The sequence below is a fragment of the Cajanus cajan genome, chromosome 1 (genome assembly GCF_000230855.2).
Source record: "Cajanus cajan strain Asha chromosome 1, NIPB_CcT2T_4, whole genome shotgun sequence".
Taxonomy (NCBI): domain Eukaryota; kingdom Viridiplantae; phylum Streptophyta; class Magnoliopsida; order Fabales; family Fabaceae; genus Cajanus; species Cajanus cajan.
The window spans coordinates 19,239,998-19,369,572 of NC_138517.1; the positions used below are offsets into that span (position 1 = coordinate 19,239,998).

A 129,575-nucleotide genomic window follows, 5' to 3' on the forward strand; every position below is an offset into this window, starting at 1 on the left:
AATTATGTGGCGTGAGTAGTAGACTAGAGAGAAACACTCACCCTGATACACTAGTGTGCATAGAGAGAAACACTTTCCTAGTGAGGATGCATACACAGATAGTCATTAACTCTTCTGAGCTCTTTGATCTCTTCTGAAACTTTTGTTTGCACCTTGTCATGTTTTATTGCAATAATTGTGACTGAAGATCCATCTTAGGTTCATGCTTGCGAAAAGAAAATACAAGTGAACTAGGATGTAGAACTTGACACACATGCATTGCTTGTTATCTGCTAGATTAATTACCTATTGCTTGAGGACAAGCAAGGTTCTATGTTTGGGGGAGTTGTTAAGTCTCAATTATACCTCTTTTTGGATGAGACTTATTGAACAAATTCCACTCATTCTCTGAACCATTACAATATAATTGTTCTCTTTTTGGTTCATTTTGTGTGCAGATATAACTAACCCAAATTTAGCTAACAATACCTTAATACACCTCAATTTTGTGCAGGTATTGAGTTAGAGACTTGGAAGTTGAAGATCCTTTGGATTGGAAATCTAAGAAGTTAAGGAGCAGAGAAGAGTAAATGCGTCGAGTTCCACATTATCGGCGCCGGGCATGAGCAAAACAGAGTGTACACCTCTGCGAGACAACCCGCGCTGGGCGTAAAAGGAATTGTGTCGGGCGCGTTACGAGGCAGAGAATACTTGACTTCACTGGAAGGCCCTGCGCCGGGCTCAAGGACTTATGCGCAAGGCACGTAAACCCTAATCTGACTCCCCAAGTTCGTATTTGAAGGCATTTTCGGGGGCTTTTCTTCTCATTCACGCAGGGGCGCCTCCTTGGAGCTGTAGAAGGGATTCTCAGAGCTTGGGAATGTTCATGTGTGGATCTTTCCTTCAGTTCTTCATTTCCTCCTTCATCTCTATTTTGTTTCACTACTACAAAAACATTATTTAACATCGCCATATTTACATCGGTTCTAGTAGAACCGATGTAAATCATAAAAATAAAATTTGGGAGTTGTTCTACATTGGTTTTACTTATAACCAATGTAGAAATAAGACCCTAAGTGCGCTCATCAACAACGTAAATCCAGCCGCCTCCTCCCACTCCCAATCCCTCTCCCCCATCTACCAAACCCTAAATCTCATGCTCTCCTCCAGCCTCGCCCCAACGCCGTCACCGTCGACATTGCCATCCGCTCCCTCTCCACCGGCTACGCCTTCATCGACGAGATGCACCGCGCCTTTGCCCTCAAGCCCGACCTCGTCACCTACACCATCCTCATCGACAACGTCTGCAACTCCAAGAACCTCCGAGAGGCCACGCGCCTCGTCGCCATCTTCCACCGCGAGGGCTTCAAGCGTGGTGGAGGACCAGCCCCTACCGCTACCGCAAGATGAAGGACCGTCTCGTTGAGGTTTCCAAGGAGACAACCACTGGTGTTAAGAGGCTCTACCAGATGCAGGCTAATGGCACTCTTCTCTTCCCCGCTATTAACGTCAATGACTCTGTCACCAAGAGCAACGTTTTTCCTTTTCTCCAAATCTGTTACTTTTTACTTCCTTAAATCATGCCTCTGCTTTAGATCTCTCCTCTTTTTGAATCTGGTAACTGTTTGACCAATGTCCTCAAAGAATGTTCACCTCCGCGCAAAACCCTACGCAGCAATAGGACTTTCTTTTCTCTCTCTCCATAAACCTCTCTCTCTACTCCCTCCTCCCTCCCCCTCCCGCTCCTCCTCGCGCCGCTCCTTCTGCGCCGCCGCTCTCCGCACCTCCCACAAAATAGTCCAACACTTCTGCAAGAAGCTTAGGGTTTCCCAAATCAAAGAAGGCAATGGCGTCGACATGCTCGACCGCGACCTCGTCGTGCAGGGCTGGGTTCGCACGCTTCGCCTTCAAAGCAGCGTCACCTTCATCGAGGCAATGCTTTACTCTTATTTCCCTTCCGAATAGCATCCTTATGGATTTCTACTTGCATTTTAATTGAGTGCTTTGTTGATTGTGTGTAGATTAATAATGGTTCTTGCCTTTTCCAACATGCAATGCGTGTTGAACTCTGAGGCTGAAGGTTACGATCAGGTATGCTTGCTTTTTGTAATGAGTTGTTTGTGGCTTTTGTTGCTCTCTCTGTTGAGGTTCTTATTAGGTAGAATATGGATTGGTTACCACTGGTACCTCCGTGCGGGTGCAAGGAGTTGTGGTGAAGAGTCAAGGATCCAAGCAGAAAGTGGAATTGAAGGTCAACAAAATTGTACTGGTTAGTTCTTCTTCGTTCTTAAAAAAACACTATTTTTGTTCTCTTTATCAGAGTAAGGAGTAAATGCACTTTTTATGCTGTCAAAAATTGGTATGTATGATAATTTTGTCGATTTATATAATAATTATCTTAAGAGTCATACATGACATGATTTATGATTGGTTGGATAGTGATTTAAACTATTTTAACATATCATCAATGCTTTCTTCGTCAATTTCTTCAAGAGTTGAGCCTTTTTCCTCTGTTTTTAATTTCTTCATGGACGTGTCAGTGTCACAGACGAAGACTGAGTCTTAAGGGAGTGGTTCACTTTTCTTTATGGACAGCTACTATATCATTTTCCATATATGCATCTATTGTTTTTTTCTTGTACAGTGCGATATTCATTTTCATCACTCATGTAAACCAACCACTATTAATTGATGCTAAGCTATGAAACACCACTTTTTTTTTGTTTTTTAACAATTACATGGCTAAATTCTGGATCAACTATTAGGTTCAAAAACAAACTTTATAATATTATCTTTAATTAATAATTTTTTTATATCAAATCTTTAACTAATACGGAACTTAAATCCTTTTGGATCTATTCCTTCACACGGATTGGCTTGTAGGCACGTTGGCTGGGACTTTTGCAGAAGCACCTTTTATCAATATTAATCCCAATGAAAGTTTCTTGGTAATCCTCCACTCTAGCGGCGAGTTTTGAAAGTATTTTGAGAGATCTAATTAGTTATGAGAGTTTGCTCGAATGTGTGATTTTGTTGCAAATCTTAAAATGGAACTATTAGACATTATTCATGATTTATCTTCACTGGTCTTAAATCATCAAATAACATTACTTGTGCTCATGGAATAACTTTACAGGTAGCAATGACTTGATCTCTTAATATCGTGTTCTATTTTTTTTTTAAATATTTACTAATCTTTTAGTCTAGAAACTGCATTGGTTGCTTTTTTTTTTGCTTGCTTCCTTTGTTTAGCATAAAAGAAAACTGCATTTTGTTCCTTTATTTAGTGCTTTCAACTTCTCCATCTATTATTCACAAAGTGTTTCACGAGGCAACTACTAATTTTTTTGTCTATCATTAGGTGTGAGACAGAGAAATTGTTCACAACACTAGCAAACTATTATGATAATCATGTAAGTCTCCTTATTCAACATATGCTTTGTAAGATATTTTCTCATTGCAATTATATAGTGGGAATTAGAAAGCAATTATATTTGACCATTTATTACAAGTTTCATTGTATTTTGTAACTCTTTGCGAATGTATGTGATCCTTATTTTTCATTTAGGTATTCTTGGTTAATATGATAAAATACTACAGTTTTATACCCTTGATGTGAAATACTAATTGCGTGGTGAGCATAGTTGAAATTTTCACATCGTCTCATATGATGAAATAGAAAGCAAAATATAATTTTTAATTGTATTCGTTAAACTAAATATTTTCCTTACATAATTCTTTAGGTTGTTAGTCTCATATATGTTGAATCCTCTTCTTATAAAATTGTATTGTATAGCCCTCCACTTCTACTTTTTTATTTTATATTTTTTACCCAGATTAATCCTAATTCTACTAAAGGATACAAGTCACGTTGCATGGCATGAGCAATGCTTGGTCAATGGGAAGAAGCTGTAAAAGATATTTAATTGGTTTCAAAGGGAAGAACAATCGTCTTCTAGTAGAAATCTTAGAGGCATGCTTTGTGGGTTTCTTGGTGGCATGCTTTGTGACTTTCCAGGGGTTCTAATGTTTGGTTCCATTCTTTTTCTATTCTAGTTAGTTTGTAATTTTTCCCATTTGAAGACTTATTTGACGTGTGCCAAAACTTGAATGTTCATAAGCTCGTAACTTAATCAAAATCATAATGCCATGTACTTGTCTTTTTATGGTTAATTTTGGATTTAAATTCTTAATATTCAGTCATAATTGTTGCATAAATTGTATAGTTTCCACGATGTAAATAAAGAAACTAATGATATATTAGATGAATTAATTAATAATGATGGAAACATGGTTTTATATAATAAAAAAGCATAAAAAGCCTGCTATCACACTGCTATCACAGAGATTAAAGTCTGCTAAAAGTAATTTTGATAAAAAAAATTTACTTCAACCACGTTACCGGTTATCAATTTGTGTAATATTTCTCAACATTTTACATCGGGTGATAAGACCCGATGTAGTTTTTCTCACTTTTTACAACGGTTCAAGAACCGATGTAAAATATCTTACTCATTTTACGTCATTTGCAACTACATCGATTTCAAAACCGATGTAGAATAGTCAAAAGAACCGATGTAAAATGTTGTTACTGTAGTAGTGTTTTTACCCTCATTTTGAGTGGTTTCACCCATTTTTGTGGGGTTAGATGTAACCAACGTACTTTATTGTAATTCTTATGTTTTTAATGATATATATACATGTTGTTTCATTCTTTGTTGTGTATGTTTCTATGCTTAATGCTTGCTTTGGATTGATCACTCTTTGCATGATTTAAGGTTCCATTAAGTATTGGGAAATACCATTGAAACTAGTTCTGAAACATATGCCTAGTGGGGATTGTATCTAGGGATAGAGCTTGACCCATTAGTAGTCTTAAACCCTAATCTGTAATGCGGGTGTAGGTATTGGGTACTCAAGGGATTGATATTCAATATATGCACCTAGGCTCTTTCTCTAAGGGATTAGATTTGAGTAAACTTATGAGTTGAGTAAGCAATGTATGTAACAAGAGATTAAGGATTCATTAGTCTGACGTTTGGTGAAATCTGACCCCATAACCTCACAAAACCATCATACCATCTCTATCCTTTTCCATTCACAAACAAATATTTTTATATAGTTTAACATTCCAGTAGTTATGCTCCTCAATCCACATTTACATAACAAACTACAAATTGGAATCATTCTTTAGTCACGAATAGTCAATAAATGCTTATTTTACCTTCTAATCCCTGTTGATACGATATTTTTACTACTTGAACGGCCGGTATACTTGTTGCGTTTGAGACCGTTGACATAATTAAATGGATTTAAAATGATAACAAAAAGTTTTTCAATGGAAATCTCAACATGTTGCTAAGTTATTCTTTCAATAAATAATGAGACTTCATGGGTTACCTAAAACTATAGTCTCAGATAGAGATGTTAAGTTCCTTAGCCATTTTTGGAAAACTTTATGGGCAAGGCTAGGAACTAAACTTCTATTTTCTACCACATGTCATCCCCAAACTGATGGGCAAACTGAGGTAGTAAATAGGTCTCTTGGGACTATGTTGAGGGCAATCCTGAAAGGCAATAAAACCACCAACATGTCTCCTTTTGACATTGTTTATGGTTTCAATCTACAAAGAGAGAAGCTCAAGGAGGGTAGAGGTAGGTTAAGAGACTTTCGGAGGGAGAGGTTTCAAATGGCGAAAACTCATTCAATTAATCCAAAAGTGTTACAAAACTCGACCAAAGAAAGATTTATAGGAAAAATTAGGTTAAGGGTTTAAGTTGGGTTTACCTAGAGTTAAGTAAAACCATGGTATGGTTTACTTAACTCTAGGTGCCAAAATTTGAATTCAAAGATTCAAATTTTGGTGCCAACCGGTCACCTCCTCCATGTGCACTCATTTGGATGTGATTTAGTATCCATTTGAGTTGCATTTTGGTCACACCATGTGCATGTGTGCGCATGGCCGAAATACACTTCAAATGACATACTAATTCCATTCAAATGAAGATGTACATGTTAACCTAAATTAACCCTAAATCTAAATGACCATGAAATGAAATTCTAGTCTAAATGGCCGAAATACAAGGCCTAAACAAGAAATACAAGCCTTAAGGCCCAACCCTACACTACTCCTACTCTACTTGGGCTTGAGTCAAAGCCCAACTAAAATGTGTGATGGGCTTTCCTTAAGCATGGGCCCATTCCTCTTTAATCCTCTTTGCCATAACCCTAGTAGTTGGGCCCTTAGCCCATGGGCCTCCTCCATCACTTCTTGCCTTATAGTAACTACAATGCCGCTAGTTTGAGTGTTTAAGCATCTTTCACAATTTCTAGTGGGCCACGTGCTAGCTACTTGATGTCATCCGTGACAATAACACTACCTTGCTCTTCTAAATGTGCAACCTACCACAATTTTAATAATATTTAATCACAAATTTCAAATGATTCTAAAATTCAATATTATTAATGGATATTTCTAAGCACTTACTTGTTCACAAAACCAATATGAAAATGTTTGACTATGAATTTTGTCAATTTCATACGGAGATAGTTGACGATTTCGTCTCTTAAAAAGATTAATGTGTTCTATATGTAAAAAAAAGTAGAACAATTAAAAAACAAGTGAAGGTATAATAAACCAAAGTTTAGTAACTAAAAACATGAATGAAAGAAATGATCTTACTTTTGAAAGGTGTCAACATTACTGTTATTAAAAAGCACATATCTATGTGCTTGTAGCAATGTTTTCTTATCAACAGACTCTCAACAAACTCTTTTTCTTTTCTTCATGTTGAACCCAACTTGACTCTTTCTCCCTAATTGTCTACCTCTAGGGTTTAATAGACTTGTATTTTCTACAAAATGAGAATCATCGTTTTGACTAGATCGATTAAAACAAGTTTCCACCCGAGAAAGATATCTCTAATTGACACATTATTTTTGCTATTTGATGCTCCAAGTACTCCAAATTACACTCATTAAGCACCTTACCACATAGTTCTTTAAAAAATGACAAAGATCAACTATAGTAAAACTCACTTTGTCAGTTAAACAATCTTTTATAGCTATATGAAGAAACTCTTACATTAGAAGATGACAATCATATCTTTTGAGACCAAATATTTTGTGTTGCTTCACTTGCACACATCTTGAAATATTAAACAAATATTCATCTGAAGCTTTTATTGATTCAAGAACTTCCAAAAATGATTCTTTCTCATTTGATGTCATTTGGTAACAAGCTCTAGGAAAATATTGTTTACTTTTACTTTGATGCATCTTTGGATGGAGTTGGCTTCTAATGTTCATGTCTACAAGATCATAGCAAGCCTTATCATTATCCTTTGTTTTCTTTTCTAAATGCAACAATGTTCCAATGATGTTATCACAAACACTTTTTTCAAGATGCATCACTTTGAGTTTATGACGAACAACATTATATTGCCAATAAGGCAATGGGAACAAAATCCATGATCTTGCAACTACCTTAAAGAAATAGTTCCATTACGTGGCTTAAGTGGAGCTCTAAATTCTTATGTTACATCAAAATCTGTTTTATTGTATCTCCATTAATGATTAGGATCTAACCAACGATAATGAAAAACATAACAAAACTTTCTACTATAATGCAACCACTTAGAGGCAGTTTCAAGACCACCACATGGACACGCGTACTTTCCTTTAGTACTCCACCTAGACAAAATTGCATATCCAATAACTACACGAGGATACCACTTTTGGATTTATGTATCTCCACCTTTATCTTTGTTTACTCTTGTGTTTAATGTTTTTGAAGCTTTGTGCCTATAGATTTTAAGGATTCACGCTTATTATCTTTGAGTGTAATTCTCATTTCCTCTTAGGACTTCATGCCTATTTGATTTTGAGCTCGATACTCATTTCTTTTTAAGACACCGTGAACATAAGTCTACAAATCCATCGCCTGTTAGTTTTCAAGCTTCATGCTTATTTCCTCTCAAGGCTATATGTCCATAAATTCTAGTTTACAACACCCATTTCATTTTAAGCTTTTTGAATTGTGACGCCCTTTGGCATTTTACTTTCAAGGTTGCAACACCCATTGCATTTTACAAGTTGGGTTGCAATACCTATTGCATTTTACACTCTAGGTTGGGACACTCATTACATTTTACTCTTTGGGTTGTGACACCCTTTGACAACATTTTACTCTTTAGGTTGTAACACCTATTGAATTTTACACTTTGAGTGTAACACTCATTGCAATTTATTTTCTAGGTTGTGTCCCTTATTGCAATTTATGCTTTTGGGTTGTGTGATAAATCATAATTTGATATGTATCTTTTCCTTTAATTTAGCTATTTTACATTCCAGTCATGGCTAATTATAGGATTTAGATAGATATGTGTGTTGTTAGGCCTAATTGGATAGTTGGGAATTATTATTCAAAATTTTCGCTGTTTTTGGGCTGATGAACATGTCTCGGTTTTCAGGCCATAACTTGGGCTGTGGTGATCCAAATGGAGCAAACTCGGTGGCCCTGGAAAGCTAAGACAAAGACCTAAATATTTACAGAAGGAGCCGTTGGCAAATTCGTCCATCTAGAAGGTCCAATTCGGTGGTCAAAAATCGGTGCGGAAATGGAATCCAACTCATCCCACCAACTCTCCCATTTCGTTTTGTCTACTCTTTTCCCCATTATTTTACAATTTTTTTGTGTTGTATGAAGGCTATAAATAGGCCTTCACTTCTCCATTGCAAGATGTCCCAAAACACCTTCAAATAAGTTACTCTTGGGTGTTCTTCTACCTCCCTTTCTTCTTCTTCTTCTCAATTTCTTCTTAGTCTTTCTTGTTATTTAATGTTATAATGTCTTTTAATTTTATGGATAGCTAAGTTTCTAATTCAGCTTGTGGTAATAAGTTCTAATGGATTTTGAGGTTTGAAGAAAATTTTGTGTATCCTCAACTCTTAATAATTGAATTTACCTTTATCTTTCTATCTTGTTTATGCTTATATAATTGAATTTGAATTGATCACTTAAATTCATTACATAAGATGTTCTCATTAACTCCTTGAACTAAGACCTATGTGATGCTTACTTACATTGGACTTAAGAAGGAATGCAAGACCAAGAATTATGTGACACTTGTTTACATTAATTTTGAGAAAGACAAAGGAACATTCATGGACTTAATTGATTGACTCATTAATTGTTTGCCGATTCAAGGACTTAGAGTTTAACTAGGGATTAAATGTGAATGAATAATTCTAACCTTGTTAACTCAAATCATGTTTGCTTAAACATTTGAAGAATCTCCTAAATTAATTGACGCTTGATTGATTAACTTTGGGACAAGCAAGATTTGATTAATTAAATTCTCCAATGGATGGCTTGTTGGATTCTTGGACTTAGAGACCAAATAGGGATTAAATTTGGACGCTTGATCCTAACCTAATGGACTCAAATGATGTTCGCTTGAACTTTGGAAAGAATCTATTTAAGTTTTGTTGGTGCTTAACTAATTGAACTTAAATGCAAGAAATTAATTATTATTTAAGATTGAGATTTTGAACCAAGGATAAATCCAAAGAACGAAAATCCACAAGTTGAAGTTTTTATCATCTAAGTTTATTATTCAACTTCTTGTTCTAAAAATTATATCAAACTCCAAACCCCCCCTTTTTCAAAATTTTGTTAATATTGCTAATATAATAAAAAGAATTTCCTTTGATCCTCGAGAGACGACTTTAGGGCACTACTGTGCTACAAGTTTAAACTCATTTTATTTTGTGTTTGATAGAGGCTTCGACAACCTCTCGTCAAATTGGCGCCGTTGCCGGGGATTAAAGGTGTCATTTTGTTATATTAGATATCTTTCATTTTATTTTATTTTCATTTTCTCTTTGTATTTTTGTGTAGTGTATGACAAGATCTTCTACTAGTCCTTTACTTGATTTGGATCCTGAAATTGAAAGAACACTAAGGATAACTAGAAGAAGACTTTTTAGAAACACTTTGAGTAATCAAAACAATAACATGGCTGATAATAGAACACTAAAACAATTGGCTGCACCCGATGTTTCAAATCCACCTTTATGCATTCAATTTTCTGCTAACGAGGATGACTGTGAACTAAAATCAAGTTTAGTTCATTTGTTACCCAAATTTCATGGACTTTCAGGTGAAGATCCCCACAAGCACTTGAAAGAGTTTCATGTTGTATGTTCAACCATGAAACCTGCTGGTAGCAATGAAGAAAGCATAAAGTTGAAAGCATTCCAGTTTTCACTAGTTGATGCAGCCAAGGAGTGGTTGTATTATCTCCCTCCTAAAAGAGTCACATGGGATGAAATGAAGAGGCTGTTTCTAGAAAAATACTTTCCTGCTTCTAGAACTGCAGCCATAAGAAAGAACATATGTGGCATCAAGCAAATGAATGATGAAACACTGCATGACTATTGGGAGAGATTCAAGAGGCTGTGTGCAAGCTGTCCACAACATCAAATCAGTGAGCAACTTCTAATTCAATACTTCTATGAAGGTCTCTTACCAATGGATAGAAGCATGATCGATGCTGCTAGTGGTGGTGCTCTAATGGATAAAACTCCTGCTGCTGCCAAAGACTTGATTGCAAATATGGCAGCCAACACACAACAATTTGGTGCAACAAGAGGAACTAGTTCAAGGTCAGTAAATGAGGTACAATTATCTAGTACTGAACATCAAAGACTAGAGAATAGATTAGATGAATTGACCTCTTTGGTGCGAGGATTGGCCATGATGAAACAAGCGCCTGCTAAACTCTGTGGCATTTGTGCTTGTCCCTCTCATCCAACTGATGCATGCCCTCAGCTACAAGAAGATAATCCCGAAGAAGTAGCTGCTGTAAATAACTTCCCAAATTCCTCACAACCAAGAAATGACCAAGCCAGAAATAACTTCAATCCCAGATACAATGATCATCCTGGTTTCAGATGGAGCAACAACAACACATCACAACAACAACCATTTCCAAATAGGCAACCTTTCCAACAAGCTCCAAGGCAGTCAATGCAACAACCACAACAACAACAAAATAACCCTTCCTTGGAGGACCTTGTAAAACAAATGGCAATGCAAAACCTGCAATTCCAACAAAGAACTGATGCTAGCATTCAAAACTTGGAAAAGCAAGTGGGACAAATGGCATCTTCCATAAGCCAACTTCAAGCACAAGGATCAAGTAAGTTGCCTTCTCAAACTATTCCTAATCCTACAGGAAATGTTAGTGCCATCACGCTTAGATCTGGAAAGATTGTGGAAGTTAAAAATGATGTGAAACCTGCCACTACATCTGAGAAATCTGAAAACAAGGAGAAGCAATCTTTCCAGTCAAAGGATGAAGAGCCAAGCATTCCACTACCCTTTCCACAAAGAGTTTTACAAACTAGGAAAGCTGAAGCTGAAAAAGATAAAGAATTGCTTGAGACTTTCAGAAAGGTAGAAGTAAACATTCCTCTGCTAGATGCAATCAAACAAATCCCTAGATATGCCAAATTCTTGAAGGAAATGTGCACCCATAAAAGAAGGCTGAAAGGGAATGAAAAAATAAGTCTGGGAGAGAATGTTTCTGCTATCATTCAACCAATGCCTCAGAAATGCAAGGATCCAGGTACGTTCACTATCCCTTGTACAATAGGTAATTGCATATTTGAAAATGCCATGTTAGACTTAGGTGCATCTATCAATGTCATGCCTATGTCTATCTTTAAATCTTTGGGGCTTGGTCCTTTAATTCCAACTGGTGTGGTGATTCAACTTGCAAATAGAAGTAGTACTTACCCTTCAGGATTAATTGAAGATGTCTTAGTTAGAGTAGGAGAACTAATTTTTCCTGCTGACTTTTATATCCTAGAGATGGAGGGTGAAACTACAACTAAGGTACCAATCATTTTAGGTAGACCTTTTCTTAAAACTGCAAAAACAAAAATAGATGTGCATGCTGGAACTCTTTCCTTAGAGTTTGGTGATAATATAGTCAAGTTCAACATTCTAGATGCCATGAAACACCCTAGGGAAGAACACTCTGTATTTCACATTGATTTGTTGGATGACTTGGTTGATTGTTATGCACATGACCATTTATGCATTGAATTTCCTGACATACATGATCTTGATGATACCATAAATTGTCATTCATGCATAAACAATAAATCAGAATGTGCTGCTTGTACTGAAATAGAAGAATTTTTAAGCACTAACAATTTTGCTGAGGAATATAAAAAAGAAAAATATGCAGAAATTTTAGCTGCAGAATTGATAACAACAAACAGAATGTTGCCCTCCATTGTGCAACCACCAGCATTAGAGCTAAAACCGCTTCCTGATCATTTGAAGTATGCTTACCTTGAAGAAGGTTGTAAACTTCCGGTCATTGTTGCAAAAGACTTAGATGCTGAACAAGAAAGAATGTTGTTACAAGTTTTGAAGGACAACAAAAAGGCAATAGGGTGGACACTTGCAGATCTCCCTGGAATCAGTCCTTCTACCTGTATGCATCGGATTCTCCTTGAAGAAGATGCTAAACCAGTAAGGCAACCTCAAAGGAGACTTAATCCTCAAATTTTGGAAGTAGTAAAGAAAGAGATATCTAAGTTGCTCCAAGCAGGTATCATATATCCTATCTCTGATAGCAAATGGGTAAGTCCTGTTCAAGTTGTTCCAAAAAAATCTGGAGTGACTGTAGTAGCAAACAAAGACAATGAACTAATTCCAACGAGAGTGCAAAATAGTTGGAGAGTTTGCATTGACTATAGAAAATTGAACCAAGCCACAAGAAAAGATCACTTTCCGTTGCCATTCATTGATCAAATGCTTGAACGATTGGCTGGGAAATCCCATTACTGCTTCTTGGATGGATACTCAGGATACTTCCAAATCCACATAGCACCTGAAGACCAACATAAGACCACATTCACTTGTCCTTTTGGAACTTTTGCATACAGAAGGATGCCATTCGGCCTATGCAATGCTCCTGGTACTTTTCAGAGATGTATGGTAAGTATTTTCTCTGAATTTCTAGAAGATTGTATGGAAGTTTTTATGGATGATTTCACTGTCTATGGGTCTTGTTTTAAAACATGTCTAGATAATTTATCCAAGGTGCTACACAAATGCATTGACTCTAATCTTGTCTTGAATTTTGAAAAATGTCATTTCATGGTAAAACAAGGCATAGTTCTAGGTCATGTCATTTCTGAAAGAGGTATTGAGGTAGATCCTGCTAAAGTAGAAGTTATTTCTAGTTTATCTTACCCCGCATGCGTGCGGGAAGTGCGTTCCTTTCTTGGTCATGCAGGATTTTATAGGCGCTTTATCAAAGACTTCAGCAAGATAGCATTGCCACTGTCTCGCTTGCTACAAAAGGATGTTGAATTCAATTTTGACCAAAAGTGCAAGGAGGCATTCCATACACTGAAGAAAGCTTTGACAAGCACGCCTATAATACAACCACCATACTGGACACTCCCTTTTGAACTGATGTGTGATGCATCCAACTATGCTCTGGGAGCAGTTTTGGCCCAAAGAATGGGCAAGGCACCTCATGTCATATATTATGCTTCTAGAACTTTGGATGCTGCACAAGCCAATTACACTACCACAGAAAAGGAACTTTTGGCTATTGTTTTTGCATTAGACAAATTTCGATCTTATTTGCTAGGTTCCAAGGTGATAGTGTTCTCTGATCATGCTGCTTTGAAGTTCCTACTAAAAAAACCAGATGCAAAACCTAGGTTACTACGGTGGATGCTTTTACTCCAAGAATTTGATTTGGAAATAAGAGATAAAAGTGGAGCTGAAAACTTGGTTGCTGATCACTTGAGCAGAATTGAACAACCACTTGATCCGATACCCATACATGATACTTTTCCTGATGAGCAATTGTTGAAAGTTCAGACAATCATTCCATGGTTCGCCGATTTGGTAAACTTTCTTGTTGCTAATGTTCTGCCTAAAAAAGCATCTAAATCTTACATTGCTAAATTAAAGAGTGATGCAAAATATTTTGTATGGGATGATCCTTATCTTTGGAAATATGGTAGTGACCAAATAATTAGGAGATGCATACCTGATCATGAAATTCACTCTATTCTTAGCTTTTGTCATAATCATGCATGTGGTGGTCATTTTGGTCCCCAACGAACAGCTAGGAAAATTTTGGAATCAGGATTTTATTGGCCTACTATTTTCCATGATGCATATCAATTTTGTAAAACTTGTGAACAATGTCAAAGGACTGGTAATATAACTCGAAGGAATGAGATGCCCCAACAACCTATGTTATTTTGTGAAATTTTTGATGTTTGGGGTATAGACTTCATGGGTCCATTTCCCACATCCTTTGGTTTTGTTTACATTTTACTTGCTGTTGATTATGTATCCAAGTGGGTGGAAGCTAAAGCCACTCGAACTGATGATTCAAAAGTTGTTGTGGATTTTGTTAGGTCTAACATTTTCTGCAGATTTGGCATTCCAAGAGCCATCATCAGTGATCAAGGGACGCATTTTTGCAACCGCAATTTGGAAAGCCTCTTGAGAAAATATGGTGTTGTACATAAAACTGCTACACCGTATCATCCTCAATCAAATGGACAAGCTGAGGTGTCAAATCGAGAGATAAAACAAATTTTGGAGAAAACAGTCCAACCAAACAGAAAGGATTGGAGCAAGAGACTTGAAGATGCTCTGTGGGCTTATAGAACTGCATACAAAACACCAATTGGGATGTCACCTTTTCGATTGGTCTTTGGTAAAGCATGTCACCTTCCAGTGGAAATTGAGCATAAGTCATATTGGGCAGTAAAACAATGCAACTTAGCTTATGACAAAGCTGGCATGGAAAGAAAGTTGCAATTACAAGAACTTGAAGAGATTCGCTTAGAGGCTTATGAGAACTCAAAAATGTACAAAGAGAAGACCAAAATTATCCATGACAAAATGATATCAAGAAAGGAATTCTCTGTTGGACAAAAAGTTCTTCTTTACAATTCTCGCCTCAAGCTCATGCCCGGAAAGCTTCGTTCCAGATGGATAGGACCTTTTGTAGTTACTGATGTGTTCCCTCATGGAGCAGTAGAGATCAAGAGTGAATTATCACAAAATAAATTTAAGGTCAATGGCCACAGACTAAAAATTTTTCATACAAGTGAAGGATACCAAAAGCAAACTGTTGAGGAACTCAGCTTGCATGATCCATTCCAACCTCCATAAATGAGGGAGTTTCTTTATCCTCTCCTTTTATTTCACTTGTCGTAATTTACATTGCATAACATTGAGGACAATGTGAGATTTAAGTGTGGGGGGGATTATTCGTTAGATGTTTTTGTTATTTTGGGTTTTATGTTTGGTTGTTATGTAAAATTTTGCATGTTTCTCTTTGATTTCTGGGTTTTGATAGTTTTTAGGCACTTGCTTCACTCTAAGATATGAGTTACTTGATGTTACATGGATTGAAATCCCTGTCTTTCTCTGCTTGTAAAGTTGATTATGAGGTTTGAGAGGTTGAATTGAAGGTGACAGATATACCCTGTGTGAGGAATTAAGCCATTCTCTATTCTTTCTTGTGTGATATGCCTCTTGATTGCTTGCACAGTTGCCTTGTCTTGACTCTATTTGATACTTCTTGATTCACATGCATGTTTGGATATGATTAAGGCATTTTTGTTCCTATAAGCCTCTAGCCAAATAAGCCTACCTTGAATTAACTCCTTTGATAACCCCTGCTAAGCCTATTTACCCTTCTTTATTTGAAGCTCATTACAAGCCTTAAGTGAAAAACCAAGATCACCTTAACCTTAGGGAATTTTGGAGCTTTGGAATAGTTTTGGGAATAAATTCTTGAATAAGTAAGGGATGTATCATTGGTTATTAAATTTTGGCTAGTTAATTCTTCCTGTTGTATATGTCTTAGTGTTTCATGATGTGTGATAAAAAAAAAAAAAAACAAAACAAAACAAAACAAAAAAAACAAAAAAAAACAAAAAAAACAAAAAAAAAAACAAAAAAAAAAAACAAAAAAAAAAAAAACAAAAAAAAAAAAACAAAAAAAAAAAAAAAACAAAAAAAAAAAACAAAAAAAAAAAAAAAAAAAACAAAAAAAAAAATTAGTTGTTTTGAGGAAAAGGAAAATAATTGGTGTTGGAGGTGTATTAGCAATTTTTGGGTTTGCTCTTATGCTTATTTCATACTTATTCCCCATTGCTCCTATAGTTCCTCTGGTTTATAGCTACTTATCCTAAATTTTATCCCACCTTGTCCTTGACCACATTACAACCCTGAAAAGACCTTATGATCCTTTTGTGCATGTTTATTGGGCATTGATTTTAGAGGCTTGCCAAGTCTATCTGTTGCTTGTTTTTTTCATGAGTGCTTTGAGAGTATACAGTTGCCTAGACACTTGAGAGATACAGTGATACAGTGCATCTTGTGAGGTTCTGTTACTTTTGATTCACCTCTTGAGCTGATTAATTATCTTGCCATGCCTTGAAATGCTTGGATAATTTCCATAAGTGTCTAGTTTCTCTGACTCTTTTTGTGTTGAACGTTGTCTACTCTTTTTTTTTTTTTTCCCAGGATTCATTTAGGATTGTGCAAATCTATTTGTTTTCTTGTGTGTATTGTTTTCTCTGTTTCTTCCTGTTTCGTCATTTTCTTTGATATTGTTCTTTGCTTTGCTTTCATGATTTTGCCCAGGAGTGCAAAAAGCTAAGTGTGGGGGTATTTGATAAATCATAATTTGATATGTATCTTTTCCTTTAATTTAGCTATTTTACATTCCAGTCATGGCTAATTATAGGATTTAGATAGATATGTGTGTTGTTAGGCCTAATTGGATAGTTGGGAATTATTATTCAAAATTTTCGCTGTTTTTGGGCTGATGAACATGTCTCGGTTTTCAGGCCATAACTTGGGCTGTGGTGATCCAAATGGAGCAAACTCGGTGGCCCTGGAAAGCTAAGACAAAGACCTAAATATTTACAGAAGGAGCCGTTGGCAAATTCGTCCATCTAGAAGGTCCAATTCGGTGGTCAAAAATCGGTGCGGAAATGGAATCCAACTCATCCCACCAACTCTCCCATTTCGTTTTGTCTACTCTTTTCCCCATTATTTTACAATTTTTTTGTGTTGTATGAAGGCTATAAATAGGCCTTCACTTCTCCATTGCAAGATGTCCCAAAACACCTTCAAATAAGTTACTCTTGGGTGTTCTTCTACCTCCCTTTCTTCTTCTTCTTCTCAATTTCTTCTTAGTCTTTCTTGTTATTTAATGTTATAATGTCTTTTAATTTTATGGATAGCTAAGTTTCTAATTCAGCTTGTGGTAATAAGTTCTAATGGATTTTGAGGTTTGAAGAAAATTTTGTGTATCCTCAACTCTTAATAATTGAATTTACCTTTATCTTTCTATCTTGTTTATGCTTATATAATTGAATTTGAATTGATCACTTAAATTCATTACATAAGATGTTCTCATTAACTCCTTGAACTAAGACCTATGTGATGCTTACTTACATTGGACTTAAGAAGGAATGCAAGACCAAGAATTATGTGACACTTGTTTACATTAATTTTGAGAAAGACAAAGGAACATTCATGGACTTAATTGATTGACTCATTAATTGTTTGCCGATTCAAGGACTTAGAGTTTAACTAGGGATTAAATGTGAATGAATAATTCTAACCTTGTTAACTCAAATCATGTTTGCTTAAACATTTGAAGAATCTCCTAAATTAATTGACGCTTGATTGATTAACTTTGGGACAAGCAAGATTTGATTAATTAAATTCTCCAATGGATGGCTTGTTGGATTCTTGGACTTAGAGACCAAATAGGGATTAAATTTGGACGCTTGATCCTAACCTAATGGACTCAAATGATGTTCGCTTGAACTTTGGAAAGAATCTATTTAAGTTTTGTTGGTGCTTAACTAATTGAACTTAAATGCAAGAAATTAATTATTATTTGAGATTGAGATTTTGAACCAAGGATAAATCCAAAGAACGAAAATCCACAAGTTGAAGTTTTTATCATCTAAGTTTATTATTCAACTTCTTGTTCTAAAAATTATATCAAACTCCAAACCCCCCCTTTTTCAAAATTTTGTTAATATTGCTAATATAATAAAAAGAATTTCCTTTGATCCTCGAGAGACGACTTTAGGGCACTACTGTGCTACAAGTTTAAACTCATTTTATTTTGTGTTTGATAGAGGCTTCGACAACCTCTCGTCATTGTGACACTTATTCCATTTTACGCTTTGGGTTACGACACCCATTGCATTTTATGCTCTAGGTTGCGACACTTATTGCATTTTACACTATGGGTTATGAGACTTATTGCAATTTACACTTTGTATTGTCATAGCCATTCCATTTAACGCTATGTTTTGCAACACCTATTGCGTTTAACACTATGGGTTGTGAGACCCATTGCATTTTACATTTAGAGTTGCAACATCCATTGCATTTTATAGATTGCATTTTGTGTGTGACACCCATTATTCTATCGCAACATATAATAGATTATAATAATAAAGAATAACTCCTTCAACATGGGTAAAATGGTTCACTATCAAAATACTTTCAACTATCTAAATAATTTAAAACAAAATTAGAAAATATAAGTTCAAAAATTTAACTAACAAAGAAACATAAAATCTGATTACAATAAAATTAATATTTTAAAAAAAATAACCTTGCCCCGATGTCACATTATCAAAGCAATCCCTCAACTCAATAGGCACTTTGAATATCACTCATATCCAAATTTTTCTCACCTAAAAACAACCACAAAACATACGGTAACAAAAAAGGCATTCATATGGAAAAGTCATAACAGGAAATCTTCACCAAAACAATCTCAGTTTATAAAAAAAAAACATAAATACAATAGTCATATCATCCAAACATATTTAACATCATCAACTCATCCCACTACCACATCACAACTCAAATATACACCATATCACAAATCCAGTACTGTATCATGCACACATCCATGCCAATGCATCACACATTCAGAACTGTGTAACACACATGACTGTGCCAATGCATTCCACTACTAACACCATATTATGCACATGCCCATACCGATGCATCACACATCCAGTATCATGTCACGCATACGATTGTAACGTAGTAAATTATTTTAGAAGGCCCAAAAGCCCACTATGACTGATTCAGTATTCCAGAACAGGCCGTTCCCAAACTGGAACGGGCCGTTCCAAACTACTGAATTGACCTATAAAATGTAGTTGAGAACAGGGTGTTTCAAATCCTAGAACGGGCCATTTTGGATGGAGAACGAGCCGTTCTAGATGGAGTATGGGGCATTTTGGAGGGAGTACGGGTCATTCTGGATGGAGAACGGGCCGTTCTGGATGAGTCCCAAAACGGGCCGTTCTGATTTCAAAATGGGTCGTTCTGCATGTGATTTTTACACATGATGAAGGGGTGCAGAACGGGCCGTTTCGGATTCGGAACAGGCCATTCTAGCCACTCCTGAACTTCTATAAATAGAGTTGGGTGGTTGAGGAGAAGAGGAGGTTTTTAGAGAGAAGTTTTAGAGAGAAGGACTCTGGACTAAGACGCTTGCTTTGGGTGGATTGAAGTTCCGGGTTGAGCTTCGGAAAGGGAATTCCGCTTCTTGGCTATTTTGAGCCAATCTTCAGGTAAGGGAAGCTAGATTGTAAAGTTGTTGGTTGTATATGAGTTAGGAACTCCTTTGGGTACTTAGGTTGATTAGTATGAGTTGTGTTATGTGATGAAAATATTGTGGGTTGCTAATATATAATTAAATATTTATTAATGATGTTGTTGGAGATGCATGTGGCAGTTAAGTTGTGAAGTTATTTACAAGTTGTGTTGATCTATGATATTGTTGGAACTAGTTGAAATTAAGTTGATAAAGTTGCTATATGTTATGTGTGGACATGTATATGTTGTGAAGTGCATGATGGTAATATTGTTAAGTTGTTAGAGAAGAGTTGTATGTTGTGCCATGTGTTGAAATGAGATGTTGTGTTGTTAAAATGTGTTGTTAAATAAAGTTGATGATTTGTTGTGCTGATATACCATGTTGTTAAAATTATTAAAGTTGCATAGTTGTATAATTGAATAAGAAGTTGTCAATCTGGTATATAATGTCTATTGTTGTATTGTTATAAGTTGTCTAAAGTCGTTAAGATGCCTATTATTGTAAAACTGTGATGATGAATTGTTGATCACTATCCCATTGTGTGGATTGAGATAGTTGTGGTGCTCTGAGAGCCCAATTTGTTGAAAAACCCTCCTTGGGAAGTTGTCCCTTGGAGTGGACGTTGTGTTATTCTCCTCTAGGAATTAGTTGATCCCGTGTGTGGGCAAGGTCGAGGCACACGTGTACAAAGAGACCACGGTATAGGGGCCAGGCCGAGCTATACCGATTACAAGTGGCCAGATGGTTATTGTTGTAAAGTTGTTATGGTGTCTATTGTTGTAAAGTTGAAAAGTTGGGGATATATGGTGAAGATATATGTCCTATGTTGAGATACATAGTACTAAGGAGATAAGTTGAAAGTTGTTTTAAAGTTGAATCCCTTAGTACTGTGTGGGCGACATGGAAGTAGTCGATTCATGTCATGGTTGAATGACCAATTTGAGTAAGGTATCTAGTTAGAGATGTAGTCTTTGACTAGGTACTGGAGGGTGCATGGTACTTGGAGGACAGTGGGTGGGCTAACTACATATGTGGATTGGTGATGCTAGCCAAGGCCGTGGTAGGCTCATACCCAAATCCTTCTGTCCTGACAGTAGTACTGGACCTCCGAGTCTAAGTAGCACACCTGAGAAATCACCTATTATTGTCTATACCTGGTTCTCTTCGGAGTTCCTAACATTGTTCTATACCTGACCTGGTTGAGATAGGTCAAACGTTGGATTCCATAGGGTTTATGCCACCTAGACTGCTCAACCTCAGTTATTGGAGATCTCCGAGTTGAAATGCGTGACGACGCATAAGTTGTTGATGAGTTGATTTGTTGTTGATAAAAGTTGTATCTATGTTGTTATGTTGTTAGGCTGTGAGTGTGTTGTGTGTTGATCCTGTTGAGGATGATGATAATGTTGTTATGTTGTAAGCTATTTTAAACATGTGTTGTTGAAAGATGTGTAATATATGTGGTGTTTATCTTTTGTATCGGATGTGAAGATGATTATATAGTCGTGTTTCTTATTTAATATTTATGAGTTGTTTATTGTCTCTAGCTTACCCTTGCGTGTTTCCATGTGATTTGGACTGCGATGATCATACGTTGGTATGGGAGCATGGCAGGGATAGGCTAGGAGATAGCTACTAGAGGCCACAAGAGGTGCCTAGAGAGGGATATTTTTTTGTAGGCTACCTTATAGTAGCATATTTTGTTGTATATAATTGGTTGTTGTTGGTTGCTCAATTAGCAACTTGTGTTGTAAATATTTTATTATACTATTTTTAGTATATATATTTCAGTAGTGTGTAATGTTGTTCGTAGTGTGACAACCATGGCGGGTCGTTACAACGAGCATGCCCAAAACATCACGTAACCAACACTGTATCATGGACACATTTGTGTTGATGCGTCACATATCCAACATTGTGTCAAGCACAAGACTGCGCCAAAACATCACACAACCAGCATTGTATCACGCACACGCCTGTGCCGAACATCACATGTCCAACACCGTGTCATGCACATGACTGTGCCAAAACATAACACAACATTCTCAATTTAACTCAATACCACACACACAAACAAACATTTCCACATATAAACCAATGAATCATACATAGATCATGCACAACATCCTCATACACATCAATTTTATAATTCACATTTCCTTACATTCCATCTAGCACACACCATTTATATCTATTCATACAATAGTCATTATTGGACATCATATGATTCACAACCACATCATCCAAATCCATCAATATAATACCTCAAAACGTCAAAAACGCAACTAAAATAGAATTCCCTCATACTTTGGTTGCGTTAATACAAAAAATTCTTGATGCCAATTAAGATTATTCTTGAGCACCTCTTGAGCACTCTTCTTCAAAGTTATCTATTTTTGCTCTCTTTCTCTCTTAGATACAAAATGAGATAGATAGGGTTAACTCTAACTAACCCCTTTCTTAAAAATAATCACTTGGCTGGGTCAACCCAATTTGTTTTCCTTCTCTTTCCAACCTACTTCTATTTTTTTTCCAAAATAATTAAATAAATAAATATATAATACAAAATACTTTTTCCCTGATAATAATAAATAAAAAAAAATACTTTTGACCCAAAATATAATAATATAATTTCAATATCAAAGTATCCTATAAAATTAACCTTTTAAATTTTATAATAAAATATATAATTAATCTAATTGTAAAAATATAAGAAGTTGTATCTCATCTTGACTCCTAAATTATCTCTTATTAAAACATATAAATAACTATTTAAAATATTAATAAAAAAATACTTATTTAATACGTACGAAATAATTATCCAAAATAATAATTATTTAAAACATATAAAATAATATTCCCCTATAATTATAAAAATAATTATAATCAAATACCATATAATAATAATATTTTTAAAAAAAGGTGCTACATTATGCTTTAGGTTACAAAACCTATTACATTTTATGCAACGACGGATGCAGGTATACGAATGTGGGGGCAGTTGCCCCCACTAACTTTTCAGTTTTTTTCTTTTTAATATATATGATATTATATTATTTTTATTTAAAATCTAAAAATAGAAACAAAAAATTAAAAAAAATTAAAAAATTAAAAATTATAATTGAATTTGAGTCTTGTTACAATTATTTTTTGTTTGAGAAGAAATATTTTCAAAAAATATTTTAATATGTTATAAAAATTAACAACAAATTCCATGTTTTAGAAGACAAAAATAATTGTTATGCATATAAATTGTAAATCAAGATAAAAAAAATTATAAATTAATAATGTATGTATTTTAATAAAAATAATAATAAGCTGTGATGTTATTGGCGATAGTTACTCCAGGGACGAACTAAAATAATAATAATAATAATAATAATAATAATAATAAGTTGTTATTAACATCTTTTTGGATATTTTATATCTTTTTTGTATTTTATTTTTTCTTTTTCCAATTCTATTCATGTTTTAAGATTCTCCTCTACCTCTAAGATATTTTAAAGTGTAGAAGAATGAAATTGGAAAAAAAAAAAAAAAAAAACTTCTTCTTCCATTTCTACTCCTTCATGTTTCAATAGTTAAAGTGATCTTTGAAGTTAGTGTATTTAAAGTTATTATTTTTATATTACTTTATTTGTATTATTTTTTTATTTTCAACGAGAAATTCAGTATTTTAATTTTTATTTACTCATTTTATTTTTATGTTTAGAAGAAATATTATATGTTATGAACATTACATTAATTAAAATTATGTTTTCAAGTTAAATTACTTTTTCAAGTGATTGATCAACAACTTCAAGAGTTAAATAACCATTTCACATAAATAAATACTGAGTTGTTTCTTTGTGTAGCATATTTAAATCCAAGAGATTCATTTTCTACATTTGACAAGGATAAGTTCATTCATTTTGCTCAATTTTATTCTTCTGAATTTTCTTCAGTTGAACTTTTGGCATTAGATAACCAACTTGAAAATTATTTCATAGATGTATATTTTAACGGTGTTTTTCATAAATAGAAGGGATTGGTGATCTTTTTATGAAGTTTGTGGAGACAAGAAAACATGTTGCATGTGCATATCCATTGGTATATTTGCTTTTAGAGCTAACCTTGATACTATCAGTGGCAATTGCATCAGTTGAAAGAGATTTTTCTACTATGAATATCATCAAGAATCGGATGCGAAATTGTATGGGAGATGAATGGTTAAATAATTGTTTAATTACTTATACAGAGAGAGGTTTTTGATAGTATTAAAAGTGAGCAAATCATTTAATGTTTTTTAAACTATGAAAACTTGTAGAGAATAATTATGATATATATTTGTTTTATAGAAATTTTATTTTATATTTTGATAAATTTATGTCTTTAAATATTACCTCCACTACTTAAATTTTATGCTCTACTTTGTAACACCTATTGCATTTTATACTCTAGTTTGTGACACCCTTTGCGTTTTGCACTCTGGTTTGTGACAATCATGGCAATCTATGCTCTTGATTGTTATACCCATTAAATTTGAGACATCGATCCACTATTTTATAAAATATTGTTGGTCCTTTTTTTATCCACTACAGCTAAAATTTTGTACTCTGGAGTCCACTACTTTCAATATTTTAATTCCCTCAGTCTGTCGCTTTTAATATTTTTGAATCCTAAGTATCTATTAACGTAAAGTACAAAAAAAAAAAAAAAAAAAGTAAAATCTTCTCCCTATCTGTCGTAGACCTTTCTACTACACCACACTCTTCTTCTTTACAATTATTGGCAGCTGAACCACCAAATCACCATCAAAAAGATTCATCATTACCATATACCTAAGTCTAAGGATTTTGCGAGAAAAAGTAAGCAATCATCAAATTTATCAAGTTAGATTTATGTGTTTATAAATAAAGAGAACATTTAATGAAAAAAGAGGTAGGAAAATTTTTTCAAAAGAAAAAAAGAGAACCACACATAAATTAGTTATAGAGAGCTAATCTTCAACATTGAAGAAGCTCAAAGAGGCACTCAGACGATAACAAACTGACTTGATAATCTTTTCTTCGAAAATACTTTCAGTTTCATTTATTTTGCCTTATCTATTAAGTACACAGTAAACAGTAATTACAATCATAGAGCATATCAATTTTCTGTTAAAATAAAAAATAGCTATATGAGATAAATAATTAAAAATGCAAGAAGAGAAGGTAAGAAAACAAAGAAAACTTTCTTTCATAGCCTATACTACTCACCACAGTAAGTCAGCACCACCTTACATGGCTACTGAAAATCACGCTCGGAGATGTCAATCTGTTTCCCCTCCTCTTCACCATGTTAGTAAAAAGAAATCCAGAAATTAAAAATAAAATAAATAATGATTAAACAAAGACATAGGAAAACAAAATAACCACGCATAAAAGAAAATAAATTGACTCTTACCTCAATTAGTCACCATTTCGAACACCGTTGTGTGCCACCTTCACATGCGATTTCCGACAACAAAAATCCTCATTTTTTTTTCTCTTTACTCTTCTTCCTTGTTCATTTTCCCTTTCTTCCTTTGTCTTCTCATTCTTGTCCTCCAAAGTGTTCACGACCAACAATGTTGAGGGTTGCCACAATGGCCGTTTCTTTACTATCACGGTCGCTGGTGACACTTGCACTTCCATAAGAGGCACACTCCTCAATCCTCATAGTCATGTAGCGGCTGCTCTTTAAAGGGAGTAGAAACATAGCACAAGACCTTTAATATCTCAAACTCACAAATCTCCCTCTTTTCTTTCTTTTTAAAAATGTTGGGCTAATGCAACTTTTTTTTTTTACTCATGATATCTCTCTCTCTTTTTTTTTTTTTTTTAAGTATGTCTCCTATTTCAGTTTTCTTAACTTCTCCTTCTTCTCTTTTAGTTTTCATACACTCTAAGCATAGAATTAATTTTCAACAACATTATAGATATGTATGACTTTCTCGACAATATCAAAAGTGTTATATTAAATGTGCATCTTTTCTTTGAACAACTCCTCCATTTACAAGTCTAGAAAATACATCAAATAATTTTAATGTTTCAGAAAATACTTTTTGAAATAGTAAAATTAGTGTTACTGAAAGTATATTTTGAAATTGGATTTTTAACTTACTTCCAAAAATACTTTACAGAACAATAAATTTAGTATTCTAGAAAGTATTTTCGGAATTATGTATACTTTCGAAAAGTACTTTCTGAAACATTATTTTTTTTATTTTGGAAAATACTTTTCGAAAGTATGCTACTTTACATAATTTTGAAAATTTATTTCCATAATAGTAAATTTAGCATAATTTTTTGAAAATATGTAAAAAAATCATAATTTTTTAAAGTTCTTTTCGAAACATTAATTTTACTATCCTGAAAAGTACATTAGAATAGTGAAATTTATGTACTGAAATGCCTTTTTCATAAACTAAACTTAATGTTAAAATTCTATAAATTCAAGGATTTTTAAATTTAAGAAATTTTAAATTCTTGGTATATGAATTACTTTAATTTTAATTTCGACCATTCTTAAAATATTTTGTTTGGATAAGTTAATTCAATTTTCTTAAATTTTAAATTATTAGATTGGATATGATAATTTAATTCCACCATGGTAAATATTTTTAAAAATAAGTATTAGATAATATTTAATAATTTTAAAAATTATTATTAGATAATATTTAATAATTTTAAAAATATTTTTGAATATTCAATAATTAAAAATATGAAGAGATAAAAGATAAGATAAAATATATAAGTGAAATAAGAAGAAAAAAAAATATGAGGAATTTCAAATTCTTACTTTTTTAGGAGAATTTGAAATTCTACTATTTTAAGAAATTTCACAAATGCTTGAATTTCAAATTCTTTATAAATCCTCCATGCAAACAAGGCATTTCACCTTAAAGAATTTTGAAATTCTTCAAATAAATGAATTACTCTATTTAAATTCCCTATTCAAACACACTATTAAGGTTTTTAGAGGGGTGAAAGGAGAGGTAGTGTTGGAAGAAAAAAATGTGCATTTACCTACAATGTTGTTGTGTACAGTTCTACAATTTAAATGGATGTGAAAAAGTGAAAGAGGTTAGGGAGGAAGATAGTAATTTAAAAATTGAGAAAATTAAAACTAGCTATTGAAATAGCACTACAAATTAGTTTAGCGAATAAATCGGTCGCAAAATGGTTGCAATGATTTTGGTCACTGATGTGTATGGGGAACAAATTAGTGACCAAATAAATCGGTCGCTAAAGATTTACTTTATTTTATTAAATTTTATAGACGTCGCAAATTCGGTCGCTACGAAACACTCATATTTGGCCTCTCAAGGATTGTATTTCACAATACTTCACTTTTTAGCATGTTTTGTCCTTAATTACTCAATTTTTTGGGAAACTTCCCGGAAGGTCACCCATGCCTATATTACTCCAAGTCAAGCACGCTTAATTGTGGAGTTCTGATGAGATAAGCTACCGAAAAGCAGATGCATATTGTTAGTATAGATAACACAAATTAATTCATTTAAGTCATCCTCAACTATACAATCTCAACTTATACTTTCTTTGGATCTTTCTCATTTCAATATGTCCAGACCGTTATAATATATAATAATATATATAATAATTATACTACTAATAATAATAATTATATTATATTTAATTAATCTTTATTTATATATACTTATTTTTATAATTAACAATCTACTTATTTCTATTTAAAATTAATATTATGATACAATTTAAATTATCTATTATAAATTTAAAAGTTTAAATAATAATTTTTATATTTTAAAATGAGAAGGGTTATAATAACACTGATATAACTTTTACTAAGTATTACACTGTTCAATAACTTTATATTAAATGTGAATTTTGTAAATCCAACTGTTAGATTGAAAGTTCATATCACTTTATATATTTATATCAAGTTTTGTTAAAATTGAACAATAACTTGAAAGTAATTAAAGTGCTCATATTTTATTATATTTTGAAATGTATATATTACGTCAATTTTATTTTACAAGAATGAAGTATCAAATCATCTTGAATTCATATAAAATTTTGTATATATGATCTAAGAGTAAAAAACTTTCAATCTAACGGTTGAATTTGTAACATCCTGAATTTTCTACATAGTTAATTATTATTATTTTTATAGAGCTTATTTTCTTATAGTTATTTTAATTAATTAAAGGGATTTTATAGAACATTTTAGAGATTTTTTTAAAAATAATTTAAATATTTATAAAAAAATGATTTTTATATGAAATTCTGGTTTTTTTAGGCCTAGAATGGGCCGTTCCAAAAATCGGAACGAGCCATTCCAAAAAGTTGAACTGGCGTTCCAAAAAGTGGAATAGGTGTTCCAAAAAGTGGAACGGTCATTCTCAAAAGTGAAACGGGTCGTTCTAGAGTAAGAAAATAGCCTAAAAAGTTAAGTTAGAAACGGGCCAATCCCAGTATGGTCAACACGTGTTAAAATCAACCCCAGAATGGGTTGTTCTAGTTTGAGAACAGGTCGTTCTGGTTGAAAATTTTACATATAATCGAAGGGTCCAGAACGGGCTGTTCTAGTCCAGAACGGGCTGTTCTAGTCCAGAACGGGCCGTTTCGGGTACCCCTGAATGCCTATAAATAGGAGGCATGGGCTGTGAAAAAAATTATAACTGTCGAGGGTGAAAACTTAGAGAGAGAAAGAGAAAGAGAGAGAGAAAGAGAGAAAGAAAGAGAAAGAAAGAGGGAATCTAGAGGAGGAGATTAGCAAGGTTCTGCTCTAGTTTCAGCTCCTACTTATCGAGGTAAGGGGGGAGTGAGAAACCTTGCTCGGGGTGTGGGAATAATTGTTGGATAGTTTGATTGTCGGATTGGCCCCCAATCCCTTGCCTGTTGCATGCTTCTAGGAGCATGCAAAGTATGAATGTGTTCTGTTTTATTTTCTATTTGTTGTACTTTGTTGCTTGTTGGAAGTAATGAATGAATATGTAATTAATTTTAAAAATAAATAAGTTTTAATATGAATAAGAATGCTCTCTATGGATTCCTGTGCAGATCTTATGAGGAACAATTATGACATGACTATGTGAAATATGCACAAATGACATGAGACATAAGAATGGACTATTGAGACAAGCTATGATTATGAGAATATGAAAAATGATGACATGATGTACTAAATGAAATTCTGTAATAAGTCAAATGTTGAGTCAATGAAATAATGAATGTATGACATGCATCATATACATATATAACTCCAGGTGTGCCGTTGAGGCCGCATACCAGTGATGTAACTAGCTAACAAGGTGTACCTTAGGGTCACCAGTGATGTAACTAGGTGTACCTTAGGGTCACCAGTGATGTAACCAGATGTACCTTAGGGTCTCTAGTGATGTAACAAGTTAACAAGGTGTGCCTTAGGGTCACCAGTGATGTAACAAGCTAACAAGGTGTACCTTAGGGTCACCAGTGATGTAACAAGCTATGAGAAATGTGAAACTTCCGTATGGCGCCACATGCATGCATTTATGAGTTGAGTCCATGACATTATTGTATAATAAATGAGTGTATATGTGATATTGATTATGTTTGTGTATTGTTTACATGTGACTTATATTTGTTGTGTGTGTGTGCTATCTAACCTTTATCTCTGCACCTAGAACCGAGTGAGATATTTCTCACTCCCTTGTTATTCTTGTACATGTTTAAATTATGTTGCAAGCGATCATTATCATGAAGATGTTGGTGATGAGGCTTAAGGCTTCAGTTGGGCATGCTCTGATAGGATGTGACATCGGGGCATAGCTGGGTTTAGTTTAGGATGTTATTTTCATTATATATATATATATATATATACACATATATATATATACATATATATATATATACATATATATATATATATATATATATATATATATATAATTTCTTGTTTTCATTAAATTGTATTGAAAACCTTAATTTCTTTTCTTTTGTAATTTCTACATTGGAGTTATGATTTATGAGTTATGAATGTGAATCTTCTACCTTATGATAATTGAGACATTTGTTTTATCCATGAAAGATGTTGTCAACTATGAAAGATTTTATTTACTCAAAAAGAAAAAAATTGTTTACATTTATTGTGTATTAATGTTGGGGTAGAGGGTGTCATAGAATTTATAAAATTCACATTTAATATAAAGTTGTTGAGCAATGTAATACTTAGTAAAAGTTACACCTGTGTTATTATAACACTTCTCTTTTAAAATAATATTTTTATAAATTAAATTTTAACATTTTAAATAAATTATTAATTAACTTAATATATTTATTCATCTTAAATCTAAGATATAAAATTCAAAAAATGTATTTATCCTTATTTTATTTTCTAATTATAAACCATTAATAAAATACTAATTTAAAATCTTATCAAGTTATATCATAATATTTTTATATCAAGTTTAAAACCAGATATTAGTTATAAAATATGTTAATTTGCATTGGAATTTTATTTCAACATGAAACTTTAAAATAAATGTGCGAATAAAAAAAAACTCTGTTAAAACAGTCACGTATTCTATTTGATAGAGAAAAAAACAAGGAAACGCATTGTGATGTATTAAAAACTGATCAAAAAGAACAAGTGGGTGGGTTGCCCAATTAGTTAAGGGGGAAGACTTAAGATTTTCTTCACATAAGTATGTGTGTGGATTCGAGTTCTACTGTCAGCAATTTTAGCCTTTTTAAACAAAGGAGATGTAATTGTAATAAAAAGGAGGTGTATATATCATAAGTTAAATACTATGAACATCTTTGAGTAAATTAAAATCAAAAGATAATAATTTTTTAAATTACTAAAAAATATTTTATTATATAATTCTTTCACAAATTCTTACTAATTTTTGTATAAGTCAATTGCTTTTAAACAATGAAACTAGCACGATTATATCAATTGAATTGAATGGTTAAGCCTAACTTTTAAAATAACAATTGAAATAAAATAAGATTCATGACAATAATTTCAAAATATATTAGGTACATAATTTTTATACATAATAAAATTAAAGACAAGGATTAAAATAATCAATGGAGTTAATGTAATATTCATTTATAAATATTTAAATAAATTATAAGTAGCAAGGTATTATTAAATTGATGTTTAAAATAAAATATTTTATAATATCTAAATGAATTGATTTTTAAGATAAACCATTATATACATATTTAATTAATATAATTTTAAAATATATATGTATAATTAGATATATTTTAAATAAATATTTTTATATTAAAAATTAATATATCATTAAACAAAAATAAAAATATTTCAAAATATGGTTATTATTGAATCAGTTTCCCATGGTGAGATCATATTCATATATAATAATAGAATCATGTGTCCTCAAAGAAGCGATATCTACCTCAAAGTAGTACGAGCATAATCGAAGATAGATGGTATAACGTATTTTAAGTAATTGATCTTATGTGTTATTGGTGTATATATTTATATATATAATTTATTTTATAATTTTTTTATTAAACTAATGGAACATTAATTATATTTTAGCAATTTTAGATTTGTTTGATAAATTTTTATTAATCCTTATATAACCCAATTATTTTTAATTTAATGGAACTAATGTGTTTATATCAATTGAACTAGATGTTTAAGTCAATTTTGAAAATAATAATGAAAATAAAATAAGATTTATGAAAAGAAGTTTATTTATCTTAACAAAATTGGAAAGCACAATAAATTATGTATTTTCATATTATCTAATAATGTAATAAAATATTAAGCATGGTAAAAGAGAAATAAATTTCTCAAGAGAAAAATAAATAAATTTTCTAGATAAATTATTATTTAAATTAGTCTAATTTTTTTAAAAAATATTCAATTAAAAAGATTATTATTTAATTTTCTTTTATAGCATTATGTTTCTCATTTTTTTAATACATCATGATATATTAATTGTAACGTAGTAAGTTATTTTAGAAGGCCCAAAAGCTCAATATGGATGATTTAGTAGCCCAGAACGGGCTGTTCCCAATCTGGAAGGGACAGTTCCAAACTACTAAATTGACCTGTAAATCGTAGTTGAGAACGGGCCATTCTGGATGGAGTACGGGTCGTTCTGGAGGGAGTACGTACGGGGCGTTTTGGATAGAGTACGGGCCGTTCTAGATGAATTCCAGAACGGGCTGTCCTGGTTTCAGAACGGGCCGTTCTGCATGTGATTTTTACACATGATGAAGGGTTGCAGAACGGGCCGTTCTGGATTCGGAACAGGCCGTTCTGGCCACTCCGGAACTTCTATAAATAGGGGTTGTGTAGTTGAGGAGAAAGTGAAGTTTTTAGAGAGAAGTTTTAGAGAGAAGGGCTATGGGTCTGTGAGCTTCTTTTTCTCCCAAATTTCTCTGTATGATTCTTTTTCTCCTCTAGATCACTAATGCCTTCTGTCTTTTCTTGAAATTCAGATTAGGAAGCTTGCTTTAAGAGGATTGAAGTTCCAGGATGAGCTTCGACAAGAAATTCTACATCTTCTCAGTTATTGGCTATTTTGAGCCAATCTTTAGGTGAGGGAAGCTAGAATGTTTGTTGTTTAAGTTGCATGTGAGTTTAGAAACTCAATTGATGCATGAAAGTTGAGGATCTATGGCTGGATCGGAGAATTCGCTCATTTTTCAGGGTTTTGGAAAAAATGGGGTTTTTGGTGAATTTGATGCATCAGATAGGTGCATGTTGATTTTGAGTTTGTTTTGTGTTGTATGGAGCCTATACATTGTGTTTTTGTGTTTGCATGTGGTTGAATGTTGGGCCAGGCGTGATTTGGTTGCGTCAGGCGTGGAGACTCTTAGGAGTCTCTATCTCAAGGACATCAAGCGTGAGTTGAACGCGCCGGGCGTGGATGCGTTTTAGGACTCTCAGGTTGGGATCAGGCTGGGCGAGCTCAGGCTGCGCCGGGCGTGAACATATTTATGAATGAAATGATGCTAATGCATGTTGAGTTGAAGTTTTGGATCATGTATGTATGATATATGATGTATGGTGAGGTGTGATTCATATGTATGCATAATGATGATATATATGAATGTTTAAATATGATATGACATGAGTATATGTTCATATGTGTATGATTATTGATCATAATGGTGGGTAGGCCATGTATGATGTATGATGCATTATTGCATGTGATTTCTTATGACATGTGTATGATTGTTGATCATGATGGTGGGCAGACAATGTATGATGTATGATGCATAATTGCATGTGATGCCTTATAGCATGAGTCTAGCCTAGGACTTGAGGAGAGGAAAAATATTTTCAAACTGGAAGAGCTCATATAGAGTCTCTTGAGAGTGATGCTTGGATAGGCCACTGATATATGAAAGTGGTGCTCAGGTAGGCCACTGGATTTGGGAGTGGTGCTCAGGTAGGCCACTAGGTTGGGTGAGTTTCCTCTAAGTCCTTAGCTAGTGTTGGAGCGGGGTATGAGGTCGAGGGTTATTCCCTTAACCAAGTACTCGGGAAGGTGCGTGGATCCTTGCGGATAGTCAGTGGGCGAACTCCACAATTGACTTGGTTATGCATGCCAAGGTCGTGGTTAGCCCGTACCCAGTTGTGTTATACCTAATGGTGGATCTAGACTTCCAATTGTGTAAGTGACATCATCCGAGTAAACCTGAGTGAGGATTATATCCTGTTTAGCTGTGACCGAGCGGGCGCATTGGGCATGAAAACGGTTTGGGTGGTTTCGGTAGGATGGTATGTCACTTATACAACTCTGTTATTAGGGAGATCTCCTAGGTGTATGCGTGACGACGCATTAGATGATTGATATGTATTGATATCTGTCATGAGATGCATTTATTGAATGATTGTTAATATGATGAAGTGTGTGGTGTCTGACTTCATGATTGGTGGATTGTATTTTATGCATGAGTAGTATTGGATAGAGTGTATGTTGTGACTCTATGAATATGATTGATATAGTTGGCTGATTGTGTAGTATAGATTATTGTTCTATACTTGTATAATTGATTTTTGAACTCTAGCTTACCCTTCTGTTTCCATGTGGATGGACTGCGATGATCATACCTTGTATCGGAGCAGGTCAGGGCTAGCTTGGAGTTGAGGTAATCGCTGCGAGACGGGGAGTTTGATCCTCGTGTTAGAGTTACCATTTTGGGTAACGATTTTGTCTGTGCTTGACCGGCATTAGGGAATATTATTTTTGGGATGACTGTATATATACGGTATTTTATTTTATAACCATAAACTTAATTATTTTCATTCTTATTTATACCTGTATGTATGAGTTATCCAACTTATTTCTTGTAGTTCACTAGTAGTAGTGTGATTCCACTAAGTGTAGAGACCATGGCGGGTCGTTACATTAATTATCTATTTTAAATAATATAATTTGTATTATTTTAAAAAACAAATTAATTTTATTGGGAGGATAATGATTTTTATTTCTTACCATTAATATTTTTATCATTATAAAAATAATATTATCTATTTTTATATTTTCTTTCATTTAAAATAAATATATTTTTAAAATTTTTTAAAAATTTACATTTAGCGAATTTGGTCACTAAAATTACTATAAATAATAATATTTTTATTTTTTAACGACCGATTTTAATTTGGTCTCTAAAATTATTATAAATAGTACTATTTTTATTTTTTAGCGACAGATTTTAATTTGGTCGCTAAAATTATTATAAATAATAATTTTTTTTATTTTTTTAGCAACCGATTTTAATTTGATTGATAAAATTATAATAAATAATAATATTTTTATTTTTTTAGCGACTGATTTTAATTTGGTCGCTAAAATTATTATAAATAATAATGTTTTTTATTTTTTTAGCGACCGATTTTAATTTGGTCACTAAAATTATTATAAATAATAATATTTTTATTTTTTTAGCGACCGATTTTAATTTAGTCTCTAAAATTATTATAAATAATAATATTTTTTTTAGCGAACGGTTTTAATTTGGTCGCTAAAATTATTATAAATAATAATATTTTTTTATTTTTTTAGCGACCGAAACCATTCCGTCGCTATTTTAACCAACAACTATTATTTTAGCGACCGATTATTTGCCACTAAAAACTTTGGTCGCTAATTTGGTCGCTAAATAAAATTTGCAACCAAATCAGATTCGATAGCTAATTATGTCGCTATGAGTGACGGGAAAAAATCAGTTGGTAATTTCGGTACCTAAATTGACTTTTCTTTGTAATGTAGGTGAAAAATTAGAAGAAATAAAATTGTGCATGTGAAAATTAAAAGAGAAAAGGAAGGAGGTGTACGAAAAGAAAAAAAAAAGTATTAAATTGAATGAAAATGGATATTTTAGATTTAAAAAAAAAGGAAGTGTATATAACATAAACCTTTTTTTTTTCTTGGTCATCGTTTGGTGATTTTTTTTTGGCATAAGTGGGCTTGCAACATTTTTTTTTCTTTGTCATGCATGAGTTTAGCAATTAATATCCTTTTATATATTTTTATTATTTATTTTGTGATTCTATACAAAAAGATAAGTTTATATATATATATATATATATAATATATATATATATATATTCACTTTTGATTGTAAAAATCAACCAATTATAATATTACAATCATTAACATAATAAAAACAAAAAATGTAATAATAATACAAATTCTATGAATAATTTTTCAAGTTTCAAATGCTCACAATGAATTCATTGTGAGCATTTGTTTCCACGCCTCCAACATGTGATACATAATCTTTTAAAGATTAAGATTGTAGATTATAAGTCTAACACTCAACCATATAAATCAACTTATAAGGTAAGTGTTGTCCCAACTAGGGATGGCAAATAAACTCGTACCCGTGGGTAATATCCGAACCCGTCCTGACTTTGACGGGGAATACTCGCTTTGACTGGATACGGGTACGGGTACGGGTAAAACCCGATAAATGAAATCGGGTACGGGTACAGGTACGGGTATATACTTACCCTCCCCGTCCCCTTCCCCGTCCCCGGTTAAATACCCGTCCCCGATTTAATTATTTTTAAAAAATTAACATTTCAAAAATAATGTTCTAAAATCTAAAGGGTCACACTGAGCAACTCAAACACTTAGGGTTTCAATTTTTAAATCCCATTCACACTCCAGCCTCTGACGACCAAGCACTCTAGCACCGCACCAGCCACGGAGCCACCGCACCAGCCACTCCAGCCTCCACTTTCTCCCTCCGAGCGGCTCCCTCACCACGACTGGTACGTCTCTCTCTCGCTCAATCTTCTTTCTTCCTTCCCTCGCAGTCCACTCACTATGCTTCACTGGTCCGCACGCCGTCGCTGTCGGCAGGGCTGGTATCCATTGAGGTTGCGCCGTCGATTTACAGTGCTGATATGATACGCCTTCCAAATTCAGGGACTGAAGTGGATATTTGCTCTTTGTTTGTAGTTTCATTTAGGATACATGGGGTGGTGTTTGTTTTCAATTTTTCATGTTTCTGATTAGCTTTTGGGTTGTTTGCAGACAAAGGCAGACAACTCTGCATCATCAAAAACTGGGTATGTTTTTCTATTTGTTGTTTATTTCTCTTCACAACACCATACACGGTGTGTGATGAAACTATGTTGATGTGTTTACAATTTTTGCTGGTAAATTGGCCTCTTTATTTAATTTATCTATAGCCAGTTTCTCTGTTCCAGTTTTCTTGATGCGTTTACTTGCGTGTGTCATCTTTTTATGGTTTTGGATATGTACACTTGTCCTATGCTTGACCTCCACCTAATAACTTAAGCTTCTATGATAATTAGTATTTGACAATAATCAAAGTAGTAAGGCACGTAAAGGTGCTATATCTCCCAAGTAATAGCCTTTGTGGTGAGAGGTACTTCTCACAGCTGCTTGTCATTTCTGGCCATCTTTAAAAAGATAATAAGAGTTGATTCAGTGAAGTTATTTATTTTGATTAAATTCAAAATAGGGAGAAACCAAGAGTGGAAATTCCCCTTTAATAAACCAACAGAGTAGAGTAGCCTTGGTAGTTCTGAGATTGCTACTCACTGAGAGACCTTTTGCGATGAGAATTCAAGAGTAGAAGTTCCTCTTTTATGAGCTAACTCATGAAGGCCCTTGCCTAGGCAAAAAAAGCTGAGCTTAAAAAGGTCATTGCCTGAATGACCAAGAGGGAGCCTTTGGCAGTTTGATATCATTGGTGTTGCCTTAGCACTAGCTTTGCCCTGGTGCTAATGCTATCACAATTATGCCATAGTCTAATTAATTATTTTGACTAAGATACACATGAAATCCTTAAAGCAGTTTTGAGTTTTGACTTAGTTTTCACTTTCAAAATGATTTTGTCTTGTTCTGGGGCTTGAGCCTCTTTATTTTACACCAAATAAAATGTTTATTGATCATATTTTAATATTGATACATATGATTTTATTTATAGGCCTATTTGGTTTTACTATTTTACAGTGCTGGCTTATTTTTCCCACTCTCAGTACCTCTTTTATATATTTATTTTCCCTTTTGTTAAGTCACACTTCACATGTGATTTATTATCTCCTTTTTTATTTTTTATTTTTACTTTATTGAGTCTGCTTTACCCACATTGGATTTCTATATGTTAGTTTAAATTAAAACATTTTAATCAAATAGGTTGATTGTTTTAATTATATTCAATTATATGTTGGGTTCAATTAAAGAATACTAAATAGAGTAAGGTTTTAACTATCAACTGAAATGTTCCTTTTCGTATTTTATGTTTGCTTTTGGTATTTTAACCATTTTTTGTGTGAACTTGCATGCTTGTAGAGAAAATGAACAATGAAGATCAACCTTCACAAGAACCAACCCCATAATCTTTACAACAACCAATTCCATGTCAAGGTTCTACTGGTACTGGTCAAGCATTGATGAATGAACTACTACAAGCACCTTCAGAAGCATCTGATCAAGTAGAGTCAACAACACAAACAGAGAATAGGAGGCTAAAAAGTGTAAGGAAACACTTTGAAAGGATTAGAATTGATGGAAAGGATAAAGATAAATGTAACTATTGTAACAAATTGCTTGGAGGACAAGCGAGGAATGGAACAAAGCACTTGCACCACCATTTAGATATATGTGTTTTAAAGAAGGCTTCTACAAGTGAGAAGGGGGGGACAAACAATGCTTTTTTCTAAGGTTTTAGGACGTGGGAAAAAGGAATTGGCATGTGGTAGTTATAATGAAGAAAATGCAAGGAGGGAGCTTGCATTGATGATTATATTGCACGAATATCCACTTTCAATAGTGGACCATATTGGGTTTATACGATTTGTAGCAGCAATTCAACCATTATTTCAACTTCCTTCAAGAAATACAATGAAGAAAAAGATACTCGATATCTATGCAGATAAAAAATAAGTTATCATGAAGCTGATAGATACAAATGAAGGAAGAGTGGCAATTACATCAGATATGTGGACTGCAAGCAACCAAAAAAAGGGTATATGGCTATCACAGCTCACTATATTGATGGCAATTGGACCTTACAAAGTATCATTTTGAGGTACAAAGTTTCTTTAATTTATAGCTTTTTTACTAATTGGTTTTGCATTTTTTTTAATCTTTTTATATGACAATATGATTATATATATAGGTTCATTTATGTTCCTGCACCTCACACAGTTGATAAACTTTGCAATGTATTGATTGATTGTTTGTTGGATTGGAATATTGATACAAAATTATCCACTATTACTTTGGACAATTGTAGCACAAATTATAGCATGGTTGAGAAAATTAAGGATAAGTTGCAGTTAGATAGACTAATTCATAATGGATCTTTGCTTCATATGCGTTGCTCTGCACGTATCCTCAATTTGATTGTGAAAGAAGGGTTAGGAGTTGTAAAAGAAGGCGTGGAAAAAATTCGGGGAAGTGTAGCATATTGGACAGCAACACCTAAGAGGGTAGAAAAATTTGAAGAAACAGCTAAACAATTCCGAATTCCTTTCAACAAAAAATTAACTTTAGATTGTCCAACAAGATGGAATTCCACTTTTAAGATGCTTGATATTGTTTTGTGTTATAAGGATGTGTTTTTTCGATTAAAGTAGCGTGAATCTCAATACACTTGTTTGCCAACTGAATCACAATGGGAGTTTGCAAAAGATGTTTGTGGGATATTGAGAATGTTTAATGATATCACAGAAATAATTTCTGGATCCAAATATCCAACTGCCAACATTTTTTCCCCAAAGATTTGTGAGATCATACTTGCAATAGATGAATGGGTAAAGTCTCCTAATCAAATCATTCACAATATGGCAGAACAAATGTTAAAGAAATTTGAAAGTTATTGGAGTGTCATTCATGATATCATGGGAGTAGCTTCTGTTTTAGATCCAAGGTACAAAATGGATTTGCTTGAATATTATTTTGATAAATTGTATGACATTGATTGTGATTTGGAAATTAGTAGAATTCGTCAATTGTGTTATGATTTGGTTTCTGAATATCAAGCAAAGAAGAATGATGGGTCTTCTTCTAGGTTTTCATCATTTGAGGAGGGAAATGTTGGTGATAGTGGCATGAGTGATTTTGTAAAGTTCATGGAAAAAAAGAAAAAAGCTAGAACTTCATCTATGAAAACAGAGTTGGATTATTACTTGGAGGAAGATAATTTACCTATTACATCGGATTTTGATATCTTATCATGGTGGAAAACAAATGGGTTGAAGTATCCAATACTTCAAGCAATTGCAAGGGATGTTTTAGCCATTCCAATCACTACTGTAGCTTCTGAATCTGCTTTTAGTGTCGGCGGTCAAATATTAAGTCCTAATCGTAGTCGACTTAATCATACTACCGTAGAAGCTTTGATGTGTACTAAAAGTTGGCTATGGAACTCAGACTATCTAGGTAAATTAATAAAAAAAAAATTAGCATTAATGGTCAATTAGTAGTTTTGTATCAATTCTAATTAATATTCTATATTTGATGTTTGTAGGTGCTAAAGCCACTAAAGAAAAAATTACTTTAATGAGTGAAAGTGAATCTGATGATGAAGGTATATTATATTTTAATATTACAAATTTTCAAATTGATTTATCACATCTAAAGTTTATCTTTTTTGTATGCAGGTGGATTGCATGCAAGTGGAATTACTGAACATGTGCAAAATTAATAGATGTTGTAAGTGGATTTCAATTTCATTACTCCAATCTAATTTTTCAATTCTAATTTTTAAAATTTTCATTCATAACTCAATTCTAATTTTTTATAAATTGTCTTATGATAGGTGGATTGAAGCTTAATGACATTAATCAACATTTTTCACTTGCAAGATGAATTTTAATTTTAATTTGAGAAATTTCAGTTTATTTTGTTATTTCAACTCAACATTGTGGTTGTTATTTGTGACATTACTCAATATTTGTGGTTGTTTAATTTGTAAGATTTTAATTATGTGTGGTTATTTATTATGATGTGAAATATTTGGAGTTGTTTAATTATTAAAAAGTCTCTTGATTAAAATATGAGATAGACAAACAACTCAATTATCATTTTAATATGACATAAAGATAAGTTAAAAATATTTTTTTTTGTAAAAAAAACTAGTTTTTTTACGGGTACGAGTACGAGTATACCCGATACCCGACAGGGACGAGGATGAGACAAAATTTACATACCCGACGGGTATGAAGACAGGGACAGGTATGGGTTTGAGTCGCGGGGACGGGGACGGGTATCATGAAACCCGTACCCGCCCCGCCCCGTTGCCATCCCTAGTCCCAACTTATATACCCTTTAATTATTTTATTTTCAATCGATGTGGGACTTGAAGTTGTTTTAATAGTAGAGATAATTATAATAATAATAATAATCATAAGTTTGTTAACTAGAAATAATTATTTTAAATTTTCTTTTTGTTTAACTATTACGAAAATCTTATCAAATATTAAACAATCTTCTAAATGATAAAATTCAGTGTGATAATCATTTTATATCTCTTTCTTGTTTGATTATAGTGATCAATTTTTCCAAAAAAAAAAAAATTATATCACTTCTAAAATAAATATTAGTAAAAGATATTAAAAATCTTCTAAATGATATTTTAACTATAATAATCATTTTAGATCTCATTCTTATATGATTATTACTAATTATTCTGATTGATTTTGTCAAAATCTCAAATAACTTTTAAAATAAATATTAATAAATATATCATTGATAATCATTATAGATTTCCTTCATCTTTGATTATTCTAAATATCTCATCAAATATTAAAAAATATTTTAAATGATAATTTAAGTGTGATAATCAGTTTAGATTTTTTTCCCTATTTGATTATCGCGATAACTTCAAGTTGATCATGATAATCATTTTTTTATATCTCATTCTTATTTAATTGTCAAAATTAATTTTAAAATAATTACTTAAGTCAGATTTCCTCATCCTCTTTAGGATATGTAGGAACAAAGATTCACCCTCATCGACTCAAGATAAAAAATAATAATCCTTCTCTTTTTAAAAAATAATAAAACTCATTCAATGTAATATTTAAAAATAAATTAATATGCAAATAAGAGCTAAATAATTTTGTTTTCTTAAGCTAAAACAAATAATTTTGAAGTAACACTAATTTTACATGTTTAATTAAAGGGAACTGTTTTTAACGAATGTCATATGATGCTAATAACTTTCCGATACATAAATGACTTCCAAACTCAAAATTTTTTTCTTAAAACTTTCTTTTCCTTTAATAGTTTTTTTTTCCAAATAGTTTTCTAAAAAAAATATATCGATGACATTTTTATTTTATTTTAACTTTTGTTGTCTCGTTGCGAGTCCTGTGATAAATATTTTATATTAATTAAAAAAATTAATTGCAAAAAAGGTAAAATATTTAGCAATAAGGAAACCTAGAACAAGCCAAACAATAGGGTCGATTGGGGAGTGGAGCAGTAGTTGACGTATTTTCAATTGATCGTGTTTGTATAAGGAAGTGTAGAACCATGAAACTATTAGTGTGGAGTGTAAGCAAAGGAGTCTATGCTAAGAACTATTATCAGAAACTGAAGCTAGATATATCATGAAACTTTATGAGATTGAATGATAATCCGAGAGAAGAAGAGTATAAGGAGATTTATTTATCATGAAACTATTAGTATCAGGTCTATTGCTTTTTAATGTTATTGTTGGGAATTTTGATGAAGCAGATGTGTAAGAACAAGTTTCTACCACAAAATGCAAAAGTACTGAAAGGTCAGTAACAAATAGGGTAGCTTGATTCTTTAAATTGAACGAATTTGGTTTAAAGTTCTTAAATGGAAACACTAGTTATTTTTGAAGATGTATTATAAAGGATCAAATTCTAGATATCACAAGTCTAAGCACATATATTACACAATGCAACATTTCTAAGACTAAATAAATATCTTGCACTTGTAGCAACCGGCAAAGCTTTCACCGCAGAACAGAAGAGTGCAGCACATCTGCAGCAAAATGTTGCTTCAATTAATTATATATTAAACAAAATGTTGCTTCACCTTTCTCTGCTGCTTCTTCAGGCTTCACTGTTTTTGGCAAGTGGACCATATGAGTTGTAATGCACCCTTTTTTTTAATCCCTTTTTGTTGCAAAAATTTCGTTCAATACAATACAATACAACATGCCATGAATGTTGGTTTTGTTGTTGGATCTTCACTTTTTCTTGCATGAATGTTAATATTTAGTATAAATTGTTGAGATAAATTGGTTTCTGAGATTTAAAATTCAAAATCAGTAGTTTATATTACTTTTTGATTGAGATCTGTTAATTTTTAGTTGATGAGATTAATATTACTTTATGAGTGAGGCCTGTTGATTTTAATTTGGAATAAGTTAATATTAATTTTTAAGTTAATTTTAAAATTTGGAATGAGTAAATATTACCTTTTGGTTTATAATGGTATTGTCAATTGTACTTCTATACATATAGTTTCCAAACATTAGATTTAGAGTTATAAAAAAATATAATATCTATAAAAATATAATAAGGGTCAAAGGTTGAAATCGTATTTGGGTGGTGAGGTCAATCAACTTACCAAAACTATTCATCTTAGAGATCTTTGAAAGCATGCGATCTATCAAGTTAATGACATTAAAGAAGCATTTACTGGGAGGCAACCCAAGATTATATCTTTTCTTTTCTTCACTTGTTTTGATTGTATTTCAGGCTTAAGTAGTTCAATTAATTTAGAGTTTGATTTCTTTTGAATAATTTTTTTGATATTAGATGTTTGAGTTTTGAAGTGGGTGGAGTTAGAGTTTAAATCTTGAAAGAATTTGATGCTTTGTGATTTGTTTTAGAAATCCACAACTTGTTACTTTACCTTATGAATTGCTTACTCTTGGAAGTTGAATGAACAATTTTCAATTTGTGGGTTAAGGTATTACATGTGGTGAAGCATTCTTGGTGGGCTTAGAATTACAATCTATTTATTTATAATATAAAAGTCAAGCTACTTTGTATTACGTTGACACGTCAACTTAATTAAAATGTCTCTAAATTGTTGTCTTGTTAACAAAATTGCTTACTTGTCATTCTTAATCATCCCTTTTATTTTGATGATATAACTACATAATAACTACACAAGTTATACATAACCAAGCATAACTCTCAAGTTATAGATACATTAGAATACATATATATACATTCACTTAACATTCTATAATGTCATGAACTCAACTCATAAATGCATGCATGTGACACCATACGAAAGATGCACATTTCTCATCACTAGTATTCTGCTACAACAACATACCTGGGGCATGTTCACTCATAAATACATCATTAGTGACCAAATATACACCTAGAATAGCTCAATACATCTCTGACATGTGGCCTAAGCGGCACACCTAAAAAGCTCAATACATCACTGGTAATCTAAGGTACACCTGAAATGGCTCAATACATCACTGGCATGCAGCCTAAGCGGCACACTTGGAATAAATCATTTCATCACTGGTGACCCAAGGTACACCTAGAATAGCTCAATACATTACTGGCATGCGGCTTAAGCGGCACACCTGGAGTCATATATGCACATGATGCATGTCACAAATTCATTATTTCATTGACTCAACATTTCACTTATCATGTCTCATCATATCTCATGTCACATTATCTCATAATATCATATCACAGATCATATGTTCACTTTTCACATTTTCACGTCATATTCACATAGTCTCATATAAGAAACTTCTCATAGTCATATACATCAAAATAACACATAAATCATACCAAGAAATTATCCAACATCATACCCATTCAATTTGCAATTCATAATATACGAAGCATAAAGGCCATAGATTCAACTTAATGGTTTCACGCATTTTCTACAACCAACCAGTTAATATAATATTTTAATTGTTCAAAACACTTTAAATATTATCCAAAACATGAATTCATCATCAATTTTACATATAATGCCTCAAAATTCATCCAAAGATCATATCCATAATTTCACTTCATAGGGTTTCCTACAAGAACCCACAGAGCACTCTAATTCATATCGAAACTTGTCTATTTTTGAAATTAAACACATATTCACACTCAACAAACATCAAGGAACACAATAGAAAACTTAGAAGCCAAAACAAAAAACATTTAAAATTTGTATGTTTCTCATAGGGTTTCCTATAGGAGCCCATAAGTCACTCTAATCCATATCAAAATATATTCAAACTCAAAATTAAACATACATTCATGCTCAATACTCATCAAAGAATACAACAAAAAACTCATAAGCTAAAACAGAAAACATTCAAAATTTGCCTATTTCTCATAAGGTTTTCCGTAGAAACTCATAGAGCACTTTAATCCATATCAAAACTTATCTATTATTGAAATTGAACACATATTCACACTTAGAATCACACAAGGAACACAACAGAACAATCAGAAAGCAAAACACTTTCATAAAGTGTATGTTCCTATAGGCATACATCAAGCAAGAGATTGGGGGTTAATCCTGCTACCCAACAGTTATTCTCACACCTCCGAGTAGGGTTTTCTCACTCCCCCCTTACCTTGATGAGTAGAAGACAAAGGATGTACCATTCTCCAGTGACCTCCTCCTCATGCTTCTCTTGAGTCTTCAGAGCACATACATAGAAAATAAGGAGAAAGTGAGAAGCATGAAAACAACTCCTAACTTCCTTTCTTAAAAACAATAAAAATAAATGATGATAATAATAATAATAATAATAATACTATCTAGCAAAAGACCACTACGTCCCACCTTCCCTCCTCATAAAATAATTAAAATAATTTCCTCTTTTTAAAAAAATTAACATAAATATAGTTCTTGATAAAACATATTTTTATAAAAATAGCCTTATAGCAAATAATCCAAATATTAATTAAAAATCATGTTTTATATTAAAATATAAAATAGATAAATAATATAAAATATACTTCTCTTTTTTAGTAAAAATAACATATGTTTTATATAAAAAATAAAACTCATATCAAATAGCTAAATAATATTAAAAATCCTTCTAATAAACACATTAAAATATCAAAATAAATATTACATAATATAAATATAATTTTATAAAAATTAGGGTGTTACAATAACATAAAGACTATAATTCTTTGTCATTACGCATAAATAACATTGAAATATGCAATCTTTTCTTCATAATCCTACTGTGTTCAAGACACACAAAATACACAATAACAGTATCATTGTCCAAGACAGTCTTATCACACAAACCAAAATAAATCCCTTATTCCTTCTCTCATCAGCAAGCTTCTTTTGTAGCTTCACAATTTTGTTCCGTGCCTCTTCAAGTTGGTATTCAATTCCATCTATAGACTCATCATCTATATCCTCTTCATAATCCTCATCTACCCATTTAAAAAACTTGCATGAGTTGGGGTGTTGTAAAAATTAAAATAAAATAGTAAAAAGTCCAAATTTTAGCAGGAAAAAGAAAAAGCAATGAGAATCACATTATTATAAAAACAAAATACATACATTCATGTTACAACATCTCCAAAACCTTCTTTAACAGTTTGTTTCACTATTGGCTATGTAAACCAAAGCTTTTTACCCACACAAACATATAGTTTCCACCTCCTTCTTAATGACAATGAAGCTATTGTTGTAGAAGACATTGATGTATCAAATCTACGGAAACTACAAGAAGAAGATGCCATGGAAAAAGCTCTCACACTCTCTCTACGGTGGCTTCGATTTACTATACAAAGGTTGCACTCTCATGGTTTTGGTTACCTCCACAAGGGTTTTTCATTATAAAAAAGAATACTTTAAATTAAAGAGCAGAAATGTAAATTCCAACTATACAAAGTAATTACACATGACATTTGTTGATGTATACTTCATTTGTCACATAAGACATGTTTTTAATGTTGTCCAAAATAACATGAAATTTGGGGATTAAAAAGATAAGTTTCAAATTTTGGGAACCAAGAAAAGAATGACCTCAAATTTTAAGGATTAAAAACATATTTAAGCCTTTATTTTATGATTCTATTTGTACCTGTCTGAAGGGCACACTAGTAAACTTCTCGTACTCTGAAGGCTGGACGAGAGCTCCAAACGAATATTCCAGTGAGAGGGAGGGTACTTATAAAAGGCACTCCGACGCTCAAGTCAAAACAAGCACAAATATCGATAGTAATTAATGAACAATGACATTACCTCGATACATGAGCTATTTATAGTGCCATTAATGGGCCCTGTCTTCCATGGGCCCCGTACTAGGATTACCAGATTAGGTAATACGTCCCTAATTAACTTTATCCGAGTGATTACTCTTTAATCCTTGATTAGGGATAATTGCTGACGTAATGACGTATTTCTCTGAGGCTTCGATTTGGCCGATCGGGTGTCGGCTACCTAGTGCGATCAATTGTCGAGAGTCATGCTTTCGGCCACATCGCTCGACCACTCTTATCGACTTTCCGTACCGAATGGTGTGGCCGAACGATGTTACCTGTACACTATTCTAAAAAGATAAGTTTATACATATACATATATATATATATATATATATATATATATATATATATATATATATATATTCACTTTTTATTGTAAAAATCATATAAGTATAATATTAAAATCCCTAACATAATAAAAATGAAAAATGTAATAATAATAATAATAATAATAATAATAATAAGTTTGTTAACTAGAAATAATTATTTCAAATTTCCTTCTTGTTTAACTATTACAAAAATCTTACCAAATATCAAACAATCTTCTACATGATAAAATTGAGAGTGATAATCATTTTATATCTCCTTTATTTGATTATTTTGATTAATTTTGCCAAATAAAGTTATATCACTTCTAAAATAAATATTAATAAAAGATATTAAATAATCTTCTAAATGATGTTTTAAGTACAATAATCATTTTAGATCTCTTTCTTATTTGATCATTGCTAATTATTGTAAATGATTTTGTCAAAATCTCAAATAACTTTTAAAATAAATACTAATAAACATATCATTGATAATCATTTTGGAACTTCTTCATGTTTAATTATTCTAAAAATCTCATTAAATATTAAATAAAATTTTAAATGATAGTTTAAGCACGAAAATTATTTTAGATTTTTTTTCCTACTTGATTATTGCAATAACTTCAAGTTGATCATGATAATCATTTTTTTTATCTCATTCTTATTTAATTTTCGAAATAAGTTTTCAAATAGAAAAAACTAAAATTAAATATATGAACTTATTAACATGTTTCTTGTCTAAAGAACCACTTAAGTTTGATTTCCTCATGCTCTTGAGGATATATAGGAGCAAAGATTCAACCTTATTGACTAAAAAGATAAAAAAAAAATAATAATCCTTCTCTTTTTTGAAAATAATAAAATTTCTTCACTGTAATATTTAAAAATAAATTAATATATAAAAAAGAGCTAAATAATTTTTTTTACTTAAGAAGTAAAATAAATAATTTATAGTTACACTAATTTTATATATTTAATTAAAGTGAATTATTTTTAACATTTCGTAAAATACTAATACCTTCCCTATGTAAATGATTTTTGAACTCAATAATTATGAATGACGACTTTATTTTATTTTAATTTTTGTCATCTCATTGCGAATCCTACGATAAATATTTTATATTAATTAACAAATTCAATTGCAAAAAAGATAAAATATTTAGTAATAAGGAAACCTAGAACAAGCCAAACAATAGGGTCGATTGGGGAGTGGAGCAGTAGTTGACGTATTTTCATTTGTTCGTGTTTGTGTAAGGAAGTGTAGAACCATGAAACTATTAGTATGGAGTGTGAGCAAAGGAGTCTATGCTAACTTAGTTCACTCTTAAATGCATGCATGTGACACCATACGAAAGATGCACATTTTTCATCACTGGTATGCTGCTACAACAACATACCTGGGGCATGTTCACTCATGAATACATCATTGGTGACCAAAGATACACCTAGAATAGCTCAATACATCTCTGACATGTGGCCTAAGCGGCACACCTAAAAAGCTCAATACATCACTGGTGATCTAAGGTACACCTGAAATGGCTCAATACATCACTGGCATGCAGCCTAAGCGGCACACTTGGAATAAATCATTTCATCACTGGTGACCCAAGGTACACCTGGAATAGCTCAATACATTACTGGCATGCGGCTTAAGCGGCACACCTGGAGTCATATATGCACATGATGCATGTCACAAATTCATTATTTCATTGACTCAACATTTCACTTATCATGTCTCATCATATCTCATGTCACATTATCCCATAATATCATATCACAGATCATATGTTCACTTTTCACATTTTCACGTCATATTCACATAGTCTCATATAAGAAACTTCTCATAGTCATATACATCAAAATAACACATAAACCATACCAAGAAATTATCCAACATCATACCCATTCAATTTGCAATTCATAATATACGAAGCATAAAGGCCATAGATTCAACTTAATGGTTTCACGCATTTTCTACAACCAACCAGTTAATATAATATTTTAATTGTTCAAAACACTTTAAATATTATCCAAAACATGAATTCATCATCAATTTTACATATAATGCCTCAAAATTCATCCAAAGATCATATCCATAATTTCACTTCGTAGGGTTTCCTACAAGAACCCACAGAGCACTCTAATTCATATCAAAACTTGTCTATTTTTGAAATTAAACACATATTCACACTCAACAAACATCAAGGAACACAATAGAAAACTTAGAAGCTTAAACAAAAAACATTTAAAATTTGTATGTTTCTCATAGGGTTTCCTATAGGAACCCATAAGGCACTCTAATCCATATCAAAATATATCCAAACTCAAAATTAAGCATACATTCATGCTCAATACTCATCAAAGAATACAACAAAAAACTCAGAAGCTAAAACAGAAAACATTCAAATTTGCCTATTTCTCATAAGGTTTTCCGTAGAAACTCATAGAGCACTTTAATTCATATCAAAACTTATCTATTATTGAAATTGAACACATATTCACACTTAGAATCACACAAGGAACACAACAGAACAATCAGAAAGCAAAACAGAACACTTTCATAAAGTGTCTGTTCCTATAGGCATACATCAAGCAAGGGATTGGGGGTCAATCCTGCTACCCAACAGTTATTCTCACACCTCCGAGTAGGGTTTTCTCACTCCCCCCTTACCTTGATGAGTAGAAGACAAAGGATGTACCATTCTCCAGTGACCTCCTCCTCATGCTTCTCTTGAGTCTTCAGAGCACATACATAGAAAATAAGGAGAAAGTGAGAAGCATGAAAACAACTCCTGACTTCCTTTCTTAAAAACAATAAAAATAAATGATGATGATAACAATAATAATAATAATAATAATAATAATAATAATACTATCTAGCAAAAGACCACTACGACCCTCCTTCCCTCCTCATAAAATAATTAAAATAATTTCCTCTTTTTAAAAAAATTAACATAAATATAATTCTTGATAAAACATATTTTTATAAAAATAGCCTTATAGCAAATAATCCAAATATTAATTAAAAATCATGTTTTATATTAAAATATAAAATAGATAAATAATATAAAATATACTTCTCTTTTTTAGTAAAAATAACATATGTTTTATATAAAAAATAAAACTCATATCAAATAGCTAAATAATATTAAAAATCCTTCTAATAAACACATTAAAATATCAAAATAAATATTACATAATATTAATATAATTTTATAAAAATTAGGGTGTTACAATAACATAAAGACTATAATTCTTTGTCATTACAAAATAAAGATTACACAATGCATAAATAACATTGATATGAATAACAGTATCATTGTCCAAGACAGTCCTATGAACAAACCAAAATAAATCCCTTATTCCTTCTCTCATCAGCAAGCTTCTTTTGTAGCTTCACAATTTTGTTCCGTGCCTCTTCAAGTTGGTATTCAATTCCATCTATAGACTCATCATCTATATCCTCTTCATAATCCTCATCTACCCATTTAAAAAACTTGCATGAGTTGGGGTGTTGTAAAAATTAAAATAAAATAGTAGAAAGTCCAAATTTCAGCAGGAAAAAGAAAAAGCAATGAGAATCACATTATTATAAAAACAAAATACATACATTCATGTTACAACATCTCCAAAACCTTCTTTAACAGTTTGTTTCACTATTGGCTATGTAAACCAAAGCTTTTTACCCACACAAACATATAGTTTCCACCTCCTCCTTAATGACAATGAAGCTATTGTTGTAGAAGACATTGATGTATCAAATCTACGGAAACTACAAGAAGAAGATGCCATGGAAAAAGCTCTCACACTCTCTCTACGGTGGCTTCGATTTACTATACAAAGGTTGCACTCTCATGGTTTTGGTTACCTCCACAAGGGTTTTTCATTATAAAAAAGAATACTTTAAATTAAAGAGAAGAAATGTAAATTCCAACTATACAAAGTAATTACACATGACATTTGTTGATGTATACTTCATTTGTCACATAAGACATGTTTTTAATGTTGTCCAAAATAACATGAAATTTGGGGATTAAAAAGATAAGTTTCAAATTTTGGGAACCAAGAAAAGAATGACCTCAAATTTTAAGGATTAAAAAAATATTTAAGCCTTTATTTTATGATTCTATTTGTACCTGTCTGAAGGGCACACTAGTAAACTTCTCGTACTCTGAAGGCCGAACGAGAGCTCCAAACGAATATTCCGGTGAGAGGGAGGGTACTTGTAAAAGGCACTCCGACGCTCAAATCAAAACAAGCACAAATATCGATAGTAATTAATGAACAATGACATTACCTCGATACATAAGTTATTTATAGTGACATTACTGGGCCCTGTCTTCCATGGGTCCCGTACTAGGATTACCATATTAGGTAATATGTCCCTAATTAACTTTATCCGAGTGATATACTCTTTAATCCTTGATTAGGGATAATTGCTGACGTAATGACATATTTCTCTGAGGCTTCAATTTCGTCAATCGAGTGTCGGTTACCTGGTGTGATCAATTGTCGAGAGTCATGCTTTCGGCCACATCGCTCGACCGCTCTTATCGGCTTTCCGTACCGAATGGTGTGGCCAAACGATGTTACTTGTACACTATTCTAAAAAGATAAGTTTATTCATATATATATATATATATATATATTCACTTTTTATTGTAAAAATCATATAAGTATAATATTAAAATCACTAACATAATAAAAATGAAAAATGTAATAATAATAATAATAATAAGTTTGTTAACAAGAAATAATTATTTCAAATTTCCTTCTTGTTTAACTATTACAAAAATCTTACCAAATATCAAACAATATTCTAAATGATAAAATTGAGTGTGATAATCATTTTATATCTCCTTATTTGATTATTTTGATTAATTTTGCCAAATAAAGTTATATCATTTCTAAAATAAATATTAATAAAAGATATTAAATAATATTCTAAATGATGTTTTAAGTACAATAATCGTTTTAGATCTCTTTCTTATTTGATTATTGCTAATTATTGTAAATGATTTTGTCAAAATCTCAAATAACTTTTAAAATAAATACTAATAAACATATCATTGATAATCATTTTGGATCTTCTTCATATTTAATTATTCTAAAAATCTCATTAAATATTAAACAAAATTTTAAATGATAGTTTAAGCACAAAAATTATTTTAGATTTGTTTTTCCTACTTGATTATTGTAATAAGTTCAAGTTGATCATGATAATATTTTTCATATCTCATTCTTATTTAATTGTCGAAATAAGTTTTCAAATAGAAAAAACTAAAATTAAATATATTAACTTATTAACATGTTTCTAGTCTAAAGAACCACTTAAGTTTGATTTCCTCATCCTCTTGAGGATATATAAGAGCAAAGATTCAACCTTATTGACTCAAAAGATAAAAAAAATAATAATCCTTCTCTTTTTTGAAAATAATAAAATTTATTCAATGTAATATTTAAAAATAAATTAATATATAAAAAAGAGCTAAATAATTTTTTTTTCTTAAGGAGTAAAATAAATAATTTATAGTTACACTAATTTTATATATTTAATTAAAGTGAATTATTTTTAACATTTCGTAAAATACTAGTGCCTTCCCTATGTAAATGATTTTTGAACTCAAAATAATTATGGATGACGACTTTATTTTATTTTAATTTTTGTCATCTCATTGCGAATCCTACGATAAATATTTTATATTAATTAACAAATTCAATTGCCAAAAAGATAAAATATTTAGTAATAAGGAAACCTAGAACAAGCCAAACAATAGGGTCGATTGGGGAGTGGAGCAGTAGTTGACGTATTTTCAATTGATCGTGTTTGTATAAGGAAGTGTAGAACCATGAAACTATTAGTGTGGAGTGTAAGCAAAGGAGTCTATGCTAACTTAGTTCACTCTTAAATGCAAATTTTAAAGGTCAGTAACAAATGGGGTAGCTTGATTCTTTAAATTGAACGAATTTGGTTTAAAGTTCTTAAATGTAAAACCTAGGTAATTTTGAAGATGTATTATAAAGGATAAAATTTTAGATATCACAAGTCTAAGCACATATATTACACAATGCAATACAATCAAATCACAGTGAGTTAAATTAAATTTCACAAGTTTTTACTTTATTAAATACAACATATCTTAAACTCTAATACTAAATAAATATCTTGCACTTGTAGCAACCAGCAAAGCTTTCATCCCAGATCAGAAGAGTGCAGCACCTCTGCAGTAAACTATTGCATCAATGAATTAATAAACAATATTTAACATCACAAAAAAAACTGAATTATTTTATTTCTGATGTCGCCTCTTTAAGCTACGTTCATGTTAAAGCAGTAAACATTAGAGTTAAGAGCTAGCTAATGAGTGCAGCACATTTTATTTTATTTTTATGTATGCGAAGCAATTCTTGATTTATGTAATTGCAGTAGAAGAAAACCAAGAATTTGAAAAAATAGAAGCTATAACATACCAACCTTCGAGCTAGCAGCAACACTTTGCGACATTCACCATAAGGTCCTTAACCATACATACATGTAACCAATGAATCTATTCAAGAACATGAGATAAGCATTTCTCCAAGGACGCCAAACAAGTATTGGCCCAAGTAAGCCCCAAAATCCAATGAAGTACCCTACACCCATGCTCATGTATAATGCCTCATGGAAATCAGAATCTTCACCTTTCACTGCTTCTTCTTTAGGCTTCACTGTTGTTGACCAATCTCCATCTCCAGGACAAGTTTTGTTAATTTGTTCACCACAAAGATCAACATTTCCTTCAAAACTAGAGGCATCATAGGTTTCGAAATGTCTTCCCGTTGGGATTCTTCCAGAAAGAGAGTTGTGGGACAAGTCTAGTTTGCCTAGACCATCAATTTGAGAAAGAGAAGAAGGAATTCTCCCACTGAAATGATTTCTTGACAAGTCAAGGTAATCTAGTGAACTTAAATTCCCAATCTCTGAAGGTATTTCTCCACTCAAATTGTTTCTTGCTAAGTTCAAAGAAACTAACCCAAGTAAATAGCCTATCTCTTTTGGTATTTCACCTGTTAAATTATTGCATGAGAGATCAATGCTCTTAAGATTCAATTCAGGATTTATGAACCCCTGTTCCACACCTTTCCACATCCATGTTATCTCAAACGTATAATAACCCAAACTCAAATGACCAGAAACTACATACAAACTACCATTATATACACGTAGCATAGTGTCACTTCTGTTGATGCTCTTTTCAGCCATTGCGGTAAAATTCTTTAAGTATGTTGGAATTCCTCCCGACATGTAATTTCTTGAAAGATCCAACAATTGAATATGTTTTAAATAACACAAATCAATAGGAAGATTTCCAGAGAAGTGATTTCCTCGCATGTTCAAGATTATCAATTGCTGCATACTTTCTCCTATCCATGATGGTATTGGACCAGATAACATATTTTCACCCACATCCAGCATAATTAAATTGCTACAATTCTTCAGAGTAGAAGGCAATTCACCCGTTAAGTTATTATTTCCTAAAACCAAAGCTTTCAAATTAACGAGGGTGCCCATGGACATAGGAATCTTCCCTGACAATTTATTGTTGCTTAAATCGAGAACCACTAATGACTCTACTGATTTCCAACAATTTGGGAGTTCTCCCGTTATTTGATTGCTTGACAAATCTAAAGTCATTAAGTTTGAAGTTGTGCTTTGGTAACATAAGAATGAAAAGAAATCTGAATATTTATTTTTAGAAAGAAATAGCTTTGAAGCTTGAAACATAAACGACGGAACTTTGCCCCCAATTTGATTTGAATCCATAAATATTGATGGTCTATTAAGAAGCTTCAGTGATAAATTCGGAATTTCACCTATGAGATTGTTGTGTGACATATTCAATGTTGCCATACTTTGCAATTTCCCCCAAAACCATTCTGGTGTCGAATCATTAATCGCGTTATCAGAAATATCCAGAAATGTTAAGGAGCGTTGAGTCTGGAGCCAACTTGGAAAACTTGGACCCGACTTGCAAGATCTTAGTCCCAAGTATTTTAATTGGAAAGGGGGAACCCAACTAGGAACAAATTTCAGAGACAATGAGTTCCCTGATAAGTATAAGTATTCTAATTTGGAAAAATTAGAAAGATGAGATTCATTGACTTCGCCCTCCAAATAATTTCCCTCCAAATCAAGAAACTCCAATTCAGATAGCAATCCGATGCTTTTAGGCAACACGCCAGTAATCTGGTTAGAAGATAAATGCAAACTTCGAAATGTGTGTTGGTTGCACCATGAAGAATTTTCAATGAAGCTAGAAATTTCGCCATTCAACTTGTTGTTGGGATTCATCCCAAGTCCCACATCGGTAAAATGAAGGAACATTGGCTAGTTTATAAGTGTCCACCATTCCACATAGTATGAGGCCTTTTGGGAAGGAGCCCAAAAACAAAACCGTGCGGGCTTGGGCCCAAAGCGGACAATATCATACTATGATGGTGGAACAGGTGGACTATCGGGCCCTACAAGTGGTATCAGAGCCAACGGTTCGTCTGGGTTTGATGCGGGAAGACCCTCAGTGTTGTGCCTCGCGATGGAGATTCGAACTTGGTGCCTTGTGTCGAAAGTCTTCCTGATATTGTGGTGTTCAGGCGGCGTGTCCCGTAGAGTTAATGGCGGTACAAGATGGTGACGGATTATCGCTTGAGGGGAGGAGATCACGAGACATGTGGTCCTTGGTCTGAGGGGAGGTTTGTTGGGATTCATCCCAAGTCCCACATCGGTAAAATGAAGGAACATTGGCTAGTTTATAAGTGTCCACCATTCCACATAGTATGAGGCCTTTTGGGAAGGAGCCCAAAAACAAAACCGTGCGGGCTTGGGCCCAAAGCGGACAATATCATACTATGATGGTGGAACAGGTGGACTATCGGGCCCTACAAGCTCTTGTTGCGGAAACGTCTAGCAAATTTTAAACCAAAAGCAAAACAAGAAAGAAAGAACACCAAGAATTTAACGAGGTTCAGCCAATTATGCCTACTTCCTCGGACACTACCAAATATATTTCACTAAGAAATATTACAATAGAGAGAGAAGAGAAAACTACAAGCCTTAGAAGTTACAAATGAACTTGTAGTTGGGATGATTTCAAAGTGAAGGGAAGGGTTTCTATATATAGAACCTAAGGCACTACACATTCCCAAACCTATCCAATGTGGGACTAATTTGGCCACATCAAAAAAAACTTATTCGATGTGGGACTAAATTTGCCACACATAAATTTGCCACACCATATTCAACAAATCTCCACCTTGGCAAATTTCATATTTTCAAATCTCTCATCTTTGATAGTGTCTACCAATGCAGTCTTCAAATTTTGATAATATTAATCAAGTCCAAACAGTGTTGGAACTTGATTGAATCTACTACCTTTGTCAATATATCAGCTGGATTCTCTGTGGTCCTTATCTTCTGGATAGCCACTCCACCTTCTTCGATAATCTCTCTTATGAAGTGGTAACGAACATCAATATGCTTCGTCCTTGCATGGTAAGTTTGATTCTTTGCCAACATGATTGCACTTTGACTATCACAATGCACCTTCACATGCTTTTGTAGAATTCCTAATTCACCAAGCAACCCTTGAAGCCAAATTGCTTCCTTCACAGCCTCTGTCAAAGCCATATACTCTGCCTCTGTTGTAGACAAAGCTACAGTTGACTGTAAAGTAGACCTCCAACATACCGGTGCTTTTGCCAAAGTAAAAACATAGCCAGTAGTTGATCGACGATTATCCAGATCTCCAGCATAGTTGGAATCACAATATCCAACCACATTTTGACCATCTTGTTCCTGCTGAAATACCAAACCAACATCTACAGTGTTCAGAATGTACCGTAGAATCCATTTCACAGCTTGCCAATGCTCTTTTCCTGGATTATGCATGTACCTGCTCACAACCCCTACTGCATAAGAAATGTCAGGCCTTGTACACACCATAGCATACATTAAGCTTCCAACAGCGCTAGCATATGGAACTTTAGACATGTAGGCTTTCTCTGCTGCATCTCTTGGAGATAAATTTGCACTGAGTTTAAAATGAGAAGCAAGTGGTGTACTAACAGGTTTGGATTCATCAGATATGCCAAAACGTTTTAGTACCCTTTTCAAATACTCTTTCTGAGTTAAACAAAGTCTTCCCAATTTTCTGTCTCTACTTATCTCCATGCCAAGAATCTTCTTTGCTTCACCAAGATCCTTCATTTCAAATTCACCATTTAATTGAGTTTTTAACTTCTCAATTTCCTCTTTGTTCTTGGAAGCAATCAACATATCATCAACATAAAGAAGAAGATATATAAAAGATCCATCATGCAGCTTGCGCAAATACACACAGTGATCGTACTTGCTCCTTGTGTACTTTTGCCTCAACATAAACTTGTCAAATCGTTTGTACCATTGTCTTGGTGATTGCTTCAATCCGTACAACGATTTTTCAAGTTTACAAAACATATTTTCTTTTCCAGCAACCTTGAACCCTTCAGGCTGAGTCATATAGATTTCCTCCTCCAAGTCTCCATGTAAAAATGCCGTCTTTACATCCATTTGAACCAGTTCCATATCCAATTGTGCCACCAAAGCCAACAGAACACGGATGGAAGAGTGTTTTACAACTGGAGAAAACACCTCATTGTAGTCAATTCCTTCCTTCTGAGCATAACCTTTGGCTACTAACCTTGCTTTGTAGCGCACTTCTGACTTGTCAGGAAATCCATCTTTCTTTGCATATACCCATTTGCACCCAATTGCTTTCTTTCCCTTTGGAAGATTTGCTAACTTCCAAGTCTGGTTCCTTCTAAGGGACTCCATTTCTTCGAACATGGCACTTCTCCACTTATCTTCTTCTGAACCTTTGACTGCTTCAATATAAGTGGTAGGAATATCATCACTTGCAACTGGAGATGCATAGGACACCATATCAACATAACGAGCAGGCATTATGGTTGTCCTCTTTGGCTTTCTTAATGCAATTGATTCAAGTTGCTGTGGAGGTTCTTGGATATGAACCTCTTCTTCATCTGACTCCTCATCTACCATAGGAGTTTTTTCTTCATCATTTGCTGGAAAAACAATCTTCCTTTCAAACTCCACCTGTTTTGGAGTACCATTCTTCTTTTGTTCTGTTGTCACCTTTCCCAACATGGTAGATTCATCAAAGGTGACATCCCTGCTAATGATTGTCTTCTTGGTCTCTAGGCACCAAAGACGATATCCTTTTACACCAGATGCAATCCCCATGAAAATTGCTTTCTTTGCACGAGGATCCGATTTTGACTCCTTAACATGATAATAAGCAGTGCAGCCAAATACATGTAAGGAATCATAATCTGTAGCAGGTTTTCCGAACCATTTCTCTAGTGGTGTTTTGCCACCAATTGCACTTGATGGTAGGCGATTGATAAGATGACTCGCATATACAACAGCTTCAGCCCAAAACTGTTTGCCCAATCCAGCATTGGACAACATACACCGAACTTTCTCCAGCAATGTTCGATTCATGCGTTCTGCCACTCCATTTTGTTGTGGTGTGTGCTTGACTGTGAAGTGTCTGACAATGCCGCTTTCTTCGCAAGCCTTCTTAAATGGATCACTCGTGTACTCCCCACCATTGTCTGTTCGAAAATGCTTGATCTTTCGCCCAGTTTGGGTTTCCATCCTCTTTTTCCATTTAAGGAAAATTCCAAGCACCTCATCCTTAGTCTTTATTGCATACACCCAAATTCTCCGGGAAAAATCATCAACAAAGGTGACATAGTAGTGGTTTCCTGCCAATGATGCTGTTTTTGAAGGTCCCCACACATCAGAATGAACATAATCCAAAATACCTTTAGTATCATGGATAGCTGTTCCAAATTTCACCCTTGTCTTCTTCCCTTTGACACAATGCTCACAAAAGTCCAATTTGCAAGCCTGAATATTTTTCAACAATCCTTGTTTCATGAGTAAATTCAAGGATCTTTCACCAGCGTGTCCCAGCCGCATATGCCATAACTTGGCCGACTCCAACTCCTTCTCGTCACTGGATGCCACTGCTGCAGTTCCAATAATAGTAGTACCTTGGTAATAGTACAACCTATTATTTTTCCGAACTCCTTTCATTACCACCAGAGCTCCAGAGATTATCTTCATTACTCCACCTTCTGCGTGCACCATGAAACCCTTCTCTTCTAAGGCTCCCACAGAAATGAGATTTCTTGATAAACTCGGGACAAAACGAACATCCTTCAAAGTTCTGATTGCTCCATCACGATTCTTCAATCGAATAGAACCAATCCCATGTGTGGTAAGAGGAACATCATTTGCTGTATAAACAACTCCTTCTTCTAGTTCTCTGAAATCATAGAACCATTCTCGATTAGGACACATATGATTGCTGCATCCCGAATCAAGAATCCAAGCACTAGAAGAGCTGGTTGAACCAGAAACAGCAAGTGAATAATCTGAGTCATCAACATACTCAGCTACATTTGAATCTGCAACAGTCTTAGATTGACCTTTGTTTTTTAGTTTAGGACAATCTTTCTTCCAATGCCCCTTTTCTCGACAAAAGGCACACTCATCTTTCCCAACTTTAGCCTTCGACTTCGATCGCTTCTTCTTTCCTTTCGCCTGGATCACCGGACGTCCTCTTGCAACCAAAGCTTCATTAGCCTTCTCTGAGCTATCTTTTTTGTCTTTTCTCCTCAGTTCATAGCTGTATAGGGCTCCACAAACTTCATTTAGAGACACAGCAACCTTCCCATGGAGTAGAGTTGTTTCCAGAAACTCAAACTCTTCAGGAAGTGATCCCAACAACATTAGGGCAAGATCCTCATCTTCAAAAGTCACGTCCAGGTTTAACAAATCAGCAACAAGCTGATTAAAACTAGTGATGTGATCATTCATTGTGGCACCAGGAATGTAAGTGAACCGAAACAGCCTTTTCTTCATGTGAAGTTTATTCTGACTGCTTTTCTTCAAGAACTTTTCCTCCAACTCCGTCATCAACTTACTAGCAGAGGTCTCTTTGCAGAATGCATACTTCTGCTCTCTTGATAAGCATGACCTTATTGTACCACATGCCAATCGATTGAGGGTCTTCCAATCTTCCTCTCCCATACTTTCTGGTTTCTTTCCTTCAATTGTAATGTCTAGACCTTGCTGAAAAAGAGCATCTAGAACCTCACTTTTCCACATGCCGAAATGACCGCTGCCATCGAAAATCTCTACCATCAACCTTGGATTCCCACCAACAGCTCTTTGCAAAATGCTTGAAGAAGCATTCAAAGTTGATGATGTAATTCTAAGTGGATTTTCTTCGTTTGCCATCTCAGCTCAATTTGAACAGAGGTTTAAAATTTGCTAAATGTCAAATAATAAAAAATCCAGGATTAAGGAAAAATTTTCTGATGTGCCGACTATAGAATACCTACAGCGCACAGAGCATAGTGTTTTTTCCTTAAAATAACCTGGCTCTGATACCAATTGTTGCGGAAACGTCTAGCAAATTTTAAACCAAAAGCAAAACAAGAAAGAAAGAACACCAAGAATTTAACGAGGTTCAGCCAATTATGCCTACTTCCTCGGACACTACCAAATATATTTCACTAAGAAATATTACAATAGAGAGAGAAGAGAAAACTACAAGCCTTAGAAGTTACAAATGAACTTGTAGTTGGGATGATTTCAAAGTGAAGGGAAGGGTTTCTATATATAGAACCTAAGGCACTACACATTCCCAAACCTATCCAATGTGGGACTAATTTGGCCACATCAAAAAAAACTTATTCGATGTGGGACTAAATTTGCCACACATAAATTTGCCACACCATATTCAACACTTGTTATTAGCGAGGTCTAATATCTGTAATCTGCACATGTTCCCAAAGAAAGAAGGAATCTTGCCTTGCAATTTATTACCAGAGAGGTCAAGAGTTTCAAGAGAGTTCATCACTTTCCCAAATCCATCATGGATGGGACCTTCTAACATGTTATAAGAAAGGTAAAGGGAACGAAGATTGGTGGTGGAGTTAAAGAGCCCGTAGAATATAGTTGATGATTTCAACAAATTGGAGGATAGATCAAGGGAGAGAAGGGAAGATGAAGAATTCATAATGGAAGTTGATGACATAATGAAACTTCTATCCATAAGACTACAATCTTGCAAATTAAGATTTTGAAGTTTTGAGCCGAAGTTGAAACTACCTTGAAAGACTAATGATGTCATATTATTATAAGAAAGGTCAAGGATCACAAGAGAAGGAAAGCTTGGAAAGAAAGAAGATGAGAAAACAATGTTATTATTTAAAAGATAAAGCTCCTGAAGATTAAGGCTAATGTTTAACAACAGTTGAAATGATGAGGATGTCAGCATATTAGAAGAAAGATCAAGGATGGCAAGAGAAGAGGAAAAGTTGGAACCTGAATAAAACAGAGATTGAAGATCAGTATCTAAAAGAGAACAATGAACCAGCCTCAACTCTCTTAAGTTTGGAAAAAGCTTGTTGATCATTTGTAACGAATGATGAGAGGAGCCAAGATTATGAATATAATCCAAGCGAAGAATTGTTAGGGAATAGAGATTAGAGAACCATTCAACATCCTTAGATTTGACATCAAAATTTCCAGTAAGTCCAAGAGTGTGTAAGAAAGGAAGATTCCCAACCTGGAAAGGGAGTGCTCCAGAAAATGAATTTCCTGAAAGATCAAGATACCTCAACTGTGAGATATTTCCAAGTTGATAAGGGATTTCTCCATTGAGATCATTATTGCTTAGATCCAGATGCTGTAAATATGTTAGGTTTCCAAGCTGAGAAGGGAGTTCCCCATAGAGAAAATAATTGTGACTTAGATCCAGATACTGTAAATATGTTAGGTTTCCAAGTTGAGAAGGGAGTTCCCCACTGAGAAAATTGTTGCATAGATCCAGATACTGTAAATGTGTAAGCTTTCCAAGCTCACATGGAATGCTCCCGCCAAACAAAGAGTATGAGAGATTGAGATATGTTAAGTTGGTGAAGGAGCCAATGAGTTCTTCTGGGATGTAACTCCGTCGAAAATAATTATTGCTGAGATCCAAATGTTGAATATTATGCAAGTCAATCAATGAAGTGAGATTAATTGAACCTTGCAAATATTGTGCACCTGCATACCAATAATCACCATGAATATCGAGTAACTGTATGTGACCAGTTTCATTGTGGCATTGTATGCCTCTCCATTTACAACAATCTGTATTGTTGTCACCGTCCCTCCATGTAGACAAGATGCCATAATCATCAAAGAGACTTTGTTTAAAGTTGAGGAGTGCTTGTCTCTCACTCTCTATGCACTTTATTTCTGCACTAAGAATAGATCCTGCAGCATTCGATAAAAGCAGCACAAGTGCATAAAATAGTTTCACAAAACAACTACTCATTATTTTTTTGCTCATATGAAATAAATGGAATCAGCTTTATCTCTTAATTGTGAGGTATGAAAGATTGAGCCAATACAAGATTTATATAGCGCAGATAGTATAGCTAAATAACAAAGCAATAGGAAGTTTCAAAACATTATATTTAAAATTACACTTTAGTTTTTTGTGCTTATTGTTACGAAAATCAAGATAAAACTAAAAACAGTAATATATAAGCAAGAGATTGAAAAGATAGATATAAGGGAGAGATTGAGAAGTGTCTTCTTTCCTACAATGTTATAACTTTTTTTTAATGTAAAGAAATAAAGACAAGAAAAGAAAAAAAAAATAATCCATTTATAGAAATAAATTACCTTTACAAATATTTTAATATTAAAATAAAATATAAATAATAATAATAATAATAGATATTCAATATTAAATACTCATAACAGTTAATGTTCTAACATAAATTTATACTTGTGATTTGATTTAATTTTTCTTTAAAAAAGTCATGGATTTTAAAAGATGTTATATGATCTCATCATTCTTCGTGAAACAAAAAATATGATTTATACTCAAATCATTTTTAAATGATTAAATGTTTGTGAAATTAATATTATTTTGTATACTGATCATATGTTCATTAATTGGATTCTACTTCTTGTACTTGCAACTTGCTACTACTAAAATTTCAGGAGATACAAAAAAAAATGATGTTGAAAGGGGTAATTTGTAATTTTATCAAAAAGCATATATAATTAACATGCTTTATTTTTATGTTATCAAAGACTTTTTTTGCAGATTTTTTTTTTCAAATAATAGTTTTTTTTAAGAAAAATTACCTAAAAACATCGATTACACATTAGTTACCCAAATTGTTTACTGTTCACACTCAGAATTCGGTTCCCGATTTATTTATTTATTTTTGCATTTTAGTTTCTGAGGAAGAGGAAAACTGGATTCAGAACGGACCTTTCTGCAATCAGAACGGCCTGTTCCAGATAAAAATAATACACATGACAAATGGATCAGAATGGGCCATTCCAAGCAGAATGGCCCGTTTCAATTGTATAATTGACACATTCCTGAGCCCAAAAAGAAAAAAAAAATTTAAACACTACTCATAATTCGGTTTCCCGGGAACCAAATTCAGAGTGTGAACAATAAAGAGGTCTATTTGAGTAAATAATATGTAATAGATGTTTTTTTTTGTAATTTTTTAAAAAAATATTATTTGAGAAAAAAAAATCTTTTTTGTAATGTCACTAAATAGCACATGAACTGCAGATTAAAGTACTTTTGTTTCACACTTACTTTTCTAATGACACAGGCTGTTTTACACTAATAGTGTGTTTGGATGAGGAATTTAAATGGAGTAATTCATTTATTTAAAGAATTTTAAATTCTTTGAGGTGAAATACCTTGTTTGGATGAGGAATTTATAAGGAATTTGAAATTCAAGCATTTGTGAAATTCCTTGAAATAGTAGAATTTCAAATTCTCCAGAAAGAGAGAATTTGAAATTCCTCATATTTTTTTCTTCTTATTTCACTTATATATTTTATCTTATCTTTTATCTCTTCATGTTTTTAATTATTCAATATTAAAAAATATTTTAAAAATTATTAAATATTATCTAATATTAATTTTTAAAATTATTAAATATTTAAAAATTAGCTAATATTTATTTTTATAAAATTTTAATTTAAAAATCTCAAATAAAAATATTTTTAAAATTAATTTTATCATGATGGAATCAATTTATCATATTCAACCTAACAATTTAAAATTTGAAAATTTTGAATTGACTTATCCAAACAAAATATTTTAAGAATGATAGAAATTGAAATCAAAGTAATTCAAATATTAAGAATTTAAAATTTCTCATCCAAACACACCATAAAGGCTTTTTTGTTACAATTTGTACACTAAGGAAAGTCTGTAGAATTAAAACCAAAAAAATACCATGTGTACCGGGAGGACCCTATCGGTCACGTGAACCAACACGTGTCGTCCCATCAGACACCCACGCGGTGTTATGCCCAAAAGTCTTGACACCATCATCGGCTCGGGCTATAACCGAAGGCCGAAGTGAGCCTCATAATACAATCGGCTCGGCTTGAGACCGATACGAATAGAACCGTAGACATCTTTGCAGGCCATGGACCGGCTCGGACAAGCCACGAACAGGCAGTTCAGCACAGCAAACTAGTAACGGCACGGTCTAAGGCCGAGCCGAATGAAGAGGCAACAATTAGAGCCCTCATCGTGGTTAATAAGGATAAGTGCGTGATTAAGGTATAATTAGCCTATTAGCATCGTATTACCTAATTTGGTAAATTTCAGGAGAGGCCCACTACTGACAAGGCCCATCACTGGTAGTATAAATAGGTTACTTTTGTCAAGGTATGTCACTGTTCATTAATTATCCTAGAATATCGTGCTTATCCTGACTTGAGCGTTGGAGTGCCTTTTGCAGGTACCTCCCCCTCGCGCAGAAGAGTTCACTTGAAGACCCTCGTTCGGCCCTTTCCCACTGAAGAGTACGAGTGTGCCCTTAGACAGGTACATTTTGGCGCCCACTGTGGGGCCGAACCGATAGCTTTTGAAGAAAACCCACCCAGCACTGTTCGGACGTCATGGTGAAGACAAGGAAAACTAACGTTGAACATCAATCCGAAGAAGAGCACCAGTCGGGGGCCGAGACGGTGGAGGAGACAAACCTGACCGATATGGTGCGCCAAATGAAGGAAGAAATGGCCGCCATGAAACAACAGCGAGACAGAGATGCTGCCGAGATGGCTGTGTTGAGAGAGGAGAACATTGCCCTCAAAAATCAATACCGGGATCCCACATGGAAACCCTCTGAAACGACGCACACCCAGGGGTCGTTCCATTCACTTGGTCATCACACCTCTACCCCCCATACTTCTGTGGCTGCTCTGGCTGTCCATGCTTCAGCCAGTCGGCCGATACTGCCGATACTGGCCGGGGCACACCGGCACCCCTTTACCCCAAACATCATGCAGACCGCGCTCCTTGATCATTGGAAGTCCTTACCTCTCGACAAGTACGACGGGACCACCGATCCCGATGAACACGTAGATGTGTTCTTGACTCAAGTCACGCTGAGCACAACCGATGATGCCGCCCTGTGCCGAATTTTCCCAACATCGTTAAAAGGACGAGCTCTGAGTTGGTTCACTCGGCTTTCGGCCAACTCGATTGATTCGTTCAGTACGTTGGCTTCCCAATTCACAATTCAATTCGCTACCAGTCGGCCTCACCAATTGACCTCGTTGGCACTAGTAAGCATTCATCAGGAGAAGAAGGAATCCCTTCGGACATTCATGAGCCGATTCAACAAAGCGGCGCTCGAAATTCGAGACTTAAACCTTACTGTAGCTCTACACCACCTTACCACTGCCTTGAAGCCAGGGCCTTTTGCCAACAGCATTTGTAAGAAACCCCCTACAGACATGGATGATTTGCGTAGGCGAGCCGACAAGTACATGCAGATGGAGGAATTGGCCGAATTCCGGAATCAAGCTCGAGTAGAAGTGTCAGCAAAACCTGACAAGCTGGCCGATTCGAGTTTTCGGGGTCGACCGAAAGAGTTGGTTCCCCGCGAGAAGCCTCCTCGGGGGACCAAGGTACTCACAATACACGCCCCTCAATACAAGCAGATTCGTCGTACTAGAGCAAGCGCTTGCCTCAGACGTGTTGGCAGTCCCGAAACGAGCTTCGACCCCTCCCAGGGCCGACACAACAAAATCTTGCAGGTACCATCGCAATCGGGGGCATTCGACAGAAGAATGCGCGGCTTTAAAAGACAAAATCGAAGACCTAATCAAGCAGGGGCAACTGCATGGCTTCATAGACCGTTCAAACTCGTCCCGACACACCGATCGGTCTCGGCGGCATGATCAGCCTGAACAAAGAACAAGAACACACTCATACAGAGAGCGTAGCCGATCAAGAGACAGGAGAGAAGACGAGCCTTCGGCACAGCCTCGGTGAGTCATCAACACCATAGCCGGTGGATTCGCTGGCGGAGGTTCGTCCTCTTCGGCCCAGAGGAGACACCTTTGAGCCGTTCAGCACGTAAATGCAGTAGAAAACGTCTGCCGTCGCCTCCCCACTATCACCTTCACCGAGGCCGATTTCAAGGGTATTGACCCCGATCAGGATGATCCCATGGTAATCAGCGTTGAGATTCACAACTGTATTGTACGTAAGACGTTGATCGATCAAGGAAGTTTAGCCGATATCCTGTATTGGAACACATTCAAACAGCTGGGTATTCCGGAATCCAAGCTAATTCCTTATGATGAACCCCTGGTTGGGTTCTCAGGTGAGCGGGTCAAAACAAAAGGATATATCAAGTTGTCAACTCGGTTCGGATTCGAAGGAGCAGAATACCGTGACATCTCAGTTAAGTATGTGGTAGTTCACGCTAGCACATCTTATAACATTCTGCTCGGCCGTCCATCATTGAATCGGCTTGGGGAAGTTGTGTTTACTCCTCACTTAGCCATGAAGTTCCCATCCGATTCCGGGCGGGTGATAACTATCCACGCCGATCAGAAAACCGCACGAGAATGTTACTTTGCTAGCCTGCGGTTACCAGAAACGAACAAAGAAGTAACGGAGAAGCCGAAGCAAGTCCACTCGGTGTCACAGCAATCGTCACTGGACCTTGACCCTCGAATTGATCAGGATGAGAGAGTCGAGCCCATTGAGGACAAGCAACCTCTCAGGGTGGGGATCTCGAATTCCCAGGTCACCTATCTAGGGACCACCCTTTCTGAACTGGAAAGGAATGTTATTGCACAGGTAGTTCTCGACAACAAAGACTTGTTTGCATGGCACCCTTCCGACATGCCGGGTATTGACCCGGAATTCCTTTGCCACAAGCTTTCAATCAGCAGAGAGGCAAGGCCGATTGCCCAGCGGCGTCGGAAGGCTGGGGAAGAAAGAAAGGCAGCGATCGAAGCTGAAGTCGCTAAATTGCTAGATGCTCGGTTCATCCGAGAAGTACACTATACGACATGGCTGGCCAACGTTGTCATGGTACGAAAGCCGAGCGGGAAGTGGCGGATGTGTACCGATTACACAAATTTGAACAAAGTCTGCCCGAAAGACGCCTACCCATTGCCGGATATTGACCGACTTGTTGATGGAGCATCAGGTCACAAATTCTTGTCCTTTTTGGATGCATACTCGGGATACAACCAGATCCGAATGCACCCCCAAGATGAAGAAAAGACGGCTTTCATCACTGAAATGGCCAACTACTGCTATCGGGTCATGCCGTTCGGGCTGAAAAACGCCGGAGCAACCTATCAGCGATTGATGAACAAAATTTTTCATAATCAGATTGGTCAGAGTATGGAAGTATATGTTGATGACATGGTGGTAAAGTCAAGCGACATTTCCACGCATGTGCATAACCTGTCCGACGTATTCCACTCGCTTCGGCAGCATCAAATGAGACAATCCCGAAAAATGTGTGTTCGGGGTCTCGGGTGGAAAGTTTTTGGGGTTCATGCTGTCCAACCGAGGCATTGAAGCGAATCCTGACAAGTGCCAGGCCGTTTTGGATATGAAAAGCCCCGGCACTTTAAAGGAAGTTCAAAAGCTAGCGGGCCGGCTCACTTCACTATCTCGGTTCCTCCCTCGTCTGGCCGAAATAGCTCAGCCCATACTATTGTTACTCAAAAAAGCAGAATGGTTCAGCTGGACCCAAGAATGCGAAGAGTCCTTCCAGCAATTCAAGAAGCGCCTTAGTGCACCTCCTGTACTCACCAAACCAGCCAGTGATCTGGATGTGGTCGTTTATCTGGCTGTTTCAAACCATTCTGTGAGTGCCGTCCTGGTACAAGAAAACTAGGGTCATCAACAACCTGTGTACTTTATCAGTCGGACGCTACAAGATGCCGAGCGGCGTTATCAGCTACTAGAAAAGGTGGCCTTAGGGCTCATCTATGCTGCTCGGCGTTTAAGACAATACTTCCAAAGCCACCGGATAGTCGTCCGAACTGACTGCCCAGTTGCAAAGGTCCTCCGAAAGCCGGAGATCGCTGGCCGGATGATGGCATGGTCGGTCGAACTTTCGGAATTTGACATATCCTTCGAGCCAAGAGGACCGATCAAGTCACAACATTTGGCTGATTTTGTTAGTGAGCTCACTCCCCCGGGACGTTTTGAAGACGAGCCGTGGATCATGCATGTTGATGGGTCCTCTAATGCCCAAGGCAGTGGCGCCGGCATAATCCTTGCTAGCCCCTCAGGCATCACAGTGGAACAATCCCTTCGGTTCGGCTTCCGCGCATCCAACAATCAGGCGGAATATGAAGCCTTGATAGCCGGAATGAGACTAGCAACCGAGATGGGCGTCAAGAAGATCATCTGCTGGACCGACTCGAAAATCGTAGCCGAACAAGTCAATGACAATTTTCAGGTCAAAGACTCCAATCTGTTGCAATATTACCACCTCTTCCAAAGACTCAAGGACGATTTCACTGAGGTGCGCATACAACATGTCTTGCGTAGCAACAATGAACGAGCCGATCAGCTAGCTCGGCTCGCCAGCAACCGAAAGCCAGGACAGTTGCGAACCACTATTCACCTCGAGATTCCTTCTCCTAGTGTGGCAGGAGAATGCATGGCAACCGATGCTGAGACACCAACCTGGATAACAGCCATTCGGAATTTTATTGTCCGAGGAGATTTACCAACTGACCCGATGGAAGCCAAAAAATTATGAACGCAAGCGGCCCGGTATTCAGTAGTAGCCAATGAGCTTTATCGGCGAGGATTTTCCACCCTGCTGCTCAAATGCATCGATACCCTCCAGGCTGATTACGTTTTGCGAGAAATACATGAGGGTATATGTGGTTCTCATTCGGGCGGGCGAACAATGGCGGCTAAAGTTTTGCGGGCCGGTTACTATTGGCCGACTTTGAAGGAAGATTGCGCCAATTTCGTTAAAAAATGTGTGCAATGTCAAAAGCACGGGAACCTCATTCACGCGTCGGCAGCCGAGTTACACTGTGTCAGCTCCCCCTAGCCTTTCTCCTTGTGGGGCATCGATGTGTTGGGACCCTTCCCCATGGCAAAAGGGCAAGTAAAATTCCTTGTGGTTGCAGTAGATTATTTTACAAAGTGGATAGAAGCCGAACCGCTCGCCTGCATCTCCGCAACCAATGTCCAGAAGTTCGTTTGGAAAAGTCTGGTTACCCGTTTCGGCATCCCGTACACCATCGTTTCGGACAATGGCCTCCAATTCACTGATAAGAAGTTCAATACCTTCCTTGAAAATCTTGGTATTCGGCATCGGTTCACATCCGTCGAGCACCCCCAATCAAACGAGCAGGCCGAAGCAGCAAATAAGGTCATTTTGACTAAGCTCAAAAAGCGTCTCGGCGCGGCAAAAAGGGCATGGGCCGAAGAGTTACCAGAGGTCCTTTGGGCGTATCGATGTCCACCACAATCAGCAACAAAAGAAACACCCTTTCGCCTGACATACGGCGCGGACGCCATGATCCCAGTTGAAGTAGGAGAACCATCATTCCGAAGACAGCACTTCCATGAGGAGTCTAACAATGCTTCGCTCCGAGCCGAGCTTGATGTCCTTGATGAAACACGAGAAAAAGCACAGATTGTGGCCGAGGCATGCAAACAACGCATGACACGCCGTTTCAATTCAAACGTCAAGCCGAGAACATTTCACGAAGGCAATCTTGTATGGAGAGCAACCGGGTCAGCCAGACGCAACTCTTCAGAAGGAAAGCTATCAGCCAACTGGGATGGCTCTTTCCGGATACGGCATGTCCTCAACAATGGCGCGTACAAGTTAGAAGAACTGTCCGACAAGGTCGTTCCTCGGACATGGAATTCTACTCATTTGAAGACATATTACAGTTGAATCGACCTCATGTATTTACATTTCAACTATGTGTAATGATGCACTCTTTTCCTTGAACCGGTCTTTTCTCCTCTTAAAAAATCGTGAAAAGAGGTTTTGGCCGGCAAGGTTTTTAATGAGGCATCCAATCAATAACAACACAGTTCAATTATCTTTGACTTGCTTTGCATTTTTACCTTTAAAATTCTTTTAAAGTCTTCCCTCCCGAGATGTCTCTCGGCTAAGGATGTGGCTTACGTTAAAATTTCTTACAAGTCTTCCCTCCCGAGATATCTCTCGGCCAAGGATGTGGCTTTAATTATTTTTACAAGTCTTCCCTCCCGAGATGTCTCTCGACCAAGGATGTGGCTTAAATTATCTTTACAAGTCTTCCCTCCCGAGATGTCTCTCGGCCAAGGATGTGGCTTTAATTATTTTTACAAGTCTTCCCTCCCGAGATGTCTCTCGGCCAAGGATGTGGCTTAAATTATCTTTACAAATCTTCCCTCCCGAGATGTCTCTCGGCCAAGGATGTGGCTTTAATTATTTTTACAAGTCTATTATATAATTAATCAAAAAGACTTTGTTTGAAGTTGAGGAGTGCTTGTCTCTCACTCTCTATGCACTTTATTTCTGCACTAAGAATAGATCCTGCAGCATTCGATAAAAGCAGCACAAGTGCATAAAATAGTTTCACAAAACAACTACTCATTATTTTTTTGCTCATATGAAATAAATGGAATCAGCTTTATCTCTTAATTGTGAGGTATGAAAGATTGAGGCAATACAAGATTTATATAGCGCAGATAGTATAGCTAAATAACAAAGCAATAGGAAGTTTCAAAACATTATATTTAAAATTACACTTTAGTTTTTTGTGCTTATTGTTACGAAAATCAAGATAAAACTAAAAACAGTAATATATAAGCAAGAGATTGAAAAGATAGATATAAGGGAGAGATTGAAAAGTGTCTTCTTTCCTGCAATGATATAGCTTTTTTCTTAATGTAAAGAAATAAAGACAAGAAAAAGAAAATAAATAATCCATTTATAGACATAAATTACCTTTACAAATATTTTAATAGTAAAATAAAATATAAATACTACTAATAGACATTCAATGTTAAATACTCATAACAGTTATTGTACTAACATAAATTTATACTATTGTGATTTGATTTATTTTTACTAAATCGATTCTTAATAAACGATTGACTTGTGATGGAATTCCATCTCTCAATTGGATTCCTGATCTACTTCGAAGAGTCTCTTAACAATCGTAACTCAGAAGTTTCAAAGCAATTAAAGCATTTAAAATAACAAAAGGTAAACAAAATGCATAAAACGACAAAAATTAGGCAAAAAAGAGAGAGAAAAAAAAAAAAAAAAAAAAGACTAGACAAAGTTGCAAGGAAAGTTGATAAAGATAACTTTAAAGGACAAAGGCTATAATATAAATTTCATTGATTTTGGTCATGGAACTTTTTTACTTTTATCTCACATTTCGCACTACCATTTCATGGAAAATGCCAGAGCGTCGTAAAAGATGGTGGCAAAGACATGAATTGACGAGAGTTTATTTTTATGCTTTGCAAAATGTGTGAATGGTGGAATGGACACGTACAAACTTTGAAGTTGGAGTTTATTTTTATGATTCAAGTTTCTTTTTTTTCTTTTTTTTTTAAATTCAGGGTTCAACTAGGAGTTGTGACTAAAGAGTATAGGTTTTAGAGAGATAAAATTTTAATACTTTCGAATATTAAATTTTGGAAATGATAAAATTCGAGAAATGTATGCTGAAAATTTATCCTTTTCAAAGTTTAATTTTCATAAATGTTAACACATTTTAAAACTTTTCAAATTAAAATTTCAAGATGTTAAAAATAACATGTATATAAAGACATATACTCTTGTTAGATACCAATGTTTGTTAGTCTAACTAATTCTGCTATAAGTTCTCAAGATTCGATATTTGAATTTGATAAAAAAAAAAAAAAAAAAAAACCACAAATTCAAAGAGAGTTAACTTTAATAAAGTTAAAGTTTTTAAAGAGTCAAACATTACTATAAAATTGTTACTTTCCTGCGAATTCTCTTACAAAAAAAAATATTCGCAAATTTTTTTTTTGCAAATTTTCTTATAATATTAATTTCAAAAAAATAATTTACAAATTTATTTGAAAAAATAATTTATAGATATTTCTTATAATTTTTTAATGAAAAATAACTTGTAAGAATTTTTACAAATTTTTCTACAATTTTAATGATCATAGAAGTATTCATGTTGTCGGCAAAGCTTGTCTATCTGTCTGGAGTATTCTTTTCCCATCTCCTGGGATTTTTAATGCAGGAGGATTCTGTGCAATCTTCTTTATTTCTTGGATAGCCTTGGTTTGTTCTAGTCCCAAAGAGTTGGTTCACATAAATCCCAACCAATTTCAAAGAATAATTAATTAAAAAATATTATTTTCCTAAATTATTTATAAATATATCATTATAATTAATTTTTATTGTAATTTTAATTAAAAAAATTTGGAGTTAATTTTAATTAAATTAAATATATAAATTTTATAAATATGATAAATTAATGATAATGAATTTTGATTTAATGAAAATTATAAAATTTTAAAATTAAAAGTTTTACTTAATAAAATATTATTTTACTAAATTATTTATAAATATTTCATAAAAATTAATTTTAATTTAAAATATTAATAATTAAATATTTATTTTAATTAAATGTATAAATTAATGATGATGAGTTTTAATTGAATGATAGTTTTTAAAATAAAATTATTTAATAAAAAAACTAATTTTTTTTAGAATATTAAATATTTTAAGAGTTAAAATAATTTATAATAATATATTTTTGTTTTTCAATATAATGAATTAATCCTATTTCTAAAAACATGTTCTAATTAATATTTAAATAAAACTTCAAGTTTCACATTGATTGGAAATAAAACAATTAAAGAGTTTATAAGTTGGAGGCAACACTTGCCTTACAAGTTGAATTTGTTTGTGTTTGTGGTGGAATTAGTTTATGAGTTCTTTTTACTTGAACTAGCACGAAACCGTTTCAATTTAGGTATTTGACATTTTGAACTTTATGAAGATTAAGAAACGAAGTAGAAAGACTAATAATTACTTGTTTCTAAATATTCATTGATGATTATCAAGCAATAATGTTCATGCATATAAATACTCAAATGAACGGAATGAACAATAAATATGTTAGCAATATGAATCATAGTTCACTTCGTATAATGATCAACTTACAATATCAGATTAAAAATCAACTACGAATTGAAACTAACTACACTAATTCCCATATTTATAGATCTTCTTTATTGCACGGAAGTCATATGCGCAGGCAGAGAGTGCTTACAAAGTGCAAGTATGAAATTTCTGACCTCTTTTGAGGGGGTATGATTCCCATATTTATAGATCTTACTTGAGAGAGGTTAATCCTGTGTAAATGCGTCGTGGGTGTGTAATTGCTGACCACTACGCTAATTTCGTGGAATCCTTGTAACTTCTCATAATTGTCCCCTCCACGCTCTTTATTTCTTCGACCAAATTTTTTTGGTAACCACCTTAGTGTAACTGCTTAACTACTCAGAGAAGCCTTCACCTTTTAGATTTTTTGACCAATCTTCGAGTACGTATATTTAGGGCTTCTAATACCTTCTTAGTAGATACCTATTTGTTTGTCTTTCTTTCGAGTAACTTCAACAGTATAGCTTTCGAGTGATGTAGCTTTCGAGTAGCCCCAATAGATGCCCCCTAGGAATTTAGTTTTCGAGGAATATGTCAAATCGAAGAGGACTAAATTCCTACCTGTCTTTATCTTTTCTTTCTTTTCATGTCTCGACACAAAACACATTACGCTCGTTCATTGATCACTTCTTGACCTCATTCTTCCTTTGTTTGATATAGATCTCTTCCAATCTTGATCTTTAAACATCCAGTGTTCGATGAAAACCTATTTTGAGCATGTTTCAAATGTAGTTATTGCTTTCATCATAACTTACTGTCCCCTCATAAATTATAACTGCGCGTGCTTCCATTTCCCTAGATTTTTGTCCATTTGATTTGAACGTTTTGGTGGCTGATTTGATAATCTGATATGTGGGCCCTAGCCTAATATGTGGGCCCCAACACTCAGGCCCATTAGCTTGTTTAAAAGGATTTCATCTAGGGTAAATTTTCTTTTACCGCCTTTACTATGCCCCAAGTCCTTTACTTTCTTCTTCATTCTTGCTCTCCGTTCTCACTTCTCTGCTCTTGCACTCATTGATTCCCTATTTCTCAATACTACCATGGCTTACTCTGCTACGTCAACATCTGCCACTGCCTCCGTTCTTTCTCCCACATTGGCAACTGCTTCGTCTACACAATCCCTTCCCCTACTAACGACCAATGCCACAATCTGCACAGTGAAGGATGGTGATGAAACCTTCGTCCCTATCCTAGGCATGGAGGAAGCAAGCCTCAAAATTTTCCAGTCACAGGTACTTCTCCCTTTCACCCTTGAAGATGGCACTACTCATGCTTGTTTAGGTCCGTTTATGGGTCAGAATAAGAAAAAATTTGGAAATACCTTGTTACCTGAGGACTCTTCTGCGTTACCTTTTATTCACTCCTCACAAATAGTGTAACATCCCAGTTTTCAAAATGGTTATTATTACTATTATTATTATTATTATTATTTAGTCATAATTTGGTGATTATATTTTACTTCAATTGTAACTAATTCACACTCCATTTATGCTTAATTGTAGGCTTTAGAAAGATATGTGTATTATTGGGCTTAATTAGATAGTTGTGATTTTCTTTGTTAAAACCGTTTTTCGCTGGGCTGATTGGCAAGCCTCGGTGTTTAGGGCATAACTTGGGCTGTGATGGTCCAAATGATGCAAAATTGGTGTCAATGGAAATCTAAGAGAAAAACACACAACTTTTACAGAAATAGCCATTTGCACAATCGGTCGTTTAGGAGGTCAAAATTGGAATTTGATTGATACAATTGTTTCTCGCTGGACTGATTGGCAAGCCTCGGTTTGTGGGGTATAACTTGGTCGGTGGTTGTTCAAATGATACAAACTTGGTGGCTATGGAAAGATAAGAGAAAATCCTACAACTTTCATGAAGGAAATATTTTCAGATTCGGCTGTCTATAAGGTCCAAATCAGTAGCTAAAGTCGGTGAGGAAAAGAACATGGCACCAACTCCATTAATTCATCCCACCAACTTTAATAATTCATCTCACTAATTCATTCCACTTAGTTTTGTCTAAGATTTTTTCATTATTTTCCATTTTTTTAATGTGTCTTGAAGGCTATAAATAGCCCTTCACTTCTCCATTGCAAACCATCCCTCAATTCTCATTCTCTCTTCTCTTATACTCTCTTCTTCTCCTCTTCTTCTCTTTGAAGACCTAGAGGAATCCATAGGAGGTGGTTCTATCCTAGTAGAAGGAGCCTAGAGGAGGAAGCTCTTCTTTAGTTTCAGCGCTTGTCATCCAGGTAAGGGGGGAGTGAGAAACCTCGCTCTGGGTGTGGGATTGTATGCTGGGTAGTGGGATTGGCCCCCAGTCCTGTGTTTGTTATATGTCATATTGTTTGTATGTTCTAATTGCTTGGTTAATATACGTGTATGAATAGAAACTATGTTGAGACTATAATTGTGAAAGTTGTGAATATGATGTGATAATGTGAATGTGATGATATGATATGATGATAATATGATATGATGTGATGATGAAATATGATGATGTGAAATGACCATGAGATAATATGAAATATGATTGAGACATGAGATATGAAATGTGATAATATGTTAATGAGATATGAAATGACCATGGAAAGTGATAAAGTAATATGCGAATGCATAGAGTCTTGTTTGACATGCATCATATGCATACAATACTCCAGGTGTGCCGCTGAGGCCGCATACCCACGACTAACAAGGTGTACCTTTGGGTCACTCACGATATGATAACTAGGTGTACCTTTGGGTCACCCACGATATGATAACTAGGTGTACCTTTGGGTCACCCACGATATGATAACCAGGTGTACCTTAGGGTCACCCACGATGATATGAGAATCTTCCGTATGGCGCCACATGCATGCATTTGTGAGTCTAGTCAAGAAAACCATTGCATGATATATGTGCAAATATGAGATATTGTTATTTTACGTATGTATTGTTTGTGTTTGGCTATCTAGTATATATTCCTACACTGTGAGCCGAGTGAGATGTTTTCTCACTCCCTTTTTCTTTGTGTTGTTTTTCTTTAACCGTTATACAGGTGATTATCAGCATGAGGCTGAGGATGTTGGTGGTGAAGCTTAGGCTTCTTTATGGGCTATGCTCTGATAGGACATGTGACATCGGGGTATAGATAAGATTAGATTAGGTTGTTAATGTCATTTTAAATTACTTTGAAAACTTTGAGATTTATTTCTTTGTAATTTCCGCTGATTATGTTTGTTAAAAATGTGATACTCTGTAAACATGTTTGATTATTAAAGTTATATTATTTAAATTTATTGATTTATGATATGCGGGGTAGAGGGTGTCACAAATAGACTTGTCCCTGTTTGGAGATACAACTAAGATTTTTAGGGCATTCCCCCCCCCACCAAAGATAGGCATTCACAATGGTTAGCACGCGTGGAAGGTGCAATGCGTTCTATGTGGGTAGAAACTGGAATATTTGAATTCATTCAACTTACTAAATTTGACTTACACCTTTTCGACCCCCAAATGCTTCTTTCTGCAATCTTTTTCTGGAATAGAGAAACTCGAGCTTTTGAGTTTCCATGTGGTTTTGTGTGTCCCACTCTGTTAGACATTGTTGTGATTACTGGCTTGGCGCCTATAGGAGATAGGTTCTACCTCGATGCTTTCGACACTACTAGAAAAATTAATATTTGTGACGAATTTTGTGAGGGAAAAAATAGCATCGCTAATAGTGACGCATTTTGTGAGGGAATTTTAAGTTTTGTGACCGACAAGAATTTATTGACTTTTGTGGCGGATTTTGTGACGGAATATATTCCGCCTCTAAAAATCCGTCACAAATTTCGTCACTGAATCAAAAAAAAAATATTTGTGACGGATTTTGTGACGAAAAAATTTTCGTCTCTAAAAATCCGTCACAAATTTCATCACTAAATAAAAAAAAATATTTGTGACGGAATGAACTTCGTCTCTAAAAAATCCGTCACAAATTCCGTCACTAAAATGAAAAAAATTAGTGACGGATTTTTCCCTCTCAAAATTCCGTCACAAATAAGTTAAAATATTTTGTGAAAAAATTTGTGACAAATTGTTCCCTCTCAAAATATTAAATTTTATTTATGAAACTTTTATATTTAAGAATTATGCATAATTAAAGAAAATATGTTAATTTTTTTTAAAAAAATAATAAAATTAAAAATATTTTATTTCATTAAAGGACTGAAAAAATTATGAAATTCATTTAATTAAATAAAAAATTGTCAATTTTGAACATAAGAAACTAAGACATTCATTAAAAATATTTTAAAAAAAACTTGTGAAAATAAAAAAAAATATTAATTTAATTTTGGCTTAATTACATTTTTGATCCCTCAAGTATTGTAATTGTGCAATTTTGATCCCTAAGATTTTAATTGCATAATTTTAGTCCCTAAAGAATTGTAATTGTGCAATTTTAGTCCTTTAATTTTTAATTGAACAATTTTAGTCTCTCAAAAATCATAATTGTGCAATTTGAATCTCTCCCATTAAAAATTTAATAATTTTAAAATTTCAATATATATATATATATATATATAATAATAATTTAAAATTATACCATTATTTGCTAATTTAAGTTAACATATATACTATAATTTTTATTAATGTAACAAATGATATATATTTATTATTACTAAATAAATAAAATTTATATATTATTAATAATTTAATATTGCTAATAAATTAATATCAATAATATTTTTAGTATATTTATAGATAAATTGATAATTTGATAAATATAACTTAGTATATAACTTAGTATAGATAAATTGATCATTTGTGTGACACCCTCTACCCCACATACCATAACACAAATAACAAAAATTGAATAACATAATATTTTTCATAATTGAAATACCAAACATGTTTGATTCAAATCAAAACTCATGTATTTGTGGAATTTAATAGATATTCATACATCTCACGCAACAAGGAATACAACAGAATAATCAAAAAGCAAAATATAAACTTGCATAGTTTATTTGTTTCTCTCAGGGTTCTCTTAAGAACCCACAAAGTACTCTAATCCATACAATAAATATCTTACTCATATAATTGTCTCTTACAATTGCATTCCCTTATGGTGTGTTTGGATGAGTAATTTTACAAATTCAAGGAATTTGAAATTCTTGGTATTTGAATTACTTTGATTTCAATTTCTATCATTGTTAAAATATTTTGTTTGGATAAGTCAATTCAATTTTTTTTAAATTTTAAATTGTTAATTTGGATATGATAATTTGATTCTATCATGATAAAATTGCTTTTAAAAATATATTTATATGTTGAGATTTTTAAATAAAATTTTATAAAAAAATGTTAACCAATTTTTAAATATTTAATAATTTTAAAAATTAATTTAGATAATATTTAATAATTTATAAAGTATTTTTGAATATTCAATAATTAAAAATATGAAGATATAAGATAAAATATATGAGTGAAAGAAGGGGAAAAAAATATGAGGAATTTCAAAGTGTTACATTTTTGGGAGAATTTGAAATTCTACTATTTCATAGAATTTCACAAATGCTCTGGTAATCGATTACAACACTTGGTAATCGATTACAACGGTTTAGTTTCAAAATGGTTGGAACATTGTAAAGTTTAAATTCAAATTTTGAAATTTTCATCTTCTGATAATCGATTACATGTAATGGGTAATCGATTACCAGAGCACGTTTTAAGAGTGACTTTGCACATATGAGATTCATCCTTTGGTAATCGATTACATGTAATGGTAATCGATTACCAGTCTCTTAAAAACAATAATTGCCTTATTAAAACTTAAAATATTGAAAACCTTTATTTTCAAAACCTTATTAATATAAATCATATTTGGGTTTTCTTTGAAATTCTTTATTTTAAATGGCCAAGAACTTTATGCAATATTTCTAAAGATTTCTTTTTACATATTAAGCTAGGTTGACAAGACTTATCTAAAATATTTTGAAATTTTTGTTTCTTGGTCACCTTGCTTTAACTTGACCTCTTGTTTTCTTTAACTTCTTTGGCATCATCAAAATCCTTTAGATACGTTCTTCCACATTCTCCCCCTTTTTGATGATGACAACATACTTTAGATGGAAAGAAACATAAAACAGTGTATATCGATCACTCCCCCTTAGTCTCCCCCTTAATAAATCATTGTTTGATGTTAATTTTTATATTGTAAAAATTTGACTTTAAATAGACAGTTGTAATGATCAGATTAAATTGTTCAATTCAAAATATCTAATATTTGATCAGGACCCTTCTTTCCTTTTCTCTCCCCCTTTGGCAACATCAAAAGGAATGAGACAATATATAAAAAAAATTGAATAAGATAAACAAACACCATTCAGAAACAAAAGTAAAATATGTCCTATGAGCAAAATAGTCAGAGTCAAGCGAGCAGATTTGATTCGTGCTTCACAGGAAGAGTCTCGGTTGGTTCGTGAGCAGCTGAAGCAATTTATGGAGATGTTTTCTCAATCTTCTTGTCCTCTCCAACCTCCTCCTACACATGATGCTGACACAGTACAATCTGATGATAATGAGTTAGATGATGATCATGATATAGATGTTTAGGGATGCATTATCTTTTACTATTATGTTTACTATGCTTTAAACTTATAATTTGTTATGTTTAAGTTTTACTATAGTACTTATCATACATTAGGGATACTTTGTTATATTTGGTGTTATTTGTATCTATGGTATGCTTGACTTTCTTGTATTATTTGTATTTAGTTACATGTTTTTATAGAATTGAGAATTTTTTTCTTAATTATTTATTTTGTTAATTTTTTAAACAATTACACAATAAATTCAACTTCTTTGATTAATTAATAAATTATTTGTTAATCACAATTATAGGAGAAAAATATATTCTTTACAAATTTACGAAAAAATAATTTGTAATTTGTGATGGATTTTATTTATCACCGATGGATTTCATTCAGTACAACGGTTTGTGACAGATTTCGCAATTATTCATCACAAATTTAGTCATCAAAGATGCCCAGTTTGAGAGGGATTCACAACCCAGTTAGTGACGGATTTTATCTGTCGCAAATTGTGACGGATTTTGTGACGGAGTCACATACTATCAATCCCTCTCAAACAGCGAGGGATTTAATCCCTCTCAAATAGCGAGGGATTCATTCATCTCTCAATCCCTCTCAAACAGCGAGGGATTTAATCCCTCTCAAATAGCGAGGGATTCCTTCATCTCTCAATCCCTCTCAAATAGTGAGGGATTCTTTCATCTCTCAATCCCTCTCAAATAGCGAGGGATTCTTTGTGAGGGATTTTGTGTCATCACAATTTGTGACAGACTCACATACCTCTCAATCCCTCTCAAATAGCGAGGGATTTAATCCCTCTCAAATAGCGAGGGATTCATCACAATTTGTGAGGGATTCATACCTCTCAATCCCTCACAAATTGCGACGGATTTTTATTAATTTCTAAACATATATTGTTACAAATTAGTGACGGAAATTATATTGTTTGTGATGCCTTAATTCCGTCACTAATTGTGACGGAGAAAATAATCCGTCACTAAATATTTTGTGATGCCAAATTTTGTGACGGAATCATTTCCGTCACAAATTCCGTCACTAACTTATTTGTGACGGATTTTATGAAGATTAGTGACGGATTTTTTCCCTCTCTAATTTTAATTTTTCTAGTAGTGTGAGGAGGAGATTTCGATTAAAGAAACTTCCATATCTTGGGATAAAAAGACTTATCTAACTTTCATCAATGCCCATATGGGAAAACCAGATACTCCCGTTTCGACCTCCAAACATATTGCATTTTTTATGTACTGGTTATCTGCTTGTGTTTTCTACACTCCCTCTCTTTAGGTCCCTAAATACTATTACATCTTGGCTCAAGCTCTGCACAAAAAAGAAAATCTGCTTGAGCAAACTCTTATTAGCCTCTCTATATACCTGTCTCGATGAAGCTTCGGAAAGCCTTTTGTGTAATGTCTACATAAAATTTATACTAAAGAAATGATGACATTCTATGAAATGCCAGGTAGCAATCACAATGGATAAGCTGATTCTTAACACATTTTTTCCCTACTTAGTACAAAATTCACGAGGGGATAATGAGAGAAGTTACATGAATGTATTACATCATTAACCGCTCCAAAAGTTATACCTTGACCTCTTCTAAACTGTGTTGTGTTGTATGCATTGCCTCCCAAAGCGAACGTGTAATCATATCTTCAGTGCAATAGAGGATCTGCAATGCAAATTATCCAGTAAGTTACATTCACTATATTTTTCAGTTTAATTCGGATAACTAAGGAAATTAGAATTGTTACATTAATTTCATTCAAATTTTAGTCACGGGCTGGAAGCTACATGCATCTACCCTATTAAGAATCTAGCTGAGAGTCCTGGGCATTAGGTCGCCCTTCTTTCACGGATAAAATATAGATATTAATTTTCCTTGTTTTTCTAATGTTGTATCCTTAATTGATTGTGCCATGTGATATACTCTATCACATTCCCAGTTATTTTCTGATGATGTTTTATAGGAAACATGCTATCTTGAAGCAATGGTCTGTTGAAACTTGAAAGATAAGAGTAGCACGTGAAGGACAGCATGGATTATATTAATTAAATGTGACTTGGAAACAATATTCAGCCATTTATGTGGTTGTTTAATTTGGCTACCCATTCTAATTTGATGATGAGTCCATGCTTCTATCCTCCCACAATATACTTTCATTCTCAAATGAGACACATTCCCTATATATTGTCTACTAAGATGTAATAAACCAACATGTATCGAGCCTAACACTAGCTAGAGCCATCCTTTGTTTTTTTCTAAAAATCCAAGCAAAAAAAGAATGAAATCTATTTGATTATTGTTCATTCATTCTGTAGATTTGTTAACGACAACCACAATCCTCTATAGAGAATGGTATCTTAGTCTAATAAGATGATATGTCTGGTGGAAACAATAATAAAATAATAACTATATAGTAGTGGATGGCTCCATTGATCTTGGTTTTCCAATAAAATATGATCACGAAAGACAAGAAATGTGATGTTACCTTGAGGAATTCACCATCTAACTCTTTCAAAAGCTGTTGAATCTGCTCAAGATCAGGATACACATTATACTATTAAATGCAAATACATCTAGACTGAAATATCAGTTGATAATCGTCTTAAGCTTCTGGTGCTGGCTATATTAGTATTGTAATTTACTATATGCTAAAAACTAATTATACATTACATGGTAACCAGTTGATAATCTGCTTTTTTTTTAATGTAAAGAAATAAAGACAAGAAACGAAAATAAATAATCCATTTATAGACATAAATTACTTTTACAAATATTTTAATAGTAAAATAAAATATAAATAATAATAATAATAATAATAGACAGTCAATATTAAATACTCGTGACAGTTATTGTGCTAACATAAATTTATACTTGTGATTTGATTTATTTTTTCTTTAAATAAGTCATGGATTTTTAAAAAAATATGTTATATCATTTCATCATTCTTCGTGAAACAAAAAATATGATTTATACTCAAATCATTTTTAAATGATTACATGTTTGTGTAATTAAATTATTTCGTATACTGATGATAGGTTCATTAATTGGATTCTACTTCTTGTACTTGCAACTTGCTACTACTAAAATTTCAGGAGATACACAAAAATGATGTTGAAAGGGATAATTTGTAATTTTAACAAAAAGTATATATAATTAACATGCTTTATTTTTATATTATCAAAGACTTTTGTGTAATGTCACTAAATAGCACATGAACTGCAGATTAAAGTACTTCTGTTTCACACTTACTTTTCTAATGACACAGGCTGTTTTACACTAAAGGCTTTTTTGTTACAATTTGTACACTAAGAAAAGTCTATGAAGAATTACAACGAAGAAATAACATGCATGTGTTATTTTGCCAAGTCAGGGAAATGAAAGATTAACTTTTCTTTACATGAATTTTCTGCATATACTACACTAATTTCAAGTCTTGGCACTTGTTTTAATTTTTGAATTTGATGTGATTGCTTAATTTCCTTACCTATTCAAAGGATATAGATTAGAAAATTGCGTCTATTTACGATAAATAGTCGTTACATTTTTTGTTATTGTATTTCATATTAGAACATGGCTTTTTTAAAATTATAAAATTCGATGCAACTGACGAATGAAATATATTAATATGTATATATAGTAAATAAAATTATGTATCAAACTATTTATCTATTATATAATTAATATTTAAATTAGAAAACGGGTATATCAATAATTCGTAAGTCATAATAATCGTTATGAATACTGATCGATGATTTCTCCTCTCCTTGGCAAAAAAAAAAAAAATTGATGAAGATTTTGTGCATAAAAATATTTAATTTAATATTCACATGTAAAAATTAAGTAAGACAATTAGTTGTTTGATGATTTAACTTGAAGTTTTCGGACTAGTAACGCCGCAACAAGTTAAGAACTTGTAAAAAAAGATAATTCAAATATGATTTTTGGGTGCATATATAGATTTGCTATCTATATATAGCTAAAGGTAGAATTCCCTAGAAATTCTATAAATTTTGTTAGAAAAAATTTAAATAAATTAATTCCTTTTAATTTTTAAAATTCACAATTTTTTTTCATTTTCTTTTCACTTTGTAACTATAAATACAAATTTATTTTCACATTCTTAGAGTATTTTTGAATCTTTCTAACAGTTGCATAACAAAAAGAAGACACTATATTGAGAGAGAAAAGTTTTTATAGAATTAAAATAAATAAATATGATATATTGTTATTTCGTTAAAGCAACATGAAAGGCAAGCTTAATTTGTCTTTAAATGAAATTTCTACAAAGACTAACAATTTCAAAGTCTATGCACTTGTTTCACTTTCTACAAAGACTAGCAATTTTAAAGTCTATACACTTGTTTCACTTTCTACAAAGACTAAAAATTTCAAAGTCTATGCTATTATTTCAATTTCTAAATGATGTGATCGTTTATTTTTCTAACCCAGTGAAGGAGTTAGAAAACGTAGAAGACAAAAATCATATATAGTTTCCATACATTATATTTATTAGTGGCGTTCAAGTCCAATAAAAAATGAACTTTTTAGTCGAGTTCTCCTTATTCCCAACAACTCACACTACAAGAAAAATGCAAATTATCAATGGATAATTTTTGACAGATATAAATCTGTCGGAAAATTTATATTTCCAACATAAAAAAAAATTCCTATGAAAATTTATATTATTGACGAATAATTTCTGACAGATACAAATCTGTCGGAAAATTTATATTTCCGATGGATACAAATTTGTTGAAAAATTTATATTTTTGACGGATATATATGTAGATAATTTCCGACGGATTTATGCATCAGTAATTTATTATATTTTTTATGGAAAAAAATCATAGGAAAAATTATATTACTGATAGAATATTTTTGACAAATTTATATTTGTCGAAAATGTAAGAATTTTTTTATAAAAATTGACAATCATATATTAAAAAAGATCATTAATAAAATTTTAAATATATATACAGAAGAGAGAGAGAGAGAGAGAGAGAGAGAGAGAGAGAGAGAGAGGAGGACGAAGAATCAAATGACTCACAAAGTAACTCTTAGTAAAGTTACTCCGCTCAATGACTCATGGTGTATGTTGAATTTCACCGATCCAATTATTAAATTAAAAGTTATTAAATTTTACTAATAATTTATATAGAAAAATTTGATTAGATTTGGAATAAATTATTTGCAAACAATATATATAGTTGAAAAATTAATTATTTTAAATTATTTAACTAGAATCTTATTAACAATTTACTATATGATCTTGATATTTTTGTATAACTAATATCTTATTTTAAATTTGATATGAAAATATTATGATATAATTAGATAAGATTTTAAATTAATATCTTATTAATGGTTGATAATTATAAAATAAAACAAGGATAAATACATTTGTTGAATTTTATATCTTAGATTTAAGATGAATAAATATATTAAGTTAATTAATAATTTATTTAAAATGATAAATTTAATTTATAAAAATAATATTTTAAAAGAGAAGGGTTATAATAATCGGTGTAACTTTTATTAAGTATTACACTGCTTAATAACTTTATATTAAATGTAAATTTTATAAATTCAACCGTTAGGTTGAAAGTTTTTTACTCTTAGATCACGTATACAAAATTTTATATTAATTCAAGATGATTTAATACTTCATTCTTGTAAACAAAATTGACGTAATATATACATTTCAAAATATACTAAAATATGAATACTTTGATTACCTTCAAGTTGTTATTCAATTTTAATAAAATTTGATAAACATATAAAGTGATATGAACTTTTAATCTAACATAATAAAAATCATATAAGTATAATATTAAAATCCCTAACATAATAAAAATGAAAAATGTAATAATAATAATAATAATAATAATAATAATGACATATTTCTCTGAGGCTTCAATTTGGTCGATCGGGTGTCGGTTACCTGGTGTGATCAATTGTCGAGAGTCATGCTTTCGGCCACATCGCTCGACCGCTCTTATCGGCTTTCCGTACCGAATGGTGTGGCCAAACGATGTTACTTGTACACTATTCTAAAAAGATAAGTTTATTCATATATATATATATATATATATATATATATATATATATATATATATATATATCACTTTTTATTGTAAAAATCATATAAGTATAATATTAAAATCACTAACATAATAAAAATGAAAAATGTAATAATAATAATAATAATAAGTTTGTTAACAAGAAATAATTATTTCAAATTTCCTTCTTGTTTAACTATTACAAAAATCTTACCAAATATCAAACAATATTCTAAATGATAAAATTGAGTGTGATAATCATTTTATATCTCCTTATTTGATTATTTTGATTAATTTTGCCAAATAAAATTATATCATTTCTAAAATAAATATTAATAAAAGATATTAAATAATATTCTACATGATGTTTTAAGTACAATAATCGTTTTAGATCTCTTTCTTATTTGATTATTGCTAATTATTGTAAATGATTTTGTCAAAATCTCAAATAACTTTTAAAATAAATACTAATAAACATATCATTGATAATCATTTTGGATCTTCTTCATATTTAATTATTCTAAAAATCTCATTAAATATTAAACAAAATTTTAAATGATAGTTTAAGCACAAAAATTATTTTAGATTTGTTTTTCCTACTTGATTATTGTAATAAGTTCAAGTTGATCATGATAATATTTTTCATATCTCATTCTTATTTAATTGTCGAAATAAGTTTTCAAATAGAAAAAACTAAAATTAAATATATTAACTTATTAACATGTTTCTAGTCTAAAGAACCACTTAAGTTTGATTTCCTCATCCTCTTGAGGATATATAAGAGCAAAGATTCAACCTTATTGACTCAAAAGATAAAAAAAATAATAATCCTTCTCTTTTTTGAAAATAATAAAATTTATTCAATGTAATATTTAAAAATAAATTAATATATAAAAAAGAGCTAAATAATTTTTTTTTCTTAAGGAGTAAAATAAATAATTTATAGTTACACTAATTTTATATATTTAATTAAAGTGAATTATTTTTAACATTTCGTAAAATACTAGTGCCTTCCCTATGTAAATGATTTTTGAACTCAAAATAATTATGGATGACGACTTTATTTTATTTTAATTTTTGTCATCTCATTGCGAATCCTACGATAAATATTTTATATTAATTAACAAATTCAATTGCCAAAAAGATAAAATATTTAGTAATAAGGAAACCTAGAACAAGCCAAACAATAGGGTCGATTGGGGAGTGGAGCAGTAGTTGACGTATTTTCAATTGATCGTGTTTGTATAAGGAAGTGTAGAACCATGAAACTATTAGTGTGGAGTGTAAGCAAAGGAGTCTATGCTAACTTAGTTCACTCTTAAATGCAAATTTTAAAGGTCAGTAACAAATGGGGTAGCTTGATTCTTTAAATTGAACGAATTTGGTTTAAAGTTCTTAAATGTAAAACCTAGGTAATTTTGAAGATGTATTATAAAGGATAAAATTTTAGATATCACAAGTCTAAGCACATATATTACACAATGCAATACAATCAAATCACAGTGAGTTAAATTAAATTTCACAAGTTTTTACTTTATTAAATACAACATATCTTAAACTCTAATACTAAATAAATATCTTGCACTTGTAGCAACCAGCAAAGCTTTCATCCCAGATCAGAAGAGTGCAGCACCTCTGCAGTAAACTATTGCATCAATGAATTAATAAACAATATTTAACATCACAAAAAAAACTGAATTATTTTATTTCTGATGTCGCCTCTTTAAGCTACGTTCATGTTAAAGCAGTAAACATTAGAGTTAAGAGCTAGCTAATGAGTGCAGCACATTTTATTTTATTTTTATGTATGCGAAGCAATTCTTGATTTATGTAATTGCAGTAGAAGAAAACCAAGAATTTGAAAAAATAGAAGCTATAACATACCAACCTTCGAGCTAGCAGCAACACTTTGCGACATTCACCATAAGGTCCTTAACCATACATACATGTAACCAATGAATCTATTCAAGAACATGAGATAAGCATTTCTCCAAGGACGCCAAACAAGTATTGGCCCAATTAAGCCCCAAAATCCAATGAAGTACCCTACACCCATGCTCATGTATAATGCCTCATGGAAATCAGAATCTTCACCTTTCACTGCTTCTTCTTTAGGCTTCACTGTTGTTGACCAATCTCCATCTCCAGGACAAGTTTTGTTAATTTGTTCACCACAAAGATCAACATTTCCTTCAAAACTAGAGGCATCATAGGTTTCGAAATGTCTTCCCGTTGGGATTCTTCCAGAAAGAGAGTTGTGGGACAAGTCTAGTTTGCCTAGACCATCAATTTGAGAAAGAGAAGAAGGAATTCTCCCACTGAAATGATTTCTTGACAAGTCAAGGTAATCTAGTGAACTTAAATTCCCAATCTCTGAAGGTATTTCTCCACTCAAATTGTTTCTTGCTAAGTTCAAAGAAACTAACCCAAGTAAATAGCCTATCTCTTTTGGTATTTCACCTGTTAAATTATTGCATGAGAGATCAATGCTCTTAAGATTCAATTCAGGATTTATGAACCCCTGTTCCACACCTTTCCACATCCATGTTATCTCAAACGTATAATAACCCAAACTCAAATGACCAGAAACTACATACAAACTACCATTATATACACGTCGCATAGTGTCACTTCTGTTGATGCTCTTTTCAGCCATTGCGGTAAAATTCTTTAAGTATGTTGGAATTCCTCCCGACATGTAATTTCTTGAAAGATCCAACAATTGAATATGTTTTAAATAACACAAATCAATAGGAAGATTTCCAGAGAAGTGATTTCCTCGCATGTTCAAGATTATCAATTGCTGCATACTTTCTCCTATCCATGATGGTATTGGACCAGATAACATATTTTCACCCACATCCAGCATAATTAAATTGCTACAATTCTTCAGAGTAGAAGGCAATTCACCCGTTAAGTTATTATTTCCTAAAACCAAAGCTTTCAAATTAACGAGGGTGCCCATGGACATAGGAATCTTCCCTGACAATTTATTGTTGCTTAAATCGAGAACCACTAATGACTCTACTGATTTCCAACAATTTGGGAGTTCTCCCGTTATTTGATTGCTTGACAAATCTAAAGTCATTAAGTTTGAAGTTGTGCTTTGGTAACATAAGAATGAAAAGAAATCTGAATATTTATTTTTAGAAAGAAATAGCTTTGAAGCTTGAAACATAAACGACGGAACTTTGCCCCCAATTTGATTTGAATCCATAAATATTGATGGTCTATTAAGAAGCTTCAGTGATAAATTCGGAATTTCACCTATGAGATTGTTGTGTGACATATTCAATGTTGCCATACTTTGCAATTTCCCCCAAAACCATTCTGGTGTCGAATCATTAATCGCGTTATCAGAAATATCCAGAAATGTTAAGGAGCGTTGAGTCTGGAGCCAACTTGGAAAACTTGGACCCGACTTGCAAGATCTTAGTCCCAAGTATTTTAATTGGAAAGGGGGAACCCAACTAGGAACAAATTTCAGAGACAATGAGTTCCCTGATAAGTATAAGTATTCTAATTTGGAAAAATTAGAAAGATGAGATTCATTGACTTCGCCCTCCAAATAATTTCCCTCCAAATCAAGAAACTCCAATTCAGATAGCAATCCGATGCTTTTAGGCAACACGCCAGTAATCTGGTTAGAAGATAAATGCAAACTTCGAAATGTGTGTTGGTTGCACCATGAAGAATTTTCAATGAAGCTAGAAATTTCGCCATTCAACTTGTTATTAGCGAGGTCTAATATCTGTAATCTGCACATGTTCCCAAAGAAAGAAGGAATCTTGCCTTGCAATTTATTACCAGAGAGGTCAAGAGTTTCAAGAGAGTTCATCACTTTCCCAAATCCATCATGGATGGGACCTTCTAACATGTTATAAGAAAGGTAAAGGGAACGAAGATTGGTGGTGGAGTTAAAGAGCCCGTAGAATATAGTTGATGATTTCAACAAATTGGAGGATAGATCAAGGGAGAGAAGGGAAGATGAAGAATTCATAATGGAAGTTGATGACATAATGAAACTTCTATCCATAAGACTACAATCTTGCAAATTAAGATTTTGAAGTTTTGAGCCGAAGTTGAAACTACCTTGAAAGACTAATGATGTCATATTATTATAAGAAAGGTCAAGGATCACAAGAGAAGGAAAGCTTGGAAAGAAAGAAGATGAGAAAACAATGTTATTATTTAAAAGATAAAGCTCCTGAAGATTAAGGCTAATGTTTAACAACAGTTGAAATGATGAGGATGTCAGCATATTAGAAGAAAGATCAAGGATGGCAAGAGAAGAGGAAAAGTTGGAACCTGAATAAAACAGAGATTGAAGATCAGTATCTAAAAGAGAACAATGAACCAGCCTCAACTCTCTTAAGTTTGGAAAAAGCTTGTTGATCATTTGTAACGAATGATGAGAGGAGCCAAGATTATGAATATAATCCAAGCGAAGAATTGTTAGGGAATAGAGATTAGAGAACCATTCAACATCCTTAGATTTGACATCAAAATTTCCAGTAAGTCCAAGAGTGTGTAAGAAAGGAAGATTCCCAACCTGGAAAGGGAGTGCTCCAGAAAATGAATTTCCTGAAAGATCAAGATACCTCAACTGTGAGATATTTCCAAGTTGATAAGGGATTTCTCCATTGAGATCATTATTGCTTAGATCCAGATGCTGTAAATATGTTAGGTTTCCAAGCTGAGAAGGGAGTTCCCCATAGAGAAAATAATTGTGACTTAGATCCAGATACTGTAAATATGTTAGGTTTCCAAGTTGAGAAGGGAGTTCCCCACTGAGAAAATTGTTGCATAGATCCAGATACTGTAAATGTGTAAGCTTTCCAAGCTCACATGGAATGCTCCCGCCAAACAAAGAGTATGAGAGATTGAGATATGTTAAGTTGGTGAAGGAGCCAATGAGTTCTTCTGGGATGTAACTCCGTCGAAAATAATTATTGCTGAGATCCAAATGTTGAATATTATGCAAGTCAATCAATGAAGTGAGATTAATTGAACCTTGCAAATATTGTGCACCTGCATACCAATAATCACCATGAATATCGAGTAACTGTATGTGACCAGTTTCATTGTGGCATTGTATGCCTCTCCATTTACAACAATCTGTATTGTTGTCACCGTCCCTCCATGTAGACAAGATGCCATAATCATCAAAGAGACTTTGTTTAAAGTTGAGGAGTGCTTGTCTCTCACTCTCTATGCACTTTATTTCTGCACTAAGAATAGATCCTGCAGCATTCGATAAAAGCAGCACAAGTGCATAAAATAGTTTCACAAAACAACTACTCATTATTTTTTTGCTCATATGAAATAAATGGAATCAGCTTTATCTCTTAATTGTGAGGTATGAAAGATTGAGCCAATACAAGATTTATATAGCGCAGATAGTATAGCTAAATAACAAAGCAATAGGAAGTTTCAAAACATTATATTTAAAATTACACTTTAGTTTTTTGTGCTTATTGTTACGAAAATCAAGATAAAACTAAAAACAGTAATATATAAGCAAGAGATTGAAAAGATAGATATAAGGGAGAGATTGAGAAGTGTCTTCTTTCCTACAATGTTATAACTTTTTTTTAATGTAAAGAAATAAAGACAAGAAAAGAAAAAAAAAATAATCCATTTATAGAAATAAATTACCTTTACAAATATTTTAATATTAAAATAAAATATAAATAATAATAATAATAATAGATATTCAATATTAAATACTCATAACAGTTAATGTTCTAACATAAATTTATACTTGTGATTTGATTTAATTTTTCTTTAAAAAAGTCATGGATTTTAAAAGATGTTATATGATCTCATCATTCTTCGTGAAACAAAAAATATGATTTATACTCAAATCATTTTTAAATGATTAAATGTTTGTGAAATTAATATTATTTTGTATACTGATCATATGTTCATTAATTGGATTCTACTTCTTGTACTTGCAACTTGCTACTACTAAAATTTCAGGAGATACAAAAAAAAATGATGTTGAAAGGGGTAATTTGTAATTTTATCAAAAAGCATATATAATTAACATGCTTTATTTTTATATTATCAAAGACTTTTTTTGCAGATTTTTTTTTTCAAATAATAGTTTTTTTTAAGAAAAATTACCTAAAAACATCGATTACACATTAGTTACCCAAATTGTTTACTGTTCACACTCAGAATTCGGTTCCCGATTTATTTATTTATTTTTGCATTTTAGTTTCTGAGGAAGAGGAAAACTGGATTCAGAACGGACCTTTCTGCAATCAGAACGGCCTGTTCCAGATAAAAATAATACACATGACAAATGGATCAGAATGGGCCATTCCAAGCAGAATGGCCCGTTTCAATTGTATAATTGACACATTCCTGAGCCCAAAAAGAAAAAAAAAATTTAAACACTACTCATAATTCGGTTTCCCGGGAACCAAATTCAGAGTGTGAACAATAAAGAGGTCTATTTGAGTAAATAATATGTAATAGATGTTTTTTTTTGTAATTTTTTAAAAAAATATTATTTGAGAAAAAAAAAATCTTTTTTGTAATGTCACTAAATAGCACATGAAGTGCAGATTAAAGTACTTTTGTTTCACACTTACTTTTCTAATGACATAGGCTGTTTTACACTAATAGTGTGTTTGGATGAGGAATTTAAATGGAGTAATTCATTTATTTAAAGAATTTTAAATTCTTTGAGGTGAAATACCTTGTTTGGATGAGGAATTTATAAGGAATTTGAAATTCAAGCATTTGTGAAATTCCTTGAAATAGTAGAATTTCAAATTCTCCCGAAAGAGAGAATTTGAAATTCCTCATATTTTTTTCTTCTTATTTCACTTATATATTTTATCTTATCTTTTATCTCTTCATGTTTTTAATTATTCAATATTAAAAAATATTTTAAAAATTATTAAATATTATCTAATATTAATTTTTAAAATTATTAAATATTTAAAAATTAGCTAATATTTATTTTTATAAAATTTTAATTTAAAAATCTCAAATAAAAATATTTTTAAAATTAATTTTATCATGATGGAATCAATTTATCATATTCAACCTAACAATTTAAAATTTGAAAATTTTGAATTGACTTATCCAAACAAAATATTTTAAGAATGATAGAAATTGAAATCAAAGTAATTCAAATATTAAGAATTTAAAATTTCTCATCCAAACACACCATAAAGGCTTTTTTGTTACAATTTGTACACTAAGGAAAGTCTGTAGAATTAAAACCAAAAAAATACCATGTGTACCGGGAGGACCCTATCGGTCACGTGAACCAACACGTGCCGTCCCATCAGACACCCACGCGGTGTTATGCCCAAAAGTCTTGACACCATCATCGGCTCGGGCTATAACCGAAGGCCGAAGTGAGCCTCATAATACAATCGGCTCGGCTTGAGACCGATACGAATAGAACCGTAGACATCTTTGCAGGCCATGGACCGGCTCGGACAAGCCCCGAACAGGCAGTTCAGCACAGCAAACTAGTAACGGCACGGTCTAAGGCCGAGCCGAATGAAGAGGCAACAATTAGAGCCCTCATCGTGGTTAATAAGGATAAGTGCGTGATTAAGGTATAATTAGCCTATTAGCATCGTATTACCTAATTTGGTAAATTTCAGGAGAGGCCCACTACTGACAAGGCCCATCACTGGTAGTATAAATAGGTTACTTTTGTCAAGGTATGTCACTGTTCATTAATTATCCTAGAATATCGTGCTTATCCTGACTTGAGCGTTGGAGTGCCTTTTGCAGGTACCTCCCCCTCGCGCAGAAGAGTTCACTTGAAGACCCTCGTTCGGCCCTTTCCCACTGAAGAGTACGAGTGTGCCCTTAGACAGGTACATTTTGGCGCCCACCGTGGGGCCGAACCGATAGCTTTTGAAGAAAACCTACCCAGCACTGTTCGGACGTCATGGTGAAGACAAGGAAAACTAACGTTGAACATCAATCCGAAGAAGAGCACCAGTCGGGGGCCGAGACGGTGGAGGAGACAAACCTGACCGATATGGTGCGCCAAATGAAGGAAGAAATGGCCGCCATGAAACAACAGCGAGACAGAGATGCTGCCGAGATGGCTGTGTTGAGATAGGAGAACATTGCCCTCAAAAATCAATACCGGGATCCCACATGGAAACCCTCTGAAACGACGCACACCCAGGGGTCGTTCCATTCACTTGGTCATCACACCTCTACCCCCCATACTTCTGTGGCTGCTCTGGCTGTCCATGCTTCAGCCAGTCGGCCGATACTGCCGATACTGGCCGGGGCACACCGGCACCCCTTTACCCCAAACATCATGCAGACCGCGCTCCTTGATCATTGGAAGTCCTTACCTCTCGACAAGTACGACGGGACCACCGATCCCGATGAACACGTAGATGTGTTCTTGACTCAAGTCACGCTGAGCACAACCGATGATGCCGCCCTGTGCCGAATTTTCCCAACATCGTTAAAAGGACGAGCTCTGAGTTGGTTCACTCGGCTTTCGGCCAACTCGATTGATTCGTTCAGTACGTTGGCTTCCCAATTCACAATTCAATTCGCTACCAGTCGGCCTCACCAATTGACCTCGTTGGCACTAGTAAGCATTCATCAGGAGAAGAAGGAATCCCTTCGGACATTCATGAGCCGATTCAACAAAGCGGCGCTCGAAATTCGAGACTTAAACCTTACTGTAGCTCTACACCACCTTACCACTGCCTTGAAGCCAGGGCCTTTTGCCAACAGCATTTGTAAGAAACCCCCTACAGACATGGATGATTTGCGTAGGCGAGCCGACAAGTACATGCAGATGGAGGAATTGGCCGAATTCCGGAATCAAGCTCGAGTAGAAGTGTCAGCAAAACCTGACAAGCTGGCCGATTCGAGTTTTCGGGGTCGACCGAAAGAGTTGGTTCCCCGCGAGAAGCCTCCTCGGGGGACCAAGGTACTCACAATACACGCCCCTCAATACAAGCAGATTCGTCGTACTAGAGCAAGCGCTTGCCTCAGACGTGTTGGCAGTCCCGAAACGAGCTTCGACCCCTCCCAGGGCCGACACAACAAAATCTTGCAGGTACCATCGCAATCGGGGGCATTTGACAGAAGAATGCGCGGCTTTAAAAGACAAAATCGAAGACCTAATCAAGCAGGGGCAACTGCATGGCTTCATAGACCGTTCAAACTCGTCCCGACACACCGATCGGTCTCGGCGGCATGATCAGCCTGAACAAAGAACAAGAACACACTCATACAGAGAGCGTAGCCGATCAAGAGACAGGAGAGAAGACGAGCCTTCGGCACAGCCTCGGCGAGTCATCAACACCATAGCCGGTGGATTCGCTAGCGGAGGTTCGTCCTCTTCGGCCCAGAGGAGACACCTTTGAGCCGTTCAGCACGTAAATGCAGTAGAAAACGTCTGCCGTCGCCTCCCCACTATCACCTTCACCGAGGCCGATTTCAAGGGTATTGACCCCGATCAGGATGATCCCATGGTAATCAGCGTTGAGATTCACAACTGTATTGTACGTAAGACGTTGATCGATCAAGGAAGTTTAGCCGATATCCTGTATTGGAACACATTCAAACAGCTGGGTATTCCGGAATCCAAGCTAATTCCTTATGATGAACCCCTGGTTGGGTTCTCAGGTGAGCGGGTCAAAACAAAAGGATATATCAAGTTGTCAACTCGGTTCGGATTCGAAGGAGCAGAATACCGTGACATCTCAGTTAAGTATGTGGTAGTTCACGCTAGCACATCTTATAACATTCTGCTCGGCCGTCCATCATTGAATCGGCTTGGGGAAGTTGTGTTTACTCCTCACTTAGCCATGAAGTTCCCATCCGATTCCGGGCGGGTGATAACTATCCACGCCGATCAGAAAACCGCACGAGAATGTTACTTTGCTAGCCTGCGGTTACCAGAAACGAACAAAGAAGTAACGGAGAAGCCGAAGCAAGTCCACTCGGTGTCACAGCAATCGTCACTGGACCTTGACCCTCGAATTGATCAGGATGAGAGAGTCGAGCCCATTGAGGACAAGCAACCTCTCAGGGTGGGGATCTCGAATTCCCAGGTCACCTATCTAGGGACCACCCTTTCTGAACTGGAAAGGAATGTTATTGCACAGGTAGTTCTCGACAACAAAGACTTGTTTGCATGGCACCCTTCCGACATGCCGGGTATTGACCCGGAATTCCTTTGCCACAAGCTTTCAATCAGCAGAGAGGCAAGGCCGATTGCCCAGCGGCGTCGGAAGGCTGGGGAAGAAAGAAAGGCAGCGATCGAAGCTGAAGTCGCTAAATTGCTAGATGCTCGGTTCATCCGAGAAGTACACTATACGACATGGCTGGCCAACGTTGTCATGGTACGAAAGCCGAGCGGGAAGTGGCGGATGTGTACCGATTACACAAATTTGAACAAAGCCTGCCCGAAAGACGCCTACCCATTGCCGGATATTGACCGACTTGTTGATGGAGCATCAGGTCACAAATTCTTGTCCTTTTTGGATGCATACTCGGGATACAACCAGATCCGAATGCACCCCCAAGATGAAGAAAAGACGGCTTTCATCACTGAAATGGCCAACTACTGCTATCGGGTCATGCCGTTCGGGCTGAAAAACGCCGGAGCAACCTATCAGCGATTGATGAACAAAATTTTTCATAATCAGATTGGTCAGAGTATGGAAGTATATGTTGATGACATGGTGGTAAAGTCAAGCGACATTTCCACGCATGTGCATAACCTGTCCGACGTATTCCAGGCGCTTCGGCAGCATCAAATGAGACAATCCCGAAAAATGTGTGTTCGGGGTCTCGGGTGGAAAGTTTTTGGGGTTCATGCTGTCCAACCGAGGCATTGAAGCGAATCCTGACAAGTGCCAGGCCGTTTTGGATATGAAAAGCCCCGGCACTTTAAAGGAAGTTCAAAAGCTAGCGGGCCGGCTCACTTCACTATCTAGGTTCCTCCCTCGTCTGGCCAAAATAGCTCAGCCCATACTATTGTTACTCAAAAAAGCAGAATGGTTCAGCTGGACCCAAGAATGCGAAGAGTCCTTCCAGCAATTCAAGAAGCGCCTTAGTGCACCTCCTGTACTCACCAAACCAGCCAGTGATCTGGATGTGGTCGTTTATCTGGCTGTTTCAAACCATTCTGTGAGTGCCGTCCTGGTACAAGAAAACTAGGGTCATCAACAACCTGTGTACTTTATCAGTCGGACGCTACAAGATGCCGAGCGGCGTTATCAGCTACTAGAAAAGGTGGCCTTAGGGCTCATCTATGCTGCTCGGCGTTTAAGACAATACTTCCAAAGCCACCGGATAGTCGTCCGAACTGACTGCCCAGTTGCAAAGGTCCTCCGAAAGCCGGAGATCGCTGGCCGGATGATGGCATGGTCGGTCGAACTTTCGGAATTTGACATATCCTTCGAGCCAAGAGGACCGATCAAGTCACAACATTTGGCTGATTTTGTTAGTGAGCTCACTCCCCCGGGACGTTTTGAAGACGAGCCGTGGATCATGCATGTTGATGGGTCCTCTAATGCCCAAGGCAGTGGCGCCGGCATAATCCTTGCTAGCCCCTCAGGCATCACAGTGGAACAATCCCTTCGGTTCGGCTTCCGCGCATCCAACAATCAGGCGGAATATGAAGCCTTGATAGCCGGAATGAGACTAGCAACCGAGATGGGCGTTAAGAAGATCATCTGCTGGACCGACTCGAAAATCGTAGCCGAACAAGTCAATGACAATTTTCAGGTCAAAGACTCCAATCTGTTGCAATATTACCACCTCTTCCAAAGACTCAAGGACGATTTCACTGAGGAAAGAGCCGATCAGCTAGCTCGGCTCGCCAGCAACCGAAAGCCAGGACAGTTGCGAACCACTATTCACCTCGAGATTCCTTCTCCTAGTGTGGCAGGAGAATGCATGGCAACCGATGCTGAGACACCAACCTGGATAACAGCCATTCGGAATTTTATTGTCCGAGGAGATTTACCAACTGACCCGATGGAAGCCAAAAAATTACGAACGCAAGCGGCCCGGTATTCAGTAGTAGCCAATGAGCTTTATCGGCGAGGATTTTCTACCCTGCTGCTCAAATGCATCGATACCCTCCAGGCTGATTACGTTTTGCGAGAAATACATGAGGGTATATGTGGTTCTCATTCGGGCGGGCGAACAATGGCGGCTAAAGTTTTGCGGGCCGGTTACTATTGGCCGACTTTGAAGGAAGATTGCGCCAATTTCGTTAAAAAATGTGTGCAATGTCAAAAGCACGGGAACCTCATTCACGCGTCGGCAGCCGAGTTACACTGTGTCAGCTCCCCCTAGCCTTTCTCCTTGTGGGGCATCGATGTGTTGGGACCCTTCCCCATGGCAAAAGGGCAAGTAAAATTCCTTGTGGTTGCAGTAGATTATTTTACAAAGTGGATAGAAGCCGAACCGCTCGCCTGCATCTCCGCAACCAATGTCCAGAAGTTTGTTTGGAAAAGTCTGGTTACCCGTTTCGGCATCCCGTACACCATCGTTTCGGACAATGGCCTCCAATTCACTGATAAGAAGTTCAATACCTTCCTTGAAAATCTTGGTATTCGGCATCGGTTCACATCCGTCGAGCACCCCCAATCAAACGAGCAGGCCGAAGCAGCAAATAAGGTCATTTTGACTAAGCTCAAAAAGCGTCTCGGCGCGGCAAAAAGGGCATGGGCCGAAGAGTTACCAGAGGTCCTTTGGGCGTATCGATGTCCACCACAATCAGCAACAAAAGAAACACCCTTTCGCCTGACATACGGCGCGGACGCCATGATCCCAGTTGAAGTAGGAGAACCATCATTCCGAAGACAGCACTTCCATGAGGAGTCTAACAATGCTTCGCTCCGAGCCGAGCTTGATGTCCTTGATGAAACACGAGAAAAAGCACAGATTGTGGCCGAGGCATGCAAACAACGCATGACACGCCGTTTCAATTCAAACGTCAAGCCGAGAACATTTCACGAAGGCAATCTTGTATGGAGAGCAACCGGGTCAGCCAGACGCAACTCTTCAGAAGGAAAGCTATCAGCCAACTAGGATGGCTCTTTCCGGATACGGCATGTCCTCAACAATGGCGCGTACAAGTTAGAAGAACTGTCCGACAAGGTCGTTCCTCGGACATGGAATTCTACTCATTTGAAGACATATTATAGTTGAATCGACCTCATGTATTTACATTTCAACTATGTGTAATGATGCACTCTTTTCCTTGAACCGGTCTTTTCTCCTCTTAAAAAATCGTGAAAAGAGGTTTTGGCCGGCAAGGTTTTTAATGAGGCATCCAATCAATAACAACACAGTTCAATTATCTTTGACTTGCTTTGCATTTTTACCTTTAAAATTCTTTTAAAGTCTTCCCTCCCGAGATGTCTCTCGGCTAAGGATGTGGCTTACGTTAAAATTTCTTACAAGTCTTCCCTCCCGAGATATCTCTCGGCCAAGGATGTGGCTTTAATTATTTTTACAAGTCTTCCCTCCCGAGATGTCTCTCGGCCAAGGATGTGGCTTAAATTATCTTTACAAGTCTTCCCTCCCGAGATGTCTCTCGGCCAAGGATGTGGCTTTAATTATTTTTACAAGTCTTCCCTCCCGAGATGTCTCTCGGCCAAGGATGTGGCTTAAATTATCTTTACAAGTCTTCCCTCCCGAGATGTCTCTCGGCCAAGGATGTGGCTTTAATTATTTTTACAAGTCTTCCCTCCCGAGATGTCTCTCGGCCAAGGATGTGGCTTTAATTATTTTTACAAGTCTTCCCTCCCGAGATGTCTCTCGGCCAAGGATGTGGCTTAAATTATCTTTACAAGTCTTCCCTCCCGAGATGTCTCTCGGCCAAGGATGTGGCTTTAATTATTTTTACAAGTCAATTTTCCGTATTACACAAGCAGAGTAAGTTGAACAACTAAGGAGTAATGGCAACACAAATTCATTAACGGCGCTATCGGCCTGGAGAACAACAATTAAAAAAGGGCACTATCAGCCCATTCATACAAAAAGGAAAGTTTAAAAACCTAAACCTAAGACTGCACCTCCGCATCCCCCTGCACTGGGCCATCTTCCAGGGCGCCTTCCTCATAGGCCGTCTCCTCGTTCGGCCCGGCTGCTCGAACCGGAGCCTCCTCGTCCGGCTGCTGATCCGACGGGATAGAGGTTAGATCCACTAACTTCCCCTGGAAGAAGTCCTTGGTCATATCCAGCTAGAAGTCCAAGGGGAAGTCACCAAAGTGGCGCGCCTGCCGAGCCGCCTGGTTGAACCCAGCCTGATGCTGAGACAGAACCTTGCTACGAGCTTTCTCCTTATAAGCCCCGAAGGCTATTTTCTCGGATTCCATCTCTTTGCTCAGCAGCTCAACCTTTTCTGTTTCGCTCTTCAGGGCAACCTCTAAACGCTGGACTTTCAACGCCAAGTCATCAGCCGTACGCCCCCGGCGGTCCAGCTCGGCCTGAAACTTGCTGTTGGTCGTTTGGGCGTCGGTCAGCGCTGCCAAAGTCTCTCGTAAAGACTTCTCTTGCTCCGCCAACTGACGCCGGAGGCCGTCTGCCTCTCCGTTCGGCTCCATTACAATGCTCTAAGCCAAGGCCACCGCCCGAACTTTGAACTCGCAGAAAAAGTTCCACTTTTGGGCCGAGCTCATACGACTCAGCACCCCTTGCCCAGCCTCGGAGGTCAGATCCTGACTCAAGAAATCTTGAGCATTGACATTACCGGCCAAGAAGCTAGGCCCGGTCAACCCTTCAGGAGCATTCGGGTTGACTAGTCGTTGCTGTTTCGCCCGCCGGCTTTCCTCCACGGCCCTCCCCCCTTCGGGCCTTCTTTTTTCTCCTTGAGGCTGGGCCGGACCCTTGCCTCCTTTCCTCGGCCTAGCGGTGGAACTCAATCCACCACCTTGAGGTTGGGGCGCACTGCCCATCACAAGGGTGTCGACCGGAGCCCTATTTCTCGCCGTGGCTGCTAGTTGAGTTCGGATCAATGTCCGGATGTCCAAATCGTCATCGGCACGGCTCGCCATTATACCTGCACATCATCAAGTCAAAATCAATGATAACGTAAGAATTCAAACAACTAGGAAAGTACTATACCAATTAGCTCTTCGGTCGGGTCGGCCGTCTCAAATAACCGAACCAGAGGACGGCACGGCAGCGGTCGAGGCAATTTCATCAAAAAATTTAAAGTAATGCGCTCTTCCGGGGACAGTCGGGAGGTAGACACTGAGTCGTACTTGCGCGGTTTCCGAGTCCAGTACAACGGAAACAAAGGCCGTTCGTCTTCATCAAAAAAATATTTCTTCCCCGTCGACGGCCTAATCATCACTTTCAAAAACTCTCTCTTGAAATTTTTATACGAGGTCGTAAATGGCTGCAACAAACAATCAGCATGCCGAACCAACGACAACCACTTGACCTTCTTAGCTGGCCGAGAAGAATAGAAATACAAGAATAGGAGAGGAGTGGGTTCGAGGCCGAGAGACAAGCACAACCGTCTGAAACCTTGCATGGCGGCCCAGGTATTGGGATGAAGCTGAGTCGGCGCCACATTTAGCAGGCGCAATATTCCCATGAAATACCCGTCAAACGGCAGTGAGATTTTCAAGTCGCGGAACATGTAATCATACACGTAAAAGAAATGATATTTGTTGTTTCCTCGATCCAAGAAGACGAAATCTGGGCTTGGACCTCCGTCACCTCGGCACGGCTGAAAGAAAATCGGAGAGGGATCTTCTTCGGCTGGGAAGGTTACACAATTCGTCGCCGAGAGAAAAAGCGCGATCGTGTTCTTCTCGGCATACCGAGAGTATACGCTACCCACTTCCCCATGCACCCATGAATAGCCAGGCGTCATGATAGGGGGAAACTGTCTTGAAGCTGTGGATGGTCGGTCCTCTGAACCCATTACCGACGCGGAATCGCCTTCGCTAGTACTGCGCCTTGACCTCGAAGCAGATCCAGTGTTGTCGGACCCATTCGAGGCCGAGGCCGACCCATCGTGTCGGTCCGACGCTGTCCCCGAAGCAACACCAGCAGAACTACCCGTATCCCCGGAAGAGTCAACATGAACGATATCTAAATCCTCCATTACGTTCCTGATTATAGAACTTGACTTGCGGTTGATGAATAATCCAACACTTGCGTGATTTCGGCTCAGAGCAAATTTTCACTGCGTAAGTTTTTCCCCTCCCCCCCCCCCACACGCCTATTTATAGGCGCTCCGCGGGAACACCCCAAAGGCCACACCCCTCTGCATATCGTTGGATCTCTGTAATCCAAGGGTTCACAACGCGCGGCCCTTCGCATGCGTCATTAATACCCAACGGTCGCAACCTTTAGTATTCCCCCAACGGACAACCCTTCACCTTCCACCAATGGCCATAACTCCTCGCGTAATTAATACTCAACTGGTGCAAATCTTCGTTTCCCACCAATGCTTGACCTCATTTTCAAGACCACCACCAAGACAATTTTACCCTTTGCGTCATTCCACTCCTCAAGGCTGGGGGGCTTGTGTACCGGGAGGACCCTATCGGTCACGTGAACCAACACGTGTCGTCCCATCAAACACCCATGCGGTGTTATGCCCAAAAGTCTTGACACCATCATCGGCTCGAGCTATAACCGAAGGCCGAAGTGAGCCTCATAATACAATCGGCTCGGCTTGAGACCGATACGAATAGAACCGTAGACATCTTTGCAGGCCATGGACCAGCTCGGACAAGCCCCGAACAGGCAGTTCAGCACAGCAAACTAGTAACGGCACGGTCTAAGGCCGAGCCGAATGAAGAGGCAACAATTAGAGCCCTCATCGTGGTTAATAAGGATAAGTGCGTGATTAAGGCATAATTAGCCTATTAGCATCGTATTACCTAATTTGGTAAATTTCAGGAATGGCCCACTACTAACAAGGCCCATCACTGGTAGTATAAATAGGTTACTTTTGTCAAGGTATGTCACTGTTCATTAATTATCCTAGAATATCGTGCTTATCCTGACTTAAGCGTTGGAGTGCCTTTTGCAGGTACCTCCCCCTCGCGCAGAAGAGTTCACTTGAAGACCCTCGTTCGGCCCTTTCCCACTGAAGAGTACGAGTGTGCCCTTAGACAGGTACACCATGCATGTGTTATTTTGCTAAGTCAGGGAAATGAAAGATTAATTTTTCTTTACATGAATTTTCTGCATATACTACTGCAATTTCAAGTCTTTGCACTTGTTTTAATTTTTAAATTTGATGTGATTGCTTAATTTCCTTACCTATTCAAAGGATAATTAATTAGAAAATTGCGTCTATTTATGATAAATATTCATTATATTTTTTGCTATTGTATCTCACATTAGAACATGTTTTTTTTTTTTAATTTTAAAATTCGATACAACTGATGAATGAAATATATTAATATGTATATAGTAAATAAAATTATGTATCAAACTATTTATATATCTATTATATAATTGATATTTAAATTAGAAAACAGATATATCAATATTTCATAACTCATAATAATCGTTATTAATATTGATGATTTATCCTCTGCTAGGAAAAAATATTTGATGAAACTGATTTCAAATATTATTTTCGTTACAATTAAATTTATTAAAATAAAATAATTATATCTATTTTGCCATTGCACCATTTCGCATTTCTTATTTTGAGATTGTTCTTTCACTTCAATTTTTACTATTCACACCCCCTAATCTTCTCTAATATTTTCAATAGTATTTTTTATTAACGAGTGTGGTTTCATTATTCCGAAATTAAGAAATGCGAAGTGAATTTCAGAATTTAAATTTCTACATATAATTATGAAATAACACTTCTTGCATTTAAATTTTGGAATCATATGAAAGTATATTGTATTATTTGTTACTCTTTTGATTAAAGTCTATTTAATACATCCTCTAAAATTAATTAAACTAGATCATGATGTAGGGGTATTTAAATAATAATTATTGAAAACTTTATATATTTGTTTGTGTAAAAATGTATCGATCGATCGTATTGTCAGCTAACACTAAATCGATTCTTAATAAACGATTAACTTCTGATGGGATTGTATCTCTCAATTGGATTCCTGGTCTACTTCGAAGAGTCTCCTAACAATCGTAAATCAGAAGTTTCAAAGCAAATAAAACATTTAAAATAACAAGGTTATAATATAAATATCATTGGTTTTGGTCATGGAACATTTTTACAACTTTTATTTCACACTTCACACTACCATTTCATGGAAAATGCCAGAGCGTCGTCAAAGATGGCGGCAAAGACATTGACGATAGTAGGGTCAACAGGAAAGTGCTTTGCAAAATGTGTGAACGATGGAAACATACAAACTTTGAAGTTGGACTTTGTTTTTATGATTCATGTTTTTTTATTTAATTCATGGTTGAGGATATATAGGAGCAAAGATTCAACCTTATTGACTAAAAAGATAAAAAATAAATAATAATCCTTCTCTTTTTTGAAAATAATAAATTTTATTCACTGTAATATTTAAAAACAAATTAATATATAAAAAAGAGTTAAATAAATTTTTTTTCTTAAGGAGTAAAATAAATAATTTATAGTTACACTAATTTTATATATTTAATTAAAGTGAATTATTTTTAACATTTCATAAAATACTAATACCTTCCCTATGTAAATGATTTTTGAACTCAAAATAATTATGGATGACGACTTTATTTTATTTTAATTTTTGTCATCTCATTGCGAATCCTACGATAAATATTTTATATTAATTAACAAATTCAATTGCCAAAAAGATAAAATATTTAGTAATAAGGAAACCTAGAACAAGCCAAACAATAGGGTCGATTGGGGAGTGGAGCAGTAGTTGACGTATTTTCAATTGATCGTGTTTGTATAAGGAAGTGTAGAACCATGAAACTATTAGTGTGGAGTGTAAGCAAAGGAGTCTATGGTAACTTAGTTCACTCTTAAATGTAAATTTTAAAGGTCAGTAACAAATGGGGTAGCTTGATTCTTTAAATTGAACAAATTTGGTTTAAAGTTCTTAAATGTAAAACCTAGGTAATTTTGAAGATGTATTATAAAGGATAAAATTTTAGATATCACAAGTCTAAGCACATATATTACACAATGCAATACAATCAAATCACAGTAAGTTTCTGGAAATTAAATTTCACAATTTTTTTACTTTATTAAATATCTAATACTAAATAAATATCTTGCACTTGTAGCAACCAGCAAAGCTTTCATCCCAGATCAGAAGAGTGCAGCACCTCTGCATTAAACTATTGCATCAATGAATTAATAAACAATATTTAACATCACAAAAAAAACTGAATTATTTTATTTCTGATGTCGCCTCTTTAAACTACGTTCATGTTAAAGCAATAAACTTTAGAGTTATAATTAAGAGCTAGCTAATGAGTGCAGCACATTTTATTTTATTTTTATGTATGCGAAGCAATTCTTGATTTATGTAATTGCAGTAGAAGAAAACCAAGAATTTGAAAAAATAGAAGCTATAACATACCAACCTTCGAGCTAGCAGCAACACTTTGCGACATTCACCATAAGGTCCTTAACCATACATACATGTAACCAATGAATCTATTCAAGAACATGAGATAAGCATTTCTCCAAGGACGCCAAACAAGTATTGGCCCAATTAAGCCCCAAAATCCAATGAAGTACCCTACACCCATGCTCATGTATAATGCCTCATGGAAATCAGAATCTTCACCTTTCACTGCTTCTTCTTTAGGCTTCACTGTTGTTGACCAATCTCCATCTCCAGGACAAGTTTTGTTAATTTGTTCACCACAAAGATCAACATTTCCTTCAAAACTAGAGGCATCATAGGTTTCGAAATGTCTTCCCGTTGGGATTCTTCCAGAAAGAGAGTTGTGGGACAAGTCTAGTTTGCCTAGACCATCAATTTGAGAAAGAGAAGAAGGAATTCTCCCACTGAAATGATTTCTTGACAAGTCAAGGTAATCTAGTGAACTTAAATTCCCAATCTCTGAAGGTATTTCTCCACTCAAATGTTGGGAAATGGCATCATAATTTCCCTTCTCTGTTAACTCAAAATGGGCACTGAGCGGAAACGTAAAATTATCACACCAGAAATTTTAGCGTGGAAAATCTTTCTCAAGAAAAACCACGGGACCAGTAGGCCACTTAATCTTCCACTATAAAAATAATGGGAATACAAAATACAATAATATTGTATCCTCAATTTGTGGATGACACTCACAAATTGGCTCACTATTTTTCTCTCTTAGAGAAACTCTCTCTAAGGTTCTCTCTCTATTTCTTCAAACTATGAGTGGAAATGCTTCACTCTTGGATGATTAAGCCTCCTCTCAAGCCTCCTATATATATACTTCAAGAATGCATCATGGCCATTGGATATATGTGACTAGAAAACACCACAACCATTGATTTGATACTTGGTCATTATTAATCCACACCTACCTCACCTACCACACTTATCACACCTACCACACTTATCACACCTACCACAATAATTTTTTTTTCTATGGCTGGACCCATCATCAAATTGTTTCTTGCTAAGTTCAAAGAAACTAACCCAAGTAAATAGCCTATCTCTTTTGGTATTTCACCTGTTAAATTATTGCATGAGAGATCAATGCTCTTAAGATTCAATTCAGGATTTATGAACCCCTGTTCCACACCTTTCCACATCCATGTTATCTCAAACGTATAATAACCCAAACTCAAATGACCAGAAACTACATACAAACTACCATTATATACACGTAGCATAGTGTCACTTCTGTTGATGCTCTTTTCAGCCATTGCGGTAAAATTCTTTAAGTATGTTGGAATTCCTCCCGACATGTAATTTCTTGAAAGATCCAACAATTGAATATGTTTTAAATAACACAAATCAATAGGAAGATTTCCAGAGAAGTGATTTCCTCGCATGTTCAAGATTATCAATTGCTGCATACTTTCTCCTATCCATGATGGTATTGGACCAGATAACATATTTTCACCCACATCCAGCATAATTAAATTGCTACAATTCTTCAGAGTAGAAGGCAATTCACCCGTTAAGTTATTATTTCCTAAAACCAAAGCTTTCAAATTAACGAGGGTGCCCATGGACATAGGAATCTTCCCTGACAATTTATTGTTGCTTAAATCGAGAACCACTAATGACTCTACTGATTTCCAACAATTTGGGAGTTCTCCCGTTATTTGATTGCTTGACAAATCTAAAGTCATTAAGTTTGAAGTTGTGCTTTGGTAACATAAGAATGAAAAGAAATCTGAATATTTATTTTTAGAAAGAAATAGCTTTGAAGCTTGAAACATAAACGACGGAACTTTGCCCCCAATTTGATTTGAATCCATAAATATTGATGGTCTATTAAGAAGCTTCAGTGATAAATTCGGAATTTCACCTATGAGATTGTTGTGTGACATATTCAATGTTGCCATACTTTGCAATTTCCCCCAAAACCATTCTGGTGTCGAATCATTAATCGCGTTATCAGAAATATCCAGAAATGTTAAGGAGCGTTGAGTCTGGAGCCAACTTGGAAAACTTGGACCCGACTTGCAAGATCTTAGTCCCAAGTATTTTAATTGGAAAGGGGGAACCCAACTAGGAACAAATTTCAGAGACAATGAGTTCCCTGATAAGTATAAGTATTCTAATTTGGAAAAATTAGAAAGATGAGATTCATTGACTTCGCCCTCCAAATAATTTCCCTCCAAATCAAGAAACTCCAATTCAGATAGCAATCCGATGCTTTTAGGCAACACGCCAGTAATCTGGTTAGAAGATAAATGCAAACTTCGAAATGTGTGTTGGTTGCACCATGAAGAATTTTCAATGAAGCTAGAAATTTCGCCATTCAACTTGTTATTAGCGAGGTCTAATATCTGTAATCTGCACATGTTCCCAAAGAAAGAAGGAATCTTGCCTTGCAATTTATTACCAGAGAGGTCAAGAGTTTCAAGAGAGTTCATCACTTTCCCAAATCCATCATGGATGGGACCTTCTAACATGTTATAAGAAAGGTAAAGGGAACGAAGATTGGTGGTGGAGTTAAAGAGCCCGTAGAATATAGTTGATGATTTCAACAAATTGGAGGATAGATCAAGGGAGAGAAGGGAAGATGAAGAATTCATAATGGAAGTTGATGACATAATGAAACTTCTATCCATAAGACTACAATCTTGCAAATTAAGATTTTGAAGTTTTGAGCCGAAGTTGAAACTACCTTGAAAGACTAATGATGTCATATTATTATAAGAAAGGTCAAGGATCACAAGAGAAGGAAAGCTTGGAAAGAAAGAAGATGAGAAAACAATGTTATTATTTAAAAGATAAAGCTCCTGAAGATTAAGGCTAATGTTTAACAACAGTTGAAATGATGAGGATGTCAGCATATTAGAAGAAAGATCAAGGATGGCAAGAGAAGAGGAAAAGTTGGAACCTGAATAAAACAGAGATTGAAGATCAGTATCTAAAAGAGAACAATGAACCAGCCTCAACTCTCTTAAGTTTGGAAAAAGCTTGTTGATCATTTGTAACGAATGATGAGAGGAGCCAAGATTATGAATATAATCCAAGCGAAGAATTGTTAGGGAATAGAGATTAGAGAACCATTCAACATCCTTAGATTTGACATCAAAATTTCCAGTAAGTCCAAGAGTGTGTAAGAAAGGAAGATTCCCAACCTGGAAAGGGAGTGCTCCAGAAAATGAATTTCCTGAAAGATCAAGATACCTCAACTGTGAGATATTTCCAAGTTGATAAGGGATTTCTCCATTGAGATCATTATTGCTTAGATCCAGATGCTGTAAATATGTTAGGTTTCCAAGCTGAGAAGGGAGTTCCCCATAGAGAAAATAATTGTGACTTAGATCCAGATACTGTAAATATGTTAGGTTTCCAAGTTGAGAAGGGAGTTCCCCACTGAGAAAATTGTTGCATAGATCCAGATACTGTAAATGTGTAAGCTTTCCAAGCTCACATGGAATGCTCCCGCCAAACAAAGAGTATGAGAGATTGAGATATGTTAAGTTGGTGAAGGAGCCAATGAGTTCTTCTGGGATGTAACTCCGTCGAAAATAATTATTGCTGAGATCCAAATGTTGAATATTATGCAAGTCAATCAATGAAGTGAGATTAATTGAACCTAGCAAATATTGTGCACCTGCATACCAATAATCACCATGAAGATCGAGTAACTGTATGTGACCAGTTTCATTGTGGCATTGTATGCCTCTCCATTTACAACAATCTGTATTGTTGTCACCGTCCCTCCATGTAGACAAGATGCCATAATCATCAAAGAGACTTTGTTTGAAGTTGAGGAGTGCTTGTCTCTCACTCTCTATGCACTTTATTTCTGCACTAAGAATAGATCCTGCAGCATTCGATAAAAGCAGCACAAGTGAATAAAATAGTTTCACAAAACAACTACTCATTATTTTTTTGCTCATATGAAATCAATGGAAACAGTTTTATCTCTTAATTGTGAGGTATGAAAGATTGAGGCAATACAAGATATATATAGCGCAGATAGTATAGCTAAATCACAAAGCAATAGGAAGTTTCAAAACATTAGATTTCAAATTATACTTTTTTTTTTTGTTCTTATTGTTACGAAAATTAAGATAAAACTAAAAACAGTAATATATAAGCAAAAGATTGAAAAGATAGATATAAGGGAGAGATTGAAAAGTGTCTTCTTTCCTGCAATGATATAGCTTTTTTCTTAATGTAAAGAAATAAAGACAAGAAAAAGAAAATAAATAATCCATTTATAGACATAAATTACCTTTACAAATATTTTAATAGTAAAATAAAATATAAATACTACTAATAGACATTCAATGTTAAATACTCATAACAGTTATTGTACTAACATAAATTTATACTATTGTGATTTGATTTATTTTTACTAAATCGATTCTTAATAAACGATTGACTTGTGATGGAATTCCATCTCTCAATTGGATTCCTGATCTACTTCGAAGAGTCTCTTAACAATCGTAACTCAGAAGTTTCAAAGCAATTAAAGCATTTAAAATAACAAAAGGTAAACAAAATGCATAAAACGACAAAAATTAGGCAAAAAAGAGAGAGAAAAAAAAAAAAAAAAAAAAAAGACTAGACAAAGTTGCAAGGAAAGTTGATAAAGATAACTTTAAAGGACAAAGGCTATAATATAAATTTCATTGATTTTGGTCATGGAACTTTTTTACTTTTATCTCACATTTCGCACTACCATTTCATGGAAAATGCCAGAGCGTCGTAAAAGATGGTGGCAAAGACATGAATTGACGAGAGTTTATTTTTATGCTTTGCAAAATGTGTGAATGGTGGAATGGACACGTACAAACTTTGAAGTTGGAGTTTATTTTTATGATTCAAGTTTCTTTTTTTTCTTTTTTTTTTTAAATTCAGGGTTCAACTAGGAGTTGTGACTAAAGAGTATAGGTTTTAGAGAGATAAAATTTTAATACTTTCGAATATTAAATTTTGGAAATGATAAAATTCGAGAAATGTATGCTGAAAATTTATCCTTTTCAAAGTTTAATTTTCATAAATGTTAACACATTTTAAAACTTTTCAAATTAAAATTTCAAGATGTTAAAAATAACATGTATATAAAGACATATACTCTTGTTAGATACCAATGTTTGTTAGTCTAACTAATTCTGCTATAAGTTCTCAAGATTCGATATTTGAATTTGATAAAAAAAAAAAAAAAAAAAAAACCACAAATTCAAAGAGAGTTAACTTTAATAAAGTTAAAGTTTTTAAAGAGTCAAACATTACTATAAAATTGTTACTTTCCTGCGAATTCTCTTACAAAAAAAAATATTCGCAAATTTTTTTTTTGCAAATTTTCTTATAATATTAATTTCAAAAAAATAATTTACAAATTTATTTGAAAAAATAATTTATAGATATTTCTTATAATTTTTTAATGAAAAATAACTTGTAAGAATTTTTACAAATTTTTCTACAATTTTAATGATCATAGAAGTATTCATGTTGTCGGCAAAGCTTGTCTATCTGTCTGGAGTATTCTTTTCCCATCTCCTGGGATTTTTAATGCAGGAGGATTCTGTGCAATCTTCTTTATTTCTTGGATAGCCTTGGTTTGTTCTGGTCCCAAAGAGTTGGCTCACATAAATCCCAACCAATTTCATAGAATAATTAATTAAAAAATATTATTTTACTAAATTATTTATAAATATATCATTATAATTAATTTTTATTGTAATTTTAATTAAAAAAATTTGGAGTTAATTTTAATTAAATTAAATATATAAATTTTATAAATATGATAAATTAATGATAATGAATTTTGATTTAATGAAAATTATAAAATTTTAAAATTAAAAGTTTTACTTAATAAAATATTATTTTACTAAATTATTTATAAATATTTCATAAAAATTAATTTTAATTTAAAATATTAATAATTAAATATTTATTTTAATTAAATGTATAAATTAATGATGATGAGTTTTAATTGAATGATAGTTTTTAAAATAAAATTATTTAATAAAAAAACTAATTTTTTTTAGAATATTAAATATTTTAAGAGTTAAAATAATTTATAATAATATATTTTTGTTTTTCAATATAATGAATTAATCCTATTTCTAAAAACATGTTCTAATTAATATTTAAATAAAACTTCAAGTTTCACATTGATTGGAAATAAAACAATTAAAGAATTTATAAGTTGGAGGCAACACTTGCCTTACAAGTTGAATTTGTTTGTGTTTGTGGTGGAATTAGTTTATGAGTTCTTTTTACTTGAACTAGCACGAAACCGTTTCAATTTAGGTATTTGACATTTTGAACTTTATGAAGATTAAGAAACGAAGTAGAAAGACTAATAATTACTTGTTTCAAAATATTCATTGATGATTATCAAGCAATAATGTTCATGCATATAAATACTCAAATGAACGGAATGAACAATAAATATATTAGCAATATGAATCATAGTTCACTTTGTATAATGATCAACTTACAATATCAGATTAAAAATCAACTACGAATTGAAACTAACTACACTAATTCCCATATTTATAGATCTTCTTTATTGCACGGAAGTCATATGCGCAGGCAGAGAGTGCTTACAAAGTGCAAGTATGAAATTTCTGACCTCTTTTGAGGGAGTATGATTCCCATATTTATAGATCTTACTTGAGAGAGGTTAATCCTGTGTAAATGCGTCGTGGGTGTGTAATTGCTGACCACTACGCTAATTTCGTGGAATCCTTGTAACTTCTCATAATTGTCCCCTCCACGCTCTTTATTTCTTCGACCAAATTTTTTTGGTAACCACCTTAGTGTAACTGCTTAACTACTCAGAGAAGCCTTCACCTTTTAGATTTTTTGACCAATCTTCGAGTACGTATATTTAGGGCTTCTAATACCTTCTTAGTAGATGCCTATTTGTTTGTCTTTCTTTCGAGTAACTTCAACAGTATAGCTTTCGAGTGATGTAGCTTTCGAGTAGCCCCAATAGATGCCCCCTAGGAATTTAGTTTTCGAGGAATATGTCAAATCGAAGAGGACTAAATTCCTACCTGTCTTTATCTTTTCTTTCTTTTCATGTCTCGACACAAAACACATTACGCTCGTTCATTGATCACTTCTTGACCTCATTCTTCCTTTGTTTGATATAGATCTCTTCCAATCTTGATCTTTAAACATCCAGTGTTCGATGAAAACCTATTTTGAGCATGTTTCAAATGTAGTTATTGCTTTCATCATAACTTACTGTCCCCTCATAAATTATAACTGCGCGTGCTTCCATTTCCCTAGATTTTTGTCCATTTGATTTGAACGTTTTGGTGGCTGATTTGATAATCTGATATGTGGGCCCTAGCCTAATATGTGGGCCCCAACACTCAGGCCCATTAGCTTGTTTAAAAGGATTTCATCTAGGGTAAATTTTCTTTTACCGCCTTTACTATGCCCCAAGTCCTTTACTTTCTTCTTCATTCTTGCTCTCCGTTCTCACTTCTCTGCTCTTGCACTCATTGATTCCCTATTTCTCAATACTACCATGGCTTACTCTGCTACGTCAACATCTGCCACTGCCTCCGTTCTTTCTCCCACATTGGCAACTGCTTCGTCTACACAATCCCTTCCCCTACTAACGACCAATGCCACAATCTGCACAGTGAAGGATGGTGATGAAACCTTCGTCCCTATCCTAGGCATGGAGGAAGCAAGCCTCAAAATTTTCCAGTCACAGGTACTTCTCCCTTTCACCCTTGAAGATGGCACTACTCATGCTTGTTTAGGTCCGTTTATGGGTCAGAATAAGAAAAAATTTGGAAATACCTTGTTACCTGAGGACTCTTCTGCGTTACCTTTTATTCACTCCTCACAAATAGACTTGTCCCTGTTTGGAGATACAACTAAGATTTTTAGGGCATTCCCCCCCCCCACCAAAGATAGGCATTCACAATGGTTAGCACGCGTGGAAGGTGCAATGCGTTCTATGTGGGTAGAAACTGGAATATTTGAATTCATTCAACTTACTAAATTTGACTTACACCTTTTCGACCCCCAAATGCTTCTTTCTGCAATCTTTTTCTGGAATAGAGAAACTCGAGCTTTTGAGTTTCCATGTGGTTTTGTGTGTCCCACTCTGTTAGACATTGTTGTGATTACTGGCTTGGCGCCTATAGGAGATAGGTTCTACCTCGATGCTTTCGACACTACTAGAAAAATTAATATTTGTGACGAATTTTGTGACGGAAAAAATAGCATCGCTAATAGTGACGCATTTTGTGAGGGAATTTTAAGTTTTGTGACCGACAAGAATTTATTGACTTTTGTGGCGGATTTTGTGACGGAATATATTCCGCCTCTAAAAATCCGTCACAAATTTCGTCACTGAATCAAAAAAAAAATATTTGTGACGGATTTTGTGACGAAAAAATTTTCGTCTCTAAAAATCCGTCACAAATTTCATCACTAAATAAAAAAAAAATATTTGTGACGGAATGAACTTCGTCTCTAAAAAATCCGTCACAAATTCCGTCACTAAAATGAAAAAAATTAGTGACGGATTTTTCCCTCTCAAAATTCCGTCACAAATAAGTTAAAATATTTTGTGAAAAAATTTGTGACAAATTGTTCCCTCTCAAAATATTAAATTTTATTTATGAAACTTTTATATTTAAGAATTATGCATAATTAAAGAAAATATGTTAATTTTTTGTAAAAAAATAATAAAATTAAAAATATTTTATTTCATTAAAGGACTGAAAAAATTATGAAATTCATTTAATTAAATAAAAAATTGTCAATTTTGAACATAAGAAACTAAGACATTCATTAAAAATATTTTAAAAAAAACTTGTGAAAATAAAAAAAAAATATATTAATTTAATTTTGGCTTAATTACATTTTTGATCCCTCAAGTATTGTAATTGTGCAATTTTGATCCCTAAGATTTTAATTGCATAATTTTAGTCCCTAAAGAATTGTAATTGTGCAATTTTAGTCCTTTAATTTTTAATTGAACAATTTTAGTCTCTCAAAAATCATAATTGTGCAATTTGAATCTCTCCCATTAAAAATTTAATAATTTTAAAATTTCAATATATATATATATATAAAATAATAATTTAAAATTATACCATTATTTGCTAATTTAAGTTAACATATATACTATAATTTTTATTAATGTAACAAATGATATATATTTATTATTACTAAATAAATAAAATTTATATATTATTAATAATTTAATATTGCTAATAAATTAATATCAATAATATTTTTAGTATATTTATAGATAAATTGATAATTTGATAAATATAACTTAGTATATAACTTAGTATAGATAAATTGATCATTTGTGTGACACCCTCTACCCCACATACCATAACACAAATAACAAAAATTGAATAACATAATATTTTTCATAATTGAAATACCAAACATGTTTGATTCAAATCAAAACTCATGTATTTGTGGAATTTAATAGATATTCATACATCTCACGCAACAAGGAATACAACAGAATAATCAAAAAGCAAAATATAAACTTGCATAGTTTATTTGTTTCTCTCAGGGTTCTCTTAAGAACCCACAAAGTACTCTAATCCATACAATAAATATCTTACTCATATAATTGTCTCTTACAATTGCATTCCCTTATGGTGTGTTTGGATGAGTAATTTTACAAATTCAAGGAATTTGAAATTCTTGGTATTTGAATTACTTTGATTTCAATTTCTATCATTGTTAAAATATTTTGTTTGGATAAGTCAATTCAATTTTTTTTAAATTTTAAATTGTTAATTTGGATATGATAATTTGATTCTATCATGATAAAATTGCTTTTAAAAATATATTTATATGTTGAGATTTTTAAATAAAATTTTATAAAAAAAATGTTAACCAATTTTTAAATATTTAATAATTTTAAAAATTAATTTAGATAATATTTAATAATTTATAAAGTATTTTTGAATATTCAATAATTAAAAATATGAAGATATAAGATAAAATATATGAGTGAAAGAAGGGGAAAAAAATATGAGGAATTTCAAAGTGTTACATTTTTGGGAGAATTTGAAATTCTACTATTTCATAGAATTTCACAAATGCTCTGGTAATCGATTACAACACTTGGTAATCGATTACAACGGTTTAGTTTCAAAATGGTTGGAACATTGTAAAGTTTAAATTCAAATTTTGAAATTTTCATCTTCTGATAATCGATTACATGTAATGGGTAATCGATTACCAGAGCACGTTTTAAGAGTGACTTTGCACATATGAGATTCATCCTTTGGTAATCGATTACATGTAATGGTAATCGATTACCAGTCTCTTAAAAACAATAATTGCCTTATTAAAACTTAAAATATTGAAAACCTTTATTTTCAAAACCTTATTAATATAAATCATATTTGGGTTTTCTTTGAAATTCTTTATTTTAAATGGCCAAGAACTTTATGCAATATTTCTAAAGATTTCTTTTTACATATTAAGCTAGGTTGATAAGACTTATCTAAAATATTTTGAAATTTTTGTTTCTTGGTCACCTTGCTTTAACTTGACCTCTTGTTTTCTTTAACTTCTTTGGCATCATCAAAATCCTTTAGATACGTTCTTCCACATTCTCCCCCTTTTTGATGATGACAACATACTTTAGATGGAAAGAAACATAAAACAGTGTATATCGATCACTCCCCCTTAGTCTCCCCCTTAATAAATCATTGTTTGATGTTAATTTTTATATTGTAAAAATTTGACTTTAAATAGACAGTTGTAATGATCAGATTAAATTGTTCAATTCAAAATATCTAATATTTGATCAGGACCCTTCTTTCCTTTTCTCTCCCCCTTTGGCAACATCAAAAGGAATGAGACAATATATAAAAAAAATTGAATAAGATAAACAAACACCATTCAGAAACAAAAGTAAAATATGTCCTATGAGCAAAATAGTCAGAGTCAAGCGAGCAGATTTGATTCGTGCTTCACAGGAAGAGTCTCGGTTGGTTCGTGAGCAGCTGAAGCAATTTATGGAGATGTTTTCTCAATCTTCTTGTCCTCTCCAACCTCCTCCTACACATGATGCTGACACAGTACAATCTGATGATAATGAGTTAGATGATGATCATGATATAGATGTTTAGGGATGCATTATCTTTTACTATTATGTTTACTATGCTTTAAACTTATAATTTGTTATGTTTAAGTTTTACTATAGTACTTATCATACATTAGGGATACTTTGTTATATTTGGTGTTATTTGTATCTATGGTATGCTTGACTTTCTTGTATTATTTGTATTTAGTTACATGTTTTTATAGAATTGAGAATTTTTTTCTTAATTATTTATTTTGTTAATTTTTTAAACAATTACACAATAAATTCAACTTCTTTGATTAATTAATAAATTATTTGTTAATCACAATTATAGGAGAAAAATATATTCTTTACAAATTTACGAAAAAATAATTTGTAATTTGTGATGGATTTTATTTATCACCGATGGATTTCATTCAGTACAACGGTTTGTGACAGATTTCGCAATTATTCATCACAAATTTAGTCATCAAAGATGCCCAGTTTGAGAGGGATTCACAACCCAGTTAGTGACGGATTTTATCTGTCGCAAATTGTGACGGATTTTGTGACGGAGTCACATACTATCAATCCCTCTCAAACAGCGAGGGATTTAATCCCTCTCAAATAGCGAGGGATTCATTCATCTCTCAATCCCTCTCAAACAGCGAGGGATTTAATCCCTCTCAAATAGCGAGGGATTCCTTCATCTCTCAATCCCTCTCAAATAGTGAGGGATTCTTTCATCTCTCAATCCCTCTCAAATAGCGAGGGATTCTTTGTGAGGGATTTTGTGTCATCACAATTTGTGACAGACTCACATACCTCTCAATCCCTCTCAAATAGCGAGGGATTCATCACAATTTGTGAGGGATTCATACCTCTCAATCCCTCACAAATTGCGACGGATTTTTATTAATTTCTAAACATATATTGTTACAAATTAGTGACGGAAATTATATTGTTTGTGATGCCTTAATTCCGTCACTAATTGTGACGGAGAAAATAATCCGTCACTAAATATTTTGTGATGCCAAATTTTGTGACGGAATCATTTCCGTCACAAATTCCGTCACTAACTTATTTGTGACGGATTTTATGAAGATTAGTGACGGATTTTTTCCCTCTCTAATTTTAATTTTTCTAGTAGTGTGAGGAGGAGATTTCGATTAAAGAAACTTCCATATCTTGGGATAAAAAGACTTATCTAACTTTCATCAATGCCCATATGGGAAAACCAGATACTCCCGTTTCGACCTCCAAACATATTGCATTTTTTATGTACTGGTTATCTGCTTGTGTTTTCTACACTCCCTCTCTTTAGGTCCCTAAATACTATTACATCTTGGCTCAAGCTCTGCACAAAAAAGAAAATCTGCTTGAGCAAACTCTTATTAGCCTCTCTATATACCTGTCTCGATGAAGCTTCGGAAAGCCTTTTGTGTAATGTCTACATAAAATTTATACTAAAGAAATGATGACATTCTATGAAATGCCAGGTAGCAATCACAATGGATAAGCTGATTCTTAACACATTTTTTCCCTACTTAGTACAAAATTCACGAGGGGATAATGAGAGAAGTTACATGAATGTATTACATCATTAACCGCTCCAAAAGTTATACCTTGACCTCTTCTAAACTGTGTTGTGTTGTATGCATTGCCTCCCAAAGCGAACGTGTAATCATATCTTCAGTGCAATAGAGGATCTGCAATGCAAATTATCCAGTAAGTTACATTCACTATATTTTTCAGTTTAATTCGGATAACTAAGGAAATTAGAATTGTTACATTAATTTCATTCAAATTTTAGTCACGGGCTGGAAGCTACATGCATCTACCCTATTAAGAATCTAGCTGAGAGTCCTGGGCATTAGGTCGCCCTTCTTTCACGGATAAAATATAGATATTAATTTTCCTTGTTTTTCTAATGTTGTATCCTTAATTGATTGTGCCATGTGATATACTCTATCACATTCCCAGTTATTTTCTGATGATGTTTTATAGGAAACATGCTATCTTGAAGCAATGGTCTGTTGAAACTTGAAAGATAAGAGTAGCACGTGAAGGACAGCATGGATTATATTAATTAAATGTGACTTGGAAACAATATTCAGCCATTTATGTGGTTGTTTAATTTGGCTACCCATTCTAATTTGATGATGAGTCCATGCTTCTATCCTCCCACAATATACTTTCATTCTCAAATGAGACACATTCCCTATATATTGTCTACTAAGATGTAATAAACCAACATGTATCGAGCCTAACACTAGCTAGAGCCATCCTTTGTTTTTTTCTAAAAATCCAAGCAAAAAAAGAATGAAATCTATTTGATTATTGTTCATTCATTCTGTAGATTTGTTAACGACAACCACAATCCTCTATAGAGAATGGTATCTTAGTCTAATAAGATGATATGTCTGGTGGAAACAATAATAAAATAATAACTATATAGTAGTGGATGGCTCCATTGATCTTGGTTTTCCAATAAAATATGATCACGAAAGACAAGAAATGTGATGTTACCTTTGTAGAAGAATCCAGCCACCAAAACCAGCCAAACAACTTTCGGTGCTGGTGAAAAAAAATCAAAAGGGAAAATTACGATTTTGCCCCTAAGCTTTAGGATATTTACGAGATTGTCCTTGGAGCTTCAACTATAAATAGGCCTCCCCATTTCACTTGTAAATCAACTCAGAAATTACTCAAAAACACAAGTTTCCTCTTGTAGAGTGAGTGTTTGTTGAGTGAAGAGTTCTGTATTCCCACAATTTGTGGAAGGTGGTAATAAAATATTTTCGGAGTTGGTCCCGTGGATGTAGCCCTAGTGTAAGGGTGAACCACGTAAAATTCTTGTGTTGTCTACTTTCTTTTCTTTCTTTGTCTATCATCATCTAGCTAGTTTTATTTATTTGTTGCCGCCTATATGGCTGGATCCGCCTAAATGGCTGGTTTTATTAACATGTTTCTGCTTTCTTACCTAACAACTGGTATCAGAGCCGGTTGTTTCTGCTAAACAGCTGGCGAGAGTACTGTTCAAGTAAATAGTATTTTGTGAAAAAAAAAATACTATTTACGTGAATAGTGAATAGTGCAAATTGGTCTTCATCACCAATTTGGCAGAAGTTTGCAGAAGCGATCCGAGAAGAAGCAGATAAGTCATGGAGAGCAACACAGGCACCATGGTGAAATTGACGGCAACAAATTATTCATTGTGGAAGTCAATGATGGAGGATCGTCTTAATTTATTGGACCTTTACGATCCAATTGAAGGCGATGGATCGAAGCCCGAAAAGATGTCCGATGGTGATTGGAAGAAATTAAAGAAGAAGACTTTAAGTACCATCCGTCAATGGGTGGATATTACTCTCTATAATCAAGTGTCCAAAGAAACAGATCCCCAAGTTTTTTGGAAGAAGCTAGAGAGTATGTACGAGACAAAGAATGCTCAATCAAAAATATTCATGATGCGAAAGCTCATGAATTTGAAACTACAAGAAGGACGAGCCGTAGCGGAGCACCTGAATGACTTCGAAGGCCTAGTCATGCAACTAATTTCAGCAGGCTTAACGCTTGAAGATGAGATGCAAGCATTGCTACTCTTGGGGTCATTACCAGACAGTTGGGATACTTTAGTAGTATCCTTAAGTAATTCTGCACCAGAAGGCAAAGTATCATTGAATATGGTAAGAAATAGCATACTCAATGAGGAGATCCGAAGAAGAGATGCTGTCAAAAATGAGACTCATGCTCTTGTCACAGAACGCAGGAGTCGAAGTAAAAGCAGAACACCAAGAGGGCATAGAGATCATTCCAAGTCCAGGGAGAGACGCAGTTGCTACAACTGTGGCAAGCCAGGCCATCTCAAGAAAAATTGTAGATTCCTGAAGAAGGAAATCCAGGACAAGAATCAGGCAAATGACAGAAACACTGCAGCAGCAACATCAGCCAGTGATGATGAAATAACACTCTTATGTAATCAAGGAGAGTGTTGTCATATTGCAGAACCAGATGAGGAATGGATTATCGACTCGGCTGCCTCATACCATTGTGTTCCCAAGAGGGAATACTTTACCACCTACAGAAAAGGAGATTTTGGCCACGTGAACATGGGGAACAAAAGTACTTCACAAATAGTGGGAATTGGTGACATCCACTTACAAACTGGTGTTGGGTGCACATTAATACTAAAAGATGTGCGGCATATTCCAGATATACGTTTGAACCTGATTTCTGTGAATGTGCTGGACAAGGAAGGATATGAACATTCCATGAAAGGTGGCAGATGGAAACTCACCAAGGGAAGCTTGGTGGTAGCAAAAGGGAAGTTATGTTGCACGCTTTACAAGACATATGTAAAGGTGTGTAAAGGACAACTAAATGCAGTGGAAAATGATGCTTCACCTAATTTATGGCACAGACGACTGGCGCACATAAGTGAGAAAGGATTACAACTTTTGGCCAAGCAGTCCCTTATTCCTCAAGCCAAAGGAGATTTTTTGAACCCTTGTGATTATTGCGTATTCGGTAAGCATCATAGAGTATCATTCAAAAAGAGCTCCAATCGGAAAAAGAATAAGTTGGAGCTAGTACATTCTGATGTATGTGGTCCCATGGAGGTAGAATCACTTGGTGGCAATAAATACTTTGTCACATTTATTGATGATGCTTCACGAAAGACATGGGTATACCTGCTACAAGCAAAAAGTCAGGTATTCCAATGTTTTCAGCAGTTTCATGCCATGGTAGAAAGGGAAACAGGAAAACAGTTGAAGTGTATCCGAACAGATAATGGTGGAGAATACATCTCAAAGGAGTTTAAAGATTATTGCTCCAAGTATGGTATTCGTCACGAGAAAACTGTTCCTGGCACACCTCAACACAATGGCATTGCAGAACGGATGAATCGTACAATTGTGGAGAAGGTACGATGTATGCTCAGAATGGCTAAACTACCAAAGCCATTTTGGGGAGAAGCTGTACAGACTGCTGTCTATCTCATCAACAGATTACCATCAGTACCATTGGGTTTTGATATTCCAGAGAGAGTTTGGGCAGGAAAAGAAGTAAGTTACTCTCATCTGAAAGTCTTTGGCTGCAAAGCATTTATGCACGTGCCAAAGGAACAAAGATCAAAGCTGGATGATAAAGCCATTCCTTGTGTTTTTGTTGGATACGGAAATGAGGAATTTGGTTACAAGCTATGGGATCCAGAAAGGAAGAGAATTGTCAGAAGCAGAGACGTAATATTCCATGAGCACGAGACGATAGAAGATCTAAAAGGTGGGGAAGCTGCAAAACCTATGGAAGATGGTGTTAATCCAACATCTCATGTTCCATCAGAATGTGCCACTGATGGAAGACAAACCCAAGAACCAGAACATGAGACAGAAGAGCCAGTTTTTGGGGATGAAGAAAGCGTAGATGAAGAAGTTGTTGTACCTGATACAGAGGCTAATGAGCAGGGGGAGCCATCCTATACCTCTGGGCAAGTAGAACCACAAATAAGAAGATCTACCAGAGAACGCCAACCATCTACAAAGTACCCCAGTTCTGAATACATCCTCATTGCTGATGAGGGAGAGCCTGAAAGCTTCCAAGAAGTGCAGTCTCATAAAGACAAAGGCTGCTGGGTGAAGGCAATGCAAGAGGAGATGGATTCTTTAAAAAGGAACAATACATATGAATTAGTACAGCTGCCAAAAGGAAGAAGAGTACTCAAAAATAAATGGGTATTCAAACTAAAGAAAGACGGTGATAAGCTAGTCAGACATAAAGCGAGACTCGTGGTAAAGGGTTTCAGCCAAAAGCAAGGTATTGACTTTGAAGAAATCTTTTCTCCAGTTGTTAAAATGTGTTCTATCAGAGTCATACTAGGACTAGTAGCAAGCATGGATCTGGAGTTGGAGCAGCTTGATGTAAAGACAGCATTTTTGCATGGTGATTTAGATGAAGAGATCTATATGGAGCAACCTGAAGGCTTTGAGGTCAAAGGAAAAGAGGATATGGTTTGCAAGTTGAAAAAGAGCTTGTATGGATTAAAACAAGCTCCACGACAATGGTATAAGAAGTTTGACTCATTCATAAAGAGTCAAGGTTTCAAAAGAACAGATGCAGATCCTTGTGTGTATATCAACAGATATCCAAATGGTAAATTCCTTATCCTTCTCCTATATGTGGATGATATGCTAATTGTAGGCCAAGATGTTCAAATGATCAAAAATCTGAAAGTAGAATTGTCAAAGGCATTTGACATGAAGGACATGGGCGCAGCAAAGCATATCTTAGGAATGGACATCATCAGAGATAGGAAAGCAGGAAAATTGTGGTTATCACAAGAAAGATATATTGAACGGGTTCTAGAGAGGTTCAATATGAAAAATGCTAAGCCTGTTATTACACCACTTGTTGGGCATTTCAAACTCAGCAAGAAATCATGTCCAACAATAAGGGAGAAAATGTCAACAATTCCATACTCTTCAGCAGTCGGAAGCTTAATGTACGCTATGGTGTGTACAAGACCAGATATCGCTCATGCTGTTGGCGTCGTGAGTAGATATTTATCAAATCCCGGGAAGACACATTGGGAAGCAGTAAAATGGATCTTGAGATACTTGAGAGGAACATCCAAACTGTGTTTAAGATTTGGAGGAGCCAAATCAATTCTTGAAGGCTATACAGATGCAGATATGGCTGGAGACCTTGATGATAGAAAATCCACTTCAGGATATATATTTACTTTTTCAGGGGGAGCTATATCATGGCAATCTAAGTTGCAAAAATGCATTTCCTTATCCACAACTGAAGCAGAATATGTTGCGGCTACTGAAGCTGGAAAGGAGATGTTGTGGATGAAGAAATTTCTTCAAGAACTAGGGTTGAAGCAAGAGGAATACATAGTTTATTGCGATAGTCAAAGTGCTTTAGACTTGAGCAAGAATACTATGTACCACTCTCGGACTAAACATATTGATGTAAGGTATCACTGGATCAGATTGGCCATTGAAAAGCAGTTATTCCAGTTAAAGAAGATTCATACAGATAGAAATGCTGCTGATATGCTAACAAAGAATGTGACCAGAGAAAAGCTCAGACGATGTATCGAGCTTGTCGGGATGACTGTGGCTGGAGGGGGAGATTTGTAGAAGAATCCAGCCACCAAAACCAGCCAAACAACTTTCGGTGCTGGTGAAAAAAAATCAAAAGGGAAAATTACGATTTTGCCCCTAAGCTTTAGGATATTTACGAGATTGTCCTTGGAGCTTCAACTATAAATAGGCCTCCCCATTTCACTTGTAAATCAACTCAGAAATTACTCAAAAACACAAGTTTCCTCTTGTAGAGTGAGTGTTTGTTGAGTGAAGAGTTCTGTATTCCCACAATTTGTGGAAGGTGGTAATAAAATATTTTCGGAGTTGGTCCCGTGGATGTAGCCCTAGTGTAAGGGTGAACCACGTAAAATTCTTGTGTTGTCTACTTTCTTTTCTTTCTTTGTCTATCATCATCTAGCTAGTTTTATTTATTTGTTGCCGCCTATATGGCTGGATCCGCCTAAATGGCTGGTTTTATTAACATGTTTCTGCTTTCTTACCTAACAACCTTGAGGAATTCACCATCTAACTCTTTCAAAAGCTGTTGAATCTGCTCAAGATCAGGATACACATTATACTATTAAATGCAAATACATCTAGACTGAAATATCAGTTGATAATCGTCTTAAGCTTCTGGTGCTGGCTATATTAGTATTGTAATTTACTATATGCTAAAAACTAATTATACATTACATGGTAACCAGTTGATAATCTGCTTTTTTTTTAATGTAAAGAAATAAAGACAAGAAACGAAAATAAATAATCCATTTATAGACATAAATTACTTTTACAAATATTTTAATAGTAAAATAAAATATAAATAATAATAATAATAATAATAGACAGTCAATATTAAATACTCGTGACAGTTATTGTGCTAACATAAATTTATACTTGTGATTTGATTTATTTTTTCTTTAAATAAGTCATGGATTTTTAAAAAAATATGTTATATCATTTCATCATTCTTCGTGAAACAAAAAATATGATTTATACTCAAATCATTTTTAAATGATTACATGTTTGTGTAATTAAATTATTTCGTATACTGATGATAGGTTCATTAATTGGATTCTACTTCTTGTACTTGCAACTGTTGGGATTCATCCCAAGTCCCACATCGGTAAAATGAAGGAACATTGGCTAGTTTATAAGTGTCCACCATTCCACATAGTATGAGGCCTTTTGGGAAGGAGCCCAAAAACAAAACCGTGCGGGCTTGGGCCCAAAGCGGACAATATCATACTATGATGGTGGAACAGGTGGACTATCGGGCCCTACAAGTGGTATCAGAGCCAACGGTTCGTCTGGGTTTGATGCGGGAAGACCCTCAGTGTTGTGCCTCGCGATGGAGATTCGAACTTGGTGCCTTGTGTCGAAAGTCTTCCTGATATTGTGGTGTTCAGGCGGCGTGTCCCGTAGAGTTAACGGCGGTACAAGATGGTGACGGATTATCGCTTGAGGGGAGGAGATCACGAGACATGTGGTCCTTGGTCTGAGGGGAGGTTTGTTGGGATTCATCCCAAGTCCCACATCGGTAAAATGAAGGAACATTGGCTAGTTTATAAGTGTCCACCATTCCACATAGTATGAGGCCTTTTGGGAAGGAGCCCAAAAACAAAACCGTGCGGGCTTGGGCCCAAAGCGGACAATATCATACTATGATGGTGGAACAGGTGGACTATCGGGCCCTACAATATATTAATATGTATATATAGTAAATAAAATTATGTATCAAACTATTTATCTATTATATAATTAATATTTAAATTAGAAAACGGGTATATCAATAATTCGTAAGTCATAATAATCGTTATGAATACTGATCGATGATTTCTCCTCTCCTTGGCAAAAAAAAAAAAAATTGATGAAGATTTTGTGCATAAAAATATTTAATTTAATATTCACATGTAAAAATTAAGTAAGACAATTAGTTGTTTGATGATTTAACTTGAAGTTTTCGGACTAGTAACGCCGCAACAAGTTAAGAACTTGTAAAAAAAGATAATTCAAATATGATTTTTGGGTGCATATATAGATTTGCTATCTATATATAGCTAAAGGTAGAATTCCCTAGAAATTCTATAAATTTTGTTAGAAAAAATTTAAATAAATTAATTCCTTTTAATTTTTAAAATTCACAATTTTTTTTCATTTTCTTTTCACTTTGTAACTATAAATACAAATTTATTTTCACATTCTTAGAGTATTTTTGAATCTTTCTAACAGTTGCATAACAAAAAGAAGACACTATATTGAGAGAGAAAAGTTTTTATAGAATTAAAATAAATAAATATGATATATTGTTATTTCGTTAAAGCAACATGAAAGGCAAGCTTAATTTGTCTTTAAATGAAATTTCTACAAAGACTAACAATTTCAAAGTCTATGCACTTGTTTCACTTTCTACAAAGACTAGCAATTTTAAAGTCTATACACTTGTTTCACTTTCTACAAAGACTAAAAATTTCAAAGTCTATGCTATTATTTCAATTTCTAAATGATGTGATCGTTTATTTTTCTAACCCAGTGAAGGAGTTAGAAAACGTAGAAGACAAAAATCATATATAGTTTCCATACATTATATTTATTAGTGGCGTTCAAGTCCAATAAAAAATGAACTTTTTAGTCGAGTTCTCCTTATTCCCAACAACTCACACTACAAGAAAAATGCAAATTATCAATGGATAATTTTTGACAGATATAAATCTGTCGGAAAATTTATATTTCCAACATAAAAAAAAATTCCTATGAAAATTTATATTATTGACGAATAATTTCTGACAGATACAAATCTGTCGGAAAATTTATATTTCCGATGGATACAAATTTGTTGAAAAATTTATATTTTTGACGGATATATATGTAGATAATTTCCGATGGATTTATGCATCAGTAATTTATTATATTTTTTATGGAAAAAAATCATAGGAAAAATTATATTACTGATAGAATATTTTTGACAAATTTATATTTGTCGAAAATGTAAGAATTTTTTTATAAAAATTGACAATCATATATTAAAAAAGATCATTAATAAAATTTTAAATATATATACAGAAAGAGAGAGAGAGAGAGAGAGAGAGAGAGGAGGACGAAGAATCAAATGACTCACAAAGTAACTCTTAGTAAAGTTACTCCGCTCAATGACTCATGGTGTATGTTGAATTTCACCGATCCAATTATTAAATTAAAAGTTATTAAATTTTACTAATAATTTATATAGAAAAATTTGATTAGATTTGGAATAAATTATTTGCAAACAATATATATAGTTGAAAAATTAATTATTTTAAATTATTTAACTAGAATCTTATTAACAATTTACTATATGATCTTGATATTTTTGTATAACTAATATCTTATTTTAAATTTGATATGAAAATATTATGATATAATTAGATAAGATTTTAAATTAATATCTTATTAATGGTTGATAATTATAAAATAAAACAAGGATAAATACATTTGTTGAATTTTATATCTTAGATTTAAGATGAATAAATATATTAAGTTAATTAATAATTTATTTAAAATGATAAATTTAATTTATAAAAATAATATTTTAAAAGAGAAGGGTTATAATAATCGGTGTAACTTTTATTAAGTATTACACTGCTTAATAACTTTATATTAAATGTAAATTTTATAAATTCAACCGTTAGGTTGAAAGTTTTTTACTCTTAGATCACGTATACAAAATTTTATATTAATTCAAGATGATTTAATACTTCATTCTTGTAAACAAAATTGACGTAATATATACATTTCAAAATATACTAAAATATGAATACTTTGATTACCTTCAAGTTGTTATTCAATTTTAATAAAATTTGATAAACATATAAAGTGATATGAACTTTTAATCTAACAGTTGAATTTACAAAATTCACATTTAATATAAAGTTATTGAGTGGTGTAATACATAACAAAAGTTACATCGATGTTATTATAACCCTTATCATTTTAAAATATATAAATTATTATTTAAACTTTTAAATTTATAATAATAATTTAAATTGTATCATAATATTAATTTTAAATAGAAATAAGTAGATTGTTAATTATAAAAGTAAATATATATAAATAAATATTAATTAAATATAATATAATTATTATTATTATTGGTAATATAATTATTATATATATTATTATATTTTTATAACGGTCTGGATACACCGAAATGAGAAGGATCCAATGATAATGTAAGTATGAGATTGTATAGTTGAGGATGACTTAAATGAATTAATTTGTATTACCTATACTGACAATATGCATCTGCTTTTCGGTAGCTTATTTCATCAGAACTTCGTAGTTAAGCGTGTTTGACTTAGAGTAATATAGGGATTGGTGATCTTCTGGGAAGTTTCCTAGAAATTGTGAAAGTCAAGACAAAACACATTGAAAAGTGAAGTGTTGTAAAATAGAATCCTATAAAGGCCAAATATGAAGGTCTTTACATTAATAAATTTATTAAAATTAAACAAAAATTTTCTAATAGATTTATCTGTTGGAATCATATAAATTCGTTGTTTTCGACGGATTTTTTTTCGATGCCCCTTTTTTTGACGAATTTGCATCCATCAGAAATCTGTCGGAAATAGAGAATTTCTTACAGATATTTCTTTCTATAGACGGATTATGACTGTTGAAAATTTGCATTTTCTTGTAGTGTCAATCTATATATGAAGCAAGAAGTCCCCCTTTATTTTTTGGCAAAACTTTAGAGAACTCATTCTTAAAGATTTTGAAGGTGGTGTAACATTCAAACAAGACCTTGTGTGCATGACTAATCAGAGACAGCCATCCGCAGAAGTTGTCAGGCTTGGTTTCATAGAAATGCAAGAAAATTGCAGGGTTGGCTCTATATTTAAAGACTCAAACAAATCAAAATATTTGCAAGAGAGACCAATTGCCAGGGTGAACTTGTGTCGAGGCTACATTCAATACCGACAACACCCCGAAAGTGAAAGTGTTGAAGGAAAGTCAAATGTTGAAGCTTGAAATGGCACTCAAACATGTAGAAGAAGCACACTCGTCATCGTCACCCTCTTAACATATCCTTTATTCCTCCAAAGGTCTTTAGGCTTCTACAAGGTCTTCTTTCCTAAATTGTACAATATTAGTACTTTGGAGAAAATGTATTAGTAGGGTCTCATCTATGTACTTGGAGGAATACTCAAAAACTTTATCTAAAACTCAATTTGAGTATTCCTCCATGTCCATAACAAACCCTACTCTTAAGTTAAGGACCACCATTAGATTCGAATTCTCCTCAAGAGGAGTTGCATTACTCAGACTGACAAGCCTATTCTCAACTTGGGGTACCTCGGTGTCGAAACCCGAGAAATTTTGATCTTGCCCATAGATGGTTTAGACTTCCATTTTAAAATTTTAATTAATTAGAGAATGTCAGACACCAAACTAATCCCTAACTAATAGTTTTTAAAAGAGTTCATAGAGTCGTCACCGATATTTTGCTCAAAACATCAGAAAAAGAAAGAAAAAGAGTTTAAAATACCAAAATGGCTTTTACAACTAGAATTTGGTTCAGGGGTCAATTACGCGTAGGGAAAGTGTTAAACACCCTACAACGCCCTAAATTGGTACCCTATAACAAACTAGCGTGATTGCAAACAATAGTTTAAATATTAAGTTCCCTTTTATTAATAATTATCTACATATTCACACAGTTTACCCTAAAAAAATGTCTACATGATTACTTTCGTTTATAACAGAAGAAACAGATAGTAAAGAAAGATACCTCTTAAAAGGAGCTTTTATAGATATTTCCAAAGTAGTAAACTTGAGGTTCTTTTTGGCTACCTTTCACACTTCAAAATACCTCACAAATCTCAAGAAATACAACCAAAGAAAAGAGAAAAATTCTATATTTTAGAAGGACTATTCAAAGACTA

The 129,575-nt window shown here is 34.1% G+C and overlaps 8 protein-coding genes and 1 long non-coding RNA gene across 18 annotated transcripts; 5 read left to right on the top strand and 4 right to left on the bottom strand.

Annotated features, from left to right (window-relative positions):
• Positions 1 to 979: 979 nt before the first annotated feature.
• LOC145958733 (uncharacterized) lies at positions 980 to 4,152 on the top strand. 2 transcript variants are annotated; one of them, XM_083076256.1, is made up of 6 exons: positions 980 to 1,911; positions 2,001 to 2,070; positions 2,138 to 2,248; positions 2,863 to 2,927; positions 3,341 to 3,392; positions 3,816 to 4,152. In XM_083076256.1, exons 1-6 carry the CDS (start codon positions 1,826 to 1,828, stop codon positions 3,861 to 3,863), a joined length of 432 nt encoding a protein of 143 aa, XP_082932382.1. In that variant the 5' UTR covers positions 980 to 1,825; the 3' UTR covers positions 3,864 to 4,152. The 2 variants fall into 2 exon arrangements, 1 of the variants encoding a protein (XP_082932382.1); XR_014434368.1 differs by lacking the exon at positions 2,863 to 2,927 and having other exon boundaries at positions 1,832 to 1,911; positions 2,001 to 2,248.
• Positions 4,153 to 8,272: 4,120 nt separating this feature from the next.
• Positions 8,273 to 17,406, top strand: LOC145958739 (uncharacterized). Its single transcript, XM_083076261.1, has 2 exons — positions 8,273 to 11,184; positions 16,901 to 17,406. Exons 1-2 carry the CDS (start codon positions 9,885 to 9,887, stop codon positions 16,957 to 16,959), a joined length of 1,359 nt encoding a protein of 452 aa, XP_082932387.1. The 5' UTR covers positions 8,273 to 9,884; the 3' UTR covers positions 16,960 to 17,406.
• A 35,320-nt stretch (positions 17,407 to 52,726) lies between these two features.
• Positions 52,727 to 55,620, bottom strand: LOC109817833 (receptor-like protein EIX1). 4 transcript variants are annotated; one of them, XM_083076279.1, is made up of 2 exons: positions 53,188 to 55,620; positions 52,727 to 52,934 (listed from the first exon to the last, which is right to left on the bottom strand). In XM_083076279.1, the coding sequence occupies exon 1, from the start codon at positions 55,075 to 55,077 to the stop codon at positions 53,218 to 53,220; it is 1,860 nt and encodes a 619-aa protein (XP_082932405.1). In that variant the 5' UTR covers positions 55,078 to 55,620; the 3' UTR covers positions 52,727 to 52,934; positions 53,188 to 53,217. The 4 variants fall into 4 exon arrangements, with proteins under 4 accessions (XP_082932405.1, XP_082932402.1, XP_082932398.1 ...); XM_083076276.1 differs by having other exon boundaries at positions 53,184 to 55,620; XM_083076272.1 differs by having other exon boundaries at positions 52,727 to 52,944; positions 53,188 to 55,492.
• Positions 55,621 to 60,565: 4,945 nt separating this feature from the next.
• On the bottom strand, positions 60,566 to 64,702 carry LOC145951782 (uncharacterized). The gene is made up of 2 exons (XM_083063824.1): positions 64,615 to 64,702; positions 60,566 to 62,088 (listed from the first exon to the last, which is right to left on the bottom strand). The coding sequence occupies exons 1-2, from the start codon at positions 64,700 to 64,702 to the stop codon at positions 60,566 to 60,568; spliced, it is 1,611 nt and encodes a 536-aa protein (XP_082919950.1).
• Positions 64,703 to 67,736: 3,034 nt separating this feature from the next.
• LOC145951802 (uncharacterized) lies at positions 67,737 to 68,900 on the top strand. Its single transcript, XM_083063886.1, has 2 exons — positions 67,737 to 68,009; positions 68,088 to 68,900. The coding sequence occupies exons 1-2, from the start codon at positions 67,737 to 67,739 to the stop codon at positions 68,898 to 68,900; spliced, it is 1,086 nt and encodes a 361-aa protein (XP_082920012.1).
• Positions 68,901 to 74,563: 5,663 nt separating this feature from the next.
• On the top strand, positions 74,564 to 76,593 carry LOC145953907 (uncharacterized). The gene is made up of 2 exons (XR_014431133.1): positions 74,564 to 75,568; positions 76,357 to 76,593. It is a non-coding gene; the product is annotated as an uncharacterized LOC145953907 (long non-coding RNA).
• A 10,797-nt stretch (positions 76,594 to 87,390) lies between these two features.
• On the bottom strand, positions 87,391 to 91,788 carry LOC145958751 (receptor-like protein EIX1). Of its 4 annotated transcripts, none has more exons than XM_083076298.1 (2): positions 87,852 to 91,788; positions 87,391 to 87,598 (listed from the first exon to the last, which is right to left on the bottom strand). In XM_083076298.1, exon 1 carries the CDS (start codon positions 91,281 to 91,283, stop codon positions 87,882 to 87,884), a length of 3,402 nt encoding a protein of 1,133 aa, XP_082932424.1. In that variant the 5' UTR covers positions 91,284 to 91,788; the 3' UTR covers positions 87,391 to 87,598; positions 87,852 to 87,881. The 4 variants fall into 4 exon arrangements, with proteins under 4 accessions (XP_082932424.1, XP_082932421.1, XP_082932410.1 ...); XM_083076295.1 differs by having other exon boundaries at positions 87,848 to 91,788; XM_083076284.1 differs by having other exon boundaries at positions 87,391 to 87,608; positions 87,848 to 91,783.
• Positions 91,789 to 96,856: 5,068 nt separating this feature from the next.
• On the top strand, positions 96,857 to 98,290 carry LOC145951838 (uncharacterized). Its single transcript, XM_083063959.1, has 2 exons — positions 96,857 to 97,129; positions 97,208 to 98,290. Exons 1-2 carry the CDS (start codon positions 96,857 to 96,859, stop codon positions 98,288 to 98,290), a joined length of 1,356 nt encoding a protein of 451 aa, XP_082920085.1.
• Positions 98,291 to 105,025: 6,735 nt separating this feature from the next.
• Positions 105,026 to 109,548, bottom strand: LOC109807223 (receptor-like protein EIX2). 3 transcript variants are annotated; one of them, XM_083076306.1, is made up of 2 exons: positions 105,482 to 109,548; positions 105,026 to 105,222 (listed from the first exon to the last, which is right to left on the bottom strand). In XM_083076306.1, the coding sequence occupies exon 1, from the start codon at positions 109,428 to 109,430 to the stop codon at positions 106,407 to 106,409; it is 3,024 nt and encodes a 1,007-aa protein (XP_082932432.1). In that variant the 5' UTR covers positions 109,431 to 109,548; the 3' UTR covers positions 105,026 to 105,222; positions 105,482 to 106,406. The 3 variants fall into 3 exon arrangements, with proteins under 3 accessions (XP_082932432.1, XP_082932435.1, XP_082932428.1); XM_083076309.1 differs by having other exon boundaries at positions 105,026 to 105,232; XM_083076302.1 differs by having other exon boundaries at positions 105,478 to 109,548.
• Positions 109,549 to 129,575: the final 20,027 nt, after the last annotated feature.

What these genes read in the sequence shown, in the direction of transcription:
- LOC145951782 (XM_083063824.1), bottom strand. Translation starts at nt 64,702, where the DNA reads ATGTACCTGTCTAAGGGCACACTCGTACTCTTCAGTGGGAAAGGGCCG. An exon ending in CTCTTCTGCGCGAGGGGGAG is followed by an intron (nt 62,089 to 64,614) that starts GTACCTGCAAAA and finishes CGAATGCTGCAG; the next exon opens with GATCTATTCTTAGTGCAGAA.
- LOC145958733 (XM_083076256.1), top strand. Translation starts at nt 1,826, where the DNA reads ATGGCGTCGACATGCTCGACCGCGACCTCGTCGTGCAGGGCTGGGTTC. An exon ending in GCAGCGTCACCTTCATCGAG is followed by an intron (nt 1,912 to 2,000) that starts GCAATGCTTTAC and finishes GATTGTGTGTAG; the next exon opens with ATTAATAATGGTTCTTGCCT. An exon ending in AGGTCAACAAAATTGTACTG is followed by an intron (nt 2,249 to 2,862) that starts GTTAGTTCTTCT and finishes ATTGGCTTGTAG; the next exon opens with GCACGTTGGCTGGGACTTTT.
- LOC145951802 (XM_083063886.1), top strand. Translation starts at nt 67,737, where the DNA reads ATGAAAAGCCCCGGCACTTTAAAGGAAGTTCAAAAGCTAGCGGGCCGG. An exon ending in ATTCTGTGAGTGCCGTCCTG is followed by an intron (nt 68,010 to 68,087) that starts GTACAAGAAAAC and finishes CGGCGTTATCAG; the next exon opens with CTACTAGAAAAGGTGGCCTT.
- LOC145951838 (XM_083063959.1), top strand. Translation starts at nt 96,857, where the DNA reads ATGAAAAGCCCCGGCACTTTAAAGGAAGTTCAAAAGCTAGCGGGCCGG. An exon ending in ATTCTGTGAGTGCCGTCCTG is followed by an intron (nt 97,130 to 97,207) that starts GTACAAGAAAAC and finishes CGGCGTTATCAG; the next exon opens with CTACTAGAAAAGGTGGCCTT.
- LOC109807223 (XM_083076306.1), bottom strand. Translation starts at nt 109,430, where the DNA reads ATGAGCAAAAAAATAATGAGTAGTTGTTTTGTGAAACTATTTTATTCA.
- LOC145958751 (XM_083076298.1), bottom strand. Translation starts at nt 91,283, where the DNA reads ATGAGCAAAAAAATAATGAGTAGTTGTTTTGTGAAACTATTTTATGCA.
- LOC145958739 (XM_083076261.1), top strand. Translation starts at nt 9,885, where the DNA reads ATGACAAGATCTTCTACTAGTCCTTTACTTGATTTGGATCCTGAAATT. An exon ending in ACTTCAAGCACAAGGATCAA is followed by an intron (nt 11,185 to 16,900) that starts GTAAGTTGCCTT and finishes CTCGGTTTTCAG; the next exon opens with GCCATAACTTGGGCTGTGGT.
- LOC109817833 (XM_083076279.1), bottom strand. Translation starts at nt 55,077, where the DNA reads ATGTTCCTTCATTTTACCGATGTGGGACTTGGGATGAATCCCAACAAC.